At 43.9% G+C, this 144179-nt stretch overlaps 1 protein-coding gene, 1 long non-coding RNA gene and 6 pseudogenes across 14 annotated transcripts; 7 read left to right on the plus strand and 1 right to left on the minus strand.

Annotated features, from left to right (window-relative positions):
* Positions 1-6710: 6710 nt before the first annotated feature.
* LOC141028006 (disease resistance protein Pik-2-like) lies at positions 6711-8206 on the plus strand (annotated as a pseudogene).
* A 10930-nt stretch (positions 8207-19136) lies between these two features.
* On the plus strand, positions 19137-22129 carry LOC141028003 (disease resistance protein Pik-2-like; annotated as a pseudogene).
* Positions 22130-33019: 10890 nt separating this feature from the next.
* LOC120968358 (disease resistance protein Pik-2-like) lies at positions 33020-35993 on the plus strand (annotated as a pseudogene).
* A 7339-nt stretch (positions 35994-43332) lies between these two features.
* Positions 43333-54499, plus strand: LOC141026701 (disease resistance protein Pik-2-like; annotated as a pseudogene).
* A 10852-nt stretch (positions 54500-65351) lies between these two features.
* LOC141028004 (disease resistance protein Pik-2-like) lies at positions 65352-68358 on the plus strand (annotated as a pseudogene).
* Positions 68359-79875: 11517 nt separating this feature from the next.
* LOC141028005 (disease resistance protein Pik-2-like) lies at positions 79876-82204 on the plus strand (annotated as a pseudogene).
* A 16963-nt stretch (positions 82205-99167) lies between these two features.
* LOC109745553 (disease resistance protein Pik-2) lies at positions 99168-100418 on the plus strand. Its single transcript, XM_020304684.4, has one exon. It carries the CDS (start codon positions 99509-99511, stop codon positions 100295-100297), a length of 789 nt encoding a protein of 262 aa, XP_020160273.1. The 5' UTR covers positions 99168-99508; the 3' UTR covers positions 100298-100418.
* A 1830-nt stretch (positions 100419-102248) lies between these two features.
* On the minus strand, positions 102249-108054 carry LOC109745564 (uncharacterized). Of its 13 annotated transcripts, none has more exons than XR_012190121.1 (7): positions 107264-108015; positions 106810-106991; positions 105340-105456; positions 104985-105090; positions 103847-103946; positions 102918-103046; positions 102249-102717 (listed from the first exon to the last, which is right to left on the minus strand). It is a non-coding gene; the product is annotated as an uncharacterized lncRNA (long non-coding RNA). The 13 variants fall into 13 exon arrangements; XR_012190117.1 differs by lacking the exon at positions 103847-103946 and adding an exon at positions 106307-106380 and having other exon boundaries at positions 105340-105442; XR_012190119.1 differs by lacking the exon at positions 103847-103946 and having other exon boundaries at positions 105340-105382; positions 107264-108054.
* Positions 108055-144179: the final 36125 nt, after the last annotated feature.

Below are 144179 nucleotides of genomic sequence, written 5' to 3' on the forward strand. Positions count from 1 at the left end.
GTTGCTAGGCGGAAGACCTAATCGCCTCGAGTTACCTCCTATCTGCCACATTCTGCGGCAGATTGGCGGGGCATCTCACAGGGTATCCTTCATCTGGGCTAGCCCACGCAGGAGCAGCCAGTCATTGAAAAATACCTTACCACCGGAGCTGATCGGCAGTACAATTAAATATGCAACGCGAAATCTTTTAACACTAAGAATACCGACAGATAAAAAAACCCTATTTTCGGAATATTTAAATAAAAATTTGAATACTTATAAAAGAAATTCTGAACAATTTTCAAAACACGAAAAAGTACTGAAGAATTGCCAAATTTTTGGATTTGTAACCAAATTTCAAAATGGAAAGAATGTATGAATTTGTGAACAAAATTTGAAAAACGGGAACAGTTTTTTAATTTCATTTTTTTTACAAACACTAACATTTTTTTGCATCTGTGAACAAAAAATCAAAACTCTGAACAACATACAAAAAAAGCAAACATTATGATTATTGATGGAAATTGTGAACAAAAATTGAAAAGCGGAACATTTATTGAAGTTATGAACATATTTTGAAAGGCGTCCACTTTTAAAACTAAGAACATATTTTGAAACAGGATTTTTTTTGAATTTATAAAAAAATCAAATATACAAACATTTTGTCTGCTGAATATCAAAATTCGTTCAAAATTTCAAAAAATGTTCTGAAATTAAAAAATTGTTCCTGCTTTTTTCATTTTGTTCAGAAGTTCCAAGAAATATGTTCTAGTTTTTAAAAATTCGAAGCAAAATGCTATTTTGAGAAAAAAGTTAAGGTTGTGTTCCCTCCGTCCCAAAATAAGTGTCTCAACTTTGTACTAGCTCTAGTACAAATTATACTAAGCTCAAGACACTTATTTTGGGACGGAGGGAGTATGAAACAGCGAACACTTATAGAAATTGTGAATCAAATTTGAAAAAAGTCAACAATTCTAAAAATGCAAAAAAAATGGAAACAGGAACATTTTTCTAAAATCCCCCAAAAATAAAAAACCTGAAAGTTTTTTGAAAAGCCGAACATTTTTTAAATTTGAAAACAACTTTTAGATACTCGAATATTTTCAAAAATTGGGAACATTTTTTGAAATTCCTGAATAAAATTTGAACACCTGAACAGTTTTTAAACTTGCGTACATTTTTTGAAACTCCCGAACAAAAATAGAAACATGAATATTTTCTGCAATTTGCGAACATTTATTTTAATGGGAACATTTATGGAAACTCACAACAAATTTGAAAAACATGAATATTTTTCTGAATTAAATTTTTAAGTGGGAAGATTTGGAAACTGCCAAACATAATTCGAAACGTGAACATTTTGCAAACCTATAGATTTTTCTTGAAAAGCGAACATATTTAATAATATGGAAACATTTTTTAGAATATAAAGAAAATTTTATGAATTTGTAAAAAAAAATAGGAACATTTTTAGAATTTTAGAAAAGAATTTGAAATTCTTATGAACAAAAGGAAAATAAAAAGAGAAGAAAAATAAATTGAATAATTAAAAAAAGTGTGCTATAGGCAATGAGAGCCGCCATCGCCCGTTCCGAGGATCAGAGTTTTCCATCGAGCTGCACGATGGGCAATGAGAGCCGCGACGACGCCTTCAAGAAGGAAACGAGCTACGCCGCCGCTGGTCCGTCTGAAGATAGAACAGGTTTTCACCCGGCCAACACTCGTCGCCACCGAATGCCACACCCCAGTAGCTACGCCGCCCACACACCCAGGGCATCCGGGCAGCACCAAGCGACGGGCTCAGCCCGTGAGCACCGCACTACCATCACTAGGGCCGCCATCCCGGCAACCAAGACCTAGACACCAACTCACCCGAGACCCGCCACTACCCCAACCAAAGAAATGCGCGGAAAGGTCCCACCTTTCTCACCCCCGGCCCCCAGCGCCGAGACCCAATAGGCAGGCCAAGGTGGCTTCCATCGACCCATCTTGCAGCACCAGGCGCGAGAAGAGCTCGGTCCTGGAGCACCGTGAGCGAGACGAGGTCAGCCCTGCTGCACCGTGTGCTAGACGAGGTCGGTCCTGCGGCACCGTGCGCGAGGCAGAGCTCGGTCTCGCCGCACCGGGCGCGAGACGAGCGATGGACCGCAGTTGGGAGAGGGATTGGAGGCTGACACAAGCCACCTATGGACGAGCCGACGCTGGAACCTGCCAGCCATCGCCGCAGCCGACCTGCCAAGCTGCCATGGAACCATCCATGCCCGAAGCAGCAGCCATACATGGCCGGTGCCCAACCCGCGCCGCCCAGCGAGCTCCAAGCGTTGGAGCCATCAGGCACACTCCTCCCAGGGCACCACCGCCACCACGCCGCTGCCTCCCCCGCTCGAAGACCATGGAAGGGCTGCCGACCGCAGCCCAAGCCACTGTAGCCCGCGCCATCCAACAGGAAGAGAAAAATCCCCCGGCTGGACACGCATCCACCACCACGTGCTGCCGGCCACCACACCCCCCCGCTGCACCGCACAGGGGCCATGACCAGGAAGCCGCCGACCAGCAACTCACGGGAATTCAGGCGAGCTCCCTCCACCCTCCTACGCCGCCAGCCACCCCCAGGCGCCGGATCCAGGTGGATGTGGCCGGACGCCCGCACAGTCCGCCGGGGCCCAGCCCGCCGCCGCGCCGCCACCAGACGGCCACACCGCCGCCCCGCACCACAGGTGCCGTGCCACTGTGCCCTGCCGACGCCCAGCGCCGCCACCCAAGAGCTCCGCCCACCGTCAGACCCCGAATGCAGAGGAGCGAAAGGCCCCGCCGCTGCCGTGCCGAACGGGCTTTGCCCGTCAACGCCTGCCGGCAGGGGCGGGGGAGAGAGTGAGGGAGGTCTAAGAGGACAGGAGGCCCCCTGTTTTTGAAGAGAAAGATCACTAATTGCTACTCGCCCATGCATACCATGCAGGGCCGGCACGCGTGCCTAGCTAGCAAGGCAGGCACGACCCTAGCCGGGCCACGTGCCTGGCACGGCCCGTTAAGCCATGTGTCGGGTCGGCTTGTGACGGGCTGGCACGCCTAGGTCGGCCCATTTGGCCAGGTCTGCTCCCACACCAGGACCGCCTCCCGGGCATGCGAGACCACCCCACCAATGCCACCGCAGCAAGCGGACAATAACGATCGGTGAAGGGTAGAAGGCCTCTCCTTCCTACCCAAAAACGAGCCCTGGCCAGGCGGCCCAACCATCCTGAACAGGGCAGGGGTAGGTTAGCAGCCGCCGGCCGTGGCTGCCTCCCCGAGTCGCCCCTGCCACCATCAATGGCACGGAACTATCACTCATGAATAAATATTTGGTTGCATTCATCAGGCTTCACTAACAGAGCAAACCACGGTTAATTTGAGAGCTGGTACCTACCTGTAGGTTTCTTCTTTCAACATCCCTGGACATGGATTATGATTAGATTAAGCAAGAGCAATAAAGTTGATGGTATCCGCAAAAGAAAAAAACGATGGAACAAACTGAGCACTTGTCGATGGAAAAGATGCTGGAACGGAGTACGGTCAGAGTTACAGAGGATGGAACAGAGCAGTTTGTTCCATCGAGCTTTGTAGTGTGTCTGACTGAGAAAGTGAGAAGTGCTCAGTGTATCCACCAAACCAAAATAAATAAAAGTGGAGCCATGTCCGTTATTCTTTTTCATGGTTTACAGCTAATTAAATGTGTGATTTGTTTGTGTTATTCCAAATATCTGAGCTGCTAGGTTGACTGAAGTTTCAAAAAATTTGCTATCTCTGAATCTATAATTCTGGACCATTTACACCATTAGTGTTTGTGCTCCTTCGTTGGTCATTGGGTTATGAGATGCTGAAATAGACTATTTGATTGTGTGTCTTGCTAATGAGGTGAGATGTCACAAGAAACCAAAAATATATGTGAATAGTTATTCGGATTACTTGCGCGTACTGCACACTCTAGTACATCTTAACAGAAAAATGCACTGCTACAGATTTGAGCAGGCATCAAGCATGACGTTGACCTGAGATGGTCCAAAACGTATCCAAGGAAAACTGCTCGCTGGTTAAAGTGTGCAGAACCAAGCCATAATTGTAGTGATTTGAATGCACGTTTTGATGGAGTAAAGCTCACACTTATTACACAGAGTGAAATTAGTGTTTCCTTGATTTTTCCTTTTACAAACTATGAGATGATAATTCAGTTAATTAACCAGGAATTTATGTTTCAAATTAAGATTCCTAAATTCTTTACTTGTAATGGTCCCATCTACCTAGGGTGAGGATCTACGGATGACCTGGTTTCAGTTTCCATTCACTTTCTTGACATCTTGTGGTTTCCTTTTCTACTATTTGTTAGATAAGTTGTGTTGTCGTATCAGCAATTCTCACCACATAATAAGTTTTCTACATGAAAGGGATTGCAAGATGATATATTTTCGAATTCGTCAGGCTTGCGCTTATAAAGCAATCCACAGTTAATTTGAGAGCTGCAACCTCCCTGTAGGTTTCCTCTTTCACCATCTCCGGGGAAAATTTATGATTAAAATAAGCAAGCCTAATTTCTACAGAATATGGTCAGAATCAGCTAAGTACTTAAAAGATAAGACTACAAAAATTTCGGTAGAAAAAGAGTTTGAGTAACCGAGTATGGCAAGAGCAAGAAAGCCATGTCTAATGTCCTGCTCTATCAGGAGTTTGGGAAATAAAAAAAGATGCAACTTTGACTCCCAGAAAAAATGAGCGGAGATATTAGTATGAACTAAAATGCTTATTTGGCCCACCGTATAATTGTGATCGGCATGTGAATAAGTAAAGATTATGGATAGCTTAGCTAGCCAACATGAGCAAAACACTATTACTCATGAGCTGCACACCTTTCAGGTACATCACGCTTACCATGCTGCTGTAACCAGCGTTCTGAACATTGTAACTCTGCCACTTTATATATCTCCTAACCATATGCACCTTTTCAATTGGGTTCCTTCCGGTTGTCACCGGGTTATGAGTGTACACTATTACTGAAATTCTGATGTGGTTTCTTGCTAATGGGTTCAGATTTTAGTAGGAACTGAAAGAGTGTCAGGACAAGTCTCGTTATTGTCATGGGCCCACCAAGAAAGCAGGAGAATTTAACAGGAAAATGTTCTGCTGCAACAAATCCAGGTTCTGTCATATGAAGAAGTGCTCAGTTTGTCAAAGCGCCTACAGAAAATTGCAATTCATCTGTTAGAGTGTGTCCAGTTAGGAAGCACTCAGATAGAATGTACAACTGAAAAGCGGAGCATGGGTATCTTTTTTTTTTAGAAAAGGAGGATGACCCCCGGCCTCTGCATCGGGGCGATGCATACGGCCACTTTATTAATTATTCTCACAAGACCTTACAAAGCCATACAACAGCAAGACTAAAGCCACCGTCTAAGCAACATCTGTCACTACATCTATCCAAATGATGAAGGGGCGCAGATAGTCTGGGCCTAATACCAAACAGACATCGCAGCCAAACCTAAACATCTAAGACCTGAGGTCCGAACCAGGACGCCTGCCGGGTATGGGGCACCTACCAGTCCGGCGCACTGCTCAACCAGGGCGCCTGCCGGGTATGAGGCCGCCGCAGCCACCTGCCATCAATCCATCTTCAGAGCTGTACTGTTGCATGTACCGTGCCAGGTCTCTCTGCCATCGACGCCACCACGACGCCCGACAGCGTCGTCCTCCTGCGCGAGTTCATCCTCCCACGGCGAACTCCGAATCTGCACTACGCCACGCCGTCAAGATCCGTCGCCATCAGTGTGTAGGATGAAGCACCGCTCCACCAAAGAATCCATCCTCTGGTCCCTTGATCACGTGTGTACCTCCAAGAATGACGCCCCCAAGGGAGGAACGACACCAGAGCGCCGCCGTCATCCGATCATCCGATCTAGGGTTTCCCCCGGAGGTAGCAGAGAGTGGCTTTGAACTTCTCCACGGTGATGCCTTCAAGAAGGGAATGACGCAGATAGCGCCACCACCGCCGGCCTTAGCAGAAGCGGAAGGCAAGTTTTCACCCAGATCAGTTCGAAGGGATCCAACTCTCGTGCACGGGCCGCCGTCACCACCAGCACCACCAGGAAGACCCTGGAGTACCGGCAGATCAGCGAGCCGCCGGCACCACCGCATCCAGATCGCTGGCCACGCCGGGCCGCCGCCATCCCCCGTGCCGTCCTGGTCAGAGACGGAGTCGCCAACCGCGCACAGGGACCGCCGCCGCCTGCACACGCCGGAGCGCCGCCGAGAGCCCAGCGCCCGCCATCGCTTCCCGAAGCCAACCGCCGCCCGAGCACCCTCGCGGATCCCGCCGCACGCCCGAACGCCGGCGCCACCGTGGCGCCATCAGATCGGGAGGAGGAGGAGCCCGCGCCTCGCCGCCCCGCGCAGACCACGCCGCCGCGCCACCAAGCAGGGAAGCCCCGCCCAGATCCGCCAGCGGCCCGACCTGCCGCCGAGCCGAGCGCCGCCGCGAGGGCCGGCCGTCCTGCGCCGCCCAGGGCCCTGTTGATCACAACAGCAACGGCAAGGTAAGATCCTTTAAAGTTCACGATATGATTCTTGAATATATCGTGTCCAAAGCAAGCCAGGAAAATTTTATCACTGTCGTCGGCGGGCACTGGTTGATGCCAACTCCAAGCAACAAAGTCCGTCGACTGTCTATGCAGAGTAGTGGTTCTTAACAAGGGAATCCAACAGAAGGCATGGATTTGTCTCAAGTACGGTCACTAACCGTATTTGGAAGCCAAGACCGACCACTGCCTTTTCATTCATTCAATAATGGAATAATTCAAGTGTTTGATCTGGAGGGTTGGAAGGGATTGACAAATAAACATATGGAGGACATATGTAAAATGCTTGTACTGAAGTATTTGAGCCTCCGCCGAACAGAGATTTCCACGATTCCATCAGAGATAGAGAAGATCCAGGATCTGGAAACTTTTGATGCAAGGGAGACAAATGTCGGAGATCTACCCAAAACTTTTGGCAATCTCAAACGGCTCCGCAGTTTGCTTGGGGGAAGTAAAAAATCACGGAAGGCTTTGAAGATGCCTCAATAGAAAAATAAGGTGACAAGGAAAGCACTTCGTGTACTGTCAGGGATCGAGATCAGTGAAGGCTCGACCACTGCTGCAAGTCTTGATCAGCTAACTGGGCTAAGGAAACTTGCCATTTACAAGCTCAATATTATTGAGGGTCAAAAAACCTTCATAGATTTATGCTCCTCCATTCAGTACCTCTGCAGCTGCGGTCTACAGACACTTGCAATCAATGATGAGAGCTCTAATTTTATCAACTCACTAGACTCCATGTCCGCTCCTCCAAGATACCTCACTGGTCTGGAGCTGTCTGGCATGTTGGAAAAGCCTCCAAAGTGGATCGTGGAGCTCAAGAACCTCTACAAGCTGACCCTTTCTGTGACAGTTCTTAAGACTGATACTTTCAAGCTCATCCAGGACCTGCCCGAATTGTTTTCTCTCACCTTTACACTCAATAGGGAGATAATTGTTCCTCCTGGAGGATTCAAGAGTCTAAAGCTGCTTCGCTTCTTTGCAACTTTGGTGCCAAGGCTGAGCTTTGCAGTTACAGGAGAGGTAATGCCACCACTCGAGAGGATTGATCTGCAGTTTCAGGCCTTCGAAGGGATTTATGGCATCGAGACTCTTAGTAGTCTCCGAGAAGTGCATCTCAGCGTTGATAATCAAGCCGATGAGATAACCAAGTTCTTGGTAGAAGATTTGAAGGATACCCCCAAGTATTTAGATAAGGAGTACGTGAGCAAGTGGCCAAAAATAATCACTGTTTGAAGAGATTGGATGAGATGTTGTTGTCTCTTGACTCACCTACAATCATTTGGCACTGTATTTCTAGGAAGATTATTTTCTAAAAATCCAAAATTCCGTTTTGCGAGCTAAATAAACAGACTGCATCTTTACTTACGGCTACTTTACATTTTGATTCTTGTAATCTGTACTTCTGTATGGTGCTGTTACTTCTATTATTTTTCTGTAGTACTGTCACTTCCATTATTGATCTTTTTGTGTTCATATACCTGTATGCCTATTATACTTGTTTTCACTGTACGCATTGGATTGCAATATGTCCCAGTATTTATAATATAATCAGCAGTCCCATCGGTCGAATTGGATTGCAATATGTCCCACTGGATTGCAATATGTCCCATTGCCTGCATCACCAACCTGGCCAAATCAAACCCAATAAGGGTCGCGCGAATGGCAACTCCTCGCTCGGTCCACATCACCACACGTACGACAAAATCGGAAGGCTCACGCAAGAATCTATTTCCTTTTCTCTTCCTCCACACGCTACCTTCTCTTCTCTCCTCTCCTCTCGCCTCCCCCAAAACCGCCGCCGCCGCCTGCTACTCAACGCGCCTAGCTCCGTCCGCGACTCAGCCCGCCCTGCTCAGCCCGCATCTCCATGGCGCTGGTTCCGCAACGCCCCGCCATCTCCGCTCTGCTCTGCCCGTGGCGGCTCCTGTGACGTGCCGATATGGCGGCGCCGCGGCCGGTTGCGATTCGGAGAACCCGCGGGCGGTGGTGCATGGTCTGGGCGGCGCCGAACTGCGAGGCCCCAATTCTGCATCGACGCCTCCTTCCTCCGTCGCCCAGATACAAGGCGGCTCTCTCCTAGCCAGCCTTCAGCCATGCGTCTTCCTCTCCTCTTTGATCGGCTTTCTCGTCCTCTGGAGAAGTAGCATGGGGCGGAGCTGCGCCTGATCCGCTGCCGACGGCACACGTCTCAGCCCCAAGCCCGAGCTATTTAAAGCAATTGCTGTTAAGGTTCAAATACCTGGATTTTCCTTTTATTAGTTTAAGAAGCATTTAACTTTTCTGTTTGACTGTATCTATATGCTCTCACAATCTTATCTTATATTTACTAATTGGAGGCACCTTTCAAAACGTATAATTAACCCACATCATCAATATTATTTCTAGCGTTGGATTAGAAAATTTACGGCTAGGATAAAAAGAAAGTTACGTAACAAAGTTGGTCCAGTAATTGGAGGCACCTTTTTTTTGAGGATATTGGAGGCACCTTTCAAGACGTATAATTAACCCACATCATCAATATTATTTCTAGCGTTGGATTAGAAGATTTACGGCCAGGATAAAAAGAAAGTTACTTAACAAAGTTGGTCCAGTAATTAAAAGGATTTGTCACGTCTACCAGTAGTAGAAAAAAATAGAAGCCTCCACCCATGAAAACTCCATGGTCCAGTAAAAAAGGATTTGTCACATCCACCGATGGTGGAAACAAAAATAAGCATCCACCGATGAAAACTCCATGAAGTTTACGAGAAACAAGGAAAAAAAATCCACAATCGAGGTGGAGAAAAATATTCCACGTTTTCTCAAATCAATTTTTTTTCCACGAACATGTTGATGGCTAGTACGCCCTCTCCAACCAGATTACGTACAGAAAAAAAACTGTATAGATTGAAAAAAGCCATTGCTGCCTTCTCCTCCCCTTAAACCATACTGTCTTAGCTGTTGGCCGTGGCTGTTGTCGAACCACAACGGAGTTCGAGACCAGGTGCCGCACAGATGTGGAGCTTCCCTCGCCAGTCATCGCAGGAAGAAGGTTTTGTATTGCAGTCTTTCCCATCTAAAAAGAGAGACCGTGCTTGCGCAGTCGCGGATCTGGAGCTGATGCTGTTCTACTTTCTGATCTGCTAAAATTCTTGCCGAGGCTATGTCCCTTGAGGTGAACGGGAGTCTGTGCGTTGATCGTGCTGTACACGGCCAGGCGGCGAGAAACATGTATGAGGAGGTAGCAGTGGACGTGCTGCTGGACTCGGGAAGGATCAAGAAAATACACAATATCAAAGAACAGTAAGTAGAAACCCACCGAGAGAGCTAATGATCGGCCATGTTAATATTAATTTTATGATCATTCCAGCGGCTACAACGGTCAGTGTGGGTGTCACCAGATTCGCAAGGATATCGTATTTGTGGCTATTGCTAGGCTGTGGTTCATCTAACGATGTATCTGCACTCATCCTCCACCTCCTCTTCCGCTTTCACATCAGACCGAAGCTTCCTCGGCAGCAAGGCCAGAGGCAGCACGCGCTCACGCTCCTGTAATGGCAAGCTAGCAGCATCATCTCGCCCTGCAGGTATCCTTAAATCCTGCGTATCATTAATTTAGCAGCATATAGATGCAAGTGAATGAGCAATAATGATATAAGCCACCATGTATCCGTCATGCAAATGCAGGCTGCCTAGATTGGTGTGTTTGTTTTTAACGCCACATGCACATGCAACGTTTAAGTTTTTTCTTGGTGAACAAATCGAAGAAAAAACATACAGATCGAGCACCTCTCAACATATAACATGTAAAATTCACACTTCATGTTACAATTCCTAGTACTCCGTTGGAATTTTACATGTTGGATGTTGAGAGGTGCTCGATCCCCTGATCGAGATATATCAATGATCGTTGTCAGCGCCAGTCGTCTACAACACCAGTTTCAAAACTGGCGTTTCTACGGGAAGATGTTTGGTGGTAGGAACAGACAGAAACACAAGTTCGTGATGGACTAATGGTTGTTTACACAGTCAGTTTGTTTACATGATATCTCACATGAGTCATCTCAATCACGTAATTCGTCACATGATTCCCATTGATGCCTGACATATATGCATGCGTGTACTTATTCATCATATTCATGCACTTAGCAGTTTCTTCTCTTATGTCTGGCCTATCATATTCATCATATTCCCATTGATCGCTTAACGATGATTTGTTACTAATGCTAGAATCCCTTCACTGTATATCATGTTACTGTACGAAAATGCCTTCTAATCTCAAGTTCGCAAATAAAGCATCACATTGGAAAAAACATACAACACACCTATCTATGTAGATTATCTAATGGTCCAATCACATGCATATGTATACAACATTACCCATGTCTTACATTTCATATACATATTAATGATGGAAGTAAAAAGTAGTACATAGATTCAGTTTAATGAAGGGCACGAACTGTGAGGTATGTATTTGAATTTACACCACATGCAATTGTGATTTTCCACACTATAATGTTTATATATTTACATCAAGCTTATAATATATATTTTTCTTTTTTCCCATAATTATGTCCTGGCTTTTGTTAGCCTTGACACATTTCTAGACCAGTATCAGTTGGCCAAAACTTAGCAATGTCAAAGTTAGATATGACTGAAATATGCTCTAGGTATGCATGCATCTGTATATGTCCAATAAAAATACAAGATAAATACATCACATATGTGAGAAATGCATCACTTTATATAGTACTGAGAATATATTCAGTTACATTGGATAACAATATTCAAATCAGACTGAGGGATCTAACAGATAAAACAATTTACATGAGAATGTATCACCATGAAACAATTTTGTAAATGTATATGTTTCTTTATTATCCTTCCATGGACCAATTAAACATTTTTAGTACCAACATTTCAAAAATTATATGATCGCATTTTCACAAACATCAAATACAACTTTATGGTCTTCAAACTGCTAGCCCGTGCAGGTGCACGGGTTGACGACTAGTGTTTCCAAATGCATATGGTGTCGAGTGTACGGCCATACGCGCGAGTCATTTTACCATTTTGCATCACTCCAATATTTATATCTTTTGTTAGTATTCAGAGATGATCGAGCAGGTTGACTGTGATATAAAACACACTCACCCTGACGTGAATTTCTTCCATGTAGACTCTTCTTTTGCAAAATCCAATGAGGTAAATCTCCAGTATATAAGTGTAGAGGGTATTCAACTAGGATACATGACTGATCATTTATTCGGACCAGGATTCTCGGAGAAATATATTAATTATCTTTGCCAAGCTGAGTGCTGGGATAAAGTCATTTGTGTCTGCCACTTCCATATTTTCTTTAGAAGATTATATTGATATTTTTAGGGTCGTCATTTCAGGTTGGGGATGGAGGGCGGTAAAAGGAGTATGTTATCATAGCAGTGGCGGTGGCTCATCTTGGGTTACTCCGTCGTCCTATAAGGTCATTGCCGCTGCAGAGTTCTTGACTGGGTTGCTTGGTTCTTGATAGTTGGATGGGTAGGTGGTGGAAATACTGGATATTGATTCTTGATGTTATTGGTGCTTGTATGTAGGTCACCCACGGACTATCAGATCTCTAGGAGGTGGTGCGGGGTGGTGATCTCAGGGGGGCAAGGCCAGCTGCTGATGTGAAGAAGACAAACACGCAGGAGCAGGTGAGGAAAGCTTGCAGTTTCATTGTAAATCATTGATGATTGCTATGGCATATAGCATCGCAGATGAAGTTGTTTGCCTGTCGCACCACTGTGCAGGTCAAGGCACTTACTGATCCCTCCATCTCATTCTACTCTGCTCACAAGGCGTTTGACAGATTGCATTGCATCATATGTTCTTTTTTCACCATTTTCTCTTAATATTAATTGGAGTTTGACATTTTCCCTTCACATATATGGTGACTTATACAAGAGCATGCTAATTATCTTTTACTTATTTTGATTTGACGGTCTTGTCTAATTGCTTGATGGAGTAATAGTGCCATTTCTCTGTTTGTCATATTAATGTATCCAGTTTGATTTGCGATCACAAAATAGAACCACTGGGATTAGACTGTGTACGTGGTTTTGACTTCAGGCCTTTGTCCTGTAGAGATCAAATAGGGAACCAGGAATTTTCAATAATCTTCTTCTCTGTTAATACTCCTACAAATCAGTGATTAAGTTTGTAGGTGTGATAGCACAATGAAACTATCTGATAGTAACAGAAGGTGTTTAGCAGGAACTACATCAGTAGGAACCATCGCAATGAGCTTGTTGCAGTAGTTTCTTAGGAATGCTGTACATAGGTTTGGTTAAGGTATAATCAGCCTAGTCATCAAAATTCTCAAGTTCTTAGTTCAGTGAGTGACCAGTTCGACCAGGGATTACTCCTCAGTACTGGTTGTTTAAATTTGAAAGGCCGTTAGACCCTTGTATGTCGTTCTATGGTACAAATTTTCATCTCAAGTACAGTGAGGGGTAATCGAATATGGAGTACATACTGCCAATAAGGAAAATCCACCAGCAATAGGTCATTCAGGATTAGGTTTGGTACTTTATGGCTGAATAGGTGATACTCTTTGGACGCACTTCTGATTAGTAGTACATATTTGTTGTACCCTTAGTGTTATTATTTTTGAATCATTGACCTGCCTGTTATCTTTCTACATAGAGCATGGTGATGTACAGAGCTCTTGATACATTTCAATAAATATTTTACTATATACATTGCTGTTGGCGCTAAAATGCTATAGGTAGACATGGATTGGTCAGGAATTCTGCAGCGTTTGCTTCAATGTCTTTGTAGATCCTGGGTAGCGTGGATTCAGTTCATGATAATACATTTGTCCGCACCCAGACTGGAACTAATGTTAAGGAGTTTGTGACACTATGTCAAATAGCACGTTGTTTTGTCATTACATTGAAGATTATTCAGGATTTTTATGGAGGGCGATTGATTATGTTTTCCATTGTCACTACTAGAACAAATTATGAAGTGCCGATTCTTCATGTCGCTTCTTCTGTCGGGCCTAAACAGTTGAGTAGTTGTTGTATCAGCAAGTACTCACTGTATCATGGCTCCAGTTGAGAAAGTGAAGAGAATTCTTGGCCCAATTTTATTTACTGAATGCTCGCTTGTCTCCTGATGCAATATATGTGGTACTTTCTAGATCCTTTTGCCTTTCTATACCGTTTCTAGATTCAACTTGTTAATATACATATCATGTTGTAGCGAGTCAAAACACAGTTTCTTTTGGAAAGGGCATCACGACGCCAGGTGGTAACTGCACTGTAGCATGGTGGGATATTGCAAGCCGATTGAGCTGGGTGATCTCAGCATTAAGGATCTGCAGAAGATGGTGAGAGCGCAAAGTTTTGGACTGATTGTTGGATCGATGGTCAGTCCATTACTGAGTTGGCTCCAGCAGTTAGGCGGTTGTCGAATCATGATTGCTAATGGTCCCACGGTTAAGAAGGCCTTGCTACACCACAGATGGATTTACAATATCTCTGGGGTACTCAATGTGCAGGGTATCATGCGGTTTCTTCATCCGGCTCAGGTCCTTATCAAGTGCAGCACAGTGATGATCCGTATCAGCTTCTTTGGCAATGGATGGAATCGTCCCAGTACTCTGCAAGTCTCCTTACAATACCTTCTTAACCGGTAACGTCGAGTATCCTCTGCCATCTCTTATTGGGGCTGTTGGGCGCCGTTGAAGTAAAAACAAATCTTGGTTGGTGTTGGCCAATCGGTGCTTGACAATAGACTGCCTTGCCCACCATGATGGTTTCTTTTTCATTGTTTGGTTTATCTGATAATGGTTTGTCGTTCGTTGTTTTCTTACTTTTCGGACCTAACCTTTTTGTTCTATTGTTTACATTACCTTTTATTTCTTATACAAATTGTCAGATTGCTTTGTCTCCATCTTGAAAGCAAAATGGCTGCCATGGAACCATGTTGACCTGAGGTTGAGCTATGTGCCACCATGCATGATATCAGTATCTTGGTATTTAGATGTGATCACTAATGCTTATTGATTTGACATATTTATCTGTTTCCTGCATATTCAGTTACAGATGCATTTCATCAGCATAGTCTTCGGTCATCAAATATGTCTCTTATTTAAGTTAGTTCTCTTGCTCTGACACATAAATTAGTTGGGTTAGTCGCTAACTTAGTAGTACGATAAGTTTCAGCATGCCCACAATTTTGCTTCAAACAAAAAATAGTTTTGCTTGCGTAAGAATAATTATTGGCATTCGAGATTAAATCCATCTCATTTATTTCTTTTCATACTTTTGAATTGCCTTTTTCTCTTAAAGGAAATAGTCTTTTGTTGGATGACTAATTTATGTATTCCCCCCTCCCCCCCCCTCTCCCCCCCGCGTCGCTCTACCGAGGGCGACTCGGGGGCGATCTAGGGTTCCCTCGCGCCGCCTCCTCCCCCTCCCCCTCCACCTCGCCGCTGCCGGAGGCGGTCGCTGGGGCCCCCGCGCGGCTGCCTGTGAGGGCGGCGGCGAGGCCTCTGGCCGCTCCCTTTCGGTGGCGAGGGCCCGGATCTGAGGCGGCGGCCTCGCTGGTGCGGACGGCGCTCCTCCGGTGGCGGGGAGTGCTCGTCGGTGAGGTTGGCCGGATCCCCTCGGCTGCGCGGGCAGCGAGGTCCCGGTGGGCACTGGTCATGGCGCGGGGAGGCCCCGGGCTCCCCTCGCCAGATCGGAGGCGATCTGGTCCGCTCGTGATGCATGACCTCCGGCCGGCCTGGATCTCCGGCGTGCACGCGCCTGCTGATGTTGTTGCTGGTTCGGAGGTGGCGGCAGGGTGCTTGGCCGGGGGAAACCCTTGGCTGCCGGTGGCGGTCACGGCGCCGATGGCGTCCCGGACGCCATTCCCTCCTTGGTGGCGGCGCCGAGGCTAAACCTCCCCTGCCTCCCCCCTTCCCCTGCGCCCGGGTGAAAACCCTAGCCCCGGTGGGTAAGCGGCGGCGGCGCCACAGCGTCGTCACCTTCTTGAAGGCGCCGACTTGGGCATGGGGATGCTGGGTGTGTATGGCGAGCTTGTCTGGTTCCTGGTGGCGGCCCGTCTGATCTACCGCGTCGCAGCTTCGGGCAGTGTCTCGTGGCTGCGGTGCTTCTCTGCCGGCCGTGTCTCCGATGGGGACCTCTCCCTTCCTCACCTTGTACATGCCGTGGTGGAGCGGTACTTCATCTCACTCATTGATGGCGGCAAAGATCGGCGGCATGGCGCTGTGGAGGCTCGCCGCCCGATGCGCGGAGATGGACTCGCGCAGGAGGAGGTAGCTGTCTGGCATCATGGTGACGTCGATGGCGGAGTGGCCTACACAAGGTAGAAGACTCAATATATTCTGAAGACGGACCTGTGGAAGATGGCTGCGACGACACAAGAGTGTGTCTGACCGGATTGTGCCCCAGACCCGGTATGTGGCTCGGCTGGGGCTTCCGGCTTTTGATGTTAGGTTTAGGTGAATGGTTTGGGTAGTGGCCCAACTAGTACCCCTTCATCGTATGGATAAGAGTAGCGGTATATGTTGCCCAGATGGTGGATTCAAGAATATTGTCTGTAATACTTTGTAAGGTCCTCGAGAATAATTAATAAAGTGGCCATATGCATCTCCCAGATGCAGAGGCCGGGGGTCATCCTCCATTTCAAAAAAAAAATGTATTCCTGTTGACCAGAATTTTGTTGGCCTTTCTATTTCTGATGGGTACATTGGTAACGAGAATTTTTTCATGTTTGATGAGCCTCCTAATAAAGCTAAAAGAAAAGAAAAAGTTGTTCATAGTGAGAGATTTGATTGGTTGCTTCTGTATATAAACAGCGGGATACAGTTCTACCAAGAATCAAGCTTTAGCTCAAGGATATGTTGTGTATTGTGCACTCCTAGCTTAAAAATACACAAAGCATTCAGAACTACCATTCCGTGCTAAAAATGAAAATTCAAACTATCACAACATTTATGTGTTGCGGTGATGTGCATGTGATTTTGATTTGCATATTAGATAGCTAGGCTTTTCTTACATCTCGATATTTCGTGTGTTGTTGTGGCCACGAAGAAGATGCAGTAGCATGCTGGGAGAGATAATTCGTGGGTGTGGCACACAGTGGATTTTGCTGACTATGAATTTAAGGAGATGTTCGCCATCTGCTTTGGATCTAGGAGAGTGCGCATTGAGTACCCAATAATCTGTGTAGGTTTCATGTTTTCATTTGTTGTCAACATGATATCATCCATGGCTATGAGATATATTAATTATTGAAAATGTTAAACTGAATAGCTATTTTTTGACTTCTCAGTTTTAATGAAGGACAACTGGAGCCTATTGATTTTGAATCGTTGACGCATGATTTGCTTGCGACAAACCAAGCTCACGAGGTAATTTGTACACCTAAGTTGATTCTACATATTAATTTCATCTATGCTAAAAATAATAATTTATACAAGCTTGAAGGCTATGATGATTAGAATGTAACATCTTCACTAACTGGGAACATGGCAGTGGTGTTGTAGGGGTTGGGTGGCTGTTTAATTTCCTCACCCACCTCAGTTGAGTTCTAGGAACTGTTTGGGTGCATGTCGCCTTGAGAGCTTGTTAGTTTGAATATGAATGTTCCCGTGCTAGCTGAAACTATAATACATCAAGTTGATTCCCATCAGTTAAATACAGGTTCATAGATAAGTATGATAATATTTTAGAGCAACGTAGATGCATTAATACATGTTCATTTTGATATTCATCAGGAAGAAAATAACATAGGCCATCACTGAGAACATGATTTTTTTGCCCCTACAAATGGTTAAGAACTCAGCAAGTATTTCCCTTTTGTATGATGTAGATGCCAAGAATTTGCTCTTCAGTTTTATAACAAAAATAGTACCCAAAGTTTGTAGATCTTTATTCCAATTTTGTTGATGACTGATTTCTGCACATATATTTACTTCAGATCTGCAAATGGGTTTGAAGGAAAGATTTAGAAGGTGAAGGAGCTGATGAAGAGCATGCTACATTATCACTGTCTTAATCATTTTTTCATGTACAATGCAATACATGTATAAGTTTGGTGCTTTATGCTGACAAGAATTTTCCAATTGGCATCATTTGCAGTAACTGTGGTGATCCAGGACGCTCTCAAGATTACAAGTTCAGTAGTGCCAACCTGGACTTATGTAAGAATAAACTAAATGATGTTTCATTCCGAAGAGATTCCTTACTATTGACTAGAAGCTTGCATAGTTACATCGTGGGATTATGAATAAGATAGTGTTAATCATATTTTGACTGAAAATGTAAATTACAGACTGATCCCTGAACTAAAGAGAAGAAGTCAAAGATAGTAGGTGCAGTTGCAGGGCAACACGGTAGGAGTTGGCAACAAGCAGTGAGTTGGAGTTGTTTGTTTGCTCTTCCTGTCTCTGACATGCACTGATGCACCATCAATATAATAAGTTGTTGAAACGAATTCAAGAGGACTAGAACCATAAACAACTGCACCACCAAGGCAAGCGCGCAAAGGACCGCATAGGAGGCGCGCCAAGTGCGCGCCCCAGCCACTAGTTAAACCCATTAAGAGGCACTAGAATGGTGGCCAACCAGCTACACCATGTGGCACATGCTGGTTGGTCATGATGAGAAATTTTTTTTAAGAATTTTTTTAAATGGTAGGGAGACATTTTTCGAGAGAAGTTTTTGTAAGCTTTTTCATGTTTCGTTTTAAGATGGTTGTGATGTCCACGTGTTCCGAGCTCAGGGAGATCCTTCCATAACGTCAAGACAACCAGGTGATCTTGCTGCGAGGTCTCAACTCACCTGCCTCACACTTCCCTAATCATTCGTACCCAGGGAGATCCTGCGATACCCCGAAAAGTTAGGTGTCGTGACGGTGCTAAATAATAGGATGTGTAATTAAATTTATAAAAAATATAATATCTAATTTGCATATGGTATGCTGAAATGTCAAGCCAAAGTTTATCGAATAGATTGAGATAGTTGCAGTTCCATGTAGGTAGTGGTAGTAATTTTGTGGTTATATGGTAAAAGCAAAAAAAGGTCGCAATGGGTTCCTTTATTGAAGTGTTTGAATACTGAAATAATAGACGAGTAAGACTTTTCCGGCGCTTGTGCACTGGCAAATGTGCATTTCAAGGAACCTAGGTGAATCTACAATTTTGGAACTAAAAGAACAAGCTTCCATTGAAAATTGTTTCACATAAGAGAATAAAGTAGACAATGCAGGTGACGCTGCAAAATAGGCTAACAGTGGCTGGTGGAGAAAGGCCTATCAATGGTGAGCAGGGCGCCCTCTACTTTTATGACGCCACTACTTACTGGGTTACCAGTAGCGGGCTTTCTAACTGGCTTACCAGTAGCGGCCCTCCCTGGACACTAGGGTACCGTACCTATTTTAAAAAGTGAAACTATATATTTTTCAAGTATCACATTTTTTAAAAATAATCCACATGTACGTATATATGTATGCTACTTGTGAAGAAATTTTGAAGATGAATCATTTAAGCTACGAACTTCAGAAAAAAGGTTTTTTTTTTGAATTTTCAGCACAATTACTAATCAGTGTTAAAATCCATTTATTTATTCTTTAGCACACATGTCAAGTTATTTTATCATGAAACTTTATACAGTTATATAACACATACATATGTATATGTGGATTTGTTTTCCAGAAATTGCGAATCATCACATTTATTTTTAGAATTACTCAAGACCTCCAAAAAGCTTCGCCATTAGTGTATGGTCTATTAAAATAAAGAGTTATACCCCCAATTAAAACTATTAGGTGAATGTCTCATTAGTTTCTAAAAATAGCGCATGAAAAACTGTATAAATTATTTTAATAAACTAGAGGCCCATAAGTGAGTCCTAGCAAATGAAATCTAGGTATTGAGACTGTACATTCACTTGCACAACTGAGTTAGACGAAGTTTCTTTTATCAGCTAGTTTTAACATACAAAAGACTAACTTGGGTATGCGACCACTTCTTTTCTCATTTGTACTTTTGTTTACCTTTTTTTGCTAGGTATCTCCTCTTGATTGATGACATTTGGTCTGCAGAAACATGGCATGATATTAGAACTTGGTTGCCACATGAAAATGATAATAATGGCAGAGTAATAGTGACTACAAGATTTCAAGCTGTTGGTGCGGCATGCTCTGATGCGGCGACTGGCTCATTCCACGGGATCCCCTGAAAGCACAAAAGCAAATGATGGGGCGAACGAGGAGTGATGGTGGGGAGAAAGAAGAGTTGGTATGTATATTTCTGGTGCCAGTTGACTAGCGATTATTTGCATCCAGTTGGTTTTCTTAGCGATGTAGACTCGGAAAAGCTATTTAATCATAGTTTTTGTGAACCGCAAACCAATGCAGCAAGAAACAACATGCCCATGAAGAAATATGGAAGTACTGTGGTGGGCTGCCTTTGGCCATAGTGACCATGGCTGGTCTTGCCGCCTGCAACCCAGCCAAAAAGAATGACCATGGCCATTGGAGGAAAGTTTGCAAGTCATTGTTTCAAGAGAAGGTGGCTCCACTTACCCTGGATGGAGTCACAAGGATACTCGATTACTGCTACAATGATTTGCCTCCAGATCTCAAGACCTGCTCATTGTACTTGAGCATATTTCTAAAGGGTTTGAAGATTTGTACGAAGCGCCTGACCAGGAGATGGATATCTGAATGCTTTGTCACTGAGAAGCAAGGTCTGACAGCAGAGGAGGTCCCAGAAACATACTTCAATCAACTCATAAGTAGGAAGATAATACGCCCTGTTGATCACAACCGCAACGGCAAGGTAAAATCCTTTAAAGTTCACGATATGATTCTTGAATATATCGTGTCCAAAGCAAGCCAGGAAAATTTTATCACTGTCGTCGGCGGGCACTGGTTGATGCCAACTCCTAGCAACAAAGTCCGTCGACTCTCCATGCAGAGTAGTGGTTCTTAACAAGGGAATCCAACAGAAGGCATGGATTTGTCTCAAGTACGGTCACTAACCGTATTTGGAAGCCAAGACCGACCACTGCCTTTTCATTCATTCAATAATGGAATAATTCAAGTGTTTGATCTGGAGGGTTGGAAGGGATTGACAAATAAACATATGGAGGACATATGTAAAATGCTTGTACTGAAGTATTTGAGCCTCCGTCGAACAGAGATTTCCACGATTCCATCAGAGATAGAGAAGATCCAGGATCTGGAAACTTTTGATGCAAGGGAGACAAATGTCGGAGATCTACCCAAAACTTTTGGCAATCTCAAACGGCTCCGCAGTTTGCTTGGGGGAAGTAAAAAATCACGGAAGGCTTTGAAGATGCCTCAATAGAAAAATAAGGTGACAAGGAAAGCACTTCGTGTACTGTCAGGGATCGAGATCAGTGAAGGCTCGACCACTGCTGCAAGTCTTGATCAGCTAACTGGGCTAAGGAAACTTGCCATTTACAAGCTCAATATTATTGAGGGTCAAAAAACCTTCATAGATTTATGCTCCTCCATTCAGTACCTCTGCAGCTGCGGTCTACAGACACTTGCAATCAATGATGAGAGCTCTAATTTTATCAACTCACTAGACTCCATGTCCGCTCCTCCAAGATACCTCACTGGTCTGGAGCTGTCTGGCATGTTGGAAAAGCCTCCAAAGTGGATCGTGGAGCTCAAGAACCTCTACAAGCTGACCCTTTCTGTGACAGTTCTTAAGACTGATACTTTCAAGCTCATCCAGGACCTGCCCGAATTGTTTTCTCTCACCTTTACACTCAATAGGGAGATAATTGTTCCTCCTGGAGGATTCAAGAGTCTAAAGCTGCTTCGCTTCTTTGCAACTTTGGTGCCAAGGCTGAGCTTTGCAGTTACAGGAGAGGTAATGCCACCACTCGAGAGGATTGATCTGCAGTTTCAGGCCTTCGAAGGGATTTATGGCATCGAGACTCTTAGTAGTCTCCGAGAAGTGCATCTCAGCGTTGATAATCAAGCCGATGAGATAACCAAGTTCTTGGTAGAAGATTTGAAGGATACCCCCAAGTATTTAGATAAGGAGTACGTGAGCAAGTGGCCAAAAATAATCACTGTTTGAAGAGATTGGATGAGATGTTGTTGTCTCTTGACTCACCTACAATCATTTGGCACTGTATTTCTAGGAAGATTATTTTCTAAAAATCCAAAATTCCGTTTTGCGAGCTAAATAAACAGACTGCATCTTTACTTACGGCTACTTTACATTTTGATTCTTGTAATCTGTACTTCTGTATGGTGCTGTTACTTCTATTATTTTTCTGTAGTACTGTCACTTCCATTATTGATCTTTTTGTGTTCATATACCTGTATGCCTATTATACTTGTTTTCACTGTACGCATTGGATTGCAATATGTCCCAGTATTTATAATATAATCAGCAGTCCCATCGGTCGAATTGGATTGCAATATGTCCCACTGGATTGCAATATGTCCCATTGCCTGCATCACCAACCTGGCCAAATCAAACCCAATAAGGGTCGCGCGAATGGCAACTCCTCGCTCGGTCCACATCATCACACGTACGACAAAATCGGAGGGCTCACGCAAGAATCTATTTCCTTTTCTCTTCCTCCACACGCTACCTTCTCTTCTCTCCTCTCCTCTCGCCTCCCCCAAAACCGCCGCCGCCGCCTGCTACTCAACGCGCCTAGCTCCGTCCGCGACTCAGCCCGCCCTGCTCAGCCCGCATCTCCATGGCGCTGGTTCCGCAACGCCCCGCCATCTCCGCTCTGCTCTGCCCGTGGCGGCTCCTGTGACGTGCCGATATGGCGGCGCCGCGGCCGGTTGCGATTCGGAGAACCCGCGGGCGGTGGTGCATGGTCTGGGCGGCGCCGAACTGCGAGGCCCCAATTCTGCATCGACGCCTCCTTCCTCCGTCGCCCAGATACAAGGCGGCTCTCTCCTAGCCAGCCTTCAGCCATGCGTCTTCCTCTCCTCTTTGATCGGCTTTCTCGTCCTCTGGAGAAGTAGCATGGGGCGGAGCTGCGCCTGATCCGCTGCCGACGGCACACGTCTCAGCCCCAAGCCCGAGCTATTTAAAGCAATTGCTGTTAAGGTTCAAATACCTGGATTTTCCTTTTATTAGTTTAAGAAGCATTTAACTTTTCTGTTTGACTGTATCTATATGCTCTCACAATCTTATCTTATATTTACTAATTGGAGGCACCTTTCAAAACGTATAATTAACCCACATCATCAATATTATTTCTAGCGTTGGATTAGAAAATTTACGGCTAGGATAAAAAGAAAGTTACGTAACAAAGTTGGTCCAGTAATTGGAGGCACCTTTTTTTTGAGGATATTGGAGGCACCTTTCAAGACGTATAATTAACCCACATCATCAATATTATTTCTAGCGTTGGATTAGAAGATTTACGGCCAGGATAAAAAGAAAGTTACTTAACAAAGTTGGTCCAGTAATTAAAAGGATTTGTCACGTCTACCAGTAGTAGAAAAAAATAGAAGCCTCCACCCATGAAAACTCCATGGTCCAGTAAAAAAGGATTTGTCACATCCACCGATGGTGGAAACAAAAATAAGCATCCACCGATGAAAACTCCATGATGTTTACGAGAAACAAGGAAAAAAAATCCACAATCGAGGTGGAGAAAAATATTCCACGTTTTCTCAAATCAATTTTTTTTCCACGAACATGTTGATGGCTAGTACGCCCTCTCCAACCAGATTACGTACAGAAAAAAAACTGTATTGATTGAAAAAAGCCATTGTTGCCTTCTCCTCCCCTTAAACCATATTGTCTTAGCTGTTGGCCGTGGCTGTTGTCGAACCACAACGGAGTTCGAGACCAGGTGCCGCACAGATGTGGAGCTTCCCTCGCCAGTCATCGCAGGAAGAAGGTTTTGTATTGCAGTCTTTCCCATCTAAAAAGAGAGACCGTGCTTGCGCAGTCGCGGATCTGGAGCTGATGCTGTTCTACTTTCTGATCTGCTAAAATTCTTGCCGAGGCTATGTCCCTTGAGGTGAACGGGAGTCTGTGCGTTGATCGTGCTGTACACGGCCAGGCGGCGAGAAACATGTATGAGGAGGTAGCAGTGGACGTGCTGCTGGACTCGGGAAGGATCAAGAAAATACACAATATCAAAGAACAGTAAGTAGAAACCCACCGAGAGAGCTAATGATCGGCCATGTTAATATTAATTTTATGATCATTCCAGCGGCTACAACGGTCAGTGTGGGTGTCACCAGATTCGCAAGGATATCGTATTTGTGGCTATTGCTAGGCTGTGGTTCATCTAACGATGTATCTGCACTCATCCTCCACCTCCTCTTCCGCTTTCACATCAGACGGAAGCTTCCTCGGCAGCAAGGCCAGAGGCAGCACGCGCTCACGCTCCTGTAATGGCAAGCTAGCAGCATCATCTCGCCCTGCAGGTATCCTTAAATCCTGCGTATCATTAATTTAGCAGCATATAGATGCAAGTGAATGAGCAATAATGATATAAGCCACCATGTATCCGTCATGCAAATGCAGGCTGCCTAGATTGGTGTGTTTGTTTTTAACGCCACATGCACATGCAACGTCTAAGTTTTTTCTTGGTGAACAAATCGAAGAAAAAACATACAGATCGAGCACCTCTCAACATATAACATGTAAAATTCACACTTCATGTTACAATTCCTAGTACTCCGTTGGAATTTTACATGTTGGATGTTGAGAGGTGCTCGATCCCCTGATCGAGATATATCAATGATCGTTGTCAGCGCCAGTCGTCTACAACACCAGTTTCAAAACTGGCGTTTCTACGGGAAGATGTTTGGTTGTAGGAACAGACAGAAACACAAGTTCGTGATGGACTAATGGTTGTTTACACAGTCAGTTTATTTACATGATATCTCACATGAGTCATCTCAATCACGTAATTCGTCACATGATTCCCATTGATGCCTGACATATATGCATGCGTGTACTTATTCATCATATTCATGCACTTAGCAGTTTCTTCTCTTATGTCTGGCCTATCATATTCATCATATTCCCATTGATCGCTTAACGATGATTTGTTACTAATGCTAGAATCCCTTCACTGTATATCATGTTACTGTACGAAAATGCCTTCTAATCTCAAGTTCGCAAATAAAGCATCACATTGGAAAAAACATACAACACACCTATCTATGTAGATTATCTAATGGTCCAATCACATGCATATGTATACAACATTACCCATGTCTTACATTTCATATACATATTAATGATGGAAGTAAAAAGTAGTACATAGATTCAGTTTAATGAAGGGCACGAACTGTGAGGTATGTATTTGAATTTACACCACATGCAATTGTGATTTTCCACACTATAATGTTTATATATTTACATCAAGCTTATAATATATATTTTTCTTTTTTCCCATAATTATGTCCTGGCTTTTGTTAGCCTTGACACATTTCTAGACCAGTATCAGTTGGCCAAAACTTAGCAATGTCAAAGTTAGATATGACTGAAATATGCTCTAGGTATGCATGCATCTGTATATGTCCAATAAAAATACAAGATAAATACATCACATATGTGAGAAATGCATCACTTTATATAGTACTGAGAATATATTCAGTTACATTGGATAACAATATTCAAATCAGACTGAGGGATCTAACAGATAAAACAATTTACATGAGAATGTATCACCATGAAACAATTTTGTAAATGTATATGTTTCTTTATTATCCTTCCATGGACCAATTAAACATTTTTAGTACCAACATTTCAAAAATTATATGATCGCATTTTCACAAACATCAAATACAACTTTATGGTCTTCAAACTGCTAGCCCGTGCAGGTGCACGGGTTGACGACTAGTGTTTCCAAATGCATATGGTGTCGAGTGTACGGCCATACGCGCGAGTCATTTTACCATTTTGCATCACTCCAATATTTATATCTTTTGTTAGTATTCAGAGATGATCGAGCAGGTTGACTGTGATATAAAACACACTCACCCTGACGTGAATTTCTTCCATGTAGACTCTTCTTTTGCAAAATCCAATGAGGTAAATCTCCAGTATATAAGTGTAGAGGGTATTCAACTAGGATACATGACTGATCATTTATTCGGACCAGGATTCTCGGAGAAATATATTAATTATCTTTGCCAAGCTGAGTGCTGGGATAAAGTCATTTGTGTCTGCCACTTCCATATTTTCTTTAGAAGATTATATTGATATTTTTAGGGTCGTCATTTCAGGTTGGGGATGGAGGGCGGTAAAAGGAGTATGTTATCATAGCAGTGGCGGTGGCTCATCTTGGGTTACTCCGTCGTCCTATAAGGTCATTGCCGCTGCAGAGTTCTTGACTGGGTTGCTTGGTTCTTGATAGTTGGATGGGTAGGTGGTGGAAATACTGGATATTGATTCTTGATGTTATTGGTGCTTGTATGTAGGTCACCCACGGACTATCAGATCTCTAGGAGGTGGTGCGGGGTGGTGATCTCAGGGGGGCAAGGCCAGCTGCTGATGTGAAGAAGACAAACACGCAGGAGCAGGTGAGGAAAGCTTGCAGTTTCATTGTAAATCATTGATGATTGCTATGGCATATAGCATCGCAGATGAAGTTGTTTGCCTGTCGCACCACTGTGCAGGTCAAGGCACTTACTGATCCCTCCATCTCATTCTACTCTGCTCACAAGGCGTTTGACAGATTGCATTGCATCATATGTTCTTTTTTCACCATTTTCTCTTAATATTAATTGGAGTTTGACATTTTCCCTTCACATATATGGTGACTTATACAAGAGCATGCTAATTATCTTTTACTTATTTTGATTTGACGGTCTTGTCTAATTGCTTGATGGAGTAATAGTGCCATTTCTCTGTTTGTCATATTAATGTATCCAGTTTGATTTGCGATCACAAAATAGAACCACTGGGATTAGACTGTGTACGTGGTTTTGACTTCAGGCCTTTGTCCTGTAGAGATCAAATAGGGAACCAGGAATTTTCAATAATCTTCTTCTCTGTTAATACTCCTACAAATCAGTGATTAAGTTTGTAGGTGTGATAGCACAATGAAACTATCTGATAGTAACAGAAGGTGTTTAGCAGGAACTACATCAGTAGGAACCATCGCAATGACCTTGTTGCAGTAGTTTCTTAGGAATGCTGTACATAGGTTTGGTTAAGGTATAATCGGCCTAGTCATCAAAATTCTCAAGTTCTTAGTTCAGTGAGTGACCAGTTCGACCAGGGATTACTCCTCAGTACTGGTTGTTTAAATTTGAAAGGCCGTTAGACCCTTGTATGTCGTTCTATGGTACAAATTTTCATCTCAAGTACAGTGAGGGGTAATCGAATATGGAGTACATACTGCCAATAAGGAAAATCCACCAGCAATAGGTCATTCAGGATTAGGTTTGGTACTTTATGGCTGAATAGGTGATACTCTTTGGACGCACTTCTGATTAGTAGTACATATTTGTTGTACCCTTAGTGTTATTATTTTTGAATCATTGACCTGCCTGTTATCTTTCTACATAGAGCATGGTGATGTACAGAGCTCTTGATACATTTCAATAAATATTTTACTATATACATTGCTGTTGGCGCTAAAATGCTATAGGTAGACATGGATTGGTCAGGAATTCTGCAGCGTTTGCTTCAATGTCTTTGTAGATCCTGGGTAGCGTGGATTCAGTTCATGATAATACATTTGTCCGCACCCAGACTGGAACTAATGTTAAGGAGTTTGTGACACTATGTCAAATAGCACGTTGTTTTGTCATTACATTGAAGATTATTCAGGATTTTTATGGAGGGCGATTGATTATGTTTTCCATTGTCACTACTAGAACAAATTATGAAGTGCCGATTCTTCATGTCGCTTCTTCTGTCGGGCCTAAACAGTTGAGTAGTTGTTGTATCAGCAAGTACTCACTGTATCATGGCTCCAGTTGAGAAAGTGAAGAGAATTCTTGGCCCAATTTTATTTACTGAATGCTCGCTTGTCTCCTGATGCAATATATGTGGTACTTTCTAGATCCTTTTGCCTTTCTATACCGTTTCTAGATTCAACTTGTTAATATACATATCATGTTGTAGCGAGTCAAAACACAGTTTCTTTTGGAAAGGGCATCACGACGCCAGGTGGTAACTGCACTGTAGCATGGTGGGATATTGCAAGCCGATTGAGCTGGGTGATCTCAGCATTAAGGATCTGCAGAAGATGGTGAGAGCGCAAAGTTTTGGACTGATTGTTGGATCGATGGTCAGTCCATTACTGAGTTGGCTCCAGCAGTTAGGCGGTTGTCGAATCATGAGTGCTAATGGTCCCACGGTTAAGAAGGCCTTGCTACACCACAGATGGATTTACAATATCTCTGGGGTACTCAATGTGCAGGGTATCATGCGGTTTCTTCATCCGGCTCAGGTCCTTATCAAGTGCAGCACAGTGATGATCCGTATCAGCTTCTTTGGCAATGGATGGAATCGTCCCAGTACTCTGCAAGTCTGCTTACAATACCTTCTTAACCGGTAACGTCGAGTATCCTCTGCCATCTCTTATTGGGGCTGTTGGGCGCCGTTGAAGTAAAAACAAATCTTGGTTGGTGTTGGCCAATCGGTGCTTGACAATAGACTGCCTTGCCCACCATGATGGTTTCTTTTTCATTGTTTGGTTTATCTGATAATGGTTTGTCGTTCGTTGTTTTCTTACTTTTCGGACCTAACCTTTTTGTTCTATTGTTTACATTACCTTTTATTTCTTATACAAATTGTCAGATTGCTTTGTCTCCATCTTGAAAGCAAAATGGCTGCCATGGAACCATGTTGACCTGAGGTTGAGCTATGTGCCACCATGCATGATATCAGTATCTTGGTATTTAGATGTGATCACTAATGCTTATTGATTTGACATATTTATCTGTTTCCTGCATATTCAGTTACAGATGCATTTCATCAGCATAGTCTTCGGTCATCAAATATGTCTCTTATTTAAGTTAGTTCTCTTGCTCTGACACATAAATTAGTTGGGTTAGTCGCTAACTTAGTAGTATGATAAGTTTCAGCATGCCCACAATTTTGCTTCAAACAAAAAATAGTTTTGCTTGCGTAAGAATAATTATTGGCATTCGAGATTAAATCCATCTCATTTATTTCTTTTCATACTTTTGAATTGCCTTTTTCTCTTAAAGGAAATAGTCTTTTGTTGGATGACTAATTTATGTATTCCCCCCTCCCCCCCCTCTCCCCCCCCGCGTCGCTCTACCGAGGGCGACTCGGGGGCGATCTAGGGTTCCCTCGCGCCGCCTCCTCCCCCTCCCCCTCCACCTCGCCGCTGCCGGAGGCGGTCGCCGGGGCCCCCGCGCGGCTGCCTGTGAGGGCGGCGGCGAGGCCTCTGGCCGCTCCCTTTCGGTGGCGAGGGCCCGGATCTGAGGCGGCGGCCTCGCTGGTGCGGACGGCGCTCCTCCGGTGGCGGGGAGTGCTCGTCGGTGAGGTTGGCCGGATCCCCTCGGCTGCGCGGGCAGCGAGGTCCCGGTGGGCACTGGTCATGGCGCGGGGAGGCCCCGGGCTCCCCTCGCCAGATCGGAGGCGATCTGGTCCGCTCGTGATGCATGACCTCCGGCCGGCCTGGATCTCCGGCGTGCACGCGCCTGCTGATGTTGTTGCTGGTTCGGAGGTGGCGGCAGGGTGCTTGGCCGGGGGAAACCCTTGGCTGCCGGTGGCGGTCACGGCGCCGATGGCGTCCCGGACGCCATTCCCTCCTTGGTGGCGGCGCCGAGGCTAAACCTCCCCTGCCTCCCCCCTTCCCCTGCGCCCGGGTGAAAACCCTAGCCCCGGTGGGTAAGCGGCGGCGGCGCCACAGCGTCGTCACCTTCTTGAAGGCGCCGACTTGGGCATGGGGATGCTGGGTGTGTATGGCGAGCTTGTCTGGTTCCTGGTGGCGGCCCGTCTGATCTACCGCGTCGCAGCTTCGGGCAGTGTCTCGTGGCTGCGGTGCTTCTCTGCCGGCCGTGTCTCCGATGGGGACCTCTCCCTTCCTCACCTTGTACATGCCGTGGTGGAGCGGTACTTCATCTCACTCATTGATGGCGGCAAAGATCGGCGGCATGGCGCTGTGGAGGCTCGCCGCCCGATGCGCGGAGATGGACTCGCGCAGGAGGAGGTAGCTGTCTGGCATCATGGTGACGTCGATGGCGGAGTGGCCTACACAAGGTAGAAGACTCAATATATTCTGAAGACGGACCTGTGGAAGATGGCTGCGACGACACAAGAGTGTGTCTGACCGGATTGTGCCCCAGACCCGGTATGTGGCTCGGCTGGGGCTTCCGGCTTTTGATGTTAGGTTTAGGTGAATGGTTTGGGTAGTGGCCCAACTAGTACCCCTTCATCGTATGGATAAGAGTAGCGGTATATGTTGCCCAGATGGTGGATTCAAGAATATTGTCTGTAATACTTTGTAAGGTCCTCGAGAATAATTAATAAAGTGGCCATATGCATCTCCCAGATGCAGAGGCCGGGGGTCATCCTCCATTTCAAAAAAAAAATGTATTCCTGTTGACCAGAATTTTGTTGGCCTTTCTATTTCTGATGGGTACATTGGTAACGAGAATTTTTTCATGTTTGATGAGCCTCCTAATAAAGCTAAAAGAAAAGAAAAAGTTGTTCATAGTGAGAGATTTGATTGGTTGCTTCTGTATATAAACAGCGGGATACAGTTCTACCAAGAATCAAGCTTTAGCTCAAGGATATGTTGTGTATTGTGCACTCCTAGCTTAAAAATACACAAAGCATTCAGAACTACCATTCCGTGCTAAAAATGAAAATTCAAACTATCACAACATTTATGTGTTGCGGTGATGTGCATGTGATTTTGATTTGCATATTAGATAGCTAGGCTTTTCTTACATCTCGATATTTCGTGTGTTGTTGTGGCCACGAAGAAGATGCAGTAGCATGCTGGGAGAGATAATTCGTGGGTGTGGCACACAGTGGATTTTGCTGACTATGAATTTAAGGAGATGTTCGCCATCTGCTTTGGATCTAGGAGAGTGCGCATTGAGTACCCAATAATCTGTGTAGGTTTCATGTTTTCATTTGTTGTCAACATGATATCATCCATGGCTATGAGATATATTAATTATTGAAAATGTTAAACTGAATAGCTATTTTTTGACTTCTCAGTTTTAATGAAGGACAACTGGAGCCTATTGATTTTGAATCGTTGACGCATGATTTGCTTGCGACAAACCAAGCTCACGAGGTAATTTGTACACCTAAGTTGATTCTACATATTAATTTCATCTATGCTAAAAATAATAATTTATACAAGCTTGAAGGCTATGATGATTAGAATGTAACATCTTCACTAACTGGGAACATGGCAGTGGTGTTGTAGGGGTTGGGTGGCTGTTTAATTTCCTCACCCACCTCAGTTGAGTTCTAGGAACTGTTTGGGTGCATGTCGCCTTGAGAGCTTGTTAGTTTGAATATGAATGTTCCCGTGCTAGCTGAAACTATAATACATCAAGTTGATTCCCATCAGTTAAATATAGGTTCATAGATAAGTATGATAATATTTTAGAGCAACGTAGATGCATTAATACATGTTCATTTTGATATTCATCAGGAAGAAAATAACATAGGCCATCACTGAGAACATGATTTTTTTGCCCCTACAAATGGTTAAGAACTCAGCAAGTATTTCCCTTTTGTATGATGTAGATGCCAAGAATTTGCTCTTCAGTTTTATAACAAAAATAGTACCCAAAGTTTGTAGATCTTTATTCCAATTTTGTTGATGACTGATTTCTGCACATATATTTACTTCAGATCTGCAAATGGGTTTGAAGGAAAGATTTAGAAGGTGAAGGAGCTGATGAAGAGCATGCTACATTATCACTGTCTTAATCATTTTTTCATGTACAATGCAATACATGTATAAGTTTGGTGCTTTATGCTGACAAGAATTTTCCAATTGGCATCATTTGCAGTAACTGTGGTGATCCAGGACGCTCTCAAGATTACAAGTTCAGTAGTGCCAACCTGGACTTATGTAAGAATAAACTAAATGATGTTTCATTCCGAAGAGATTCCTTACTATTGACTAGAAGCTTGCATAGTTACATCGTGGGATTATGAATAAGATAGTGTTAATCATATTTTGACTGAAAATGTAAATTACAGACTGATCCCTGAACTAAAGAGAAGAAGTCAAAGATAGTAGGTGCAGTTGCAGGGCAACACGGTAGGAGTTGGCAACAAGCAGTGAGTTGGAGTTGTTTGTTTGCTCTTCCTGTCTCTGACATGCACTGATGCACCATCAATATAATAAGTTGTTGAAACGAATTCAAGAGGACTAGAACCATAAACAACTGCACCACCAAGGCAAGCGCGCAAAGGACCGCATAGGAGGCGCGCCAAGTGCGCGCCCCAGCCACTAGTTAAACCCATTAAGAGGCACTAGAATGGTGGCCAACCAGCTACACCATGTGGCGCATGCTGGTTGGTCATGATGAGAAATTTTTTTTAAGAATTTTTTTAAATGGTAGGGAGACATTTTTCGAGAGAAGTTTTTGTAAGCTTTTTCATGTTTCGTTTTAAGATGGTTGTGATGTCCACGTGTTCCGAGCTCAGGGAGATCCTTCCATAACGTCAAGACAACCAGGTGATCTTGCTGCGAGGTCTCAACTCACCTGCCTCACACTTCCCTAATCATTCGTACCCAGGGAGATCCTGTGATACCCCGAAAAGTTAGGTGTCGTGACGGTGCTAAATAATAGGATGTGTAATTAAATTTATAAAAAATATAATATCTAATTTGCATATGGTATGCTGAAATGTCAAGCCAAAGTTTATCGAATAGATTGAGATAGTTGCAGTTCCATGTAGGTAGTGGTAGTAATTTTGTGGTTATATGGTAAAAGCAAAAAAAGGTCGCAATGGGTTCCTTTATTGAAGTGTTTGAATACTGAAATAATAGACGAGTAAGACTTTTCCGGCGCTTGTGCACTGGCAAATGTGCATTTCAAGGAACCTAGGTGAATCTACAATTTTGGAACTAAAAGAACAAGCTTCCATTGAAAATTGTTTCACATAAGAGAATAAAGTAGACAATGCAGGTGACGCTGCAAAATAGGCTAACAGTGGCTGGTGGAGAAAGGCCTATCAATGGTGAGCAGGGCGCCCTCTACTTTTATGACGCCACTACTTACTGGGTTACCAGTAGCGGGCTTTCTAACTGGCTTACCGGTAGCGGCCCTCCCTGGACACTAGGGTACCGTACCTATTTTAAAAAGTGAAACTATATATTTTTCAAGTATCACAATTTTTAAAAATAATCCACATGTACGTATATATGTATGCTACTTGTGAAGAAATTTTGAAGATGAATCATTTAAGCTACGAACTTCAGAAAAAAGGTTTTTTTTTTGAATTTTCAGCACAATTACTAATCAGTGTTAAAATCCATTTATTTATTCTTTAGCACACATGTCAAGTTATTTTATCATGAAACTTTATACAGTTATATAACACATACATATGTATATGTGGATTTGTTTTCCAGAAATTGCGAATCATCACATTTATTTTTAGAATTACTCAAGACCTCCAAAAAGCTTCGCCATTAGTGTATGGTCTATTAAAATAAAGAGTTATACCCCCAATTAAAACTATTAGGTGAATGTCTCATTAGTTTCTAAAAATAACGCATGAAAAACTGTATAAATTATTTTAATAAACTAGAGGCCCATAAGTGAGTCCTAGCAAATGAAATCTAGGTATTGAGACTGTACATTCACTTGCACAACTGAGTTAGACGAAGTTTCTTTTATCAGCTAGTTTTAACATACAAAAGACTAACTTGGGTATGCGACCACTTCTTTTCTCATTTGTACTTTTGTTTACCTTTTTTTGCTAGGTATCTCCTCTTGATTGATGACATTTGGTCTGCAGAAACATGGCATGATATTAGAACTTGGTTGCCACATGAAAATGATAATAATGGCAGAGTAATAGTGACTACAAGATTTCAAGCTGTTGGTGCGGCATGCTCTGATGCGGCGACTGGCTCATTCCACGGGATCCCCTGAAAGCACAAAAGCAAATGATGGGGCGAACGAGGAGTGATGGTGGGGAGAAAGAAGAGTTGGTATGTATATTTCTGGTGCCAGTTGACTAGCGATTATTTGCATCCAGTTGGTTTTCTTAGCGATGTAGACTCGGAAAAGCTATTTAATCATAGTTTTTGTGAACCGCAAACCAATGCAGCAAGAAACAACATGCCCATGAAGAAATATGGAAGTACTGTGGTGGGCTGCCTTTGGCCATAGTGACCATGGCTGGTCTTGCCGCCTGCAACCCAGCCAAAAAGAATGACCATGGCCATTGGAGGAAAGTTTGCAAGTCATTGTTTCAAGAGAAGGTGGCTCCACTTACCCTGGATGGAGTCACAAGGATACTCGATTACTGCTACAATGATTTGCCTCCAGATCTCAAGACCTGCTCATTGTACTTGAGCATATTTCTAAAGGGTTTGAAGATTTGTACGAAGCGCCTGACCAGGAGATGGATATCTGAATGCTTTGTCACTGAGAAGCAAGGTCTGACAGCAGAGGAGGTCCCAGAAACATACTTCAATCAACTCATAAGTAGGAAGATAATACGCCCTGTTGATCACAACCGCAACGGCAAGGTAAAATCCTTTAAAGTTCACGATATGATTCTTGAATATATCGTGTCCAAAGCAAGCCAGGAAAATTTTATCACTGTCGTCGGCGGGCACTGGTTGATGCCAACTCCTAGCAACAAAGTCCGTCGACTCTCCATGCAGAGTAGTGGTTCTTAACAAGGGAATCCAACAGAAGGCATGGATTTGTCTCAAGTACGGTCACTAACCGTATTTGGAAGCCAAGACCGACCACTGCCTTTTCATTCATTCAATAATGGAATAATTCAAGTGTTTGATCTGGAGGGTTGGAAGGGATTGACAAATAAACATATGGAGGACATATGTAAAATGCTTGTACTGAAGTATTTGAGCCTCCGTCGAACAGAGATTTCCACGATTCCATCAGAGATAGAGAAGATCCAGGATCTGGAAACTTTTGATGCAAGGGAGACAAATGTCGGAGATCTACCCAAAACTTTTGGCAATCTCAAACGGCTCCGCAGTTTGCTTGGGGGAAGTAAAAAATCACGGAAGGCTTTGAAGATGCCTCAATAGAAAAATAAGGTGACAAGGAAAGCACTTCGTGTACTGTCAGGGATCGAGATCAGTGAAGGCTCGACCACTGCTGCAAGTCTTGATCAGCTAACTGGGCTAAGGAAACTTGCCATTTACAAGCTCAATATTATTGAGGGTCAAAAAACCTTCATAGATTTATGCTCCTCCATTCAGTACCTCTGCAGCTGCGGTCTACAGACACTTGCAATCAATGATGAGAGCTCTAATTTTATCAACTCACTAGACTCCATGTCCGCTCCTCCAAGATACCTCACTGGTCTGGAGCTGTCTGGCATGTTGGAAAAGCCTCCAAAGTGGATCGTGGAGCTCAAGAACCTCTACAAGCTGACCCTTTCTGTGACAGTTCTTAAGACTGATACTTTCAAGCTCATCCAGGACCTGCCCGAATTGTTTTCTCTCACCTTTACACTCAATAGGGAGATAATTGTTCCTCCTGGAGGATTCAAGAGTCTAAAGCTGCTTCGCTTCTTTGCAACTTTGGTGCCAAGGCTGAGCTTTGCAGTTACAGGAGAGGTAATGCCACCACTCGAGAGGATTGATCTGCAGTTTCAGGCCTTCGAAGGGATTTATGGCATCGAGACTCTTAGTAGTCTCCGAGAAGTGCATCTCAGCGTTGATAATCAAGCCGATGAGATAACCAAGTTCTTGGTAGAAGATTTGAAGGATACCCCCAAGTATTTAGATAAGGAGTACGTGAGCAAGTGGCCAAAAATAATCACTGTTTGAAGAGATTGGATGAGATGTTGTTGTCTCTTGACTCACCTACAATCATTTGGCACTGTATTTCTAGGAAGATTATTTTCTAAAAATCCAAAATTCCGTTTTGCGAGCTAAATAAACAGACTGCATCTTTACTTACGGCTACTTTACATTTTGATTCTTGTAATCTGTACTTCTGTATGGTGCTGTTACTTCTATTATTTTTCTGTAGTACTGTCACTTCCATTATTGATCTTTTTGTGTTCATATACCTGTATGCCTATTATACTTGTTTTCACTGTACGCATTGGATTGCAATATGTCCCAGTATTTATAATATAATCAGCAGTCCCATCGGTCGAATTGGATTGCAATATGTCCCACTGGATTGCAATATGTCCCATTGCCTGCATCACCAACCTGGCCAAATCAAACCCAATAAGGGTCGCGCGAATGGCAACTCCTCGCTCGGTCCACATCATCACACGTACGACAAAATCGAAGGGCTCACGCAAGAATCTATTTCCTTTTCTCTTCCTCCACACGCTACCTTCTCTTCTCTCCTCTCCTCTCGCCTCCCCCAAAACCGCCGCCGCCGCCTGCTACTCAACGCGCCTAGCTCCGTCCGCGACTCAGCCCGCCCTGCTCAGCCCGCATCTCCATGGCGCTGGTTCCGCAACGCCCCGCCATCTCTGCTCTGCTCTGCCCGTGGCGGCTCCTGTGACGTGCCGATATGGCGGCGCCGCGGCCGGTTGCGATTCGGAGAACCCGCGGGCGGTGGTGCATGGTCTGGGCGGCGCCGAACTGCGAGGCCCCAATTCTGCATCGACGCCTCCTTCCTCCGTCGCCCAGATACAAGGCGGCTCTCTCCTAGCCAGCCTTCAGCCATGCGTCTTCCTCTCCTCTTTGATCGGCTTTCTCGTCCTCTGGAGAAGTAGCATGGGGCGGAGCTGCGCCTGATCCGCTGCCGACGGCACACGTCTCAGCCCCAAGCCCGAGCTATTTAAAGCAATTGCTGTTAAGGTTCAAATACCTGGATTTTCCTTTTATTAGTTTAAGAAGCATTTAACTTTTCTGTTTGACTGTATCTATATGCTCTCACAATCTTATCTTATATTTACTAATTGGAGGCACCTTTCAAAACGTATAATTAACCCACATCATCAATATTATTTCTAGCGTTGGATTAGAAAATTTACGGCTAGGATAAAAAGAAAGTTACGTAACAAAGTTGGTCCAGTAATTGGAGGCACCTTTTTTTTGAGGATATTGGAGGCACCTTTCAAGACGTATAATTAACCCACATCATCAATATTATTTCTAGCGTTGGATTAGAAGATTTACGGCCAGGATAAAAAGAAAGTTACTTAACAAAGTTGGTCCAGTAATTAAAAGGATTTGTCACGTCTACCAGTAGTAGAAAAAAATAGAAGCCTCCACCCATGAAAACTCCATGGTCTAGTAAAAAAGGATTTGTCACATCCACCGATGGTGGAAACAAAAATAAGCATCCACCGATGAAAACTCCATGATGTTTACGAGAAACAAGGAAAAAAAATCCACAATCGAGGTGGAGAAAAATATTCCACGTTTTCTCAAATCAATTTTTTTTTCCACGAACATGTTGATGGCTAGTACGCCCTCTCCAACCAGATTACGTACAGAAAAAAAACTGTATTGATTGAAAAAAGCCATTGTTGCCTTCTCCTCCCCTTAAACCATATTGTCTTAGCTGTTGGCCGTGGCTGTTGTCGAACCACAACGGAGTTCGAGACCAGGTGCCGCACAGATGTGGAGCTTCCCTCGCCAGTCATCGCAGGAAGAAGGTTTTGTATTGCAGTCTTTCCCATCTAAAAAGAGAGACCGTGCTTGCGCAGTCGCGGATCTGGAGCTGATGCTGTTCTACTTTCTGATCTGCTAAAATTCTTGCCGAGGCTATGTCCCTTGAGGTGAACGGGAGTCTGTGCGTTGATCGTGCTGTACACGGCCAGGCGGCGAGAAACATGTATGAGGAGGTAGCAGTGGACGTGCTGCTGGACTCGGGAAGGATCAAGAAAATACACAATATCAAAGAACAGTAAGTAGAAACCCACCGAGAGAGCTAATGATCGGCCATGTTAATATTAATTTTATGATCATTCCAGCGGCTACAACGGTCAGTGTGGGTGTCACCAGATTCGCAAGGATATCGTATTTGTGGCTATTGCTAGGCTGTGGTTCATCTAACGATGTATCTGCACTCATCCTCCACCTCCTCTTCCGCTTTCACATCAGACGGAAGCTTCCTCGGCAGCAAGGCCAGAGGCAGCACGCGCTCACGCTCCTGTAATGGCAAGCTAGCAGCATCATCTCGCCCTGCAGGTATCCTTAAATCCTGCGTATCATTAATTTAGCAGCATATAGATGCAAGTGAATGAGCAATAATGATATAAGCCACCATGTATCCGTCATGCAAATGCAGGCTGCCTAGATTGGTGTGTTTGTTTTTAACGCCACATGCACATGCAACGTCTAAGTTTTTTCTTGGTGAACAAATCGAAGAAAAAACATACAGATCGAGCACCTCTCAACATATAACATGTAAAATTCACACTTCATGTTACAATTCCTAGTACTCCGTTGGAATTTTACATGTTGGATGTTGAGAGGTGCTCGATCCCCTGATCGAGATATATCAATGATCGTTGTCAGCGCCAGTCGTCTACAACACCAGTTTCAAAACTGGCGTTTCTACGGGAAGATGTTTGGTTGTAGGAACAGACAGAAACACAAGTTCGTGATGGACTAATGGTTGTTTACACAGTCAGTTTGTTTACATGATATCTCACATGAGTCATCTCAATCACGTAATTCGTCACATGATTCCCATTGATGCCTGACATATATGCATGCGTGTACTTATTCATCATATTCATGCACTTAGCAGTTTCTTATCTTATGTCTGGCCTATCATATTCATCATATTCCCATTGATCGCTTAACGATGATTTGTTACTAATGCTAGAATCCCTTCACTGTATATCATGTTACTGTACGAAAATGCCTTCTAATCTCAAGTTCGCAAATAAAGCATCACATTGGAAAAAACATACAACACACCTATCTATGTAGATTATCTAATGGTCCAATCACATGCATATGTATACAACATTACCCATGTCTTACATTTCATATACATATTAATGATGGAAGTAAAAAGTAGTACATAGATTCAGTTTAATGAAGGGCACGAACTGTGAGGTATGTATTTGAATTTACACCACATGCAATTGTGATTTTCCACACTATAATGTTTATATATTTACATCAAGCTTATAATATATATTTTTCTTTTTTCCCATAATTATGTCCTGGCTTTTGTTAGCCTTGACACATTTCTAGACCAGTATCAGTTGGCCAAAACTTAGCAATGTCAAAGTTAGATATGACTGAAATATGCTCTAGGTATGCATGCATCTGTATATGTCCAATAAAAATACAAGATAAATACATCACATATGTGAGAAATGCATCACTTTATATAGTACTGAGAATATATTCAGTTACATTGGATAACAATATTCAAATCAGACTGAGGGATCTAACAGATAAAACAATTTACATGAGAATGTATCACCATGAAACAATTTTGTAAATGTATATGTTTCTTTATTATCCTTCCATGGACCAATTAAACATTTTTAGTACCAACATTTCAAAAATTATATGATCGCATTTTCACAAACATCAAATACAACTTTATGGTCTTCAAACTGCTAGCCCGTGCAGGTGCACGGGTTGACGACTAGTGTTTCCAAATGCATATGGTGTCGAGTGTACGGCCATACGCGCGAGTCATTTTACCATTTTGCATCACTCCAATATTTATATCTTTTGTTAGTATTCAGAGATGATCGAGCAGGTTGACTGTGATATAAAACACACTCACCCTGACGTGAATTTCTTCCATGTAGACTCTTCTTTTGCAAAATCCAATGAGGTAAATCTCCAGTATATAAGTGTAGAGGGTATTCAACTAGGATACATGACTGATCATTTATTCGGACCAGGATTCTCGGAGAAATATATTAATTATCTTTGCCAAGCTGAGTGCTGGGATAAAGTCATTTGTGTCTGCCACTTCCATATTTTCTTTAGAAGATTATATTGATATTTTTAGGGTCGTCATTTCAGGTTGGGGATGGAGGGCTGTAAAAGGAGTATGTTATCATAGCAGTGGCGGTGGCTCATCTTGGGTTACTCCGTCGTCCTATAAGGTCATTGCCGCTGCAGAGTTCTTGACTGGGTTGCTTGGTTCTTGATAGTTGGATGGGTAGGTGGTGGAAATACTGGATATTGATTCTTGATGTTATTGGTGCTTGTATGTAGGTCACCCACGGACTATCAGATCTCTAGGAGGTGGTGCGGGGTGGTGATCTCAGGGGGGCAAGGCCAGCTGCTGATGTGAAGAAGACAAACACGCAGGAGCAGGTGAGGAAAGCTTGCAGTTTCATTGTAAATCATTGATGATTGCTATGGCATATAGCATCGCAGATGAAGTTGTTTGCCTGTCGCACCACTGTGCAGGTCAAGGCACTTACTGATCCCTCCATCTCATTCTACTCTGCTCACAAGGCGTTTGACAGATTGCATTGCATCATATGTTCTTTTTTCACCATTTTCTCTTAATATTAATTGGAGTTTGACATTTTCCCTTCACATATATGGTGACTTATACAAGAGCATGCTAATTATCTTTTACTTATTTTGATTTGACAGTCTTGTCTAATTGCTTGATGGAGTAATAGTGCCATTTCTCTGTTTGTCATATTAATGTATCCAGTTTGATTTGCGATCACAAAATAGAACCACTGGGATTAGACTGTGTACGTGGTTTTGACTTCAGGCCTTTGTCCTGTAGAGATCAAATAGGGAACCAGGAATTTTCAATAATCTTCTTCTCTGTTAATACTCCTACAAATCAGTGATTAAGTTTGTAGGTGTGATAGCACAATGAAACTATCTGATAGTAACAGAAGGTGTTTAGCAGGAACTACATCAGTAGGAACCATCGCAATGAGCTTGTTGCAGTAGTTTCTTAGGAATGCTGTACATAGGTTTGGTTAAGGTATAATCAGCCTAGTCATCAAAATTCTCAAGTTCTTAGTTCAGTGAGTGACCAGTTCGACCAGGGATTACTCCTCAGTACTGGTTGTTTAAATTTGAAAGGCCGTTAGACCCTTGTATGTCGTTTTATGGTACAAATTTTCATCTCAAGTACAGTGAGGGGTAATCGAATATGGAGTACATACTGCCAATAAGGAAAATCCACCAGCAATAGGTCATTCAGGATTAGGTTTGGTACTTTATGGCTGAATAGGTGATACTCTTTGGACGCACTTCTGATTAGTAGTACATATTTGTTGTACCCTTAGTGTTATTATTTTTGAATCATTGACCTGCCTGTTATCTTTCTACATAGAGCATGGTGATGTACAGAGCTCTTGATACATTTCAATAAATATTTTACTATATACATTGCTGTTGGCGCTAAAATGCTATAGGTAGACATGGATTGGTCAGGAATTCTGCAGCGTTTGCTTCAATGTCTTTGTAGATCCTGGGTAGCGTGGATTCAGTTCATGATAATACATTTGTCCGCACCCAGACTGGAACTAATGTTAAGGAGTTTGTGACACTATGTCAAATAGCACGTTGTTTTGTCATTACATTGAAGATTATTCAGGATTTTTATGGAGGGCGATTGATTATGTTTTCCATTGTCACTACTAGAACAAATTATGAAGTGCCGATTCTTCATGTCGCTTCTTCTGTCGGGCCTAAACAGTTGAGTAGTTGTTGTATCAGCAAGTACTCACTGTATCATGGCTCCAGTTGAGAAAGTGAAGAGAATTCTTGGCCCAATTTTATTTACTGAATGCTCGCTTGTCTCCTGATGCAATATATGTGGTACTTTCTAGATCCTTTTGCCTTTCTATACCGTTTCTAGATTCAACTTGTTAATATACATATCATGTTGTAGCGAGTCAAAACACAGTTTCTTTTGGAAAGGGCATCACGACGCCAGGTGGTAACTGCACTGTAGCATGGTGGGATATTGCAAGCCGATTGAGCTGGGTGATCTCAGCATTAAGGATCTGCAGAAGATGGTGAGAGCGCAAAGTTTTGGACTGATTGTTGGATCGATGGTCAGTCCATTACTGAGTTGGCTCCAGCAGTTAGGCGGTTGTCGAATCATGATTGCTAATGGTCCCACGGTTAAGAAGGCCTTGCTACACCACAGATGGATTTACAATATCTCTGGGGTACTCAATGTGCAGGGTATCATGCGGTTTCTTCATCCGGCTCAGGTCCTTATCAAGTGCAGCACAGTGATGATCCGTATCAGCTTCTTTGGCAATGGATGGAATCGTCCCAGTACTCTGCAAGTCTGCTTACAATACCTTCTTAACCGGTAACGTCGAGTATCCTCTGCCATCTCTTATTGGGGCTGTTGGGCGCCGTTGAAGTAAAAACAAATCTTGGTTGGTGTTGGCCAATCGGTGCTTGACAATAGACTGCCTTGCCCACCATGATGGTTTCTTTTTCATTGTTTGGTTTATCTGATAATGGTTTGTCGTTCGTTGTTTTCTTACTTTTCGGACCTAACCTTTTTGTTCTATTGTTTACATTACCTTTTATTTCTTATACAAATTGTCAGATTGCTTTGTCTCCATCTTGAAAGCAAAATGGCTGCCATGGAACCATGTTGACCTGAGGTTGAGCTATGTGCCACCATGCATGATATCAGTATCTTGGTATTTAGATGTGATCACTAATGCTTATTGATTTGACATATTTATCTGTTTCCTGCATATTCAGTTACAGATGCATTTCATCAGCATAGTCTTCGGTCATCAAATATGTCTCTTATTTAAGTTAGTTCTCTTGCTCTGACACATAAATTAGTTGGGTTAGTCGCTAACTTAGTAGTATGATAAGTTTCAGCATGCCCACAATTTTGCTTCAAACAAAAAATAGTTTTGCTTGCGTAAGAATAATTATTGGCATTCGAGATTAAATCCATCTCATTTATTTCTTTTCATACTTTTGAATTGCCTTTTTCTCTTAAAGGAAATAGTCTTTTGTTGGATGACTAATTTATGTATTCCCCCCTCCCCCCCCTCTCCCCCCCCGCGTCGCTCTACCGAGGGCGACTCGGGGGCGATCTAGGGTTCCCTCGCGCCGCCTCCTCCCCCTCCCCCTCCACCTCGCCGCTGCCGGAGGCGGTCGCCGGGGCCCCCGCGCGGCTGCCTGTGAGGGCGGCGGCGAGGCCTCTGGCCGCTCCCTTTCGGTGGCGAGGGCCCGGATCTGAGGCGGCGGCCTCGCTGGTGCGGACGGCGCTCCTCCGGTGGCGGGGAGTGCTCGTCGGTGAGGTTGGCCGGATCCCCTCGGCTGCGCGGGCAGCGAGGTCCCGGTGGGCACTGGTCATGGCGCGGGGAGGCCCCGGGCTCCCCTCGCCAGATCGGAGGCGATCTGGTCCGCTCGTGATGCATGACCTCCGGCCGGCCTGGATCTCCGGCGTGCACGCGCCTGCTGATGTTGTTGCTGGTTCGGAGGTGGCGGCAGGGTGCTTGGCCGGGGGAAACCCTTGGCTACCGGTGGCGGTCACGGCGCCGATGGCGTCCCGGACGCCATTCCCTCCTTGGTGGCGGCGCCGAGGCTAAACCTCCCCTGCCTCCCCCCTTCCCCTGCGCCCGGGTGAAAACCCTAGCCCCGGTGGGTAAGCGGCGGCGGCGCCACAGCGTCGTCACCTTCTTGAAGGCGCCGACTTGGGCATGGGGATGCTGGGTGTGTATGGCGAGCTTGTCTGGTTCCTGGTGGCGGCCCGTCTGATCTACCGCGTCGCAGCTTCGGGCAGTGTCTCGTGGCTGCGGTGCTTCTCTGCCGGCCGTGTCTCCGATGGGGACCTCTCCCTTCCTCACCTTGTACATGCCGTGGTGGAGCGGTACTTCATCTCACTCATTGATGGCGGCAAAGATCGGCGGCATGGCGCTGTGGAGGCTCGCCGCCCGATGCGCGGAGATGGACTCGCGCAGGAGGAGGTAGCTGTCTGGCATCATGGTGACGTCGATGGCGGAGTGGCCTACACAAGGTAGAAGACTCAATATATTCTGAAGACGGACCTGTGGAAGATGGCTGCGACGACACAAGAGTGTGTCTGACCGGATTGTGCCCCAGACCCGGTATGTGGCTCGGCTGGGGCTTCCGGCTTTTGATGTTAGGTTTAGGTGAATGGTTTGGGTAGTGGCCCAACTAGTACCCCTTCATCGTATGGATAAGAGTAGCGGTATATGTTGCCCAGATGGTGGATTCAGGAATATTGTCTGTAATACTTTGTAAGGTCCTCGAGAATAATTAATAAAGTGGCCATATGCATCTCCCAGATGCAGAGGCCGGGGGTCATCCTCCATTTCAAAAAAAAAATGTATTCCTGTTGACCAGAATTTTGTTGGCCTTTCTATTTCTGATGGGTACATTGGTAACGAGAATTTTTTCATGTTTGATGAGCCTCCTAATAAAGCTAAAAGAAAAGAAAAAGTTGTTCATAGTGAGAGATTTGATTGGTTGCTTCTGTATATAAACAGCGGGATACAGTTCTACCAAGAATCAAGCTTTAGCTCAAGGATATGTTGTGTATTGTGCACTCCTAGCTTAAAAATACACAAAGCATTCAGAACTACCATTCCGTGCTAAAAATGAAAATTCAAACTATCACAACATTTATGTGTTGCGGTGATGTGCATGTGATTTTGATTTGCATATTAGATAGCTAGGCTTTTCTTACATCTCGATATTTCGTGTGTTGTTGTGGCCACGAAGAAGATGCAGTAGCATGCTGGGAGAGATAATTCGTGGGTGTGGCACACAGTGGATTTTGCTGACTATGAATTTAAGGAGATGTTCGCCATCTGCTTTGGATCTAGGAGAGTGCGCATTGAGTACCCAATAATCTGTGTAGGTTTCATGTTTTCATTTGTTGTCAACATGATATCATCCATGGCTATGAGATATATTAATTATTGAAAATGTTAAACTGAATAGCTATTTTTTGACTTCTCAGTTTTAATGAAGGACAACTGGAGCCTATTGATTTTGAATCGTTGACGCATGATTTGCTTGCGACAAACCAAGCTCACGAGGTAATTTGTACACCTAAGTTGATTCTACATATTAATTTCATCTATGCTAAAAATAATAATTTATACAAGCTTGAAGGCTATGATGATTAGAATGTAAGATCTTCACTAACTGGGAACATGGCAGTGGTGTTGTAGGGGTTGGGTGGCTGTTTAATTTCCTCACCCACCTCAGTTGAGTTCTAGGAACTGTTTGGGTGCATGTCGCCTTGAGAGCTTGTTAGTTTGAATATGAATGTTCCCGTGCTAGCTGAAACTATAATACATCAAGTTGATTCCCATCAGTTAAATATAGGTTCATAGATAAGTATGATAATATTTTAGAGCAACGTAGATGCATTAATACATGTTCATTTTGATATTCATCAGGAAGAAAATAACATAGGCCATCACTGAGAACATGATTTTTTTGCCCCTACAAATGGTTAAGAACTCAGCAAGTATTTCCCTTTTGTATGATGTAGATGCCAAGAATTTGCTCTTCAGTTTTATAACAAAAATAGTACCCAAAGTTTGTAGATCTTTATTCCAATTTTGTTGATGACTGATTTCTGCACATATATTTACTTCAGATCTGCAAATGGGTTTGAAGGAAAGATTTAGAAGGTGAAGGAGCTGATGAAGAGCATGCTACATTATCACTGTCTTAATCATTTTTTCATGTACAATGCAATACATGTATAAGTTTGGTGCTTTATGCTGACAAGAATTTTCCAATTGGCATCATTTGCAGTAACTGTGGTGATCCAGGACGCTCTCAAGATTACAAGTTCAGTAGTGCCAACCTGGACTTATGTAAGAATAAACTAAATGATGTTTCATTCCGAAGAGATTCCTTACTATTGACTAGAAGCTTGCATAGTTACATCGTGGGATTATGAATAAGATAGTGTTAATCATATTTTGACTGAAAATGTAAATTACAGACTGATCCCTGAACTAAAGAGAAGAAGTCAAAGATAGTAGGTGCAGTTGCAGGGCAACACGGTAGGAGTTGGCAACAAGCAGTGAGTTGGAGTTGTTTGTTTGCTCTTCCTGTCTCTGACATGCACTGATGCACCATCAATATAATAAGTTGTTGAAACGAATTCAAGAGGACTAGAACCATAAACAACTGCACCACCAAGGCAAGCGCGCAAAGGACCGCATAGGAGGCGCGCCAAGTGCGCGCCCCAGCCACTAGTTAAACCCATTAAGAGGCACTAGAATGGTGGCCAACCAGCTACACCATGTGGCGCATGCTGGTTGGTCATGATGAGAAAATTTTTTTAAGAATTTTTTTAAATGGTAGGGAGACTTTTTTCGAGAGAAGTTTTTGTAAGCTTTTTCATGTTTCGTTTTAAGATGGTTGTGATGTCCACGTGTTCCGAGCTCAGGGAGATCCTTCCATAACGTCAAGACAACCAGGTGATCTTGCTGCGAGGTCTCAACTCACCCGCCTCACACTTCCCTAATCATTCGTACCCAGGGAGATCCTGCGATACCCCGAAAAGTTAGGTGTCGTGACGGTGCTAAATAATAGGATGTGTAATTAAATTTATAAAAAATATAATATCTAATTTGCATATGGTATGCTGAAATGTCAAGCCAAAGTTTATCGAATAGATTGAGATAGTTGCAGTTCCATGTAGGTAGTGGTAGTAATTTTGTGGTTATATGGTAAAAGCAAAAAAAGGTCGCAATGGGTTCCTTTATTGAAGTGTTTGAATACTGAAATAATAGACGAGTAAGACTTTTCCGGCGCTTGTGCACTGGCAAATGTGCATTTCAAGGAACCTAGGTGAATCTACAATTTTGGAACTAAAAGAACAAGCTTCCATTGAAAATTGTTTCACATAAGAGAATAAAGTAGACAATGCAGGTGACGCTGCAAAATAGTCTAACAGTGGCTGGTGGAGAAAGGCCTATCAATGGTGAGCAGGGCGCCCTCTACTTTTATGACGCCACTACTTACTGGGTTACCAGTAGCGGGCTTTCTAATTGGCTTACCAGTAGCGGCCCTCCCTGGACACTAGGGTACCGTACCTATTTTAAAAAGTGAAACTATATATTTTTCAAGTATCACATTTTTTAAAAATAATCCACATGTACGTATATATGTATGCTACTTGTGAAGAAATTTTGAAGATGAATCATTTAAGCTACGAACTTCAGAAAAAAGGTTTTTTTTTGAATTTTCAGCACAATTACTAATCAGTGTTAAAATCCATTTATTTATTCTTTAGCACACATGTCAAGTTATTTTATCATGAAACTTTATACAGTTATATAACACATACATATGTATATGTGGATTTGTTTTCCAGAAATTGCGAATCATCACATTTATTTTTAGAATTACTCAAGACCTCCAAAAAGCTTCGCCATTAGTGTATGGTCTATTAAAATAAAGAGTTATACCCCCAATTAAAACTATTAGGTGAATGTCTCATTAGTTTCTAAAAATAGCGCATGAAAAACTGTATAAATTATTTTAATAAACTAGAGGCCCATAAGTGAGTCCTAGCAAATGAAATCTAGGTATTGAGACTGTACATTCACTTGCACAACTGAGTTAGACGAAGTTTCTTTTATCAGCTAGTTTTAACATACAAAAGACTAACTTGGGTATGCGACCACTTCTTTTCTCATTTGTACTTTTGTTTACCTTTTTTTGCTAGGTATCTCCTCTTGATTGATGACATTTGGTCTGCAGAAACATGGCATGATATTAGAACTTGGTTGCCACATGAAAATGATAATAATGGCAGAGTAATAGTGACTACAAGATTTCAAGCTGTTGGTGCGGCATGCTCTGATGCGGCGACTGGCTCATTCCACGGGATCCCCTGAAAGCACAAAAGCAAATGATGGGGCGAACGAGGAGTGATGGTGGGGAGAAAGAAGAGTTGGTATGTATATTTCTGGTGCCAGTTGACTAGCGATTATTTGCATCCAGTTGGTTTTCTTAGCGATGTAGACTCGGAAAAGCTATTTAATCATAGTTTTTGTGAACCGCAAACCAATGCAGCAAGAAACAACATGCCCATGAAGAAATATGGAAGTACTGTGGTGGGCTGCCTTTGGCCATAGTGACCATGGCTGGTCTTGCCGCCTGCAACCCAGCCAAAAAGAATGACCATGGCCATTGGAGGAAAGTTTGCAAGTCATTGTTTCAAGAGAAGGTGGCTCCACTTACCCTGGATGGAGTCACAAGGATACTCGATTACTGCTACAATGATTTGCCTCCAGATCTCAAGACCTGCTCATTGTACTTGAGCATATTTCTAAAGGGTTTGAAGATTTGTACGAAGCGCCTGACCAGGAGATGGATATCTGAATGCTTTGTCACTGAGAAGCAAGGTCTGACAGTAGAGGAGGTCCCAGAAACATACTTCAATCAACTCATAAGTAGGAAGATAATACGCCCTGTTGATCACAACCGCAACGGCAAGGTAAAATCCTTTAAAGTTCACGATATGATTCTTGAATATATCGTGTCCAAAGCAAGCCAGGAAAATTTTGCAGCACCAGGCGTTGCTAGGCGGAAGACCTAATCGCCTCGAGTTACCTCCTATCTGCCACATTCTGCGGCAGATTGGCGGGGCATCTCACAGGGTATCCTTCATCTGGGCCAGCCCACGCAGGAGCAGCCAGTCGTTGAAAAATACCTTACCACCGGAGCTGATCGGCAGTACAATTAAATATGCAACGCGAAATCTTTTAACACTAAGAATACCGACAGATAAAAAAACCCTATTTTCGGAACATTTAAATAAAAATCTGAATACTTATAAAAGAAATTCTGAACAATTTTCAAAACACGAAAAAGTACTGAAGAATTGCCAAATTTTTGGATTTGTAACCAAATTTCAAAATGGAAAGAATGTATGAATTTGTGAACAAAATTTGAAAAATGGGAACAGTTTTATAATTTCATTTTTTTTACAAACACTAACATTTTTTTGCATCTGTGAACAAAAAGTCGAAACTCTGAACAAAATACAAAAAAAGCAAACATTATGATTATTGATGGAAATTGTGAACAAAAATTGAAAAGCGGAACATTTATTGAAGTTATGAACATATTTTGAAAGGTGTCCACTTTTAAAACTAAGAACATATTTTGAAACAGGATTTTTTTGAATTTATAAAAAATCAAATATACAAACATTTTGTCTGCTGAATATCAAAATTCGTTCAAAATTTCAAAAAATGTTCTGAAATTAAAAAATTGTTCCTGTTTTTTTCATTTTGTTCAGAAGTTCCAAGGAATATGTTCTAGTTTTTAAAAATTCGAAGCAAAATGCTATTTTGAGAAAAAAGTTAAGGTTGTACTCCCTCCGTCCCAAAATAAGTGTCTCAACCGCCTGCCGGCAGGGGCGGGGGAGAGAGTGAGGGAGGTCTAAGAGGACAGGAGGCCCCCTGTTTTTGAAGAGAAAGATCACTAATTGCTACTCGCCCATGCATACCATGCAGGGCCGGCACGCGTGCCTAGCTAGCAAGGCAGGCACGACCCTAGCCGGGCCACGTGCCTGGCACGGCCCGTTAAGCCATGTGTCGGGTCGGCTTGTGACGGGCTGGCACGCCTAGGTCGGCCCATTTGGCCAGGTCTGCTCCCACACCAGGACCGCCTCCCGGGCATGCGAGACCACCCCACCAATGCCACCGCAGCAAGCGGACAATAACGATCGGTGAAGGGTAGAAGGCCTCTCCTTCCTACCCAAAAACGAGCCCTGGCCAGGCGGCCCAACCATCCTGAACAGGGCAGGGGTAGGTTAGCAGCCGCCGGCCGTGGCTGCCTCCCCGAGTCGCCCCTGCCACCATCAATGGCACGGAACTATCACTCATGAATAAATATTTGGTTGCATTCATCAGGCTTCACTAACAGAGCAAACCACGGTTAATTTGAGAGCTGGTACCTACCTGTAGGTTTCTTCTTTCAACATCCCTGGACATGGATTATGATTAGATTAAGCAAGAGCAATAAAGTTGATGGTATCCGCAAAAGAAAAAAACGATGGAACAAACTGAGCACTTGTCGATGGAAAAGATGCTGGAACGGAGTACGGTCAGAGTTACAGAGGATGGAACAGAGCAGTTTGTTCCATCGAGCTTTGTAGTGTGTCTGACTGAGAAAGTGAGAAGTGCTCAGTGTATCCACCAAACCAAAATAAATAAAAGTGGAGCCATGTCCGTTATTCTTTTTCATGGTTTACAGCTAATTAAATGTGTGATTTGTTTGTGTTATTCCAAATATCTGAGCTGCTAGGTTGACTGAAGTTTCAAAAAATTTGCTATCTCTGAATCTATAATTCTGGACCATTTACACCATTAGTGTTTGTGCTCCTTCGTTGGTCATTGGGTTATGAGATGCTGAAATAGACTATTTGATTGTGTGTCTTGCTAATGAGGTGAGATGTCACAAGAAACCAAAAATATATGTGAATAGTTATTCGGATTACTTGCGCGTACTGCACACTCTAGTACATCTTAACAGAAAAATGCACTGCTACAGATTTGAGCAGGCATCAAGCATGACGTTGACCTGAGATGGTCCAAAACGTATCCAAGGAAAACTGCTCGCTGGTTAAAGTGTGCAGAACCAAGCCATAATTGTAGTGATTTGAATGCACGTTTTGATGGAGTAAAGCTCACACTTATTACACAGAGTGAAATTAGTGTTTCCTTGATTTTTCCTTTTACAAACTATGAGATGATAATTCAGTTAATTAACCAGGAATTTATGTTTCAAATTAAGATTCCTAAATTCTTTACTTGTAATGGTCCCATCTACCTAGGGTGAGGATCTACGGATGACCTGGTTTCAGTTTCCATTCACTTTCTTGACATCTTGTGGTTTCCTTTTCTACTATTTGTTAGATAAGTTGTGTTGTCGTATCAGCAATTCTCACCACATAATAAGTTTTCTACATGAAAGGGATTGCAAGATGATATATTTTCGAATTCGTCAGGCTTGCGCTTATAAAGCAATCCACAGTTAATTTGAGAGCTGCAACCTCCCTGTAGGTTTCCTCTTTCACCATCTCCGGGGAAAATTTATGATTAAAATAAGCAAGCCTAATTTCTACAGAATATGGTCAGAATCAGCTAAGTACTTAAAAGATAAGACTACAAAAATTTCGGTAGAAAAAGAGTTTGAGTAACCGAGTATGGCAAGAGCAAGAAAGCCATGTCTAATGTCCTGCTCTATCAGGAGTTTGGGAAATAAAAAAAGATGCAACTTTGACTCCCAGAAAAAATGAGCGGAGATATTAGTATGAACTAAAATGCTTATTTGGCCCACCGTATAATTGTGATCGGCATGTGAATAAGTAAAGATTATGGATAGCTTAGCTAGCCAACATGAGCAAAACACTATTACTCATGAGCTGCACACCTTTCAGGTACATCACGCTTACCATGCTGCTGTAACCAGCGTTCTGAACATTGTAACTCTGCCACTTTATATATCTCCTAACCATATGCACCTTTTCAATTGGGTTCCTTCCGGTTGTCACCGGGTTATGAGTGTACACTATTACTGAAATTCTGATGTGGTTTCTTGCTAATGGGTTCAGATTTTAGTAGGAACTGAAAGAGTGTCAGGACAAGTCTCGTTATTGTCATGGGCCCACCAAGAAAGCAGGAGAATTTAACAGGAAAATGTTCTGCTGCAACAAATCCAGGTTCTGTCATATGAAGAAGTGCTCAGTTTGTCAAAGCGCCTACAGAAAATTGCAATTCATCTGTTAGAGTGTGTCCAGTTAGGAAGCACTCAGATAGAATGTACAACTGAAAAGCGGAGCATGGGTATCTTTTTTTTTTAGAAAAAGAGGATGACCCCCGGCCTCTGCATCGGGGCGATGCATACGGCCACTTTATTAATTATTCTCACAAGACCTTACAAAGCCATACAACAGCAAGACTAAAGCCACCGTCTAAGCAACATCTGTCGCTACATCTATCCAAATGATGAAGGGGCGCAGATAGTCTGGGCCTAATACCAAACAGACACCGCAGCCAAACCTAAACATCCAAGACCTGAGGTCCCAACCAGGACGCCTGCCGGGTATGGGGCACCTACCAGTCCGGCGCACTCCTCAACCAGGGCGCCTGCCGGGTATGAGGCCGCCGCAGCCATCTGACATCAATCCATCTTCAGAGCTGTACTGTTGCATGTACCGTGCCAGGTCTCTCTGCCATCGACGCCACCACGACGTCCGACAACGTCGTCCTCCTGCGCGAGTTCATCCTCCCACAGCGAACTCCGAATCTGCACTACGCCACGCCGTCAAGATCCGTCGCCATCAGTGTGTAGGATGAAGCACCGCTCCACCAAAGAATCCATCCTCTGGTCCCTTGATCACGTGTGTACCTCCAAGAATGACGCCCCCAAGGGAGGAACGACACCAGAGCGCCGCCGTCATCCGATCATCCAATCTAGGGTTTCCCCCGGAGGTAGCAGAGAGTGGCTTTGAACTTCTCCACGGTGATGCCTTCAAGAAGGGAACGACGCAGATAGCGCCGCCACCGCCGGCCTTAGCAGAAGCGGAAGGCAAGTTTTCACCTAGATCAGTTCGAAGGGATCCAACTCTCGTGCACGGGCCGCCGTCACCACCAGCACCACCAGGAAGACCCTGGAGTACCGGCAGATCAGCGAGCCGCCGGCACCACCGCATCCAGATCGCTGGCCACGCCGGGCCGCCGCCATCCCCCGTGCCGTCCTGGTCAGAGACGGAGTCGCCAACCGCGCACAGGGACCGCCGCCGCCTGCACACGCCGGAGCGCCGCCGAGAGCCCAGCGCCCGCCATCGCTTCCCGAAGCCAACCGCCGCCCGAGCACCCTCGCGGATCCCGCCGCACGCCCGAACGCCGGCGCCACCGTGGCGCCATCAGATCGGGAGGAGGAGGAGCCCGCGCCTCGCCGCCCCGCGCAGACCACGCCGCCGCGCCACCAAGCAGGGAAGCCCCGCCCAGATCCACCAGCGGCCCGACCTGCCGCCGAGCCGAGCGCCGCCGCGAGGGCCGGCCGTCCTGCGCCGCCCAGGGCCCTGTTGATCACAACAGCAACGGCAAGGTAAGATCCTTTAAAGTTCACGATATGATTCTTGAATATATCGTGTCCAAAGCAAGCCAGGAAAATTTTATCACTGTCGTCGGCGGGCACTGGTTGATGCCAACTCCAAGCAACAAAGTCCGTCGACTGTCTATGCAGAGTAGTGGTTCTTAACAAGGGAATCCAACAGAAGGCATGGATTTGTCTCAAGTACGGTCACTAACCGTATTTGGAAGCCAAGACCGACCACTGCCTTTTCATTCATTCAATAATGGAATAATTCAAGTGTTTGATCTGGAGGGTTGGAAGGGATTGACAAATAAACATATGGAGGACATATGTAAAATGCTTGTACTGAAGTATTTGAGCCTCCGCCGAACAGAGATTTCCACGATTCCATCAGAGATAGAGAAGATCCAGGATCTGGAAACTTTTGATGCAAGGGAGACAAATGTCGGAGATCTACCCAAAACTTTTGGCAATCTCAAACGGCTCCGCAGTTTGCTTGGGGGAAGTAAAAAATCACGGAAGGCTTTGAAGATGCCTCAATAGAAAAATAAGGTGACAAGGAAAGCACTTCGTGTACTGTCAGGGATCGAGATCAGTGAAGGCTCGACCACTGCTGCAAGTCTTGATCAGCTAACTGGGCTAAGGAAACTTGCCATTTACAAGCTCAATATTATTGAGGGTCAAAAAACCTTCATAGATTTATGCTCCTCCATTCAGTACCTCTGCAGCTGCGGTCTACAGACACTTGCAATCAATGATGAGAGCTCTAATTTTATCAACTCACTAGACTCCATGTCCGCTCCTCCAAGATACCTCACTGGTCTGGAGCTGTCTGGCATGTTGGAAAAGCCTCCAAAGTGGATCGTGGAGCTCAAGAACCTCTACAAGCTGACCCTTTCTGTGACAGTTCTTAAGACTGATACTTTCAAGCTCATCCAGGACCTGCCCGAATTGTTTTCTCTCACCTTTACACTCAATAGGGAGATAATTGTTCCTCCTGGAGGATTCAAGAGTCTAAAGCTGCTTCGCTTCTTTGCAACTTTGGTGCCAAGGCTGAGCTTTGCAGTTACAGGAGAGGTAATGCCACCACTCGAGAGGATTGATCTGCAGTTTCAGGCCTTCGAAGGGATTTATGGCATCGAGACTCTTAGTAGTCTCCGAGAAGTGCATCTCAGCGTTGATAATCAAGCCGATGAGATAACCAAGTTCTTGGTAGAAGATTTGAAGGATACCCCCAAGTATTTAGATAAGGAGTACGTGAGCAAGTGGCCAAAAATAATCACTGTTTGAAGAGATTGGATGAGATGTTGTTGTCTCTTGACTCACCTACAATCATTTGGCACTGTATTTCTAGGAAGATTATTTTCTAAAAATCCAAAATTCCGTTTTGCGAGCTAAATAAACAGACTGCATCTTTACTTACGGCTACTTTACATTTTGATTCTTGTAATCTGTACTTCTGTATGGTGCTGTTACTTCTATTATTTTTCTGTAGTACTGTCACTTCCATTATTGATCTTTTTGTGTTCCTATACCTGTATGCCTATTATACTTGTTTTCACTGTACGCATTGGATTGCAATATGTCCCAGTATTTATAATATAATCAGCAGTCCCATCGGTCGAATTGGATTGCAATATGTCCCACTGGATTGCAATATGTCCCATTGCCTGCATCACCAACCTGGCCAAATCAAACCCAATAAGGGTCGCGCGAATGGCAACTCCTCGCTCGGTCCACATCATCACACGTACGACAAAATCGGAGGGCTCACGCAAGAATCTATTTCCTTTTCTCTTCCTCCACACGCTACCTTCTCTTCTCTCCTCTCCTCTCGCCTCCCCCAAAACCGCCGCCGCCGCCTGCTACTCAACGCGCCTAGCTCCGTCCGCGACTCAGCCCGCCCTGCTCAGCCCGCATCTCCATGGCGCTGGTTCCGCAACGCCCCGCCATCTCCGCTCTGCTCTGCCCGTGGCGGCTCCTGTGACGTGCCGATATGGCGGCGCCGCGGCCGGTTGCGATTCGGAGAACCCGCGGGCGGTGGTGCATGGTCTGGGCGGCGCCGAACTGCGAGGCCCCAATTCTGCATCGACGCCTCCTTCCTCCGTCGCCCAGATACAAGGCGGCTCTCTCCTAGCCAGCCTTCAGCCATGCGTCTTCCTCTCCTCTTTGATCGGCTTTCTCGTCCTCTGGAGAAGTAGCATGGGGCGGAGCTGCGCCTGATCCGCTGCCGACGGCACACGTCTCAGCCCCAAGCCCGAGCTATTTAAAGCAATTGCTGTTAAGGTTCAAATACCTGGATTTTCCTTTTATTAGTTTAAGAAGCATTTAACTTTTCTGTTTGACTGTATCTATATGCTCTCACAATCTTATCTTATATTTACTAATTGGAGGAACCTTTCAAAACGTATAATTAACCCACATCATCAATATTATTTCTAGCGTTGGATTAGAAAATTTACGGCTAGGATAAAAAGAAAGTTACGTAACAAAGTTGGTCCAGTAATTGGAGGCACCTTTTTTTTGAGGATATTGGAGGCACCTTTCAAGACGTATAATTAACCCACATCATCAATATTATTTCTAGCGTTGGATTAGAAGATTTACGGCCAGGATAAAAAGAAAGTTACTTAACAAAGTTGGTCCAGTAATTAAAAGGATTTGTCACGTCTACCAGTAGTAGAAAAAAATAGAAGCCTCCACCCATGAAAACTCCATGGTCCAGTAAAAAAGGATTTGTCACATCCACCGATGGTGGAAACAAAAATAAGCATCCACCGATGAAAACTCCATGAAGTTTACGAGAAACAAGGAAAAAAAATCCACAATCGAGGTGGAGAAAAATATTCCACGTTTTCTCAAATCAATTTTTTTTCCACGAACATGTTGATGGCTAGTACGCCCTCTCCAACCAGATTACGTACAGAAAAAAAACTGTATAGATTGAAAAAAGCCATTGCTGCCTTCTCCTCCCCTTAAACCATACTGTCTTAGCTGTTGGCCGTGGCTGTTGTCGAACCACAACGGAGTTCGAGACCAGGTGCCGCACAGATGTGGAGCTTCCCTCGCCAGTCATCGCAGGAAGAAGGTTTTGTATTGCAGTCTTTCCCATCTAAAAAGAGAGACCGTGCTTGCGCAGTCGCGGATCTGGAGCTGATGCTGTTCTACTTTCTGATCTGCTAAAATTCTTGCCGAGGCTATGTCCCTTGAGGTGAACGGGAGTCTGTGCGTTGATCGTGCTGTACACGGCCAGGCGGCGAGAAACATGTATGAGGAGGTAGCAGTGGACGTGCTGCTGGACTCGGGAAGGATCAAGAAAATACACAATATCAAAGAACAGTAAGTAGAAACCCACCGAGAGAGCTAATGATCGGCCATGTTAATATTAATTTTATGATCATTCCAGCGGCTACAACGGTCAGTGTGGGTGTCACCAGATTCGCAAGGATATCGTATTTGTGGCTATTGCTAGGCTGTGGTTCATCTAACGATGTATCTGCACTCATCCTCCACCTCCTCTTCCGCTTTCACATCAGACCGAAGCTTCCTCAGCAGCAAGGCCAGAGGCAGCACGCGCTCACGCTCCTGTAATGGCAAGCTAGCAGCATCATCTCGCCCTGCAGGTATCCTTAAATCCTGCGTATCATTAATTTAGCAGCATATAGATGCAAGTGAATGAGCAATAATGATATAAGCCACCATGTATCCGTCATGCAAATGCAGGCTGCCTAGATTGGTGTGTTTGTTTTTAACGCCACATGCACATGCAACGTTTAAGTTTTTTCTTGGTGAACAAATCGAAGAAAAAACATACAGATCGAGCACCTCTCAACATATAACATGTAAAATTCACACTTCATGTTACAATTCCTAGTACTCCGTTGGAATTTTAAATGTTGGATGTTGAGAGGTGCTCGATCCCCTGATCGAGATATATCAATGATCGTTGTCAGCGCCAGTCGTCTACAACACCAGTTTCAAAACTGGCGTTTCTACGGGAAGATGTTTGGTGGTAGGAACAGACAGAAACACAAGTTCGTGATGGACTAATGGTTGTTTACACAGTCAGTTTGTTTACATGATATCTCACATGAGTCATCTCAATCACGTAATTCGTCACATGATTCCCATTGATGCCTGACATATATGCATGCGTGTACTTATTCATCATATTCATGCACTTAGCAGTTTCTTCTCTTATGTCTGGCCTATCATATTCATCATATTCCCATTGATCGCTTAACGATGATTTGTTACTAATGCTAGAATCCCTTCACTGTATATCATGTTACTGTACGAAAATGCCTTCTAATCTCAAGTTCGCAAATAAAGCATCACATTGGAAAAACATACAACACACCTATCTATGTAGATTATCTAATGGTCCAATCACATGCATATGTATACAACATTACCCATGTCTTACATTTCATATACATATTAATGATGGAAGTAAAAAGTAGTACATAGATTCAGTTTAATGAAGGGCACGAACTGTGAGGTATGTATTTGAATTTACACCACATGCAATTGTGATTTTCCACACTATAATGTTTATATATTTACATCAAGCTTATAATATATATTTTTCTTTTTTCCCATAATTATGTCCTGGCTTTTGTTAGCCTTGACACATTTCTAGACCAGTATCAGTTGGCCAAAACTTAGCAATGTCAAAGTTAGATATGACTGAAATATGCTCTAGGTATGCATGCATCTGTATATGTCCAATAAAAATACAAGATAAATACATCACATATGTGAGAAATGCATCACTTTATATAGTACTGAGAATATATTCAGTTACATTGGATAACAATATTCAAATCAGACTGAGGGATCTAACAGATAAAACAATTTACATGAGAATGTATCACCATGAAACAATTTTGTAAATGTATATGTTTCTTTATTATCCTTCCATGGACCAATTAAACATTTTTAGTACCAACATTTCAAAAATTATATGATCGCATTTTCACAAACATCAAATACAACTTTATGGTCTTCAAACTGCTAGCCCGTGCAGGTGCACGGGTTGACGACTAGTGTTTCCAAATGCATATGGTGTCGAGTGTACGGCCATACGCGCGAGTCATTTTACCATTTTGCATCACTCCAATATTTATATCTTTTGTTAGTATTCAGAGATGATCGAGCAGGTTGACTGTGATATAAAACACACTCACCCTGACGTGAATTTCTTCCATGTAGACTCTTCTTTTGCAAAATCCAATGAGGTAAATCTCCAGTATATAAGTGTAGAGGGTATTCAACTAGGATACATGACTGATCATTTATTCGGACCAGGATTCTCGGAGAAATATATTAATTATCTTTGCCAAGCTGAGTGCTGGGATAAAGTCATTTGTGTCTGCCACTTCCATATTTTCTTTAGAAGATTATATTGATATTTTTAGGGTCGTCATTTCAGGTTGGGGATGGAGGGCGGTAAAAGGAGTATGTTATCATAGCAGTGGCGGTGGCTCATCTTGGGTTACTCCGTCGTCCTATAAGGTCATTGCCGCTGTAGAGTTCTTGACTGGGTTGCTTGGTTCTTGATAGTTGGATGGGTAGGTGGTGGAAATACTGGATATTGATTCTTGATGTTATTGGTGCTTGTATGTAGGTCACCCACGGACTATCAGATCTCTAGGAGGTGGTGCGGGGTGGTGATCTCAGGGGGGCAAGGCCAGCTGCTGATGTGAAGAAGACAAACACGCAGGAGCAGGTGAGGAAAGCTTGCAGTTTCGTTGTAAATCATTGATGCTATGGCATATAGCATCGCAGATGAAGTTGTTTGCCTGTCGCACCACTGTGCAGGTCAAGGCACTTACTGATCCCTCCATCTCATTCTACTCTGCTCACAAGGCGTTTGACAGATTGCATTGCATCATATGTTCTTTTTTCACCATTTTCTCTTAATATTAATTGGAGTTTGACATTTTCCCTTCACATATATGGTGACTTATACAAGAGCATGCTAATTATCTTTTACTTATTTTGATTTGACGGTCTTGTCTAATTGCTTGATGGAGTAATAGTGCCATTTCTCTGTTTGTCATATTAATGTATCCAGTTTGATTTGCGATCACAAAATAGAACCACTGGGATTAGACTGTGTACGTGGTTTTGACTTCAGGCCTTTGTCCTGTAGAGATCAAATAGGGAACCAGGAATTTTCAATAATCTTCTTCTCTGTTAATACTCCTACAAATCAGTGATTAAGTTTGTAGGTGTGATAGCACAATGAAACTATCTGATAGTAACAGAAGGTGTTTAGCAGGAACTACATCAGTAGGAACCATCGCAATGACCTTGTTGCAGTAGTTTCTTAGGAATGCTGTACATAGGTTTGGTTAAGGTATAACCAGCCTAGTCATCAAAATTCTCAAGTTCTTAGTTCAGTGAGTGACCAGTTCGACCAGGGATTACTCCTCAGTACTGGTTGTTTAAATTTGAAAGGCCGTTAGACCCTTGTATGTCGTTTTATGGTACAAATTTTCATCTCAAGTACAGTGAGGGGTAATCGAATATGGAGTACATACTGCCAATAAGGAAAATCCACCAGCAATAGGTCATTCAGGATTAGGTTTGGTACTTTATGGCTGAATAGGTGATACTCTTTGGACGCACTTCTGATTAGTAGTACATATTTGTTGTACCCTTAGTGTTATTATTTTTGAATCATTGACCTGCCTGTTATCTTTCTACATAGAGCATGGTGATGTACAGAGCTCTTGATACATTTCAATAAATATTTTACTATATACATTGCTGTTGGCGCTAAAATGCTATAGGTAGACATGGATTGGTCAGGAATTCTGCAGCGTTTGCTTCAATGTCTTTGTAGATCCTGGGTAGCGTGGATTCAGTTCATGATAATACATTTGTCCGCACCCAGACTGGAACTAATGTTAAGGAGTTTGTGACACTATGTCAAATAGCACGTTGTTTTGTCATTACATTGAAGATTATTCAGGATTTTTATGGAGGGCGATTGATTATGTTTTCCATTGTCACTACTAGAACAAATTATGAAGTGCCGATTCTTCATGTCGCTTCTTCTGTCGGGCCTAAACAGTTGAGTAGTTGTTGTATCAGCAAGTACTCACTGTATCATGGCTCCAGTTGAGAAAGTGAAGAGAATTCTTGGCCCAATTTTATTTACTGAATGCTCGCTTGTCTCCTGATGCAATATATGTGGTACTTTCTAGATCCTTTTGCCTTTCTATACCGTTTCTAGATTCAACTTGTTAATATACATATCATGTTGTAGCGAGTCAAAACACAGTTTCTTTTGGAAAGGGCATCACGACGCCAGGTGGTAACTGCACTGTAGCATGGTGGGATATTGCAAGCCGATTGAGCTGGGTGATCTCAGCATTAAGGATCTGCAGAAGATGGTGAGAGCGCAAAGTTTTGGACTGATTGTTGGATCGATGGTCAGTCCATTACTGAGTTGGCTCCAGCAGTTAGGCGGTTGTCGAATCATGAGTGCTAATGGTCCCACGGTTAAGAAGGCCTTGCTACACCACAGATGGATTTACAATATCTCTGGGGTACTCAATGTGCAGGGTATCATGCGGTTTCTTCATCCGGCTCAGGTCCTTATCAAGTGCAGCACAGTGATGATCCGTATCAGCTTCTTTGGCAATGGATGGAATCGTCCCAGTACTCTGCAAGTCTGCTTACAATACCTTCTTAACCGGTAACGTCGAGTATCCTCTGCCATCTCTTATTGGGGCTGTTGGGCGCCGTTGAAGTAAAAACAAATCTTGGTTGGTGTTGGCCAATCGGTGCTTGACAATAGACTGCCTTGCCCACCATGATGGTTTCTTTTTCATTGTTTGGTTTATCTGATAATGGTTTGTCGTTCGTTGTTTTCTTACTTTTCGGACCTAACCTTTTTGTTCTATTGTTTACATTACCTTTTATTTCTTATACAAATTGTCAGATTGCTTTGTCTCCATCTTGAAAGCAAAATGGCTGCCATGGAACCATGTTGACCTGAGGTTGAGCTATGTGCCACCATGCATGATATCAGTATCTTGGTATTTAGATGTGATCACTAATGCTTATTGATTTGACATATTTATCTGTTTCCTGCATATTCAGTTACAGATGCATTTCATCAGCATAGTCTTCGGTCATCAAATATGTCTCTTATTTAAGTTAGTTCTCTTGCTCTGACACATAAATTAGTTGGGTTAGTCGCTAACTTAGTAGTACGATAAGTTTCAGCATGCCCACAATTTTGCTTCAAACAAAAAATAGTTTTGCTTGCGTAAGAATAATTATTGGCATTCGAGATTAAATCCATCTCATTTATTTCTTTTCATACTTTTGAATTGCCTTTTTCTCTTAAAGGAAATAGTCTTTTGTTGGATGACTAATTTATGTATTCCCCCCTCCCCCCCCTCTCCCCCCCGCGTCGCTCTACCGAGGGCGACTCGGGGGCGATCTAGGGTTCCCTCGCGCCGCCTCCTCCCCCTCCCCCTCCACCTCGCCGCTGCCAGAGGCGGTCGCCGGGGCCCCCGCGCGGCTGCCTGTGAGGGCGGCGGCGAGGCCTCTGGCCGCTCCCTTTCGGTGGCGAGGGCCCGGATCTGAGGCGGCGGCCTCGCTGGTGCGGACGGCGCTCCTCCGGTGGCGGGGAGTGCTCGTCGGTGAGGTTGGCCGGATCCCCTCGGCTGCGCGGGCAGCGAGGTCCCGGTGGGCACTGGTCATGGCGCGGGGAGGCCCCGGGCTCCCCTCGCCAGATCGGAGGCGATCTGGTCCGCTCGTGATGCATGACCTCCGGCCGGCCTGGATCTCCGGCGTGCACGCGCCTGCTGATGTTGTTGCTGGTTCGGAGGTGGCGGCAGGGTGCTTGGCCGGGGGAAACCCTTGGCTGCCGGTGGCGGTCACGGCGCCGATGGCGTCCCGGACGCCATTCCCTCCTTGGTGGCGGCGCCGAGGCTAAACCTCCCCTGCCTCCCCCCTTCCCCTGCGCCCGGGTGAAAACCCTAGCCCCGGTGGGTAAGCGGCGGCGGCGCCACAGCGTCGTCACCTTCTTGAAGGCGCCGACTTGGGCATGGGGATGTTGGGTGTGTGTGGCGAGCTTGTCTGGTTCCTGGTGGCGGCCCGTCTGATCTACCGCGTCGCAGCTTCGGGCAGTGTCTCGTGGCTGCGGTGCTTCTCTGCCGGCCGTGTCTCCGATGGGGACCTCTCCCTTCCTCACCTTGTACATGCCGTGGTGGAGCGGTACTTCATCTCACTCATTGATGGCGGCAAAGATCGGCGGCATGGCGCTGTGGAGGCTCGCCGCCCGATGCGCGGAGATGGACTCGCGCAGGAGGAGGTAGCTGTCTGGCATCATGGTGACGTCGATGGCGGAGTGGCCTACACAAGGTAGAAGACTCAATATATTCTGAAGACGGGCCTGTGGAAGATGGCTGCGACGACACAAGAGTGTGTCTGACCGGATTGTGCCCCAGACCCGGTATGTGGCTCGGCTGGGGCTTCCGGCTTTTGATGTTAGGTTTAGGTGAATGGTTTGGGTAGTGGCCCAACTAGTACCCCTTCATCGTATGGATAAGAGTAGCGGTATATGTTGCCCAGATGGTGGATTCAGGAATATTGTCTGTAATACTTTGTAAGGTCCTCGAGAATAATTAATAAAGTGGCCATATGCATCTCCCAGATGCAGAGGCCGGGGGTCATCCTCCATTTCAAAAAAAAAATGTATTCCTGTTGACCAGAATTTTGTTGGCCTTTCTATTTCTGATGGGTACATTGGTAACGAGAATTTTTTCATGTTTGATGAGCCTCCTAATAAAGCTAAAAGAAAAGAAAAAGTTGTTCATAGTGAGAGATTTGATTGGTTGCTTCTGTATATAAACAGCGGGATACAGTTCTACCAAGAATCAAGCTTTAGCTCAAGGATATGTTGTGTATTGTGCACTCCTAGCTTAAAAATACACAAAGCATTCAGAACTACCATTCCGTGCTAAAAATGAAAATTCAAACTATCACAACATTTATGTGTTGCGGTGATGTGCATGTGATTTTGATTTGCATATTAGATAGCTAGGCTTTTCTTACATCTCGATATTTCGTGTGTTGTTGTGGCCACGAAGAAGATGCAGTAGCATGCTGGGAGAGATAATTCGTGGGTGTGGCACACAGTGGATTTTGCTGACTATGAATTTAAGGAGATGTTCGCCATCTGCTTTGGATCTAGGAGAGTGCGCATTGAGTACCCAATAATCTGTGTAGGTTTCATGTTTTCATTTGTTGTCAACATGATATCATCCATGGCTATGAGATATATTAATTATTGAAAATGTTAAACTGAATAGCTATTTTTTGACTTCTCAGTTTTAATGAAGGACAACTGGAGCCTATTGATTTTGAATCGTTGACGCATGATTTGCTTGCGACAAACCAAGCTCACGAGGTAATTTGTACACCTAAGTTGATTCTACATATTAATTTCATCTATGCTAAAAATAATAATTTATACAAGCTTGAAGGCTATGATGATTAGAATGTAACATCTTCACTAACTGGGAACATGGCAGTGGTGTTGTAGGGGTTGGGTGGCTGTTTAATTTCCTCACCCACCTCAGTTGAGTTCTAGGAACTGTTTGGGTGCATGTCGCCTTGAGAGCTTGTTAGTTTGAATATGAATGTTCCCGTGCTAGCTGAAACTATAATACATCAAGTTGATTCCCATCAGTTAAATATAGGTTCATAGATAAGTATGATAATATTTTAGAGCAACGTAGATGCATTAATACATGTTCATTTTGATATTCATCAGGAAGAAAATAACATAGGCCATCACTGAGAACATGATTTTTTTGCCCCTACAAATGGTTAAGAACTCAGCAAGTATTTCCCTTTTGTATGATGTAGATGCCAAGAATTTGCTCTTCAGTTTTATAACAAAAATAGTACCCAAAGTTTGTAGATCTTTATTCCAATTTTGTTGATGACTGATTTCTGCACATATATTTACTTCAGATCTGCAAATGGGTTTGAAGGAAAGATTTAGAAGGTGAAGGAGCTGATGAAGAGCATGCTACATTATCACTGTCTTAATCATTTTTTCATGTACAATGCAATACATGTATAAGTTTGGTGCTTTATGCTGACAAGAATTTTCCAATTGGCATCATTTGCAGTAACTGTGGTGATCCAGGACGCTCTCAAGATTACAAGTTCAGTAGTGCCAACCTGGACTTATGTAAGAATAAACTAAATGATGTTTCATTCCGAAGAGATTCCTTACTATTGACTAGAAGCTTGCATAGTTACATCGTGGGATTATGAATAAGATAGTGTTAATCATATTTTGACTGAAAATGTAAATTACAGACTGATCCCTGAACTAAAGAGAAGAAGTCAAAGATAGTAGGTGCAGTTGCAGGGCAACACGGTAGGAGTTGGCAACAAGCAGTGAGTTGGAGTTGTTTGTTTGCTCTTCCTGTCTCTGACATGCACTGATGCACCATCAATATAATAAGTTGTTGAAACGAATTCAAGAGGACTAGAACCATAAACAACTGCACCACCAAGGCAAGCGCGCAAAGGACCGCATAGGAGGCGCGCCAAGTGCGCGCCCCAGCCACTAGTTAAACCCATTAAGAGGCACTAGAATGGTGGCCAACCAGCTACACCATGTGGCGCATGCTGGTTGGTCATGATGAGAAATTTTTTTTAAGAATTTTTTTAAATGGTAGGGAGACATTTTTCGAGAGAAGTTTTTTGTAAGCTTTTTCATGTTTCGTTTTAAGATGGTTGTGATGTCCACGTGTTCCGAGCTCAGGGAGATCCTTCCATAACGTCAAGACAACCAGGTGATCTTGCTGCGAGGTCTCAACTCACCTGCCTCACACTTCCCTAATCATTCGTACCCAGGGAGATCCTGCGATACCCCGAAAAGTTAGGTGTCGTGACGGTGCTAAATAATAGGATGTGTAATTAAATTTATAAAAAATATAATATCTAATTTGCATATGGTATGCTGAAATGTCAAGCCAAAGTTTATCGAATAGATTGAGATAGTTGCAGTTCCATGTAGGTAGTGGTAGTAATTTTGTGGTTATATGGTAAAAGCAAAAAAAGGTCGCAATGGGTTCCTTTATTGAAGTGTTTGAATACTGAAATAATAGACGAGTAAGACTTTTCCGGCGCTTGTGCACTGGCAAATGTGCATTTCAAGGAACCTAGGTGAATCTACAATTTTGGAACTAAAAGAACAAGCTTCCATTGAAAATTGTTTCACATAAGAGAATAAAGTAGACAATGCAGGTGACGCTGCAAAATAGGCTAACAGTGGCTGGTGGAGAAAGGCCTATCAATGGTGAGCAGGGCGCCCTCTACTTTTATGACGCCACTACTTACTGGGTTACCAGTAGCGGGCTTTCTAACTGGCTTACCGGTAGCGGCCCTCCCTGGACACTAGGGTACCGTACCTATTTTAAAAAGTGAAACTATATATTTTTCAAGTATCACAATTTTTAAAAATAATCCACATGTACGTATATATGTATGCTACTTGTGAAGAAATTTTGAAGATGAATCATTTAAGCTACGAACTTCAGAAAAAAGGTTTTTTTTTTGAATTTTCAGCACAATTACTAATCAGTGTTAAAATCCATTTATTTATTCTTTAGCACACATGTCAAGTTATTTTATCATGAAACTTTATACAGTTATATAACACATACATATGTATATGTGGATTTGTTTTCCAGAAATTGCGAATCATCACATTTATTTTTAGAATTACTCAAGACCTCCAAAAAGCTTCGCCATTAGTGTATGGTCTATTAAAATAAAGAGTTATACCCCCAATTAAAACTATTAGGTGAATGTCTCATTAGTTTCTAAAAATAGCGCATGAAAAACTGTATAAATTATTTTAATAAACTAGAGGCCCATAAGTGAGTCCTAGCAAATGAAATCTAGGTATTGAGACTGTACATTCACTTGCACAACTGAGTTAGACGAAGTTTCTTTTATCAGCTAGTTTTAACATACAAAAGACTAACTTGGGTATGCGACCACTTCTTTTCTCATTTGTACTTTTGTTTACCTTTTTTTGCTAGGTATCTCCTCTTGATTGATGACATTTGGTCTGCAGAAACATGGCATGATATTAGAACTTGGTTGCCACATGAAAATGATAATAATGGCAGAGTAATAGTGACTACAAGATTTCAAGCTGTTGGTGCGGCATGCTCTGATGCGGCGACTGGCTCATTCCACGGGATCCCCTGAAAGCACAAAAGCAAATGATGGGGCGAACGAGGAGTGATGGTGGGGAGAAAGAAGAGTTGGTATGTATATTTCTGGTGCCAGTTGACTAGCGATTATTTGCATCCAGTTGGTTTTCTTAGCGATGTAGACTCGGAAAAGCTATTTAATCATAGTTTTTGTGAACCGCAAACCAATGCAGCAAGAAACAACATGCCCATGAAGAAATATGGAAGTACTGTGGTGGGCTGCCTTTGGCCATAGTGACCATGGCTGGTCTTGCCGCCTGCAACCCAGCCAAAAAGAATGACCATGGCCATTGGAGGAAAGTTTGCAAGTCATTGTTTCAAGAGAAGGTGGCTCCACTTACCCTGGATGGAGTCACAAGGATACTCGATTACTGCTACAATGATTTGCCTCCAGATCTCAAGACCTGCTCATTGTACTTGAGCATATTTCTAAAGGGTTTGAAGATTTGTACGAAGCGCCTGACCAGGAGATGGATATCTGAATGCTTTGTCACTGAGAAGCAAGGTCTGACAGCAGAGGAGGTCCCAGAAACATACTTCAATCAACTCATAAGTAGGAAGATAATACGCCCTGTTGATCACAACCGCAACGGCAAGGTAAAATCCTTTAAAGTTCACGATATGATTCTTGAATATATCGTGTCCAAAGCAAGCCAGGAAAATTTTATCACTGTCGTCGGCGGGCACTGGTTGATGCCAACTCCTAGCAACAAAGTCCGTCGACTCTCCATGCAGAGTAGTGGTTCTTAACAAGGGAATCCAACAGAAGGCATGGATTTGTCTCAAGTACGGTCACTAACCGTATTTGGAAGCCAAGACCGACCACTGCCTTTTCATTCATTCAATAATGGAATAATTCAAGTGTTTGATCTGGAGGGTTGGAAGGGATTGACAAATAAACATATGGAGGACATATGTAAAATGCTTGTACTGAAGTATTTGAGCCTCCGCCGAACAGAGATTTCCACGATTCCATCAGAGATAGAGAAGATCCAGGATCTGGAAACTTTTGATGCAAGGGAGACAAATGTCGGAGATCTACCCAAAACTTTTGGCAATCTCAAACGGCTCCGCAGTTTGCTTGGGGGAAGTAAAAAATCACGGAAGGCTTTGAAGATGCCTCAATAGAAAAATAAGGTGACAAGGAAAGCACTTCGTGTACTGTCAGGGATCGAGATCAGTGAAGGCTCGACCACTGCTGCAAGTCTTGATCAGCTAACTGGGCTAAGGAAACTTGCCATTTACAAGCTCAATATTATTGAGGGTCAAAAAACCTTCATAGATTTATGCTCCTCCATTCAGTACCTCTGCAGCTGCGGTCTACAGACACTTGCAATCAATGATGAGAGCTCTAATTTTATCAACTCACTAGACTCCATGTCCGCTCCTCCAAGATACCTCACTGGTCTGGAGCTGTCTGGCATGTTGGAAAAGCCTCCAAAGTGGATCGTGGAGCTCAAGAACCTCTACAAGCTGACCCTTTCCGTGACAGTTCTTAAGACTGATACTTTCAAGCTCATCCAGGACCTGCCCGAATTGTTTTCTCTCACCTTTACACTCAATAGGGAGATAATTGTTCCTCCTGGAGGATTCAAGAGTCTAAAGCTGCTTCGCTTCTTTGCAACTTTGGTGCCAAGGCTGAGCTTTGCAGTTACAGGAGAGGTAATGCCACCACTCGAGAGGATTGATCTGCAGTTTCAGGCCTTCGAAGGGATTTATGGCATCGAGACTCTTAGTAGTCTCCGAGAAGTGCATCTCAGCGTTGATAATCAAGCCGATGAGATAACCAAGTTCTTGGTAGAAGATTTGAAGGATACCCCCAAGTATTTAGATAAGGAGTACGTGAGCAAGTGGCCAAAAATAATCACTGTTTGAAGAGATTGGATGAGATGTTGTTGTCTCTTGACTCACCTACAATCATTTGGCACTGTATTTCTAGGAAGATTATTTTCTAAAAATCCAAAATTCCGTTTTGCGAGCTAAATAAACAGACTGCATCTTTACTTACGGCTACTTTACATTTTGATTCTTGTAATCTGTACTTCTGTATGGTGCTGTTACTTCTATTATTTTTCTGTAGTACTGTCACTTCCATTATTGATCTTTTTGTGTTCCTATACCTGTATGCCTATTATACTTGTTTTCACTGTACGCATTGGATTGCAATATGTCCCAGTATTTATAATATAATCAGCAGTCCCATCGGTCGAATTGGATTGCAATATGTCCCACTGGATTGCAATATGTCCCATTGCCTGCATCACCAACCTGGCCAAATCAAACCCAATAAGGGTCGCGCGAATGGCAACTCCTCGCTCGGTCCACATCATCACACGTACGACAAAATCGGAGGGCTCACGCAAGAATCTATTTCCTTTTCTCTTCCTCCACACGCTACCTTCTCTTCTCTCCTCTCCTCTCGCCTCCCCCAAAACCGCCGCCGCCGCCTGCTACTCAACGCGCCTAGCTCCGTCCGCGACTCAGCCCGCCCTGCTCAGCCCGCATCTCCATGGCGCTGGTTCCGCAACGCCCCGCCATCTCCGCTCTGCTCTGCCCGTGGCGGCTCCTGTGACGTGCCGATATGGCGGCGCCGCGGCCGGTTGCGATTCGGAGAACCCGCGGGCGGTGGTGCATGGTCTGGGCGGCGCCGAACTGCGAGGCCCCAATTCTGCATCGACGCCTCCTTCCTCCGTCGCCCAGATACAAGGCGGCTCTCTCCTAGCCAGCCTTCAGCCATGCGTCTTCCTCTCCTCTTTGATCGGCTTTCTCGTCCTCTTGAGAAGTAGCATGGGGCGGAGCTGCGCCTGATCCGCTGCCGACGGCACACGTCTCAGCCCCAAACCCGAGCTATTTAAAGCAATTGCTGTTAAGGTTCAAATACCTGGATGTTCCTTTTATTAGTTTAAGAAGCATTTAACTTTTCTGTTTGACTGTATCTATATGCTCTCACAATCTTATCTTATATTTACTAATTGGAGGCACCTTTCAAAACGTATAATTAACCCACATCATCAATATTATTTCTAGCGTTGGATTAGAAAATTTACGGCTAGGATAAAAAGAAAGTTACGTAACAAAGTTGGTCCAGTAATTGGAGGCACCTTTTTTTTTGAGGATATTGGAGGCACCTTTCAAGACGTATAATTAACCCACATCATCAATATTATTTCTAGCGTTGGATTAGAAGATTTACGGCCAGGATAAAAAGGAAGTTACTTAACAAAGTTGGTCCAGTAATTAAAAGGATTTGTCACGTCTACCAGTAGTAGAAAAAAATAGAAGCCTCCACCCATGAAAACTCCATGGTCCAGTAAAAAAGGATTTGTCACATCCACCGATGGTGGAAACAAAAATAAGCATCCACCGATGAAAACTCCATGATGTTTACGAGAAACAAGGAAAAAAAATCCACAATCGAGGTGGAGAAAAATATTCCACGTTTTCTCAAATCAATTTTTTTTCCACGAACATGTTGATGGCTAGTACGCACTCTCCAACCAGATTACGTACAGAAAAAAAACTGTATTGATTGAAAAAAGCCATTGTTGCCTTCTCCTCCCCTTAAACCATATTGTCTTAGCTGTTGGCCGTGGCTGTTGTCGAACCACAACGGAGTTCGAGACCAGGTGCCGCACAGATGTGGAGCTTCCCTCGCCAGTCATCGCAGGAAGAAGGTTTTGTATTGCAGTCTTTCCCATCTAAAAAGAGAGACCGTGCTTGCGCAGTCGCGGATCTGGAGCTGATGCTGTTCTACTTTCTGATCTGCTAAAATTCTTGCCGAGGCTATGTCCCTTGAGGTGAACGGGAGTCTGTGCGTTGATCGTGCTGTACACGGCCAGGCGGCGAGAAACATGTATGAGGAGGTAGCAGTGGACGTGCTGCTGGACTCGGGAAGGATCAAGAAAATACACAATATCAAAGAACAGTAAGTAGAAACCCACCGAGAGAGCTAATGATCGGCCATGTTAATATTAATTTTATGATCATTCCAGCGGCTACAACGGTCAGTGTGGGTGTCACCAGATTCGCAAGGATATCGTATTTGTGGCTATTGCTAGGCTGTGGTTCATCTAACGATGTATCTGCACTCATCCTCCACCTCCTCTTCCGCTTTCACATCAGACGGAAGCTTCCTCGGCAGCAAGGCCAGAGGCAGCACGCGCTCACGCTCCTGTAATGGCAAGCTAGCAGCATCATCTCGCCCTGCAGGTATCCTTAAATCCTGCGTATCATTAATTTAGCAGCATATAGATGCAAGTGAATGAGCAATAATGATATAAGCCACCATGTATCCGTCATGCAAATGCAGGCTGCCTAGATTGGTGTGTTTGTTTTTAACGCCACATGCACATGCAACGTTTAAGTTTTTTCTTGGTGAACAAATCGAAGAAAAAACATACAGATCGAGCACCTCTCAACATATAACATGTAAAATTCACACTTCATGTTACAATTCCTAGTACTCCGTTGGAATTTTACATGTTGGATGTTGAGAGGTGCTCGATCCCCTGATCGAGATATATCAATGATCGTTGTCAGCGCCAGTCGTCTACAACACCAGTTTCAAAACTGGCGTTTCTACGGGAAGATGTTTGGTTGTAGGAACAGACAGAAACACAAGTTCGTGATGGACTAATGGTTGTTTACACAGTCAGTTTGTTTACATGATATCTCACATGAGTCATCTCAATCACGTAATTCGTCACATGATTCCCATTGATGCCTGACATATATGCATGCGTGTACTTATTCATCATATTCATGCACTTAGCAGTTTCTTATCTTATGTCTGGCCTATCATATTCATCATATTCCCATTGATCGCTTAACGATGATTTGTTACTAATGCTAGAATCCCTTCACTGTATATCATGTTACTGTACGAAAATGCCTTCTAATCTCAAGTTCGCAAATAAAGCATCACATTGGAAAAAACATACAACACACCTATCTATGTAGATTATCTAATGGTCCAATCACATGCATATGTATACAACATTACCCATGTCTTACATTTCATATACATATTAATGATGGAAGTAAAAAGTAGTACATAGATTCAGTTTAATGAAGGGCACGAACTGTGAGGTATGTATTTGAATTTACACCACATGCAATTGTGATTTTCCACACTATAATGTTTATATATTTACATCAAGCTTATAATATATATTTTTCTTTTTTCCCATAATTATGTCCTGGCTTTTGTTAGCCTTGACACATTTCTAGACCAGTATCAGTTGGCCAAAACTTAGCAATGTCAAAGTTAGATATGACTGAAATATGCTCTAGGTATGCATGCATCTGTATATGTCCAATAAAAATACAAGATAAATACATCACATATGTGAGAAATGCATCACTTTATATAGTACTGAGAATATATTCAGTTACATTGGATAACAATATTCAAATCAGACTGAGGGATCTAACAGATAAAACAATTTACATGAGAATGTATCACCATGAAACAATTTTGTAAATGTATATGTTTCTTTATTATCCTTCCATGGACCAATTAAACATTTTTAGTACCAACATTTCAAAAATTATATGATCGCATTTTCACAAACATCAAATACAACTTTATGGTCTTCAAACTGCTAGCCCGTGCAGGTGCACGGGTTGACGACTAGTGTTTCCAAATGCATATGGTGTCGAGTGTACGGCCATACGCGCGAGTCATTTTACCATTTTGCATCACTCCAATATTTATATCTTTTGTTAGTATTCAGAGATGATCGAGCAGGTTGACTGTGATATAAAACACACTCACCCTGACGTGAATTTCTTCCATGTAGACTCTTCTTTTGCAAAATCCAATGAGGTAAATCTCCAGTATATAAGTGTAGAGGGTATTCAACTAGGATACATGACTGATCATTTATTCGGACCAGGATTCTCGGAGAAATATATTAATTATCTTTGCCAAGCTGAGTGCTGGGATAAAGTCATTTGTGTCTGCCACTTCCATATTTTCTTTAGAAGATTATATTGATATTTTTAGGGTCGTCATTTCAGGTTGGGGATGGAGGGCGGTAAAAGGAGTATGTTATCATAGCAGTGGCGGTGGCTCATCTTGGGTTACTCCGTCGTCCTATAAGGTCATTGCCGCTGCAGAGTTCTTGACTGGGTTGCTTGGTTCTTGATAGTTGGATGGGTAGGTGGTGGAAATACTGGATATTGATTCTTGATGTTATTGGTGCTTGTATGTAGATCACCCACGGACTATCAGATCTCTAGGAGGTGGTGCGGGGTGGTGATCTCAGGGGGGCAAGGCCAGCTGCTGATGTGAAGAAGACAAACACGCAGGAGCAGGTGAGGAAAGCTTGCAGTTTCATTGTAAATCATTGATGATTGCTATGGCATATAGCATCGCAGATGAAGTTGTTTGCCTGTCGCACCACTGTGCAGGTCAAGGCACTTACTGATCCCTCCATCTCATTCTACTCTGCTCACAAGGCGTTTGACAGATTGCATTGCATCATATGTTCTTTTTTCACCATTTTCTCTTAATATTAATTGGAGTTTGACATTTTCCCTTCACATATATGGTGACTTATACAAGAGCATGCTAATTATCTTTTACTTATTTTGATTTGACGGTCTTGTCTAATTGCTTGATGGAGTAATAGTGCCATTTCTCTGTTTGTCATATTAATGTATCCAGTTTGATTTGCGATCACAAAATAGAACCACTGGGATTAGACTGTGTACGTGGTTTTGACTTCAGGCCTTTGTCCTGTAGAGATCAAATAGGGAACCAGGAATTTTCAATAATCTTCTTCTCTGTTAATACTCCTACAAATCAGTGATTAAGTTTGTAGGTGTGATAGCACAATGAAACTATCTGATAGTAACAGAAGGTGTTTAGCAGGAACTACATCAGTAGGAACCATCGCAATGACCTTGTTGCAGTAGTTTCTTAGGAATGCTGTACATAGGTTTGGTTAAGGTATAATCGGCCTAGTCATCAAAATTCTCAAGTTCTTAGTTCAGTGAGTGACCAGTTCGACCAGGGATTACTCCTCAGTACTGGTTGTTTAAATTTGAAAGGCCGTTAGACCCTTGTATGTCGTTTTATGGTACAAATTTTCATCTCAAGTACAGTGAGGGGTAATCGAATATGGAGTACATACTGCCAATAAGGAAAATCCACCAGCAATAGGTCATTCAGGATTAGGTTTGGTACTTTATGGCTGAATAGGTGATACTCTTTGGACGCACTTCTGATTAGTAGTACATATTTGTTGTACCCTTAGTGTTATTATTTTTGAATCATTGACCTGCCTGTTATCTTTCTACATAGAGCATGGTGATGTACAGAGCTCTTGATACATTTCAATAAATATTTTACTATATACATTGCTGTTGGCGCTAAAATGCTATAGGTAGACATGGATTGGTCAGGAATTCTGCAGCGTTTGCTTCAATGTCTTTGTAGATCCTGGGTAGCGTGGATTCAGTTCATGATAATACATTTGTCCGCACCCAGACTGGAACTAATGTTAAGGAGTTTGTGACACTATGTCAAATAGCACGTTGTTTTGTCATTACATTGAAGATTATTCAGGATTTTTATGGAGGGCGATTGATTATGTTTTCCATTGTCACTACTAGAACAAATTATGAAGTGCCGATTCTTCATGTCGCTTCTTCTGTCGGGCCTAAACAGTTGAGTAGTTGTTGTATCAGCAAGTACTCACTGTATCATGGCTCCAGTTGAGAAAGTGAAGAGAATTCTTGGCCCAATTTTATTTACTGAATGCTCGCTTGTCTCCTGATGCAATATATGTGGTACTTTCTAGATCCTTTTGCCTTTCTATACCGTTTCTAGATTCAACTTGTTAATATACATATCATGTTGTAGCGAGTCAAAACACAGTTTCTTTTGGAAAGGGCATCACGACGCCAGGTGGTAACTGCACTGTAGCATGGTGGGATATTGCAAGCCGATTGAGCTGGGTGATCTCAGCATTAAGGATCTGCAGAAGATGGTGAGAGCGCAAAGTTTTGGACTGATTGTTGGATCGATGGTCAGTCCATTACTGAGTTGGCTCCAGCAGTTAGGCGGTTGTCGAATCATGATTGCTAATGGTCCCACGGTTAAGAAGGCCTTGCTACACCACAGATGGATTTACAATATCTCTGGGGTACTCAATGTGCAGGGTATCATGCGGTTTCTTCATCCGGCTCAGGTCCTTATCAAGTGCAGCACAGTGATGATCCGTATCAGCTTCTTTGGCAATGGATGGAATCGTCCCAGTACTCTGCAAGTCTGCTTACAATACCTTCTTAACCGGTAACGTCGAGTATCCTCTGCCATCTCTTATTGGGGCTGTTGGGCGCCGTTGAAGTAAAAACAAATCTTGGTTGGTGTTGGCCAATCGGTGCTTGACAATAGACTGCCTTGCCCACCATGATGGTTTCTTTTTCATTGTTTGGTTTATCTGATAATGGTTTGTCGTTCGTTGTTTTCTTACTTTTCGGACCTAACCTTTTTGTTCTATTGTTTACATTACCTTTTATTTCTTATACAAATTGTCAGATTGCTTTGTCTCCATCTTGAAAGCAAAATGGCTGCCATGGAACCATGTTGACCTGAGGTTGAGCTATGTGCCACCATGCATGATATCAGTATCTTGGTATTTAGATGTGATCACTAATGCTTATTGATTTGACATATTTATCTGTTTCCTGCATATTCAGTTACAGATGCATTTCATCAGCATAGTCTTCGGTCATCAAATATGTCTCTTATTTAAGTTAGTTCTCTTGCTCTGACACATAAATTAGTTGGGTTAGTCGCTAACTTAGTAGTATGATAAGTTTCAGCATGCCCACAATTTTCCTTCAAACAAAAAATAGTTTTGCTTGCGTAAGAATAATTATTGGCATTCGAGATTAAATCCATCTCATTTATTTCTTTTCATACTTTTGAATTGCCTTTTTCTCTTAAAGGAAATAGTCTTTTGTTGGATGACTAATTTATGTATTCCCCCCTCCCCCCCTCTCCCCCCCGCGTCGCTCTACCGAGGGCGACTCGGGGGCGATCTAGGGTTCCCTCGCGCCGCCTCCTCCCCCTCCCCCTCCACCTCGCCGCTGCCGGAGGCGGTCGCCGGGGCCCCCGCGCGGCTGCCTGTGAGGGCGGCGGCGAGGCCTCTGGCCGCTCCCTTTCGGTGGCGAGGGCCCGGATCTGAGGCGGCGGCCTCGCTGGTGCGGACGGCGCTCCTCCGGTGGCGGGGAGTGCTCGTCGGTGAGGTTGGCCGGATCCCCTCGGCTGCGCGGGCAGCGAGGTCCCGGTGGGCACTGGTCATGGCGCGGGGAGGCCCCGGGCTCCCCTCGCCAGATCGGAGGCGATCTGGTCCGCTCGTGATGCATGACCTCCGGCCGGCCTGGATCTCCGGCGTGCACGCGCCTGCTGATGTTGTTGCTGGTTCGGAGGTGGCGGCAGGGTGCTTGGCCGGGGGAAACCCTTGGCTGCCGGTGGCGGTCACGGCGCCGATGGCGTCCCGGACGCCATTCCCTCCTTGGTGGCGGCGCCGAGGCTAAACCTCCCCTGCCTCCCCCCTTCCCCTGCGCCCGGGTGAAAACCCTAGCCCCGGTGGGTAAGCGGCGGCGGCGCCACAGCGTCGTCACCTTCTTGAAGGCGCCGACTTGGGCATGGGGATGCTGGGTGTGTATGGCGAGCTTGTCTGGTTCCTGGTGGCGGCCCGTCTGATCTACCGCGTCGCAGCTTCGGGCAGTGTCTCGTGGCTGCGGTGCTTCTCTGCCGGCCGTGTCTCCGATGGGGACCTCTCCCTTCCTCACCTTGTACATGCCGTGGTGGAGCGGTACTTCATCTCACTCATTGATGGCGGCAAAGATCGGCGGCATGGCGCTGTGGAGGCTCGCCGCCCGATGTGCGGAGATGGACTCGCGCAGGAGGAGGTAGCTGTCTGGCATCATGGTGACGTCGATGGCGGAGTGGCCTACACAAGGTAGAAGACTCAATATATTCTGAAGACGGACCTGTGGAAGATGGCTGCGACGACACAAGAGTGTGTCTGACCGGATTGTGCCCCAGACCCGGTATGTGGCTCGGCTGGGGCTTCCGGCTTTTGATGTTAGGTTTAGGTGAATGGTTTGGGTAGTGGCCCAACTAGTACCCCTTCATCGTATGGATAAGAGTAGCGGTATATGTTGCCCAGATGGTGGATTCAGGAATATTGTCTGTAATACTTTGTAAGGTCCTCGAGAATAATTAATAAAGTGGCCATATGCATCTCCCAGATGCAGAGGCCGGGGGTCATCCTCCATTTCAAAAAAAAAATGTATTCCTGTTGACCAGAATTTTGTTGGCCTTTCTATTTCTGATGGGTACATTGGTAACGAGAATTTTTTCATGTTTGATGAGCCTCCTAATAAAGCTAAAAGAAAAGAAAAAGTTGTTCATAGTGAGAGATTTGATTGGTTGCTTCTGTATATAAACAGCGGGATACAGTTCTACCAAGAATCAAGCTTTAGCTCAAGGATATGTTGTGTATTGTGCACTCCTAGCTTAAAAATACACAAAGCATTCAGAACTACCATTCCGTGCTAAAAATGAAAATTCAAACTATCACAACATTTATGTGTTGCGGTGATGTGCATGTGATTTTGATTTGCATATTAGATAGCTAGGCTTTTCTTACATCTCGATATTTCGTGTGTTGTTGTGGCCACGAAGAAGATGCAGTAGCATGCTGGGAGAGATAATTCGTGGGTGTGGCACACAGTGGATTTTGCTGACTATGAATTTAAGGAGATGTTCGCCATCTGCTTTGGATCTAGGAGAGTGCGCATTGAGTACCCAATAATCTGTGTAGGTTTCATGTTTTCATTTGTTGTCAACATGATATCATCCATGGCTATGAGATATATTAATTATTGAAAATGTTAAACTGAATAGCTATTTTTTGACTTCTCAGTTTTAATGAAGGACAACTGGAGCCTATTGATTTTGAATCGTTGACGCATGATTTGCTTGCGACAAACCAAGCTCACGAGGTAATTTGTACACCTAAGTTGATTCTACATATTAATTTCATCTATGCTAAAAATAATAATTTATACAAGCTTGAAGGCTATGGTGATTAGAATGTAACATCTTCACTAACTGGGAACATGGCAGTGGTGTTGTAGGGGTTGGGTGGCTGTTTAATTTCCTCACCCACCTCAGTTGAGTTCTAGGAACTGTTTGGGTGCATGTCGCCTTGAGAGCTTGTTAGTTTGAATATGAATGTTCCCGTGCTAGCTGAAACTATAATACATCAAGTTGATTCCCATCAGTTAAATATAGGTTCATAGATAAGTATGATAATATTTTAGAGCAACGTAGATGCATTAATACATGTTCATTTTGATATTCATCAGGAAGAAAATAACATAGGCCATCACTGAGAACATGATTTTTTTGCCCCTACAAATGGTTAAGAACTCAGCAAGTATTTCCCTTTTGTATGATGTAGATGCCAAGAATTTGCTCTTCAGTTTTATAACAAAAATAGTACCCAAAGTTTGTAGATCTTTATTCCAATTTTGTTGATGACTGATTTCTGCACATATATTTACTTCAGATCTGCAAATGGGTTTGAAGGAAAGATTTAGAAGGTGAAGGAGCTGATGAAGAGCATGCTACATTATCACTGTCTTAATCATTTTTTCATGTACAATGCAATACATGTATAAGTTTGGTGCTTTATGCTGACAAGAATTTTCCAATTGGCATCATTTGCAGTAACTGTGGTGATCCAGGACGCTCTCAAGATTACAAGTTCAGTAGTGCCAACCTGGACTTATGTAAGAATAAACTAAATGATGTTTCATTCCGAAGAGATTCCTTACTATTGACTAGAAGCTTGCATAGTTACATCGTGGGATTATGAATAAGATAGTGTTAATCATATTTTGACTGAAAATGTAAATTACAGACTGATCCCTGAACTAAAGAGAAGAAGTCAAAGATAGTAGGTGCAGTTGCAGGGCAACACGGTAGGAGTTGGCAACAAGCAGTGAGTTGGAGTTGTTTGTTTGCTCTTCCTGTCTCTGACATGCACTGATGCACCATCAATATAATAAGTTGTTGAAACGAATTCAAGAGGACTAGAACCATAAACAACTGCACCACCAAGGCAAGCGCGCAAAGGACCGCATAGGAGGCGCGCCAAGTGCGCGCCCCAGCCACTAGTTAAACCCATTAAGAGGCACTAGAATGGTGGCCAACCAGCTACACCATGTGGCACATGCTGGTTGGTCATGATGAGAAATTTTTTTTAAGAATTTTTTTAAATGGTAGGGAGACATTTTTCGAGAGAAGTTTTTGTAAGCTTTTTCATGTTTCGTTTTAAGATGGTTGTGATGTCCACGTGTTCCGAGCTCAGGGAGATCCTTCCATAACGTCAAGACAACCAGGTGATCTTGCTGCGAGGTCTCAACTCACCTGCCTCACACTTCCCTAATCATTCGTACCCAGGGAGATCCTGCGATACCCCGAAAAGTTAGGTGTCGTGACGGTGCTAAATAATAGGATGTGTAATTAAATTTATAAAAAATATAATATCTAATTTGCATATGGTATGCTGAAATGTCAAGCCAAAGTTTATCGAATAGATTGAGATAGTTGCAGTTCCATGTAGGTAGTGGTAGTAATTTTGTGGTTATATGGTAAAAGCAAAAAAAGGTCGCAATGGGTTCCTTTATTGAAGTGTTTGAATACTGAAATAATAGACGAGTAAGACTTTTCCGGCGCTTGTGCACTGGCAAATGTGCATTTCAAGGAACCTAGGTGAATCTACAATTTTGGAACTAAAAGAACAAGCTTCCATTGAAAATTGTTTCACATAAGAGAATAAAGTAGACAATGCAGGTGACGCTGCAAAATAGGCTAACAGTGGCTGGTGGAGAAAGGCCTATCAATGGTGAGCAGGGCGCCCTCTACTTTTATGACGCCACTACTTACTGGGTTACCAGTAGCGGGCTTTCTAACTGGCTTACCAGTAGCGGCCCTCCCTGGACACTAGGGTACCGTACCTATTTTAAAAAGTGAAACTATATATTTTTCAAGTATCACATTTTTTAAAAATAATCCACATGTACGTATATATGTATGCTACTTGTGAAGAAATTTTGAAGATGAATCATTTAAGCTACGAACTTCAGAAAAAAGGTTTTTTTTTTGAATTTTCAGCACAATTACTAATCAGTGTTAAAATCCATTTATTTATTCTTTAGCACACATGTCAAGTTATTTTATCATGAAACTTTATACAGTTATATAACACATACATATGTATATGTGGATTTGTTTTCCAGAAATTGCGAATCATCACATTTATTTTTAGAATTACTCAAGACCTCCAAAAAGCTTCGCCATTAGTGTATGGTCTATTAAAATAAAGAGTTATACCCCCAATTAAAACTATTAGGTGAATGTCTCATTAGTTTCTAAAAATAGCGCATGAAAAACTGTATAAATTATTTTAATAAACTAGAGGCCCATAAGTGAGTCCTAGCAAATGAAATCTAGGTATTGAGACTGTACATTCACTTGCACAACTGAGTTAGACGAAGTTTCTTTTATCAGCTAGTTTTAACATACAAAAGACTAACTTGGGTATGCGACCACTTCTTTTCTCATTTGTACTTTTGTTTACCTTTTTTTGCTAGGTATCTCCTCTTGATTGATGACATTTGGTCTGCAGAAACATGGCATGATATTAGAACTTGGTTGCCACATGAAAATGTTAATAATGGCAGAGTAATAGTGACTACAAGATTTCAAGCTGTTGGTGCGGCATGCTCTGATGCGGCGACTGGCTCATTCCACGGGATCCCCTGAAAGCACAAAAGCAAATGATGGGGCGAACGAGGAGTGATGGTGGGGAGAAAGAAGAGTTGGTATGTATATTTCTGGTGCCAGTTGACTAGCGATTATTTGCATCCAGTTGGTTTTCTTAGCGATGTAGACTCGGAAAAGCTATTTAATCATAGTTTTTGTGAACCGCAAACCAATGCAGCAAGAAACAACATGCCCATGAAGAAATATGGAAGTACTGTGGTGGGCTGCCTTTGGCCATAGTGACCATGGCTGGTCTTGCCGCCTGCAACCCAGCCAAAAAGAATGACCATGGCCATTGGAGGAAAGTTTGCAAGTCATTGTTTCAAGAGAAGGTGGCTCCACTTACCCTGGATGGAGTCACAAGGATACTCGATTACTGCTACAATGATTTGCCTCCAGATCTCAAGACCTGCTCATTGTACTTGAGCATATTTCTAAAGGGTTTGAAGATTTGTACGAAGCGCCTGACCAGGAGATGGATATCTGAATGCTTTGTCACTGAGAAGCAAGGTCTGACAGCAGAGGAGGTCCCAGAAACATACTTCAATCAACTCATAAGTAGGAAGATAATACGCCCTGTTGATCACAACCGCAACGGCAAGGTAAAATCCTTTAAAGTTCACGATATGATTCTTGAATATATCGTGTCCAAAGCAAGCCAGGAAAATTTTATCACTGTCGTCGGCGGGCACTGGTTGATGCCAACTCCTAGCAACAAAGTCCGTCGACTCTCCATGCAGAGTAGTGGTTCTTAACAAGGGAATCCAACAGAAGGCATGGATTTGTCTCAAGTACGGTCACTAACCGTATTTGGAAGCCAAGACCGACCACTGCCTTTTCATTCATTCAATAATGGAATAATTCAAGTGTTTGATCTGGAGGGTTGGAAGGGATTGACAAATAAACATATGGAGGACATATGTAAAATGCTTGTACTGAAGTATTTGAGCCTCCGTCGAACAGAGATTTCCACGATTCCATCAGAGATAGAGAAGATCCAGGATCTGGAAACTTTTGATGCAAGGGAGACAAATGTCGGAGATCTACCCAAAACTTTTGGCAATCTCAAACGGCTCCGCAGTTTGCTTGGGGGAAGTAAAAAATCACGGAAGGCTTTGAAGATGCCTCAATAGAAAAATAAGGTGACAAGGAAAGCACTTCGTGTACTGTCAGGGATCGAGATCAGTGAAGGCTCGACCACTGCTGCAAGTCTTGATCAGCTAACTGGGCTAAGGAAACTTGCCATTTACAAGCTCAATATTATTGAGGGTCAAAAAACCTTCATAGATTTATGCTCCTCCATTCAGTACCTCTGCAGCTGCGGTCTACAGACACTTGCAATCAATGATGAGAGCTCTAATTTTATCAACTCACTAGACTCCATGTCCGCTCCTCCAAGATACCTCACTGGTCTGGAGCTGTCTGGCATGTTGGAAAAGCCTCCAAAGTGGATCGTGGAGCTCAAGAACCTCTACAAGCTGACCCTTTCTGTGACAGTTCTTAAGACTGATACTTTCAAGCTCATCCAGGACCTGCCCGAATTGTTTTCTCTCACCTTTACACTCAATAGGGAGATAATTGTTCCTCCTGGAGGATTCAAGAGTCTAAAGCTGCTTCGCTTCTTTGCAACTTTGGTGCCAAGGCTGAGCTTTGCAGTTACAGGAGAGGTAATGCCACCACTCGAGAGGATTGATCTGCAGTTTCAGGCCTTCGAAGGGATTTATGGCATCGAGACTCTTAGTAGTCTCCGAGAAGTGCATCTCAGCGTTGATAATCAAGCCGATGAGATAACCAAGTTCTTGGTAGAAGATTTGAAGGATACCCCCAAGTATTTAGATAAGGAGTACGTGAGCAAGTGGCCAAAAATAATCACTGTTTGAAGAGATTGGATGAGATGTTGTTGTCTCTTGACTCACCTACAATCATTTGGCACTGTATTTCTAGGAAGATTATTTTCTAAAAATCCAAAATTCCGTTTTGCGAGCTAAATAAACAGACTGCATCTTTACTTACGGCTACTTTACATTTTGATTCTTGTAATCTGTACTTCTGTATGGTGCTGTTACTTCTATTATTTTTCTGTAGTACTGTCACTTCCATTATTGATCTTTTTGTGTTCATATACCTGTATGCCTATTATACTTGTTTTCACTGTACGCATTGGATTGCAATATGTCCCAGTATTTATAATATAATCAGCAGTCCCATCGGTCGAATTGGATTGCAATATGTCCCACTGGATTGCAATATGTCCCATTGCCTGCATCACCAACCTGGCCAAATCAAACCCAATAAGGGTCGCGCGAATGGCAACTCCTCGCTCGGTCCACATCATCACACGTACGACAAAATCGGAGGGCTCACGCAAGAATCTATTTCCTTTTCTCTTCCTCCACACGCTACCTTCTCTTCTCTCCTCTCCTCTCGCCTCCCCCAAAACCGCCGCCGCCGCCTGCTACTCAACGCGCCTAGCTCCGTCCGCGACTCAGCCCGCCCTGCTCAGCCCGCATCTCCATGGCGCTGGTTCCACAACGCCCCGCCATCTCTGCTCTGCTCTGCCCGTGGCGGCTCCTGTGACGTGCCGATATGGCGGCGCCGCGGCCGGTTGCGATTCGGAGAACCCGCGGGCGGTGGTGCATGGTCTGGGCGGCGCCGAACTGCGAGGCCCCAATTCTGCATCGACGCCTCCTTCCTCCGTCGCCCAGATACAAGGCGGCTCTCTCCTAGCCAGCCTTCAGCCATGCGTCTTCCTCTCCTCTTTGATCGGCTTTCTCGACCTCTGGAGAAGTAGCATGGGGCGGAGCTGCGCCTGATCCGCTGCCGACGGCACACGTCTCAGCCCCAAGCCCGAGCTATTTAAAGCAATTGCTGTTAAGGTTCAAATACCTGGATTTTCCTTTTATTAGTTTAAGAAGCATTTAACTTTTCTGTTTGACTGTATCTATATGCTCTCACAATCTTATCTTATATTTACTAATTGGAGGCACCTTTCAAAACGTATAATTAACCCACATCATCAATATTATTTCTAGCGTTGGATTAGAAAATTTACGGCTAGGATAAAAAGAAAGTTACGTAACAAAGTTGGTCCAGTAATTGGAGGCACCTTTTTTTTGAGGATATTGGAGGCACCTTTCAAGACGTATAATTAACCCACATCATCAATATTATTTCTAGCGTTGGATTAGAAGATTTACGGCCAGGATAAAAAGAAAGTTACTTAACAAAGTTGGTCCAGTAATTAAAAGGATTTGTCACGTCTACCAGTAGTAGAAAAAAATAGAAGCCTCCACCCATGAAAACTCCATGGTCCAGTAAAAAAGGATTTGTCACATCCACCGATGGTGGAAACAAAAATAAGCATCCACCGATGAAAACTCCATGATGTTTACGAGAAACAAGGAAAAAAAATCCACAATCGAGGTGGAGAAAAATATTCCACGTTTTCTCAAATCAATTTTTTTTTCCACGAACATGTTGATGGCTAGTACGCCCTCTCCAACCAGATTACGTACAGAAAAAAACTGTATTGATTGAAAAAAGCCATTGTTGCCTTCTCCTCCCCTTAAACCATATTGTCTTAGCTGTTGGCCGTGGCTGTTGTCGAACCACAACGGAGTTCGAGACCAGGTGCCGCACAGATGTGGAGCTTCCCTCGCCAGTCATCGCAGGAAGAAGGTTTTGTATTGCAGTCTTTCCCATCTAAAAAGAGAGACCGTGCTTGCGCAGTCGCGGATCTGGAGCTGATGCTGTTCTACTTTCTGATCTGCTAAAATTCTTGCCGAGGCTATGTCCCTTGAGGTGAACGGGAGTCTGTGCGTTGATCGTGCTGTACACGGCCAGGCGGCGAGAAACATGTATGAGGAGGTAGCAGTGGACGTGCTGCTGGACTCGGGAAGGATCAAGAAAATACACAATATCAAAGAACAGTAAGTAGAAACCCACCGAGAGAGCTAATGATCGGCCATGTTAATATTAATTTTATGATCATTCCAGCGGCTACAACGGTCAGTGTGGGTGTCACCAGATTCGCAAGGATATCGTATTTGTGGCTATTGCTAGGCTGTGGTTCATCTAACGATGTATCTGCACTCATCCTCCACCTCCTCTTCCGCTTTCACATCAGACGGAAGCTTCCTCGGCAGCAAGGCCAGAGGCAGCACGCGCTCACGCTCCTGTAATGGCAAGCTAGCAGCATCATCTCGCCCTGCAGGTATCCTTAAATCCTGCGTATCATTAATTTAGCAGCATATAGATGCAAGTGAATGAGCAATAATGATATAAGCCACCATGTATCCGTCATGCAAATGCAGGCTGCCTAGATTGGTGTGTTTGTTTTTAACGCCACATGCACATGCAACGTTTAAGTTTTTTCTTGGTGAACAAATCGAAGAAAAAACATACAGATCGAGCACCTCTCAACATATAACATGTAAAATTCACACTTCATGTTACAATTCCTAGTACTCCGTTGGAATTTTACATGTTGGATGTTGAGAGGTGCTCGATCCCCTGATCGAGATATATCAATGATCGTTGTCAGCGCCAGTCGTCTACAACACCAGTTTCAAAACTGGCGTTTCTACGGGAAGATGTTTGGTTGTAGGAACAGACAGAAACACAAGTTCGTGATGGACTAATGGTTGTTTACACAGTCAGTTTGTTTACATGATATCTCACATGAGTCATCTCAATCACGTAATTCGTCACATGATTCCCATTGATGCCTGACATATATGCATGCGTGTACTTATTCATCATATTCATGCACTTAGCAGTTTCTTATCTTATGTCTGGCCTATCATATTCATCATATTCCCATTGATCGCTTAACGATGATTTGTTACTAATGCTAGAATCCCTTCACTGTATATCATGTTACTGTACGAAAATGCCTTCTAATCTCAAGTTCGCAAATAAAGCATCACATTGGAAAAAACATACAACACACCTATCTATGTAGATTATCTAATGGTCCAATCACATGCATATGTATACAACATTACCCATGTCTTACATTTCATATACATATTAATGATGGAAGTAAAAAGTAGTACATAGATTCAGTTTAATGAAGGGCACGAACTGTGAGGTATGTATTTGAATTTACACCACATGCAATTGTGATTTTCCACACTATAATGTTTATATATTTACATCAAGCTTATAATATATATTTTTCTTTTTTCCCATAATTATGTCCTGGCTTTTGTTAGCCTTGACACATTTCTAGACCAGTATCAGTTGGCCAAAACTTAGCAATGTCAAAGTTAGATATGACTGAAATATGCTCTAGGTATGCATGCATCTGTATATGTCCAATAAAAATACAAGATAAATACATCACATATGTGAGAAATGCATCACTTTATATAGTACTGAGAATATATTCAGTTACATTGGATAACAATATTCAAATCAGACTGAGGGATCTAACAGATAAAACAATTTACATGAGAATGTATCACCATGAAACAATTTTGTAAATGTATATGTTTCTTTATTATCCTTCCATGGACCAATTAAACATTTTTAGTACCAACATTTCAAAAATTATATGATCGCATTTTCACAAACATCAAATACAACTTTATGGTCTTCAAACTGCTAGCCCGTGCAGGTGCACGGGTTGACGACTAGTGTTTCCAAATGCATATGGTGTCGAGTGTACGGCCATACGCGCGAGTCATTTTACCATTTTGCATCACTCCAATATTTATATCTTTTGTTAGTATTCAGAGATGATCGAGCAGGTTGACTGTGATATAAAACACACTCACCCTGACGTGAATTTCTTCCATGTAGACTCTTCTTTTGCAAAATCCAATGAGGTAAATCTCCAGTATATAAGTGTAGAGGGTATTCAACTAGGATACATGACTGATCATTTATTCGGACCAGGATTCTCGGAGAAATATATTAATTATCTTTGCCAAGCTGAGTGCTGGGATAAAGTCATTTGTGTCTGCCACTTCCATATTTTCTTTAGAAGATTATATTGATATTTTTAGGGTCGTCATTTCAGGTTGGGGATGGAGGGCGGTAAAAGGAGTATGTTATCATAGCAGTGGCGGTGGCTCATCTTGGGTTACTCCGTCGTCCTATAAGGTCATTGCCGCTGCAGAGTTCTTGACTGGGTTGCTTGGTTCTTGATAGTTGGATGGGTAGGTGGTGGAAATACTGGATATTGATTCTTGATGTTATTGGTGCTTGTATGTAGATCACCCACGGACTATCAGATCTCTAGGAGGTGGTGCGGGGTGGTGATCTCAGGGGGGCAAGGCCAGCTGCTGATGTGAAGAAGACAAACACGCAGGAGCAGGTGAGGAAAGCTTGCAGTTTCATTGTAAATCATTGATGATTGCTATGGCATATAGCATCGCAGATGAAGTTGTTTGCCTGTCGCACCACTGTGCAGGTCAAGGCACTTACTGATCCCTCCATCTCATTCTACTCTGCTCACAAGGCGTTTGACAGATTGCATTGCATCATATGTTCTTTTTTCACCATTTTCTCTTAATATTAATTGGAGTTTGACATTTTCCCTTCACATATATGGTGACTTATACAAGAGCATGCTAATTATCTTTTACTTATTTTGATTTGACGGTCTTGTCTAATTGCTTGATGGAGTAATAGTGCCATTTCTCTGTTTGTCATATTAATGTATCCAGTTTGATTTGCGATCACAAAATAGAACCACTGGGATTAGACTGTGTACGTGGTTTTGACTTCAGGCCTTTGTCCTGTAGAGATCAAATAGGGAACCAGGAATTTTCAATAATCTTCTTCTCTGTTAATACTCCTACAAATCAGTGATTAAGTTTGTAGGTGTGATAGCACAATGAAACTATCTGATAGTAACAGAAGGTGTTTAGCAGGAACTACATCAGTAGGAACCATCGCAATGACCTTGTTGCAGTAGTTTCTTAGGAATGCTGTACATAGGTTTGGTTAAGGTATAATCGGCCTAGTCATCAAAATTCTCAAGTTCTTAGTTCAGTGAGTGACCAGTTCGACCAGGGATTACTCCTCAGTACTGGTTGTTTAAATTTGAAAGGCCGTTAGACCCTTGTATGTCGTTTTATGGTACAAATTTTCATCTCAAGTACAGTGAGGGGTAATCGAATATGGAGTACATACTGCCAATAAGGAAAATCCACCAGCAATAGGTCATTCAGGATTAGGTTTGGTACTTTATGGCTGAATAGGTGATACTCTTTGGACGCACTTCTGATTAGTAGTACATATTTGTTGTACCCTTAGTGTTATTATTTTTGAATCATTGACCTGCCTGTTATCTTTCTACATAGAGCATGGTGATGTACAGAGCTCTTGATACATTTCAATAAATATTTTACTATATACATTGCTGTTGGCGCTAAAATGCTATAGGTAGACATGGATTGGTCAGGAATTCTGCAGCGTTTGCTTCAATGTCTTTGTAGATCCTGGGTAGCGTGGATTCAGTTCATGATAATACATTTGTCCGCACCCAGACTGGAACTAATGTTAAGGAGTTTGTGACACTATGTCAAATAGCACGTTGTTTTGTCATTACATTGAAGATTATTCAGGATTTTTATGGAGGGCGATTGATTATGTTTTCCATTGTCACTACTAGAACAAATTATGAAGTGCCGATTCTTCATGTCGCTTCTTCTGTCGGGCCTAAACAGTTGAGTAGTTGTTGTATCAGCAAGTACTCACTGTATCATGGCTCCAGTTGAGAAAGTGAAGAGAATTCTTGGCCCAATTTTATTTACTGAATGCTCGCTTGTCTCCTGATGCAATATATGTGGTACTTTCTAGATCCTTTTGCCTTTCTATACCGTTTCTAGATTCAACTTGTTAATATACATATCATGTTGTAGCGAGTCAAAACACAGTTTCTTTTGGAAAGGGCATCACGACGCCAGGTGGTAACTGCACTGTAGCATGGTGGGATATTGCAAGCCGATTGAGCTGGGTGATCTCAGCATTAAGGATCTGCAGAAGATGGTGAGAGCGCAAAGTTTTGGACTGATTGTTGGATCGATGGTCAGTCCATTACTGAGTTGGCTCCAGCAGTTAGGCGGTTGTCGAATCATGATTGCTAATGGTCCCACGGTTAAGAAGGCCTTGCTACACCACAGATGGATTTACAATATCTCTGGGGTACTCAATGTGCAGGGTATCATGCGGTTTCTTCATCCGGCTCAGGTCCTTATCAAGTGCAGCACAGTGATGATCCGTATCAGCTTCTTTGGCAATGGATGGAATCGTCCCAGTACTCTGCAAGTCTGCTTACAATACCTTCTTAACCGGTAACGTCGAGTATCCTCTGCCATCTCTTATTGGGGCTGTTGGGCGCCGTTGAAGTAAAAACAAATCTTGGTTGGTGTTGGCCAATCGGTGCTTGACAATAGACTGCCTTGCCCACCATGATGGTTTCTTTTTCATTGTTTGGTTTATCTGATAATGGTTTGTCGTTCGTTGTTTTCTTACTTTTCGGACCTAACCTTTTTGTTCTATTGTTTACATTACCTTTTATTTCTTATACAAATTGTCAGATTGCTTTGTCTCCATCTTGAAAGCAAAATGGCTGCCATGGAACCATGTTGACCTGAGGTTGAGCTATGTGCCACCATGCATGATATCAGTATCTTGGTATTTAGATGTGATCACTAATGCTTATTGATTTGACATATTTATCTGTTTCCTGCATATTCAGTTACAGATGCATTTCATCAGCATAGTCTTCGGTCATCAAATATGTCTCTTATTTAAGTTAGTTCTCTTGCTCTGACACATAAATTAGTTGGGTTAGTCGCTAACTTAGTAGTATGATAAGTTTCAGCATGCCCACAATTTTCCTTCAAACAAAAAATAGTTTTGCTTGCGTAAGAATAATTATTGGCATTCGAGATTAAATCCATCTCATTTATTTCTTTTCATACTTTTGAATTGCCTTTTTCTCTTAAAGGAAATAGTCTTTTGTTGGATGACTAATTTATGTATTCCCCCCTCCCCCCCTCTCCCCCCCGCGTCGCTCTACCGAGGGCGACTCGGGGGCGATCTAGGGTTCCCTCGCGCCGCCTCCTCCCCCTCCCCCTCCACCTCGCCGCTGCCGGAGGCGGTCGCCGGGGCCCCCGCGCGGCTGCCTGTGAGGGCGGCGGCGAGGCCTCTGGCCGCTCCCTTTCGGTGGCGAGGGCCCGGATCTGAGGCGGCGGCCTCGCTGGTGCGGACGGCGCTCCTCCGGTGGCGGGGAGTGCTCGTCGGTGAGGTTGGCCGGATCCCCTCGGCTGCGCGGGCAGCGAGGTCCCGGTGGGCACTGGTCATGGCGCGGGGAGGCCCCGGGCTCCCCTCGCCAGATCGGAGGCGATCTGGTCCGCTCGTGATGCATGACCTCCGGCCGGCCTGGATCTCCGGCGTGCACGCGCCTGCTGATGTTGTTGCTGGTTCGGAGGTGGCGGCAAGGTGCTTGGCCGGGGGAAACCCTTGGCTGCCGGTGGCGGTCACGGCGCCGATGGCGTCCCGGACGCCATTCCCTCCTTGGTGGCGGCGCCGAGGCTAAACCTCCCCTGCCTCCCCCCTTCCCCTGCGCCCGGGTGAAAACCCTAGCCCCGGTGGGTAAGCGGCGGCGGCGCCACAGCGTCGTCACCTTCTTGAAGGCGCCGACTTGGGCATGGGGATGCTGGGTGTGTATGGCGAGCTTGTCTGGTTCCTGGTGGCGGCCCGTCTGATCTACCGCGTCGCAGCTTCGGGCAGTGTCTCGTGGCTGCGGTGCTTCTCTGCCGGCCGTGTCTCTGATGGGGACCTCTCCCTTCCTCACCTTGTACATGCCGTGGTGGAGCGGTACTTCATCTCACTCATTGATGGCGGCAAAGATCGGCGGCATGGCGCTGTGGAGGCTCGCCGCCCGATGCGCGGAGATGGACTCACGCAGGAGGAGGTAGCTGTCTGGCATCATGGTGACGTCGATGGCGGAGTGGCCTACACAAGGTAGAAGACTCAATATATTCTGAAGACGGACCTGTGGAAGATGGCTGCGACGACACAAGAGTGTGTCTGACCGGATTGTGCCCCAGACCCGGTATGTGGCTCGGCTGGGGCTTCCGGCTTTTGATGTTAGGTTTAGGTGAATGGTTTGGGTAGTGGCCCAACTAGTACCCCTTCATCGTATGGATAAGAGTAGCGGTATATGTTGCCCAGATGGTGGATTCAGGAATATTGTCTGTAATACTTTGTAAGGTCCTCGAGAATAATTAATAAAGTGGCCATATGCATCTCCCAGATGCAGAGGCCGGGGGTCATCCTCCATTTCAAAAAAAAAAATGTATTCCTGTTGACCAGAATTTTGTTGGCCTTTCTATTTCTGATGGGTACATTGGTAACGAGAATTTTTTCATGTTTGATGAGCCTCCTAATAAAGCTAAAAGAAAAGAAAAAGTTGTTCATAGTGAGAGATTTGATTGGTTGCTTCTGTATATAAACAGCGGGATACAGTTCTACCAAGAATCAAGCTTTAGCTCAAGGATATGTTGTGTATTGTGCACTCCTAGCTTAAAAATACACAAAGCATTCAGAACTACCATTCCGTGCTAAAAATGAAAATTCAAACTATCACAACATTTATGTGTTGCGGTGATGTGCATGTGATTTTGATTTGCATATTAGATAGCTAGGCTTTTCTTACATCTCGATATTTCGTGTGTTGTTGTGGCCACGAAGAAGATGCAGTAGCATGCTGGGAGAGATAATTCGTGGGTGTGGCACACAGTGGATTTTGCTGACTATGAATTTAAGGAGATGTTCGCCATCTGCTTTGGATCTAGGAGAGTGCGCATTGAGTACCCAATAATCTGTGTAGGTTTCATGTTTTCATTTGTTGTCAACATGATATCATCCATGGCTATGAGATATATTAATTATTGAAAATGTTAAACTGAATAGCTATTTTTTGACTTCTCAGTTTTAATGAAGGACAACTGGAGCCTATTGATTTTGAATCGTTGACGCATGATTTGCTTGCGACAAACCAAGCTCACGAGGTAATTTGTACACCTAAGTTGATTCTACATATTAATTTCATCTATGCTAAAAATAATAATTTATACAAGCTTGAAGGCTATGATGATTAGAATGTAACATCTTCACTAACTGGGAACATGGCAGTGGTGTTGTAGGGGTTGGGTGGCTGTTTAATTTCCTCACCCACCTCAGTTGAGTTCTAGGAACTGTTTGGGTGCATGTCGCCTTGAGAGCTTGTTAGTTTGAATATGAATGTTCCCGTGCTAGCTGAAACTATAATACATCAAGTTGATTCCCATCAGTTAAATATAGGTTCATAGATAAGTATGATAATATTTTAGAGCAACGTAGATGCATTAATACATGTTCATTTTGATATTCATCAGGAAGAAAATAACATAGGCCATCACTGAGAACATGATTTTTTTGCCCCTACAAATGGTTAAGAACTCAGCAAGTATTTCCCTTTTGTATGATGTAGATGCCAAGAATTTGCTCTTCAGTTTTATAACAAAAATAGTACCCAAAGTTTGTAGATCTTTATTCCAATTTTGTTGATGACTGATTTCTGCACATATATTTACTTCAGATCTGCAAATGGGTTTGAAGGAAAGATTTAGAAGGTGAAGGAGCTGATGAAGAGCATGCTACATTATCACTGTCTTAATCATTTTTTCATGTACAATGCAATACATGTATAAGTTTGGTGCTTTATGCTGACAAGAATTTTCCAATTGGCATCATTTGCAGTAACTGTGGTGATCCAGGACGCTCTCAAGATTACAAGTTCAGTAGTGCCAACCTGGACTTATGTAAGAATAAACTAAATGATGTTTCATTCCGAAGAGATTCCTTACTATTGACTAGAAGCTTGCATAGTTACATCGTGGGATTATGAATAAGATAGTGTTAATCATATTTTGACTGAAAATGTAAATTACAGACTGATCCCTGAACTAAAGAGAAGAAGTCAAAGATAGTAGGTGCAGTTGCAGGGCAACACGGTAGGAGTTGGCAACAAGCAGTGAGTTGGAGTTGTTTGTTTGCTCTTCCTGTCTCTGACATGCACTGATGCACCATCAATATAATAAGTTGTTGAAACGAATTCAAGAGGACTAGAACCATAAACAACTGCACCACCAAGGCAAGCGCGCAAAGGACCGCATAGGAGGCGCGCCAAGTGCGCGCCCCAGCCACTAGTTAAACCCATTAAGAGGCACTAGAATGGTGGCCAACCAGCTACACCATGTGGCGCATGCTGGTTGGTCATGATGAGAAATTTTTTTTAAGAATTTTTTTAAATGGTAGGGAGACTTTTTTCGAGAGAAGTTTTTGTAAGCTTTTTCATGTTTCGTTTTAAGATGGTTGTGATGTCCACGTGTTCCGAGCTCAGGGAGATCCTTCCATAACGTCAAGACAACCAGGTGATCTTGCTGCGAGGTCTCAACTCACCCGCCTCACACTTCCCTAATCATTCGTACCCAGGGAGATCCTGTGATACCCCGAAAAGTTAGGTGTCGTGACGGTGCTAAATAATAGGATGTGTAATTAAATTTATAAAAAATATAATATCTAATTTGCATATGGTATGCTGAAATGTCAAGCCAAAGTTTATCGAATAGATTGAGATAGTTGCAGTTCCATGTAGGTAGTGGTAGTAATTTTGTGGTTATATGGTAAAAGCAAAAAAAGGTCGCAATGGGTTCCTTTATTGAAGTGTTTGAATACTGAAATAATAGACGAGTAAGACTTTTCCGGCGCTTGTGCACTGGCAAATGTGCATTTCAAGGAACCTAGGTGAATCTACTATTTTGGAACTAAAAGAACAAGCTTCCATTGAAAATTGTTTCACATAAGAGAATAAAGTAGACAATGCAGGTGACGCTGCAAAATAGTCTAACAGTGGCTGGTGGAGAAAGGCCTATCAATGGTGAGCAGGGCGCCCTCTACTTTTATGACGCCACTACTTACTGGGTTACCAGTAGCGGGCTTTCTAATTGGCTTACCAGTAGCGGCCCTCCCTGGACACTAGGGTACCGTACCTATTTTAAAAAGTGAAACTATATATTTTTCAAGTATCACATTTTTTAAAAATAATCCACATGTACGTATATATGTATGCTACTTGTGAAGAAATTTTGAAGATGAATCATTTAAGCTACGAACTTCAGAAAAAAGGTTTTTTTTTGAATTTTCAGCACAATTACTAATCAGTGTTAAAATCCATTTATTTATTCTTTAGCACACATGTCAAGTTATTTTATCATGAAACTTTATACAGTTATATAACACATACATATGTATATGTGGATTTGTTTTCCAGAAATTGCGAATCATCACATTTATTTTTAGAATTACTCAAGACCTCCAAAAAGCTTCGCCATTAGTGTATGGTCTATTAAAATAAAGAGTTATACCCCCAATTAAAACTATTAGGTGAATGTCTCATTAGTTTCTAAAAATAGCGCATGAAAAACTGTATAAATTATTTTAATAAACTAGAGGCCCATAAGTGAGTCCTAGCAAATGAAATCTAGGTATTGAGACTGTACATTCACTTGCACAACTGAGTTAGACGAAGTTTCTTTTATCAGCTAGTTTTAACATACAAAAGACTAACTTGGGTATGCGACCACTTCTTTTCTCATTTGTACTTTTGTTTACCTTTTTTTGCTAGGTATCTCCTCTTGATTGATGACATTTGGTCTGCAGAAACATGGCATGATATTAGAACTTGGTTGCCACATGAAAATGATAATAATGGCAGAGTAATAGTGACTACAAGATTTCAAGCTGTTGGTGCGGCATGCTCTGATGCGGCGACTGGCTCATTCCACGGGATCCCCTGAAAGCACAAAAGCAAATGATGGGGCGAACGAGGAGTGATGGTGGGGAGAAAGAAGAGTTGGTATGTATATTTCTGGTGCCAGTTGACTAGCGATTATTTGCATCCAGTTGGTTTTCTTAGCGATGTAGACTCGGAAAAGCTATTTAATCATAGTTTTTGTGAACCGCAAACCAATGCAGCAAGAAACAACATGCCCATGAAGAAATATGGAAGTACTGTGGTGGGCTGCCTTTGGCCATAGTGACCATGGCTGGTCTTGCCGCCTGCAACCCAGCCAAAAAGAATGACCATGGCCATTGGAGGAAAGTTTGCAAGTCATTGTTTCAAGAGAAGGTGGCTCCACTTACCCTGGATGGAGTCACAAGGATACTCGATTACTGCTACAATGATTTGCCTCCAGATCTCAAGACCTGCTCATTGTACTTGAGCATATTTCTAAAGGGTTTGAAGATTTGTACGAAGCGCCTGACCAGGAGATGGATATCTGAATGCTTTGTCACTGAGAAGCAAGGTCTGACAGTAGAGGAGGTCCCAGAAACATACTTCAATCAACTCATAAGTAGGAAGATAATACGCCCTGTTGATCACAACCACAACGGCAAGGTAAAATCCTTTAAAGTTCACGATATGATTCTTGAATATATCGTGTCCAAAGCAAGCCAGGAAAATTTTGCAGCACCAGGCGTTGCTAGGCGGAAGACCTAATCGCCTCGAGTTACCTCCTATCTGCCACATTCTGCGGCAGATTGGTGGGGCATCTCACAGGGTATCCTTCATCTGGGCCAGCCCACGCAGGAGCAGCCAGTCGTTGAAAAATACCTTACCACCGGAGCTGATCGGCAGTACAATTAAATATGCAACGCGAAATCTTTTAACACTAAGAATACCGACAGATAAAAAAACCCTATTTTCGGAACATTTAAATAAAAATCTGAATACTTATAAAAGAAATTCTGAACAATTTTCAAAACACGAAAAAGTACTGAAGAATTGCCAAATTTTTGGATTTGTAACCAAATTTCAAAATGGAAAGAATGTATGAATTTGTGAACAAAATTTGAAAAATGGGAACAGTTTTATAATTTCATTTTTTTTACAAACACTAACATTTTTTTGCATCTGTGAACAAAAAGTCGAAACTCTGAACAAAATACAAAAAAAGCAAACATTATGATTATTGATGGAAATTGTGAACAAAAATTGAAAAGCGGAACATTTATTGAAGTTATGAACATATTTTGAAAGGTGTCCACTTTTAAAACTAAGAACATATTTTGAAACAGGATTTTTTTGAATTTATAAAAAATCAAATATACAAACATTTTGTCTGCTGAATATCAAAATTCGTTCAAAATTTCAAAAAATGTTCTGAAATTAAAAAATTGTTCCTGTTTTTTTCATTTTGTTCAGAAGTTCCAAGGAATATGTTCTAGTTTTTAAAAATTCGAAGCAAAATGCTATTTTGAGAAAAAAGTTAAGGTTGTACTCCCTCCGTCCCAAAATAAGTGTCTCAACCGCCTGCCGGCAGGGGCGGGGGAGAGAGTGAGGGAGGTCTAAGAGGACAGGAGGCCCCCTGTTTTTGAAGAGAAAGATCACTAATTGCTACTCGCCCATGCATACCATGCAGGGCCGGCACGCGTGCCTAGCTAGCAAGGCAGGCACGACCCTAGCCGGGCCACGTGCCTGGCACGGCCCGTTAAGCCATGTGTCGGGTCGGCTTGTGACGGGCTGGCACGCCTAGGTCGGCCCATTTGGCCAGGTCTGCTCCCACACCAGGACCGCCTCCCGGGCATGCGAGACCACCCCACCAATGCCACCGCAGCAAGCGGACAATAACGATCGGTGAAGGGTAGAAGGCCTCTCCTTCCTACCCAAAAACGAGCCCTGGCCAGGCGGCCCAACCATCCTGAACAGGGCAGGGGTAGGTTAGCAGCCGCCGGCCGTGGCTGCCTCCCCGAGTCGCCCCTGCCACCATCAATGGCACGGAACTATCACTCATGAATAAATATTTGGTTGCATTCATCAGGCTTCACTAACAGAGCAAACCACGGTTAATTTGAGAGCTGGTACCTACCTGTAGGTTTCTTCTTTCAACATCCCTGGACATGGATTATGATTAGATTAAGCAAGAGCAATAAAGTTGATGGTATCCGCAAAAGAAAAAAACGATGGAACAAACTGAGCACTTGTCGATGGAAAAGATGCTGGAACGGAGTACGGTCAGAGTTACAGAGGATGGAACAGAGCAGTTTGTTCCATCGAGCTTTGTAGTGTGTCTGACTGAGAAAGTGAGAAGTGCTCAGTGTATCCACCAAACCAAAATAAATAAAAGTGGAGCCATGTCCGTTATTCTTTTTCATGGTTTACAGCTAATTAAATGTGTGATTTGTTTGTGTTATTCCAAATATCTGAGCTGCTAGGTTGACTGAAGTTTCAAAAAATTTGCTATCTCTGAATCTATAATTCTGGACCATTTACACCATTAGTGTTTGTGCTCCTTCGTTGGTCATTGGGTTATGAGATGCTGAAATAGACTATTTGATTGTGTGTCTTGCTAATGAGGTGAGATGTCACAAGAAACCAAAAATATATGTGAATAGTTATTCGGATTACTTGCGCGTACTGCACACTCTAGTACATCTTAACAGAAAAATGCACTGCTACAGATTTGAGCAGGCATCAAGCATGACGTTGACCTGAGATGGTCCAAAACGTATCCAAGGAAAACTGCTCGCTGGTTAAAGTGTGCAGAACCAAGCCATAATTGTAGTGATTTGAATGCACGTTTTGATGGAGTAAAGCTCACACTTATTACACAGAGTGAAATTAGTGTTTCCTTGATTTTTCCTTTTACAAACTATGAGATGATAATTCAGTTAATTAACCAGGAATTTATGTTTCAAATTAAGATTCCTAAATTCTTTACTTGTAATGGTCCCATCTACCTAGGGTGAGGATCTACGGATGACCTGGTTTCAGTTTCCATTCACTTTCTTGACATCTTGTGGTTTCCTTTTCTACTATTTGTTAGATAAGTTGTGTTGTCGTATCAGCAATTCTCACCACATAATAAGTTTTCTACATGAAAGGGATTGCAAGATGATATATTTTCGAATTCGTCAGGCTTGCGCTTATAAAGCAATCCACAGTTAATTTGAGAGCTGCAACCTCCCTGTAGGTTTCCTCTTTCACCATCTCCGGGGAAAATTTATGATTAAAATAAGCAAGCCTAATTTCTACAGAATATGGTCAGAATCAGCTAAGTACTTAAAAGATAAGACTACAAAAATTTCGGTAGAAAAAGAGTTTGAGTAACCGAGTATGGCAAGAGCAAGAAAGCCATGTCTAATGTCCTGCTCTATCAGGAGTTTGGGAAATAAAAAAAGATGCAACTTTGACTCCCAGAAAAAATGAGCGGAGATATTAGTATGAACTAAAATGCTTATTTGGCCCACCGTATAATTGTGATCGGCATGTGAATAAGTAAAGATTATGGATAGCTTAGCTAGCCAACATGAGCAAAACACTATTACTCATGAGCTGCACACCTTTCAGGTACATCACGCTTACCATGCTGCTGTAACCAGCGTTCTGAACATTGTAACTCTGCCACTTTATATATCTCCTAACCATATGCACCTTTTCAATTGGGTTCCTTCCGGTTGTCACCGGGTTATGAGTGTACACTATTACTGAAATTCTGATGTGGTTTCTTGCTAATGGGTTCAGATTTTAGTAGGAACTGAAAGAGTGTCAGGACAAGTCTCGTTATTGTCATGGGCCCACCAAGAAAGCAGAAGAATTCAACAGGAAAATGTTCTGCTGCAACAAATCCAGGTTCTGTCATATGAAGAAGTGCTCAGTTTGTCAAAGCGCCTACAGAAAATTGCAATTCATCTGTTAGAGTGTGTCCAGTTAGGAAGCACTCAGATAGAATGTACAACTGAAAAGCGGAGCATGGGTATCTTTTTTTTTTAGAAAAGGAGGATGACCCCCGGCCTCTGCATCGGGGCGATGCATACGGCCACTTTATTAATTATTCTCACAAGACCTTACAAAGCCATACAACAGCAAGACTAAAGCCACCGTCTAAGCAACATCTGTCACTACATCTATCCAAATGATGAAGGGGCGCAGATAGTCTGGGCCTAATACCAAACAGACATCGCAGCCAAACCTAAACATCTAAGACCTGAGGTCCGAACCAGGACGCCTGCCGGGTATGGGGCACCTACCAGTCCGGCGCACTGCTCAACCAGGGCGCCTGCCGGGTATGAGGCCGCCGCAGCCACCTGCCATCAATCCATCTTCAGAGCTGTACTGTTGCATGTACCGTGCCAGGTCTCTCTGCCATCGACGCCACCACGACGCCCGACAGCGTCGTCCTCCTGCGCGAGTTCATCCTCCCACGGCGAACTCCGAATCTGCACTACGCCACGCCGTCAAGATCCGTCGCCATCAGTGTGTAGGATGAAGCACCGCTCCACCAAAGAATCCATCCTCTGGTCCCTTGATCACGTGTGTACCTCCAAGAATGACGCCCCCAAGGGAGGAACGACACCAGAGCGCCGCCGTCATCCGATCATCCGATCTAGGGTTTCCCCCGGAGGTAGCAGAGAGTGGCTTTGAACTTCTCCACGGTGATGCCTTCAAGAAGGGAATGACGCAGATAGCGCCACCACCGCCGGCCTTAGCAGAAGCGGAAGGCAAGTTTTCACCCAGATCAGTTCAAAGGGATCCAACTCTCGTGCACGGGCCGCCGTCACCACCAGCACCACCAGGAAGACCCTGGAGTACCGGCAGATCAGCGAGCCGCCGGCAGCACCGCATCCAGATCACCGGCCACGCCGGGCCGCCGCCATCCCCCGTGCCGTCCGGGTCAGAGACGGAGTCGCCGACCGCGCACAGGGACCGCCGCCGCCTGCACACGCCGGAGCGCCGCCGAGAGCCCAGCGCCCGCCACCGCTTCCCGAAGCCAACCGCCGCCCGAGCACCCTCGCGGATCCCGCCGCACGCCTGAACGCCGGCGCCACCGTGGCGCCATCAGATCGGGAGGAGGAGGAGCCCGCGCCTCGCTGCCCCGCGCAGACCACGCCGCCGTGCCACCAAGCAGGGAAGCCCCGCCCAGATCTGCCAGCGGCCCGACTTGCCGCCGAGCCGAGCGCCGCCGCGAGGGCCGGCCGTCCTGCGCCGCCCAGGGCCCTGTTTATCACAACAGTAACGGCAAGGTAAGATCCTTTAAAGTTCACGATATGATTCTTGAATATATCGTGTCCAAAGCAGGCCAGGAAAATTTTATCACTGTCGTCGGCGGGCACTGGTTGATGCCAACTCCTAGCAACAAAGTCCGTCGACTGTCTGTGCAGAGTAGTGGTTCTTAACAAGGGAATCCAACAGAAGGCATGGATTTGTCTCAAGTACGGTCACTAACCGTATTTGGAAGCCAAGACCGACCACTGCCTTTTCATTCATTCAATAATGGAATAATTCAAGTGTTTGATCTGGAGGGTTGGAAGGGATTGACAAATAAACATATGGAGGACATATGTAAAATGCTTGTACTGAAGTATTTGAGCCTCCGTCGAACAGAGATTTCCACGATTCCATCAGAGATAGAGAAGATCCAGGATCTGGAAACTTTTGATGCAAGGGAGACAAATGTCGGAGATCTACCCAAAACTTATGGCAATCTCAAACGGCTCCGCAGTTTGCTTGGGGGAAGTAAAAAATCACGGAAGGCTTTGAAGATGCCTCAATAGAAAAATAAGGTGACAATGAAAGCACTTCGTGTACTGTCAGGGATCGAGATCAGTGAAGGCTCGACCACTGCTGCAAGTCTTGATCAGCTAACTGGGCTAAGGAAACTTGCCATTTACAAGCTCAATATTATTGAGGGTCAAAAAACCTTCATAGATTTATGCTCCTCCATTCAGTACCTCTGCAGCTGCGGTCTACAGACACTTGCAATCAATGATGAGAGCTCTAATTTTATCAACTCACTAGACTCCATGTCCGCTCCTCCAAGATACCTCATTGGTCTGGAGCTGTCTGGCATGTTGGAAAGGCCTCCAAAGTGGATCGTGGAGCTCAAGAACCTCTACAAGCTGACCCTTTCTGTGACAGTTCTAAAGACTGATACTTTCAAGCTCATCCAGGACCTGCCCAAATTGTTTTCTCTCACCTTTACACTCAATGCAGCAAAGGATGATCGGGACATCGTGGACATCCTTGAGGAAAATAAACAGCTTGATAGGGAGATAATTGTTCCTCCTGGAGGATTCAAGAGTCTAAAGCTGCTTCGCTTCTTTGCAACTTTGGTGCCAAGGCTGAGCTTTGCAGTTACAGGAGAGGTAATGCCACCACTCGAGAGGATTGATCTGCAGTTTCAGGCCTTCGAAGGGATTTATGGCATCGAGACTCTTAGTAGTCTCCGAGAAGTGCATCTCAGCGTTGATAATCAAGCCGATGAGATAACCAAGTTCTTGGTAGAAGATTTGAAGGATACCCCCAAGTATTTAGATAAGGAGTACGTGAGCAAGTGGCCAAAAATAATCACTGTTTGAAGAGATTGGATGAGATGTTGTTGTCTCTTGACTCACCTACAATCATTTGGCACTGTATTTCTAGGAAGATTATTTTCTAAAAATCCAAAATTCCGTTTTGCGAGCTAAATAAACAGACTGCATCTTTACTTACGGCTACTTTACATTTTGATTCTTGTAATCTGTACTTCTGTATGGTGCTGTTACTTCTACTATTTTTCTGTAGTACTGTCACTTCCATTATTGATCTTTTTGTGTTCATATACCTGTATGCCTATTATACTTGTTTTCACTGTACGCATTGGATTGCAATATGTCCCAGTATTTATAATATAATCAGCAGTCCAATCGGTCGAATTGGATTGCAATATGTCCCATTGCCTGCATCACCAACCTGGCCGAATCAAACCCAATAAGGGTCGCGCGAATGGCAACTCCTCGCTCGGTCCACATCATCACACGTACAACAAAATCGGAGGGCTCACGCAAGAATCTATTTCCTTTTCTCTTCCTCCACACGCTACCTTCTCTTCTCTCCTCTCCTCTCGTCTCCCCCAACACCGCCGCCGCCGCCTGCTACTCAACGCGCCCAGCTCCGTCCGCGACAGCCCGCCCTGCTCTGCCCGCATCTCCATGGCGCTGGTTCCGCAACGCCCCGCCATCTCCGCTCTGCTCTGCCCGTGGCGGCTCCTGTGACGTGCCGATATGGCCGCGCCGCGGCCGGTTGCGATTCGGAGAACACGCGGGCGGTGGTGCATGGTCTGGGCAGCGCCGAACTGCGAGGCCCCAATTCTGCATCGACGCCTCCTTCCTCCGTCGCTCAGATACAAGGCGGCTCTCTCCTAGCCAGCCTTCAGCCATGCGTCTTCCTCTCCTCTTTGATCAGCTTTCTCGTCCTCTGGAGAAGTAGCATGGCGCGGAGCTGCGCCTGATCCGCTGCCGACGGCACACGTCTCAGGCCCAAGCCTGAGCTATTTAAAGCAATTGCTGTTAAGGTTCAAATACCTGGATTTTTCTTTTATTAGTTTAAGAAGCATTTAACTTTTCTGTTTGACTGTATCTATATGCTCTCACAATCTTATCTTATATTTACTATTTGGAGGCACCTTTCAAAACGTATAATTAACCCACATCATCAATATTATTTCTAGCGTTGGATTAGAAAATTTACGGCTAGGATAAAAAGAAAGTTACGTAACAAAGTTGGTCCAGTAATTGGAGGCACCTTTTTTTTTGAGGATATTGGAGGCACCTTTCAAGACGTATAATTAACCCACATCATCAATATTATTTCTAGCGTTGGATTAGATGGTTTACGGCCAGGATAAAAAGAAAGTTACGTAACAAAGTTGGTCCAGTAATTAAAAGGATTTGTCACGTCTACCAGTAGTAAAAAAAATAGAAGCCTCCACCCATGAAAACTAGTAGAAGGCCCGTGCGTTGCTACGGGCAAAAGCCGAATTCCCATGCGTTGCCACGGAATAATAAAAATATGAGCACGTTGATCAAACTATTCTTCCAATTTAGAAATACGGGTTAAGCATGGTTACATTCAGATTTCATCATGCAACGACGAATATAAATTCTCTTCACTCTTTTCCTTCTGGCAATCTTCGTATGTCTTTAACTAACCAAATCGATCGCCACCACCACCCAAGAACTCATAACTGAATATATATCATCCATTTTTAAGTAGGATTAGTACTCTCTCTCTAAAGAAGAAATATAAGAGTGTTTCGATCATTAAAGTAGTGAATCTAAACGCTCTTATATTTCTTTACGGAGGGAGTACCAGTCAACTTCACGCATCCATGTGTCACTATTATAAGGTACACAAAGATTGACAGTCAATATTACAAGCTACATAAAGATTGACAATCACTATTACAAGGTATACAAAGATTGACAAATTCACGTAAGCCTCTTATTTCAGCAATAATAGCACAATCAATGCAACCTTCAAATAATAAGCTTATTGTATATAGGAAAGGTTCCATTTATCTTGAATCAAGATTTTTCAATAATAAGTTGGATATTTATCTAATGTTTTTGAAGCTGGGGGATATGTATACAATTAGTATCTTTATTACAAACACAATGGCCTGGTCGTGGTCACAGCAACAGGCGTCGAGGTGTTCATGGTGCCACAGCTCTCCTTTCGCCTCTCCGCCAAGTTGAGAGACGGTGTGACGACGGCAAACCTGTCACCGGCCTTTAAGTCCGTCCGCTTTCATGCCGGCCACGGTGGTCAACCTCGCCCCGAGCATCGACTTCTTCAGATGCGCGATGGCAGATGCCTCGCTCTCCCTCTGAAACACCATGATGGACACAATCGACCTTGCCTGCCCGCCGGCATGGTCGCCATCGCAAGCATCACCTTCCCGTCTAGCCCGCGCTCGCCGACCGCCTCTCCCACAACCCGCTCAACAACTACCCGGCTCCTGCTTCCATGAAAATGCAATATATTTCATAGTCACCAAAAGGCAACAAAAGTAAGATCACCAATTAAATCCTAGTATGACGAAACATTTATGCCGAAATAGATACGAACCAACTCATAGATTAAAGTTAAATCTAGCAATATAGTACACGTGGCACCAGAGTAAACCCCATATTAAACAATGTGGTAGATAGTGTTTACCTGAATGCTGACAGAGGTATACCAAGTAACAAAGCTAGTTACAGCCAAAGCTCGATGCCTCCAAACCAAAGTTTAACTCCTAACAGGAAATGTCTCCAAATCAAGCTAGCTGCGGCCAAACTTTGAAACCTGAAGAAAATGGAGGGGAAAACGAAATCAGGAAAGGCAAGAGAAAGAAAATCATATAGGATAAAATTATCTCACTGCTCCAAACATATACAGTACAGCTAAGAAATCTCCTTATTAGTTCTTTTATAGAATTAGCCCACTGATGAGATAAGATAGTAAATATAGTTATTTCTTACAACAATCTTTGGAAGATTAGTATTAAACATATACATCGGGAATTCACAAAAAAAACATATACATCGGGAGATGAAGTGGTTTTTTCCAGAGAACTAACTGAACAAAGAAACTACAATTAATAAAGTAGCACATAGTCCGTGATGTAATTCGTAGCAGTACAGGTCCGCTGATGTTACCACACAAACACAAATTACCTGAAGCCTGCCAATCAAATCGAGTACGGTACGTATTAAAAGAACTGCTATGTGAGCTAAGGAAGCAGCATTGAGGACGCAAGGAAATACGATTGTCACTTGTCAATACATTCCCCTAATCTCCCGAATTTTACACTACATGCTCATACACTTCTATTTTTGCATCCCATATTATGTTTGATAGCTCAGTTGTTCCTGAATTACACCAAATAGAATATCAATTCTTTTGGAAAAGGTAGACATCCATATAAAAGACATGGTGTTTAAATACTTTTAAAAGCCATAACTTAAGTTCACAGAGGCAATAGAACAAATTATCTATAGTTTCCTTGTGCTCTAGATTGTAGGTTCATCACAGGTGCAAGATAAGAAATTAAATTGCTTTGAAGAATATAAAGATAGCAAATGAAGAAATCAGCCGCTGCCTACCGGACTCAGGTTTGCAGCATACAAACATATATACAGACCATGAATGTACTATGACTTCAGAAGAATATACATTAATCTGCCATATTGTAGGGAAACAAATCTGGAGCACAAAGTAGAGAGAAACACCTGTAATACACGTGCATGATATAACACTACCTGAATGTAACAAAATATAATTGTATTTCTAATGGAACAAAATAGAGCTGTGGGCATTAACACTGTATCTGGGCATGGTACTCAAGATGCTTCTTTATTTTTTGTTCTTATTACATCATGTACACTTCAAAGAGAGGCGCCGACTCTACAACTTTTCAAGCATCAAACTATATAAGAGTAATTACCCGTGCATTTTGCCACTGTTTGTTAGAAATACATCACATCAGAGATGCAGAACCCATTTTCTCTTAGGTCAATAACAAACATTAAACCTTGGAGACGGGATTAGCAATTCCGTGGAACATTAACTTCTCCCACTGGTTCAATACACTCTTCAATTTTGATTCTTATTTTAGCAGCACGGTAAATGCCATTTGCTGCTTCAATACACTATATATGCATGGTTATGCAAATCAAAATTGAAAGATGGTCTGCTGCAGAAGTGTAGAAAACATGCATGGTGGTGTTGTAAGAGTGAATACTTATTTATGAGATAAATCGGCATATGAGCTGATACTGTATAAATTAGGAAGACAAAATTGAACTATGCACCATTGAAAGACAAATTATGAAGTCCACATTTTTGCTGAGACATATTGCAGATTTATATTAGCATTCAACATCTATTCACAGAAGACAAAAAAGGTCAGTCGATTTGCAAAGCACACATCTGCATGAATATGTCACAAGTTATATGTTTGTCTTAAGGTTACAGAATGATGATCAATTCTCAGGGTAAAACTAACTGTAACATGCCTCTCATTATTATTTTTGTTAGAGAAGAAGTTACATTTGCTACGTACTAAAATTGTTGGGGTTCCAGACCTTGGGTTATCTGAAGTGTGGGTAAGTTGTAGAGGTTAACAGCATGGACATCATTCCAATTTTACGGCACGAGCTAAAACATGTCAGAATGCAAGTATGCAGGTCAGGTATCCCATTGTTTCTGCTTCTGCAATGAATATGTTGAAAGGTGAGTTACCTATTAGGGAGAGACTCAGCTCAATGTCCGCAGCTGAAATCAGTGTATCCTCTTTCTGTCAACCTTCTGTATCTTTGAAATCTTCAAGCTCATGTCATGGTATTTGCTTCAAGGACAACAAACAAATCAGGTATGTGATCCAAGAAGAGAAAGGCAATTTAACAAATCCATTCAGAAATTGAGAGGTTGATAGCATTTTACTTATGTGATGACTACCTCGACAAAAATCCATATATCTTGGAACGCAGGGCACCAATCAGAACCATATTAAAGCAGTAGACAGAGAGGTCCGCGAAGAAGAAATAAATGCAAGAACAGAAAAAGGGAAAAGGAAAAGGAAAGTGAAGTGTATTACTGTATTGATGCCAGACGAACATACGACCTCGACCCCTTATCACCTACAGTGCAACACGGAGGAATGAAGAAACAATTTGTAGTCCCAAGACTGATGCTGGATTCTACATTGTTGAATCTTTAGATGCATTGGTAAGTGGATATATAATGAAACTGCAACAATACAAAGCTAAATAGATTCTTATAAAAGGATTAAATAATCAACTAAAGGCATGTCTAAAGATGAAAATTATTTGCATCAGACCCATCGGAATTTGCTTTTGCCATGTAGTTTATGAGCTAAAGCTGAGCATTTACTAATCGATAAAAGCATCAAGCATCATCAGCTATAAAACAAACTACATTTTCTAATAAGATGGCACAGGCATGAAATGCCGAAGAAGCAGTCATGAGAAATCTGGACCTTCCTCGAGTTGCCTTTGTGTAAATAGGAGGCATTTTTGTCTATGTAACCCTGAGAGCACAGAACCAAGCATGAGAAATCTGAACCTTCCTCGAGTTTCCTTTGTGTAAACAGGAAAATTGAAATCCTTTGCCACACATCTGAACCTTCCAAGAAGCTGTTATCAGGGTTACACAAAGGCAACAAAAACTACTATGAAAATTTCATTGATAGCTAGAGATCTTGGTCCTGACAAGCAAAATAGGCAGTCATGTTTTTATTTGACAAAAGAATCTAGCATATTTACTTCAGTTTAATTAAACCTCCAACGGAGACTAACAAATGATGGAGGATGCAGCCATCATTGCAAAAGCTTCGCCAGCATCAAAAGTTGGAGCACCCCGCTGAACGGATAAGGTACTCTTATACTACATGCTCACACTGCCAAACACTCCATAAGAATAATAAACAATAACATTCAGATTTATTTCAAATGGTAGAATATTCATCAAATCAAACAAATCAATATTGCTTGACGTGATCTCACTCCTGCGCAGTGCTTGCTATGTGTTCATCATCTACTTACGCCTCATTGGTGTTTCGCTTCGTGGCTGAGGACTTCGACGATCAAGAGGCGTTTCTTTTGTACTCCCTCCGTTCCTAAATAGAAGTCTTTATATAGAATTCAATATGGACTACTTACGAAGCAAAATGAGTGAATCTACTTACGCCTCATTTTTCACCATGAATGTTATTTCGTGGTGAAAAATTTGCAAGATGCTAAAACTTTTGATCTAATTTCATGTCCCAAAATTTCATATTTTTTTATTCTGTTTTTCATTTTCTTTTGAATTTACTGTTCATGGATGGTGTAGGTGCATCTGGGAGTAGAAAATCCACTCTGTTATATTTTTATATTGCATGGTTTGTTTCATGTCTTGTAAGCTGGTCCTACAGCACCATGTACCTTGTATCGTGTTTCTTTTGCCTTTTCTATTTTTCAGGGTGTCATTAATTTAATGTCGGGTCTATGCCTTCTTTCTAAAAAATCAAGATGTTCATGTAAGCAATGTAGGAGCGATAACCCACCTCTCTTTGCTTCTCTTCTTTTCTCTTGTCCTGCTGCGCATTGAAAATATTCTCTGACTTCTTCGGAGTGACATCCGTCCATTCCCAAATTCATGCGCAGACTCATGGCGAAGCTCCACACGGCTTGTTCAGATTTGACTATGCCATGACTTCTCAATTTTCTGACAAGGATTGGTGCAGATCTAAATAGGAAAGGTAACAAAAAATAATCATCAGAGTCATGTTGCACAAAAATCAAACAATTTCTCTATATCTCCGCCACTCAGTCAAAATGTGTATGCACTAAATTAGAGAGCACATGAGAAACTGTTTAAGCAGCATAAATGGATGATTACTGCGGTTGTGAGCTCTAATTAAGCTAGGTGTTCAGGCATACAGTAATCGAAACGAATGGCACAACCGAACTAACGATGAGCAATATGATGCACATAGATTACAGGTGCCTGAATCTAACCTAGAGATAGAAGCTTGGTGATGCCTTCGGCAAGTTCAACGACCTCGCCGGCCCGCAGCACAGGGTCAACGGTGCCATGACAACAAAGGACCCTAGCTGAGGCAATCGTCCACGACGTGATCTTCCTCGTCTGCATTGTCGAAGTCTTCTCACCCCAGCCCCCGGTCGAGTTGCCGTCGATCGGGAGTTCCGAGGATTGAGTGGCTGTGCAGATCAAATCGGCGGGCATCATGACCTGCAGCGCTCAGCAAGGAGCTATGCGGGGCGGCACCATGGGAGCCACACGAGCGACATGGCGAGGTTGGGGCGCTCCTTGGCCGCGGGAGGCGAGCAGGGAGAGACAGAAGAGCGGCGGCATGGTGGCGTGCTTCAATGACAGCGAGGTCGATGGTGGGAAGGCGTGACCAGATCGACCTGTCGCGCAGCCGGCCGCCACCGCTCGCAGACAGAGAGAGAGAGATGTGAGAGGGGAGGGACTTCCATGGGAGAGAAGAGAGGATGCGTTGACCTGTGGAGCTCGCCGTCGGATGCGTCATGTGTGCCGCCGCCGCCGCAAGGGAGACAGGTCATGGAGGAGACCGCGCGGGCGCGAGCGCCGTTGCGATGCGCGAGTTGTGGGAGAAGACCGGAGCGATGCAGGCGTGGCGGCGCGGGATCCGGCAGGTGGTCGGACGGGTGTGGCTGGAGGTGGGGGTGGGAAGGGAAGGAGGAGGCCGAGCCGAGCGGTGGCGGCGCAACCTCTACGAACCCTAGGCGTGAGAGGGGATCGAGCGCATAGGAGAGGGAGGAGAGGAGCGTCTCGTGGGTGCGGGCTGAATGATAAAAAAATCGGTCGGAGACAGAGAGGTGAGACGGAAAATAACTCGACGAAAAATAACCAACGAAATTAAACCGGACGAAAAAAAACCGGACGAAAGTGGTGGGACGAAAATAAACCCGGAACGGAGACTACCAACTGAGACATTAGGAGTAGAGACTCCATGGTCCAGTAAAAAAGGATTTGTCACATCCACCGATGGTGGAAACAAAAATAAGCATCCACCGATGAAAACTCCATGAAGTTTATGAGAAACAAGGAAAAAAAAATCCACAATCGAGGTGGAGAGAAATATTCCACGTTTTCTCAAACCAATTTTTTTTCCACGAACATGTTGATGGCTAGTACGGCCTCTCCAACCAGATTACGTACAGAAAAAAAAACTGTATAGATTGAAAAAAGCCATTGCTGCCTTCTCCTTCCCTTAAACCCTACTGTCTTAGTTGTTGGCCGTGGCTGTTGTCGAACCACAACGCCAGGTGCCGCACAGATGTGGAGCTTCCCTCGCCAGTCATCGCAGGAAGAAGGTTTTGTATTGCAGTCTTTCCCATCTAAAAAGAGAGACCGTGCTTGCGCAGTCGCGGATCTGGAGCTGATACTGTTCTTCTTTCTGATCTGCTAAAGTTCTTGCCGAGGCTATGTCCCTTGAGGTGAACGGGAGTCTGTGTGTTGATCGTGCTGTACACGGCCAGGCGGCGAGAAACATGTATGAGGAGGTAGCAGTGGACGTGCTGCTGGACTCGAGAAGGATCAAGAAAATACACAATATCAAAGAACAGTAAGTAGAAACCCACCGAGAGAGCTAATGATCGGCCATGTTAATATTAATTTTATGATCATTCCAGCGGCTACAACGGTCAGTGTGGGTGTCACCAGATTCGCAAGGATATCGTATTTGTGGCTATTGCTAGGCTGTGGTTCATCTAACGATGTATCTGCACTCATCCTCCACCTCCTCTTCCGCTTTCACATCAGACGGAAGCTTCCTCGGCAGCAAGGCCAGAGGCAGCACGCGCTCACGCTCCTGTAATGGCAAGCTAGCAGCAGCATCTCGCCCTGCAGGTATCCTTAAATCCTGCGTATCATTAATTTAGCAGCATATAGATGCAAGTGAATGAGCAATAATGATATAAGCCACCATGTATCCGTCATGCAAATGCAGGCTGCCTAGATTGGTGTGTTTGTTTTTAACGCCACATGCACATGCAACGTCTAAGTTTTTTCTTGGTGAACAAATCCAAGAAAAAACATACAGATCGAGCACCTCTCAACATATAACATGTAAAATTAACACTTGATGTTACAATTCCTAGTACTCCGTTGGAATTTTACATGTTGGATGTTGAGAGGTGCTCGATCCCCTGATCGAGATATATCAATGATCGTTGTCAGTGCCAGTCGTCTACAACACCAGTTTCAAAACTGGCGTTTCTACGGGAAGATGTTTGGTGGTAGGAACAGACAGAAACACAAGTTCGTGATGGACTAATGGTTGTTTACACAGTCAGTTTGTTTACATGATATCTCACATGAGTCATCTCAATCACGTAATTCGTCACATGATTCCCATTGATGCCTGACATATATGCATGCGTGTACTTATTCATCATATTCATGCACTTAGCAGTTTCTTATCTTATGTCTGGCCTATCATATTCATCATATTCCCATTGATCGCTTAACGATGATTTGTTACTAATGCTAGAATCCCTTCACTGTATATCATGTTACTGTACGAAAATGCCTTCTAATCTCAAGTTCGCAAATAAAGCATCACATTGGAAAAAACATACAACACACCTATCTATGTAGATTATCTAATGGTCCAATCACATGCATATGTATACAACATTACCCATGTCTTACATTTCATATACATATTATTGATGGAAGTAAAAAGTAGTACATAGATTCAGTTTAATGAAGGGCACGAACTGTGAGGTATGTATTTGAATTTACACCACATGCAATTGTGATTTTCCACACTATAATGTTTATATATTTACATCAAGCTTATAATATATATTTTTCTTTTTTCCCATAATTATGTCCTGGCTTTTGTTAGCCTTGACACATTTCTAGACCAGTATCAGTTGGCCAAAACTTAGCAATGTCAAAGTTAGATATGACTGAAATATGCTCTAGGTATGCATGCATCTGTATATGTCCAATAAAAATACAAGATAAATACATCACATAAAAGAGAAATGCATCACTTTATATAGTACTGAGAATATATTCAGTTACATCGGATAACAATATTCAAATCAGACTGAGGGATCTAACAGATAAAACAATTTACATGAGAATGTATCACCATGAAACAATTTTGTAAATGTATATGTTTCTTTATTATCCTTCCATGGACCAATTAAACATTTTTAGTACCAACATTTCAAAAATTATATGATCGCATTTTCACAAACATCAAATACAACTTTATGGTCTTCAAACTGCTAGCCCGTGCAGGTGCACGGGTTGACGACTAGTGTTTCCAAATGCATATGGTGTCGAGTGTACGGCCATACGCGCGAGTCATTTTACCATTTTGCATCACTCCAATATTTATATCTTTTGTTAGTATTCAGAGATGATCGAGCAGGTTGACTGTGATATAAAACACACTCACCCTGACGTGAATTTCTTCCATGTAGACTCTTCTTTTGCAAAATCCAATCAGGTAAATCTCCAGTATATAAGTGTAGAGGGTATTCAACTAGGATACATGCCTGATCATTTATTCGGACCAGGATTCTCGGAGAAATATATTAATTATCTTTGCCAAGCTGAGTGCTGGGATAAAGTCATTTGTGTCTGCCACTTCCATATTTTCTTTAGAAGATTATATTGATATTTTTAGGGTCGTCATTTCAGGTTGGGGATGGAGGGCGGTAAAAGGAGTATGTTATCATAGCAGTGGCGGTGGCTCATCTTGGGTTACTCCGTCGTCCTATAAGGTCGTTGCCGCTGCAGAGTTCTTGACTGGGTTGCTTGGTTCTTGATTGTTGGATGGGTAGGTGGTGGAAATACTGGATATTGATTCTTGATGTTGTTGGTGCTTGTATGTAGGTCACCCACAGACTATCAGATCTCTAGGAGGTGGTGCGGGGTGGTGATGTCAGGGGGGCAAGGCCAGCTGCTGATGTGAAGAAGACAAACACGCAGGAGCAGGTGAGGAAAGTTTGCAGTTTCATTGTAAATCATTGATGGTTGCTATGGCATATAGCATCACAGATGAAGTTGTTTGCCTGTCGCACCACTGTGCAGGTCAAGCCACTTACTGACCCCTCCATCTCATTCTACTCTGCTCACAAGGCGTTTGACAGATTGCATTGCATCATATGTTCTTTTTTCACCATTTTCTCTTAATATTAATTGGAGTTTGACATTTTCCCTTCACATATATGGTGACTTATACAAGAGCATGCTAATTATCTTTTACTTATTTTCATTTGACCGTCTTGTCTAATTGCTTGATGGAGTAATAGTGCCATTTCTCTGTTTCTCATATTAATGTATCCAGTTTGATTTGCGATCACAAAATAGAACCACTGGGATTATACTGTGTACGTGGTTTTGACTTCAGGCCTTTGTCCTGTAGAGATCAAATAGGGAACCAAGTATTTTCAATAATCTTCTTCTCTGTTAATACTCCTACAAATCAGTGATTAAGTTTGTAGGTGTGATAGCATAATGAAACTATCTGATAGTAACAGAAGGTGTTTAGCAGGAACTACATCAGTAGGAACCATCGCAATGACCTTGTTGCAGTAGTTTCTTAGGAATGCTGTACATAGGTTTGGTTAAGGTATAATCAGCCTAGTCATCAAAATTCTCAAGTTCTTAGTTCAGTGACTGACCTGTTCGACCAGGGATTACTCCTCAGTACTGGTTGTTTAAATTTGAAAGGCCGTTAGACCCTCGTATGTCGTTTTATGGTACAAATTTTCATCTCAAGTACAGTGAGGGGTAATCGAATATGGAGTACATACTGCCAATAAGGAAAATCCACCAGCAATAGGTCATTCAGGATTAGGTTTGGTACTTTATGGCTGAATAGGTGATACTCTTTGGATGCACTTCAGATTAGTAGTACATATTTGTTGTACTCTTAGTGTTATTATTTTTGAATCATTGACCTGCCTGTTATCTTTCTACATAGAACATGGTGATGTACAGAGCTCTTGATACGTTTCAATAAATATTTTACTAGATACATTGCTGTTGGCGCTAAAATGCTATAGGTAGACATGGATTGGTGAGGAATTCTGCAGCGTTTGCTTCAATGTCTTTGTAGATCCTGGGTAGCATGGATTCAGTTCATGATAATACATTTCTCCGCACCCAGACTGGAACTAATGTTAAGGAGTTTGTGACACTATGTAAAATAGCACGTTGTTTTGTCATTACATTGAAGATTATATATTCGGGATTTTTATGGAGGGCGATTGATTATGTTTTCCGTTGTCACTACTAGAACAAATTATGAAGTGCCGATTCTTCATGTCGCTTCTTCTGTCGGGCCTAAACAGTTGAGTAGTTGTTGTATCAGCAAGTACTCACTGTATCGTGGCTCCAGTTGAGAAAGTGAAGAGAATTCTTGGCCCAATTTTATTTACTGAATGCTCGCTTGTCTCCTGTTGCAATATATGTGGTACTTTCTAGATCCTTTTGCCTTTCTATATCGTTTCTAGATTCAACTTGTTAATATACATATCATGTTGTAGCGAGTCAAAACACAATTTCTTTTGGAAAGGGCACCACGAGGCCAGGTGGTAACTGCACTGTAGCATGGTGGGATATTGCAAGCCGATTGAGCTGGGTGATCTCAGCATTAAGGATCTGCAGAAGATGGTGAGAGCGCAAAGTTTTGGACTGATTGTTGGATCGATGGTCAGTCCATTACTGAGTTGGCTCCAGCAGTTAGGCGGTTGTCGGATCATGATTGCTAATGGTCCCACGATTAAGAAGGCCTTGCTACACCACAGATGGATTTACAATATCTCTGGGGTACTCAATGTGCAGGGTATCATGCGGTTTCTTCATCCGGCTCAGGTCCTTATCAAGTGCAACATAGCGATGATCCGTATAACCTTCTTTGGCAATGGATGGAATCGTCCCAGTACTCTGCAAGTCTGCTTACAATACCTTCTTAACCGTTCAAGTCGAGTATCCTCTGCCATCTCTTATTGGGGCTGCTGGGCGCCGTTGAAGTAAAAACAAATCTTGGTTGGTGTTGGCCAATCGGTGCTTGACAATAGACTGCCTTGCCCACCATGATGGTTTCTTTTTCATTGTTTGATTTATCTGATAATGGTTTGTCGTTCGTTGTTTTCTTACTTTTTGGACCTAAACTTTTTGTTCTATTGTTTACATTACCTTTTATTTCTTATACAAATTGTCAGATTGCTTTGTCTCCATCTTGAAAGCAAAATGGCTTCCATGGAACCATGTTGACCTGAGGTTGGCTATGTGCCACCATGCATGATATCAGTATCTTGGTATTTAGATGTGATCACTAATGCTTATTGCTTTGACATATTTATCTTTTTCCTGCATATTCAGTTACAGATGCATTTCATCAGCATAGTCTTCGGTCATCAAATATGTCTCTTATTTAAGTTAGTTCTCTTGCTCTGACACGTAAATTAGTTGGGTTAGTCGGTAACTTAGTAGTATGATAAGTTTCAGCATGCCCACAATTTTGCTTCAAACAAAAAGTAGTTTTGCTTGCGTAAGAATAATTATTGGCATTCGAGATTAAATCCATCTCATTTATTTCTTTTCATACTTTTGAATTGCCTTTTTCTCTTAAAGGAAACAGTCTTTTGTCGGATGACTAATTTATGTATTCCCCCCTCTCCCCCCGCGTCACTCTCCCGAGGGCGACTCGGGCGCGATCTAGGGTTCCCTCGCGCCGCCTTCTCCCCCTCCCCTCCTCCTCGCCGCTGCCGGAGGCGGTCGCCGGGGCCCCCGCGCGGCTGCTTGTGAGGGCGGCGGCGAGGCCTCTGGCCGCTCCCTTTCAGTGGTGAGGGCCCGGATCTGAGGCGGCGGCCTCGCTGGTGCGGACGGCGCTCCTCCGCCGGCGGGGAGTGCTCGTCGGTGAGGTAGGCCGGATCCCCTCGGCTGTGTGGGCAGCGAGGTCCCGGTGGGCGCTGGTCATGGTGCGGGGAGGCCCCAGGCTCCCCTCGTCAGATCGGAGGCGATCTGGTCCGCTCATGATGCATGACCTTCGGCCGGCCTGGATCTCCGGCGTGCACGCGCCTGCTGATGTTGTGGCTGGTTCGGAGGTGGCGGCAGGGTGCTTGGCCGGGGGAAGCCCTTGGCCGCCGGTGGCGGTCACGGCGTCGATGGCGTCCCGGATGCCATTCCCTCCTTGGTGGCGGCGCCGAGGCTAAACCTCCCCTGCCTCCCCCCTTCCCCTGCGCCCGGGTGAAAACCCTAGCCCCGGTGGCTAAGCGGCGGCGGCGGCGCCACAGCGTTGTCACCTTCTTGAAGGCGCCGACTTGGGCATGGGGATGCTGGGTGTGTATGGCGAGCTTGTCTGGTTCCTGGTGGCGGCCCGTCTGATCTACCGCGTCGCAGCTCCGGGCAGTGTCTCGTGGCTGCGGTGCTTCTCTGCCGGCCGTGTCTCCGATGGGGACCTCGCCCTTCCTCACTTTGTACATGCCGTGGTGGAGCGGTACTTCATCTCACTCATTGATGGCGGCGAAGATCGGCGGCATGGCGCTGTGGAGGCTCGCCGCCCGATGCGCGGAGATGGACTCGCGCGGGAGGAGGTAGCTGTCTGGCGTCATGGTGACGTCGATGGCGGAGTGGCCTACACAAGGTAGAAGACTCAATATATTCTGAAGACGGACCTGTGGAAGATGGCTGCGACGACACAAGAGTGTGTCTGACCGGATTGTGCCCCAGACCCGGTATGTGGCTCGGCTCGGGCTTCCGGCTTTTGATGTTAGGTTTAGGTGAGTGGTTTGGGTAGTGGACCAACTAGCATCCCTTCATCATATGGATAAGAGTAGCGGTATATGTTGCCGAGATGGTGGATTCAAGAATATTGTCTGTAATACTTTGTAAGGTCCTCGAAAATAATTAATAAAGTGGCCGTATGCATCTCCTAGATGCAGAGGCCGGGGGTCATCCTCCATTTGAAAAAAAAATGTATTGCCGTTGACCAGAATTTTGTTGGCCTTTCTATTTCTGATGGGTACATTGGTAACGAGAATTTTTTGATGTTTGATGAGCCTCCTAATAAAGCTAAAAGAAAAGAAAAAGTTGTTCATAGTGAGAGATTTGATTGGTTGCTTCTGTATATAAACAGCGGGATACAGTTCTACCAAGAATCAAGCTTTAGCTCAAGGATATGGTGTGTACTGTGCACTCCTAGCTTAAAAATACACAAAGCATTCAGAACTACCATTCCGTGCTAAAAATGAAAATTCAAACTATCACAACATTTATGTGTTGCGGTGATGTGCATGTGATTTTGATTTGCATATTAGATAGCTGGGCTTTTCTTACATCTCGATATTTGGTGTGTTGTTGTGGCAACGAAGAAGATGCAGTAGCATGCTGGGAGAGATAATTCGTGGGTGTGGCACACACTGGATTTTGCCGACTATGAATTTAAGGAGATGTTCGCCATCTGCTTTGGATCTAGGAGAGTGCGCATTGAGTACCCAATAATCTGTGTAGGTTTCATGTTTTCAGTTACAACATGATATCATCCATGGCTATGAGATATATTATCAGTACCCAATAGCTATTTTTTGACTTCTCAGTTTTAATGAAGGACAACTGGAGCTTATTGATTTTGAATCGTTTCCGCATGATTTGCTTGAGACAAACCAAGCTCACGAGGTAATTTGTACACCTAAGTTGATTCTACATATTAATTTCATCTATGCTAAAAATAATAATTTATACAAGCTTGAAGGCTATGATGATTAGAATGTAATATTTTCACTAACCGGGAACATGGCAGTGGTGTTGTAGGGGTTGGGTGGCTGTTTAATTTCCTCACCCACCTCAGTTGAGTTCTAGGAACTGTTTGGGTGCATGTCGCCTTGAGAGCTTGTTAGTTTGAATATGAATGTTCTCTTGCTAGCTGAAACTATAATACATCAAGTTGATTCCCATCAGTTAAATATAGGTTCATAGATAAGTATGATAATATTTTAGAGCAACGTGGATGCATTAATACATGTTCATTTTGATATTCATCAGGAAGAAAATAACATAGGCCATCACTGAGAACATTATTTTTTTGCCCGTACAAATGGTTAAGAACTCAGCAAGTATTTCCCTTTTGTATGATGTAGATGCCAAGAATTTGCTCTTCAGTTTTATAACAAAAATAGTACCCAAAGTTTATAGATCTTTATTCCATTTTTGTTGATGACTGATTTCTGCACATATATTTACTTCAGATCTGCAAATGGGTTTGAAGGAAAGATTTAGAAGGTGAAGGAGCTGATGAAGAGCATGCTACATTACCACTGTCTTAATCATTTTTTCATGTACAATGCAATACATGTATAAGTTTGGTGCTTTATGCTGACAAGAATTTTCCAATTGGCATCATTTGCAGTAACTGTGGTGATCCAGGACGCTCTCAAGATTACAAGTTCAGTAGTGGCAACCTGGACTTATGTAAGAATAAACTGAATGATGTTTCATTCCGAAGAGATTCCTTAATATTGACTAGAATCTTGCATAGTTACATCATGGGATTATGAATAAGATAGTGTTAATCATATTTTGACTGAAAATGTAAATTACAGACTAATCCCTGAACTAAAGAGAAGAAGTCAAAGATAGCAGGTGCAGTTGCAGGGCAACACGGTAGGAGTAGGCAACAAGCAGTGAGTTGGAATTGTTTGTTTGCTCTTCCTGTCTCTGACATGCACTGATGGACCACCAATATAATAAGTTGTTAAAACGAATTCAAGAGGACTACGAACCATAAACAACTGCACCACCAAGGCAAGCGCGCAAAGGACCGCATAGGAGGCGCGCCAAGGGCGCGCCCCAGCCACTAGTTAAACCCATTAAGAGGCACTAGAATGGTGGCCAACCAGCTATGCCATGTGGCGCATGCTGGTTGGTCATGATGAGAAAAAAAATTTAAGAATTTTTTTAAATGGTAGGGAGACTTTTTTCGAGATAAGTTTTTCTAAGATTTTTCATGTTTTGTTTTAAGATGGTTGTGATGTCCACGTGTTCCGAGCTCAGGGAGATCCTTCCATAACGTCAAGACAACCAAGTGATCTTGCTGCGAGGTCTCAACTCACCCGCCTCACACTTCCCTAATCATTCGTACCCAGGGAGATCCTGCGATACCCCGAAAAGTTAGGTGTCGTGAGGGTGCTACACTTGGGTGAACACTAACTACTTGATATTTTTTCTTTGAGAGATCACCCTAATAAAAGCGACTACCGCGCAATCAAGAAGGGTGCATCAAGAGGGATAAACATCTCAGGCAATTCATAATAGCATGATATGGTATAGCCTCTTCTGATGGAGAAGTCAAGTATTTCTTCGTCTTCGGCATTCGCGTCGGTGTTCACCTTCGCGAAGATTGCTACCACCTTGTCGATGCACCAGATAATATCTCTCTCTCCATAGCGGATAAAATAAATGCATTACTTAAGGTTGACACGCAGGTCATTAAAGTGCAATCATATGGCTCCAGCCATCATGCCGAATCATGACACGCAGGTCATGTTAATTACATCATATAGTCATCTCATACATAATCAAATTGAATATGAGCATTGCTATAACACATCACATGCACATGCAAATCCTCCTGCAAAACCAAGTTAGACGTTTCTAATCGGTTCATGCAAAAACTTGTTTTTCGTGGCTTCTAAGGTTTCGACTTAAACCGCAGCTGCCAACGTTTTATCACCAAGTATGATTATTCAAGTTGCTAGATTAACATCTTCGGGGTGTATAAAACACGAGATAATTAAATCTCTAGCTCCATACTAAACTTCGTCATACGCATGACCCCTGTGCAGATCATATCTGCAATGCCCTTTCATCTACGAATTTCATCTTTCCTTTGACTACAGTAGAACCAAAAAAACCGATAGCACTTCTGTCGGGGATATACCCCACGGCGTAAACCGGCCGGAAGTATAACCCGGCCGGACTTGGCGGTTTACTTGAGACCCGGCTGAGAATTGATGATCCACTGGCGACCTGTTTGGACCTGGCGGTTTACGGTTCATTGGTAATCCGGCAGGCGGGTCAGAGGAGCGACAAGACCCGGTGGCCCAATGGGCGGTTCATGAAGGCCGATTCATACTATGGTGGACCGGTTTACAAGGAAAGGCGTGAGGAATATTTGTCTTACACGGAATTAAGACCTGGACTTGTATCCGGTTTGTATTAGAGATAGACTAGTCCTAATCCTAATAGGACTCCACATGTAACCCGCCCCTTCAACATATATAAGGAGGGGCAGGGCTCCCCAAAGGAGGAGGAGACAAGCGAGAAGAAACAATCTCTAGGGCTAGACACAAAGAGCCGGTTTACCGGCGACTCCCTCGTGATCATAATGAGACCTAGCCTCAAACAACATGTAGGGTTGTTACCGGATGATGTTTCCCGGGGCCCGAAGCTGTCTAAATCCTCGTCTTGTGTTGCGTCTCTCGATTCCGCTCAACCCCTCTCAAGCTACTACATAGATGCGTTGGCCTCACGATTAAGTCCTGAGACTAGGACATCTGCCGTGACAATTCCACGACAGTTGGCGCCCACCGTGGGGCATGCGCACGGTGGTGATGAGTTCTTGATGGGATCTTTTCTCAAGGATCGAGAAGTTCATGATTTTCCGGATGAAGAAAGTCAGTTTCAGAAGGATATACGTTGTCAACCAGCAGTCGGAACAGCGCATACGAAATTAAGATTTGGAAGATTTTAGGGTTGCGGGCTAAGCGGCTGCTACGAGCGCCATGAAGATCTGCCGAGTCCGAGACAAAAATTTTGGTTGTGGCAGCTTTTGGTGATCCGTCAAGTTGTAAGCTGATGGAAAAAGAAATCTCGACGATGATGATGGCAATTGCTTCCATATGTGAAGGGCAGTCAACAAAAAGTCAAACCACCACTCCCATCGGGCGATTCAAAGACAATCGATCAAATCACGGAGACCGGCAGGAGTACGGCAGGCTGTGTGCCTCGCAGACCATCAGATCATAACTCACTTAGCCGCAGATATATTATGAGGGTGCAGCTGTTGTTCCAAGTTTCCCATGGCAGCACGTCCGCAGTTCCTAGACTTCGTGTCCCGAGGCAACAAGCTACTGCTGCTGCTATTTTTTCCTGATGTGGAGATCAGTTAAATCCAAGAAACAAAGTGCTACACACAGTAGTACAGACGAAGGCAGAAGTGTACTCACATCCATCAAAACCGCAAGCTGTCTATTCAAGTTAAAGTGTTTTGTTTGCACAAACTTCCAGATCCCGGTTGAGAGTATACTGCCAGCGAAACCTCCAAGAAAGCTATCACATGGTCACAAGGGACAAGCCGTTACATCAAAAATCAAATGACAGTACGCAGCAAAAATATACACTGAGACCGCTCAAAATCAGTGTCATCATTTTGCACTGGTATTTGTCCATACTGCCGTGATCAATGTAAGCGCCCGAAGTCGCCGTCCATGCGGTCCGGTCTACATCAACTCATCGGGACCGCACCTGCAGTCGGTTCATTCGACCGTACCCGCGCCGACTAAACTGTCCGCATCCACGACTGACTCATCTGTCCGCACCGGTTTACAACACCGATGCCGACTCTCCCCGTCACACCAGCTTACAATACCACCGTCGACGCATCTGTTGTCCGGGCGAATCAGGTGTTATCCCTCCAATGTATTTTATCAGTACATTTTAATTCATCCGACAACAGTTACTCTGGCCTGTAATATTTTTATGCAGGACGGCTATTAAAAGAAAAAGGGGTGGTATTATACCGCGGAGGCATGTTCGGCTGTGCCGCGAAGCTTCACGGACACGCGTATCGCGGTCCGGTTTACATCAACGCGCCGGCCGACTCGCCCGTCCGCACCGCCTTACAACACCACGGACGAACCGCCCGTCCGTCCTCGCGGCCGGTTTACGCATCCACGCCGGTTTACAACACGGAGAACAATTTGCTCGTCCGCACCAGCTTACAACGCTACGGCCGACTCATCCGTTTGCTCCTTCGGGTGACTCATCCGTGGTTGGTTTTAGCTTCACCGTGGTGACCATCAACTCCATGGCGGATAATTTCCGGCCTAACATATCAGGTGACATCTATCTAAGTCTATTTTTGACACATTGTTTTTTGTCAAAAGAACAATTACTTTGGACCGTATATTTTGATATGCAGGACAATTATTCATTATAAAACGTGGTTACGGAGCACGCGCTGGCAACGTGTTCGTCCGTGTCACATTACACGGTGAATGAACGTGAGCAAGTCGCCGTCCCTGTGGCCCGGTTTACATTAGCTTGCCGGGACCACGCCTGCGATTAACTCGCCCATCTGTGCCGGTTTACAACACCGGTGCCGAATTTTCCCCGTCTGCACTGGCTTACAATGCCGCGGCCGATTCATCTAAGCTGCCTCTGATGCTGCCGTCGTCTTTGTCGTCCGTCTCTCGCGGCCTGGTCTACATCAACATACCGGGCCGCACCTGTCTGCATGAGCTGTTTATTGAGTATGAGCAAGTCACAGCTTGGGTAGCCCAGTTTTCTTTCAAACAAAATGGAGGCAAAATTATCATCAAACGCCATTTATATGGGATGGCTTAATGGGAACGCGCACAAGTTGCCGCCACTACAGTTTTGGTTAACTTCAAATCTCCAGTTGGAAGGGACCATTGGCCGAGTTGCTGACACGGCTCGTACGGGATCATTTATAACCCGCCGCAGTCACCTCAACCTTCTGTGGATTCACATCGTGCTATCAACACCAAAGATATACAAGTTATGCCGGTTTATAACACGGTCAAATATGGAGTGTCTCAAGCTAACTCCTCGAGTCACCTTTGAGACTCGGGGGCTACGATGACATGACTCAGCAAATCTTGCCAGTTTCAACAAATTTAAGAACCCTAGGACGATGGAGGGAAGGATAACCCGGTCCCGGAGGCTACTGTTATATTGATGAAAATTTAAAGGCCGTCAGAAAATTTCCGGCTTAGAAAGTATATGACAGTTACAAAATCCCGGCTCAATGAAGAAGTTTCGGGTCGTCAGAAAGGATTCCAGTTTAAAATCCGGTTCAAGGGAAGTCAGTCCCGCCGAAGCTCTCAAATATCCTGTTTACAATCCGGTTCAAGAGAAATCTGTCTCCCACAAAGCTCTGCAGATCTCAAAGCCGGTTTAAGAATGTCCGGTTCAAAAAGAATTAATCTCTCGCAAGTTCGTGTTTAAATGCCATTGGAAATTTCCGGATGAAAATGAAGATTCCGGTCTAAAATCTGGTTCAAGAGAAAGATGTCTCCCACAAAGCTTTGAAGCTCCCAATATTCGGTTTAAAATCCCGGTTCAAGAAGAATTTATCTCTTGCAAAAAGTTAAAGGTTGCCGAAGAGGACCTGCTGCCATGATGCGCGGTTCAAACATGGGTATCCTTCCTTATTGGCTTATCATATTATTGATCACTTGGGGGCTTGGTCGTATCCAAACCATAGCTACACCTCTTGATCGGCGCAATGCCACAACATCACTTGGGGGCTTGTTCGTATCCGAACCATAGCTACACCTCTCGATCGACGCAATGCCACAGCATCACTTGGGGGCTTGGTCGTATCTGAACCATAGCTACACCTCTTGATCGGCGTAATGCCACAACATCACTTGGGGGCTTGGTCGTATTCGAACCATAGCTACACCTCTTGATCGGCGTAATGCCACAACATCACTTGGGGGCTTGGTCGTATTCGAACCATAGCTACACCTCTTGATCGGCGTACTGCCACAGCATCACTTGGGGGCTTGGTCGTACCCGAACCATAGCTATACCTCTTGATCGGCGCAATGCCACAACATGACTTGGGGGCTTGGTCGTATCCGAACCACGGTCACACCTCTTGATCGGCTCAAAGCCACATCAATCCGGGGCCAAAGAGAGTGTTGTAAAACAACAGCTCAAACATAGGCACCCACTGAGCATAGATCACAATCTTGTTTGGAGATTTTTTGCTGTCGAATCTAGGTCCTGGCAGCCCGTGAAAAGCCTCGACTACAACGGTTTTATTTGCCTTTTGCTAAGTTTCTCTTTCTTTTGATAAGATTCATGATGTTTTCAAACCGGTGTTTGTCAACCCGGTTAGGCTGTCAACTACAAGTTGTCAGTACACGATCAAGTTATAATCCGAAGACTATCAGCCCGGTCTGGTTTGACTACAAGTCGCCAGTATTATATATGGTTAATCTGGTGTTTATCACAACCCGACACGGTTTTATCATAAACCGGCACAATATGGAAGGAGTTATCGGTACTCAAGATTGGGGTTATGACCCTTACTACAAAAAGTTGGTAAACCAACGATGTGATTCAATGTCGCAGGTATGATATATTCCATATTTGATTATTCTTAAATGCAGCCTTGGTTATAAACCCGGGTTATATGTTGGGCATTATGACCCGTCCGGCGGTAAACCGCCAGGACACTATAAACTTGTATGCAGAAACAGGTTGAATAAAGCATGATTATAAATCACCGGCATTTATTAACCCGGCCTGGCTTTCGACCATATGTCGCCAGTATGATGATAAATTATCCGGTGTTTATTAAACCGGCCTGGCTTTAAGACGATAAGTCGCCAGTATATGATGAGAAATTATCCGGTGCTTATTAAAACGGCCTGGCTTTGGACTATAAGTCGCCAGTATATATTTGGATTGCGCCATTGGAATCATGCGCTTATAAATCATTGGGTTATATTATTCAAATAGCCAAACTTGGCTGAATTTTCATTATGATATTGAATGAATAAGGTTTTCATACCGGATTATATTATCTTGAATAGCCAACATGGCTGGATTTTATTATCGTTATTAATAACCGGTATTATTGAGGTTTTCAAAGTCGCTTTAGCGCAATGGCTATTATTTTATCAAAGGATATGATTTATTCTACAATGGAAGGAATAGTCCCGAGTCGCTGCAGGCTTACGACCCGGCACTTGGGGGCTACATTATTCAAATTGAGATTACATGCAAGTCTCATGTCGCTGCACGCATGCACCATGACACTTGGGGGCTAATGCAAAGTCATTTTTTATTGGCCTTATTGAAGACCCGACTCATCACATCATAATGAGCCGGCCCTTGGGGGCTACCAATTGCTCCTGTCAACAATTCAAGGTACACAAGTCTTAAAACCATTATATTGAAAGGTCCATTGCTCAGTTGGTAAAGCACAAAGCTCTTAAACTTGTGGACGTGGGTTCAAGCCCCATGGTGGGGGTTACATTATATGATGTTCTTTTCAAAGAAGTATATATAAAGTACCAGCTCAATATTATCTTACTGAGTCGGCCCTTGGGGGCTACACGTTATTGTTCAAATCTACATGATCACAAGTATAAAGTCCCTGCTCATTATTGCATAATGACCTGACCCTTGGGGGCTACACAGATTGAAGTTTTTATAAACAATTTGCTCGTCCACACCAGCTTACAACGCTACGGCCGACTCATCCGTTTGCTCCTTCGGGTGACTCATCCATGGTTGGTTTTAGCTTCACCGTGGTGACCATCAACTCCATGGCGGATAATTTCCGGCCTAACATATCAGGTGACATCTATCTAAGTCTATTTTTGACACATTGTTTTTTGTCAAAAGAACAATTACTTTGGACCGTATATTTTGATATGCAGGACAATTATTCAATATAAAACGTGGTTACGGAGCACGGGCTGGCAACGTCTTCGTCTGTGTCACATTACACGGTGAATGAACGTGAGCAAGTCGCTGTCCCTGTGGCCCGGTTTACATCAGCTTGCCGGGACCACGCCTGCGATTAACTCGCCCGTCTATGCCGGTTTACAACACCGGTGCCGAATTTTCCCCGTCTGCACTGGCTTACAATGCCGCGGCCGATTCATCTAAGCTGCCTCTGATGCTGCCGTCGTCTTTGTCGTCCGTCTCTCGCGGCCTGGTCTACATCAACATACCGGGCCGCACCTGTCTGCATGAGCTGTTTATTGAGTATGAGCAAGTCACAGCTTGGGTAGCCCGGTTTTCTTTCAAACAAAATGGAGGCAGAATTATCATCAAACGCCGTTTATACTGGATGGCTTAATGGGCAGGCGCACAAGTTGCCGCCACTACAGTTTTGGTTAACTTCAAATCGCCAGTTGGAAGGAACCATTGGCCGAGTTGCTGACACGGCTCGTACGGGATCATTTATAACCCGCCGCAGTCACCTCAACCTTCTGTGGATTCACATCGTGCTATCAACACCAAAGATATACAAGTTATGCCGGTTTATAACACGGTCAAATATGGAGAGTCTCAAGCTAACTCCTCGAGTCACCTTTGAGACTCGGGGGCTACGATGACATGACCCAGCAAATCTTGCCAGATTCAACAAATTTAAGAACCCCAGGACGATGGAGGGAAGGATAACCCGGTCCCGGAGGCTACTGTTATATTGATGAAAATTTAAAGGCCGTCAGAAAATTTCCGGTTAGAAAGTATATGACAGTTAAAAAATCCCGGCTCAATGAAGAAGTTTCGGGTCGTCAGAAAGGATTCCGGTTTAAAGTCCGGTTCAAGGGAAGTCAGTCTCGCTGAAGCTCTCAAATATCCGGTTTACAATCCGGTTCAAGAGAAATCTGTCTCCCACAAAGCTCTGAAGATCTCAAAGCCAGTTTAAGAATGTCCGGTTCAAAAAGAATTAATCTCTCGCAAGTTCGTGTTTAAATGCCATCGGAAATTTTCGGCTGAAAATGAAGATTCCGGTCTAAAATCCGGTTCAAGAGAAAGATGTCTCCCACAAAGCTTTGAAGCTCCCAATATTCGGTTTAAAATCCCGGTTCAAGAAGAATTTATCTCTTGCAAAAAGTTAAAGGTTGCCGAAGAGGACCTGCTGCCATGATGCGCGGTTCAAACATGGGTATCCTGCCTTATTGGCTTATCATATTATTGATCACTTGGGGGCTTGGTCGTATCCGAACCATAGCTACACCTCTTGATCGGCGCAATGCCACAGCATCACTTGGGGCCTTGGTCGTATCCGAACCATAGCTACACCTCTCGATCGGCGCAATGCCACAACATCACTTGGGGGCTTGGTCGTATGCGAACCATAGCTACACCTCTCGATCGGCGCAATGCCACAGCATCACTTGGGGGCTTGGTCGTATCTGAACCATAGCTACACCTCTTGATCGGCGTAATGCCACAGCATCACTTGGGGGCTTGGTCGTATTCGAACCATAGGTACACCTCTTGATCGGCGTAATGCCACAACATCACTTGGGGGCTTGGTCGTACCCAACAGCTCAAACATAGGCACCCACTGAGCATAGCTCACAATGTTGTTTGGAGATTTTTTGCTGTCGAATCTAGGGCCTGGCAGCCCGTGAAAAGCCTCGACTACAACGGTTTTTTTTGCCTTTTGCTAAGTTTCTCTTTCTTTTGATAAGATTCATGATGTTTTCAAACCGGTGTTTGTCAACCCGGTTAGGCTGTCAACTACAAGTTGTCAGTACACGATCAAATTATAATCCGAAGACCATCAGCCCGGTCTGGTTTGACTACAAAAAAGTCGCCAGTATTATATATGGTTAATCCGGTATTTATCACAACCTGGCACGGTTTTATCATAAACCGACACAATATGGAAGGAGTTATCAGTACTCAAGATTGGGGTTATGACCCTTACTACAAAAAGTTGGTAAACCAACGATGTGATTCAATGTCACAGGTATGATATATTCCATATTTGATTATTCTTAAATGCAGCCTTGGTTATAAACCCGGGTTATATGTTGGGCATTATGACTCGTCCGGCGGTAAACCGCCAGGACACTATAAACTTGTATGCAGAAACAGGTTGAATAAAGCATGGTTATAAATCACCGGCATTTATTAACCCGGCCTGGCTTTCGACAATATGTCGCCAGTATGATGATAAATTATCCGGTGTTTATTAAACCGGCCTGGCTTTAAGACGATAAGTCGCCAGTATATGATGAGAAATTATCCGGTGCTTATTAAAACGGCCTGGCTTTGGACTACAAGTCGCCAGTATATATTTGGATTGCGCCATTGGAATCATGCGCTTAGAAATCATTGGGTTATATTATTCAAATAGCCAAACTTAGCTGAATTTTCATTATGATATTGAAAGAATAAGGTTTTCGTACTGGATTATATTATCTTGAATAGCCAACATGGCTGGATTTTATTATGGTTATTAATAACCGGTATTATTGAGGTTTTCAAAGTCGCTTTTGCGCAATGGCTATTATTTTATCAAAGGATATGATTTATTCTACAATGGAAGGAATAGTCCCGAGTCGCTGCAGGCTTACGACCCGGCACTTGGGGGCTACATTATTCAAATTGAGATTACATGCAAGTCTCATGTCGCTGCAAGCATGCACCATGACACTTGGGGGCTAATGCAAAGTCATTTTTTATTGGCCTTATTGAAGACCCGACTCATCACATCACAATGAGCCGGCCCTTGGGGGCTACCAATTGCTCCTATCAACAATTCAAGGTACACAAGTCTTAAAACCATTATATTGAAAGGTCCATTGCTCAGTTGGTAAAGCACAAAGCTCTTAACCTTGTGGACGTGGGTTCAAGCCCCATGGTGGGGGGTTACATTATATGATGTTCTTTTCAAAGAAGTATATATAAAGTACCAGCTCAATATTATCTTACTGTGTCGGCCCTTGGGGGCTACACGTTATTGTTCAAATCTACATGATCACATTTATAAAGTCCCTGCTCATTATTGCATAATGACCCGACCCTTGGGGGATACACAGATTGAAGTTTTTATAAGCAATTACAAGTCCCAGGTTGCTGCAAGCATGACAACCCGGCCCTTGGGGGCTACACTGATTGAAGTTTTATAAGCAATTACACGTCCCAGGTTGATGCAAGCATGACAACCCGGTACTTGGGGGCTACATATATGGAGTATTCAGTTTTTACTAGAGATGAACAACATGGATTTCTTCAAAGTGGCAGTAATTATATGGAAACAAATCTCAAATCATCACTTTGTTCTGTTCAAGACTTGGGGGCTACAGGTAAAATGGATATAAGGGAGAAATATCTTTCGATTTTCAGTTTTGAGCAAACCAGATTGACCCGGCATCACCAATCATTATGACCCGGTGTCTGCAACAATCATAACCCGGCGTCATCAATAATCATGAACCGGCGTTGGCAACAATCATGAACCGGCGTTGGAAACAATCATGACCCGAAATTATCAGTTTTCATAACCCGACAATTTTGGTAATAGTAAACCGGCAAGTTTTACATCTTCAAACCGGCTGAATATCAGATTAGTATTTCAAGACCCATATTTCTTAAACCGGCATTTTGGAAGCCGACTCAAGTGGATTATTCTTCACAATATTTTTCTATGAGAAACCAACGTCAGCAATTTGAGTATGAAGCTGGTTATTGACCTGAATTTTCTAGAAGGAGGAAATGACAAGGACTTAAGGATGATCAGATGCCGGTTTACAAGAATTCTTAACCCGGAGCGTAATCTGTCAAATTTGTTCTTGTGTTTGTTTTACAGGATCAGTTTAACATGGATAAATCCAAATTAAACTGGGGGCTAATGTCGGGGATATACCCCGCGGCGTAAACCGGCCGGAAGTATAACCCGGCCGGACTTGGCAGTTTAATTGAGACCCGGCTGAGAATTGACGATCCACTGGCGACCTGTTTGGACCTGGCGGTTTACGATTCATTGGTAATCCGGCAGGCGGGTCAGAGGAGTGACAAGACCCGGTGGCCCAACGAGCGGTTCATGAAGGCCGATTCATACTATGGTGGGCCGGTTTACAAGGAAAGGCGTGAGAAATATTTGTCTTACAAGGAGTTAAGACCTGGACTTGTATCCGGTTTGTATTAGAGATAGACTAGTCCAAATCCTAATAGGACTCCACATGTAACCCGCCCCTTCAACATATATAAGGGGGGGCAGGGCTCCCCAAAGGAGGAGGAGACAAGCGAGAAGAAACAATCTCTAGGGCTAGACACAAAGAGCATGTAGGGTTGTTACCGGATGATGTTTCCTGGGGCTCGAAGCTGTCTAAATCCTCGTCTTGTGTTGCGTCTCTCGATTCCGCTCTACCCCTCTCAAGCTACTACATAGATGCGTTGGCCTCACGACTAAGTCCTGACACTAGGACATCTGCTGTGACAATTCCACGACAACTTCCATGATCAATCAGGATCACGGATTGCCAGAACTTTGTCAAATTCCACCATCTTGTCTCGAGATTGAGCAAACACAAGTTAAGCAACAAGAACGTCGGGTAACAGATTTCATCTGTCACCCGCATAAATAATTTTCAGCAATAGATCTCATCTACTCCAAAATTATATTATGCAATACACATACATCTCCATGTATTCTAGATCATAACCTGCATCTACGCATAGCACGGCTCTTGATCCACTGTTGGGTAACGCGGCAGAAAACAAAAAATTTCTGACCTACGCACCAGCCCAGGACCACTATGGAGACAGCATACATGGTTTGATCTTTTTCGTTACCGACTCGTAGCGCAGCGGAAATAGAGTCGATGACGAACGGTGGTGCAGATCCCCGCAGCTAGGATTTACAACCTCCCAACCGCGAGGATGCATACCCTCATCCGCCCCACGGACAGCCCTCCGGGAGGCGGTCGGACAGTCCCTCGGACTGTGTCGCGGATAGCCCTTCGGGGGGACCCTCAAAACTCGGACGCTCACTCGGACAGCCTTTCGGGAGGACTCACAGAACTCAGACCGTCACTTGGACAACCCTTCGGGAGGCACTCTCAAAAGAGCCCCTCGGGCAAAAGGATCGAAACTACGACCTCTCTACGGGGTTGCACACATACGGTGTCATCTATCCGGCAGGGCTTCGCCGTCCAGAACTAGTTCCCACCGGAACTCAGACAGCCTTTCGGTTCTACGAAACTATTTCATGGCACTTGTATGTGAGAAAGAGTGTGTCTTTAGGCAGCCCCTCGACCCCTATTTATAGGCCAAGCCCAAGTCGAATTTTTTCATTCGAGTATCTATTAGAAATGAATTCTCCAACATTTGATTCCTTACTAACAAAGAACTTTTTGGTACACTTGAAAGGTACCCCATAAAATCGGGTGGCTTCTCCAAGAAGCCAAGGGGATAATACCAAAAGGCCCTCAAGGTGGCTTCTCCAAGAAGCCAAGCAAAAAGCACTTTCACTATTCATGACGACATTTTTCAGCGTCCGTTCGAACTGAAAATATTTATGTGGGCTCAGAACATTTCCAGTACCCACTAAAATAATTTTCAACGCGTTCCGAAACAATTTCGGTTTAGTGATTTTGATCTGCGAAAAGCAAACAAGAATGCGTTTTCACTATTCATGAAGACAATTTTCGCGTCCATTAAATCCGAAAATATTTCTGTGGGTCTTAGAATAATTCCAGTACCCACTAAAATGATTTTGGATTCGTTCTGAAACAATTTCAGATTAGTGAATTTCATCTGCGAAAAACAACCAAAGCGGTACCGGCAGCTCCGAAACATTTTCGGTTTTTATCCCCAAAAATTCCCAGAAGTTTCCAGAATACTGGCACCCTCCAAGAATTATCAGGCGTGTCCCGAAACCAATTTGACTTAATGGTATATCCCGAAACAACTTTTCGGTGTTACGAAACTATTTCGCTATTCTCTCTACGGAACTCTTCCATTGTCTCCGAAACTTTTTCGGCAAATTTCTCTCAGACTCCCTGCCTAGTATTCAGCAGATAGATGACCCTTAAGCGTGCCGTGGACACCCCATATTGACCCCTATACCCACACGAATGAATATTCAAGTGAACCTCCAGTTGCCTTGTGCTATTCCTGTTGCTTCGCGATATGTTACAAAGACCCGAGGTGAGATTTACTTGCATCCCCTTGGATCAACAACTTGTCCACTATGCTAGTTACCTCGTTAATGGTTTTGTTCTCTTTTCTCGTTTCTGTGTTTCGGCATCCCTGTGATCAAATCACACTGTGTCTGGCCAGACGATGATGGATACCGTAACACCGAGAGGGCCCGAGAATATCTCTCCATCATCGGAGGAGCAAATCCCAATCTTGAGCTATCAAGTTACTTGACATACTTTCCATGAACCCGTAAGCCGCCGTAATAGCCACCCATTTACGGATGACGTTTAACAAACCCCAAAGTTCATGAAGCAAGCATGAAGAAACTCGATAGTCTCATGGTCTAAGGAATCATGCAAACGTTAACCATCTCTGTGTTATGTTCCATTAACTTGTGACGAATGAATCTCATAGCATAACATCAATCCGGGTCGATTCAACACAAATGTTCTTTAACATTGTGCCCTCAAAGTTGCTGGCATTGACATGCCCATGATCAGGAAAACAGAACCATCATGCAACACTTGAGCTAGTCTTAGAGGCCAGACTAAGAATACTTCTCACCGTTTATTATTCCACACGTGCATATGAGTCTTCCTTCGAGCCTCGTGTTATTGCAGACTCGAGAACTATAGCAGTTATAGCATGGAACATAAACATAATTATGAACTTGGAGATAAATAATATCATTTATTATTGCCTCTAGGGCATATCTCCTACACCCAAACAACACAATGGACCTGAAAACGAGAAAGTCTATGACCTAAGACATAAAAACATAACCCTAACAGCCCAAATGGTACATGAAAATTAAACACCAAATGCATGGGGTCTTGGGTATCCCAGATAGAGCCAAATAGAGCACAACCAACCACAATTGTTGCCAGCATCGTCCGGAGAACATCAACCACAAGATACGGCGCATCAAAACATGTATAGTACGAGTGAAGCGCCATCGCTAGGATTAGGCAACCACGGACTAACCATGCACACTAGTAGAAAAAGGGCATTTAGCGCCGGTTCGTAAGGGCCTTTAGTGCCGGTTCTACAACCGGCACTAAAGAGTGGAGACTAAAGGTCCCCCCTTTTACTACCGGTTGGGCACGAACCGGCGCTAAAGTGCCACCACGTGGCACGAGCCAGGCCCGGGTGCTGGTAGACCATTAGTACCGGTTGGTAGCACCAACCGGTACTAAATGTTTGGGGGGTTTTGGTTTTAATTTTTATTTTTCATTAATTTTGTGTTTTCCATTTAATTATTTTTTGTTTGCTGGTATTTTACGATACTACATATTGTACACGTTATGCATATATATAAATAGATTTTCTCGTAGAATCGATCATATATATATATATATATATAATCGAATGTCTCACAACCACCATTAATTATTCACACATACACATGTATATATATATATATATATAATTTCTCCTACATGTTGCCTTGGTGCCTTCGGAGCACGATGACAAGTGGTTCATGGAGGCGGTAGCGGGTAATAGTATTCTCCTTTGGTATCTATAACCTAGTCGAGCAAAAATCCCGCTATTTCCTCTTGAAGTGCTAGTATGCGCTTCGTTGTTAGGAGCTGCTCCCGCACCTCTCTGAACTGTTAAGAAGGAGATCAATATGCATGTGTATTAGTTGTGTGACTAGATATCGATAATGGTGTAAAAATTTGTGAATAGTTTCTAACAAACGTACCCAGTCCTGTCTATCAGATCTGCTCCTTTCGGACGCCATCATGCGAATGTTCTCGCAAACGTAGTATGCACACAGATCAGTCCCCGACGCCTGCTTCAGGGCCTTTACGAGAATGGAATTGAATCAGATAATGATTAATCAAGCATGATAATTAATTAATGGTATTCAAACAAGAATTAAAGAGATGGTACCTAGCTAGCTAGCTAGTACTACTTAATTACTCACCTTGGGTCGATACCAAAACAGCTTTTTTGCCCATTTGCCTCGAGTCACCTTGATGAACTTTGTCCAAGCCCTGCCCGCCGGCAAAGAAAATTAATAAAGGGGTTATTAAATAGTTCATATCAGGAAATGACGAACTAAATAGGCCGAGATATAGTTAATAATGATTGAAATTACCTGTTGACTATCCCCTTCACGATGTTGTAGTCACTATCTTTTTTAAGTAGTGAGTCCAGTACTTCAACTTTTCCTTCGTCAACTTTAATGTCTAACAAGATCCAGTGGAAGCTGCATGCGCATACGTTTGCATGTATAAATTAAGCGGGCATGTGCATAACACTAATCAACTATAACCCTAAACCCTATACACTTATTAACATCTAGCTAGTAAGCAAAAACAGAATTTGTAGTAAAAGACAGTGTGACTCACTCGAAGTTGTAAGGAAGTAGTATACCTTCATTGCTATTGAGGCGCTTCAAGAACTCTACCATGTTGTTCTCTACATCTTGTCTACACCATTCCAATTTCCATGTGTATTCATTAACGGTATTTGGGTCAATGAACCCAATGCCATAGCGTCCAGCTTTTTTCATTTCATACATCTTCATCCTGCATAATACCACAGAAAAGAATATATAGTGAGGATATATAATTACAGGTAATAAATGATCAATCAATGAGCACTAGAGCTAGCTTGAGACTTAAATTACAGAAAGAAATCACTTACAGACAATAGCAACTGACGATAGATTTGTCGAGTGCATCTTGATTGAATAACTGAAATAGTTCTGAATACTCAACGGACAGAGCTTTCTTACTGAAGTAATGATCTTCCTCGACTTGCACCATGAGGGACTCTCGATTGGAAATCTTGGTAATTTTCATGTACCAATCATGAAATTCATACATTCTCGTTGGGAGGTTCTTGACCTCCTCGGGCTCGACCAAAGGTTCGCCGCGGACATATTTCCGTTTTATTTCCTCCTCTCTAAGCGGAGACATGGGCTCGATATCGAGGAGTTGTCCAACAGTGAACTTGAGCATTTCAGCCTGCATTATATGCTCCTTGGTTATTACCACATCGCCCAGCTCGGGAACGTAAACGGTTTGCCCACAATAATATTGGGCGCGCGTACTCTCATGTGTTGTTGGCACAACAAGCGGGGGGGTTTATTGCGCCGCCTGTTCTCCCAGCTGGGGAACGGTTTTCCCGCATTTTTTGACAGCTGCTTGTTGGCTCGAGATCGAGCTCGCTTCTTTCTGTAGTCGTGCTCGATGTGCCTTCCTGATTTGGCGCTCAAAATCTGAGTCAACAGGCTTGGAAGCTGGTGGTCTAGCCATACGAATGAAGTGGTCAATCTTTTCCTCAGGCACTTTCTCCCTCGGCGGCGTTGCCGGTTTCGGTCGAAAATGAGCGTCCACTTCGGCCCGCACTATTGCATCGTTTTGCTCCTCGGTCATGTCGTAAGGCCTCTGAGGAAGAGGAGCGAGGCTGCTTGGACCATATTTATATCGCTTGTCTCCGCCTGTACTTTCTGTACTACCTCGACTCGTACCGCTACGCACCATAGCTGCGGCGTGTCTCTTCTGCGATTGCTTAGGCGGCGGAGACGGCTGACGTGGCTTAGTTGGAGCAGGAGGAGTGGCCTGACGCTGTGCCGGACTTGAAGCAGGAGGTGTGGCCTGACACGTTGTCAGACTTGAAACAGGAGGAGTGGCCTGACGCTGTGCCGGACTTGTAGCAGGAGTCTGCTCACGCGTTCGTGGACTCGGAGGAGCGGGAGTCTGCTGACATGGTGGCGGAATTCGAGGAGGAGTCGGCAGACGCGGTGTCGGTGGACTTCGAAAGATGATGCAATCCTTTTTCCATAGGATGATATGATGTATGGCATCTCCCAGTGTTTGCTCGTCGTCACCTCCAGGAATGTCAAGCTCTAGCCCCGAATATGGGCCCACCACCTCATCAACCAAGACACGAGCATAGCCCGCTAGAATCGGGGCGCAATGGAAGGTTGCTTCGGGGGTAATTGTAAAAGCAACCGCGTCCGCCACCTTCATGGATATGTTCTTTATTTTGAAGCGTAGCTCACAGTTAGTGTTGTCTATGATGTCATCCACAGGATATGTATCCAGCAGTGCGTCGCCCGGGGCGGAACCAATGCTGCTTCTCGGCATGGATGGGACAGTGCTATCCAATGCTGGATGATCATCCGCTTGCTGCTGCCGCTGCTGAGACCCCCTTTCCTGGCTAAGTGAGTCAATCTGCTGCTGCTGTTGGTGGAATTTGAGTGCCTAGTCCGCGTGCCTTGCTTCTAGGCCTTGAAGGCATTCCGGGTCCTGCTTCCTCTGCTCCGCCTCCAGCTTCCTCTTCTTCTCCTCCTCCATCTTCTTTCTTGCACGGGTCTTGTAGTCGTCGTTCCATTCCGAAAAGCCCTCATACCAGGGAATAACGCCCTTGCCTCGTGTTCTTCCCAGGTGTTCAGGATTTCCCAGGGCGAGCGTAAGCTCGTCGTTCTCTCTGTTGGGCGTGAACACCCCCTTTCGAGCATCTTCTATTGCGTCAAGTAACTTTTGTTCTACTCCTTTTAGACTTGCCTTCTTCGAATCCAGGCATGTCTTCGAGTCCAACGCCCCCCCCCATGCGCATAGAACAAGGTTCTGCACCTGGGGGCCAGCTCCTAGAAACCGGAGTGACCCCTGCATCCTCCATATCTTGCTCAGACTTATCCCACTTAGGCATGGCCACCGCGTAGCCACCTGGACCCAGCCTATGGAACTGCGTCTTTTTTGCGGCATTGGCCTTGTTTTTTCTCGACCGTTCCTTAGATAATTCTGATTCCTTGAATTTCACGAAAGCGGGCCAGTGTTCTCTTTGCTTCTCCAGTGTTCCCTTGAATTCTGGAGTCTTCCTTTCTGCAGCAAGGTAGTTGGCCCATACAGTTTTCTTGTGGGTGTTGAATGCAATTGCCATCTTCTTAAGAGCAGCGTCCTTGACTTTCTGCACATCTGCATCAGTGAAATAATCTGGTAGGGTGAAATGTTCCATCAGAGATTCCCAAAGCTTTTGTTTTGCTCTGTCGTCGACCCAAGTAACATCTGGGCATTTAGTTTTTGGCTCTTTCCATTCTTGAATGGAGATCGGGAGTTGGTCCTTCACAAGAACTCTGCACTGACGAACGAAGTTGTTCGCAATGTTCTTAGGCGTGAGGGGTTCGCCACTAGCTTTGATGGAATCAATGTTGTACTTTACACCCTCCTTCAACTTTTTGCTCGGGCCGCGCTTTGTCCTGCTGTCTGTAGAAGCAGATTTGCTCGATCCGGAGGGCTGAAAGAAGAAGGATCGATTCGTTAATATATCTTCAAATAAAAAAACATGTGATGATCACTAGATGCCTGCTTATATAAATATACCTCGCTGGTAGTCTTTGTTATTTCAAGATCAACATTGTATTCGTCATCATAATCATTGTCTGCGTCCTCATAATCATAATCATAGTTCATGACTTCATCAGCTCGGTCATCGAGATCGAATATCTTATAATCACCCTCCCCGGTATTGTTCAGATATTGGGAGCCGTCATTTGCTTCATTCAGATCATCTGGCCTGCTAGGGCTGCGTATGATCTCGAACAGGGCCTCTTCTCCCTCTCTGCCGGTATTGTCCGCCATAGCTTTTATTTAACTAATACAGAAGAAATATAAAACAATTTAGTATTCAAACTACAATGCATGGATGCAATCAATAAGGAAAAAGTGAATCATATAGTACATAATATGCATCATCTCGAATAATATATAATCTCGAATACATCGTCTCGAATAATATATAATCTCGAATACGTCACTGGCTAGGTAGCTAATAAAGATCGAATACTATAGAAGAATCTAGGCCACTCGCGGTTCCTGGGACGCGGGCGGTGGACACTCAAAGACAAGGAACCATCACAGGATCATATCTCCGGTCATCTGCCCAAAGAACCTGCCAAGTATTGGAGAACCTGACGTCCATAGCAGCCATGTAGCGATGGACGTGCTCGTCCTCCTGCCTGACACGACGACGCACCACCTCCGGCGGGGCCGGCTCCCTCTGCACCGAATGTGGCCCACGCGAACGCCACCAAAGGAGATCAGGGTCGACGACGGGACCCGAGGCTGGGTTCCTCACCAAGCGGCGCGCCCCTCCAGGTAGCACCTCCCAGTGCCAGCCCGGCGGAGCCCAATCCCGGACATGGGTCCTCTGAAGCAGGACGTCGTCGCGAACGGGTCAACGGCGAGGATGCGGGCCGGGCATCGTCAACAACAAATACTATATGCCGCCAAAGTACAGTAACATTTTTTAAATGATTGGATTGTGATTTCTTATATGAAAATTCTAAATTTTATAACTAAAAATATAATAAACTAAGAAAACATCGACCATATCTAAAACTAACATTTCTATAACTAAAATTGTATAACTAATTTTTCTTTAACATTTCTATATAACAAACATTTCTATAACATTAATACAGAAAACACTAACATTTCTATATATAACTAACATTTCTATAACATTAATACTGAAAAAACTGAAAAAACTAATAACTAATAACTAATAACAGAAAAACTAAAAACTAAAAACATAACAAAAATTGCGTATGTGTGTGTGTATTGTGTGTGTGTGTGTATGTTGTGTGTGTAGGCGACGGCGACGGCGAGCCAAGGCGACGGCGCCGGCGGCGCGTGCGGCGGCTTCGATTGGAGGGAGAGGAGAGGGGGACAGAGGCTCACAGCGCGGGCGAGGTCGAGGCGACGGCGACAGCGACGGCGACGCGGGCCGTTGCGGGGACGGGGACGCGGGCCGGTGCCGGGATGGGGACTGGCCGGCGACGCGGACGGTGCGACGAGGACGGGGGCGACGCGGAGTCGACGGGGACGGCGCGACGGCGCCGCGGGACGGGGCGGCGGCGATGAAGCAGAGAGAAGTGGGAGGAAACTGACGAAATTTTCGTAAGTGTTGTTTATATAGGAGGGGCCTTTAGTACCGGTTGGAGCCACCAACCGGTACTAAAGGTCGATTTTGGCCAGGCCAAGCGGCGGGAAGCGCACCCCTTTAGTACCGGGTGGTGGCTCCAACTGGTACTAAAGAACCCCCCCCCCCATTAGTACCGGTTGGAGCCACGACCCAGTACTAAAGGGGTTGCGCTGGCGCAGGTGCGGTGCGGCAAGTTTAGTCCCACCTCGCTAGCCGAGAGGCGTCCGTACTAGTTTATAAGCCCCAGCGCGGCAGCTGTCTCGAGCTCCTCTCTATTGCAGGCCTTCTGGGCCTACCTGTTCTGTGCTGTCCTGTGGGCCTATTGGGCCTTTGCGGGCCCACATCCTGGCCCAACAACAGGTTGGGTTTCTAGTCGTATGCAGGCAGCTTTGGCCCAGTAGGCGGGTTATATTTTTTGTTTATTTTTGAGTTGTTTTTTTGCTGTATTTAGAGTTTCTTTGTGAATATTTTTGCTTTAGGTACAAAAAATTACAAACTTTCTATATTAGTGCCGGTAGTTTACAAATTTGAATAGTTTACATTTTGAATTATTTGAAATTTGTGTGAATCACTAGTTTGTGAATAACTTAACTTTGAAAATAGATTTTTCAGTGATTCTTTTTTCTTATGTTTAATATTAGTGTGTTTTATCATTATATTCAATTTGGTAATGCTTAGGCTATTTAAAAAATGAAATGCCTTTGTAACGGATGAGTTTTCGTCCGAAACCCTGATACTTCGAAAGAGATTGTCCATTTTATACACGAAGTGCATCCAGTTTTTGCGGTAACCCTCTCTACTTTTTTGCACATGCTATGTGGGTGAAATTATGATACCATGCCAACTTTCAACCTTTTCTGAGTTCATTTGAAATCCTTTTCACTTTCAGGGTCATTTAGCTGGAAAAAATCAGTAAATGCATGAAAGAATTTGTTTGCACATAAAATTTCTTCGCGTTTCAAATGCCAAAACACATAACTACCCTAACTATTACAGAGATTCCCTCCTGGGTGTGAAACACAGAAGAAAGTGATGATAGTGAAGCCCATCACATCCCAGATCTTTGGGTGTGAAACTTTTTCTTCGCATATGTCCCTTTGCGCCGTAGCCATGGAAATTCTTCATCATTTAACTGGATGCTCGGGTCAATATTCACTGTGAATGGAGCAATTTCATCAAACTTTTCATAATCTTCTGACATGTCTGTCTTGTCATCCACTCCCACGATGTTTCTCTTCCCAGAAAGAACTATGTGGCGCTTTGGCTCATCGTATGATGCATTCGCTTCCTTATCTTTTGTTTTTCTCGGCTTGGTAGACATATCCTTCACATAGAAAACCTGTGCCACATCATTAGCTAGGACGAATGGTTCGTCTGCATACGCAAGATTGTTGAGATCCACTGTTGTCATTCCATACTACGGGTCTTCCGTTACCCCATATCGTGTCATATTGACCCATTTGCACCGAAACAAAGGGACCTTCAAACCACGTCCATAGTCAAGTTCCCATATCTCCTCTATGTAACCATAATATGTTTCCTTTCCCGTCTTGGTTGTTGCATCAAAGCAGACACCACTGTTTTGGTTGGTGCTCTTCTTATCTTGGGCGATTGTGTAAAATGTATTACCATCTATCTCGTACCCTTTGAAAGTCATTATATACGAAGATGGTAACTGGGACAGCGAGTATAGGTCATCTTCAATAGAGGCATCATGCGTGGTACGTGTCTGCAACCAGCCGGCGAAACTCCTGGTTTGTTCACGTGTAATCCAGTCATCAGACCGCTCCGGGTGTTTGGAGCGTAGAAAATTCTTGTGTTCGTCCATATACGGAGCCACCAAGGCGGAATTCTGTATAACTGTGTAGTGTGCTTCAGTGAGAGAATGTCCGTCCAAACATATTTTTTGATTCCCTCCTAGCGTGCCTTTTCCATCCAGTCTGCCCTTATGCCGCGATTCAGGAACACCAATCGGCTTAAGGTCAGGAATAAAGTCAATACAAAACTCAATGACCTCATTTTCATGGACCTTGGAGATGCTTCCTTCTGGCCTAGCACGGTTATGAACATATTTCTTTAAGACTCCCATGAACCTCTCAAAGGGGAACATATTGTGTAGAAATACAGGACCCAAAACGTTAATCTCTTCACATAGGTGAACTAGGACGTGCGTCATGATGTTGAAGAAGGATGGTGGGAACACCAACTCGAAACTGACAAGACATTGCACCAAATCATTCTCTAACCTTGGTATGATTTCTGGATCGATTACCTTCTGAGAGATTGCATTGAGGAATGCACATAGCTTCACAATGGCTAATCGAACGTTATCCGGTAGAAGCCCCCTCAATGCAACCGGAAGCAGTTGCGTCATAATCACGTGGCAGTCATGAGACTTTAGGTTCTGGAACTTTTTCTCTGCCATGTTTATTATTCCCTTTATATTCGACGAGAAGCCAGACGGTACCTTAATACTGAGCAGGCATTCAAAGAAGATTTCCTTCTCTTTTTTGGTAAGAGCGTAGCTGGCATGACCCTGATGTATGCCGTCTTTTCCATGCATACGTTGTTGGTCCTCCTGTGCCTCAGGTGTATCTTTTGTCTTCCCATACACGCCCAAGAAGCCAAGCAGGGTCACGCAAAGATTCTTCGTCACGTGCATCACATCGATTGCAGAGCGGACCTCTAGGTCTTTCCAATAGGGAAGGTCCCAAAATATAGATTTCTTCTTCCACATCGGTGCGCGTCCGTCAGCGTCTTTCGGAACAGGTTGTCCGCCAGGACCCTTTCCAAAGACTACCTTCAAATCCTTGACCATATCATGTACATCAGCACCAGTACGGTGGCGAGGCTTCGTCCGGTGATCCGCCCCACCTTTGAAATGCTTCCCTTTCTTTCTTACGGGATGCCTGCTCAGAAGAAATCGACGATGTCCCAGGTACACATTCTTCCTACAACTGTCCAAATATATACTGTCGGTATCATCCAAACAGTGCGTGCATGCGCGGTATCCCTTGTTTGTCTGTCCTGAAAGGTTACTGAGAGCAGGCCAATCATTGATGGTCACGAACAGCAAGGCCTTTAGGTCAAATTCTTCCCCCATGTGCTCATCCCACGCACGTACACCTGTTCCATTCCACAGCTGTAAGAGTTCTTCAACCAATGGCCTTAGGTACACATCAATGTCGTTGCCGGGTTGCTTAGGGCCTTGGATGAGCACTGGAATCATAATGAACTTCCGCTTCATGCACAACCAAGGAGGAAGGTTATACAAACATAGAGTCACAGGCCAGGTGCTATGGTTGCTGCTCTGCTCCCCAAAAGGATTAATGCCATCTGCGCTTAGACCAAACCATACGTTCCTTGCGTCATCTGCAAACTCCTTCCCGTACTTTCTCTCAATTTTTCTCCACTGCGACCCGTCAGCGGGTGCTCTCAACTTTCCGTCTTTCTTACGATCTTCTCTGTGCCATCGCATCGCCTTGGCATGCTCTTTGTTTTGGAACAAACGTTTCAACCGTGGTATCATAGGAGCATACCACATCACCTTGGCAGGAATCTTCTTCCTGGGGCGCTCGCCCTCGACATCACCAGGGTCATCGCGCCTGATCTTATAGCGCAATGCACCGCATACCGGGCAAGCGTTCAAATCCTGGTACTCACCGCGGTAGAGGATGCAGTCATTAGGGCATGCATGTATCTTCTGCACCTCTAACCCTAGAGGGCAGACAACCTTCTTTGCTTCGTACGTACTCTCGGGCAATTCGTTGTCCTTTCGAAGCATATTCTTTAGCATTACCAGCAACTTTCCAAATCCCTTGTCAGATACACCATTCTCTGCCTTCCATTGCAGCAATTCCAGTGTGGTGCCCAACTTTTTCTTGTCAACTTCGCAATTCGGCTACAACAATTTCTTGGGATCCTCTAACATGCGCTACAACTTCTTCTTCTCCAAATCACTTGCGCAGTTTCTCTTTGCATCGGCAATGGCCCGACCTAGATCATCAGCGGGCTCATCTGATGCCTCTTCTTCAGCTTCTTCCCGCATTGCCAGCTCAGCTTCTTCCCCCATTGTTGTATCATCGTATTCAGGGAACCCATGGCCAGGATAGCTGTCGTCGTCCTCTTCTTCTTCATTGTCTTCCATCATAACCCCTCTTTCTCCGTGCTTGGTCCAAACATTATAGTGGGGCATGAAACTGGACTTAAACAGGTGGACGTGAATGGTTCTTGACGTAGAGTAATTGTGATCATTCTTACAGACTAAACATGGACAAGGCATAAAACCATCCGCCCGCTTGTTTGCCTCAGCCGCAAGCAGAAAAGTTTGCACGCCATTAATGAACTCGGGAGAGCATCGGTCATCGTACATCCATTGTCGGCTCATCTTCATTACACAACACCGAATAGACCAAATTAATACAAGTTCATACATAAAGTTCATACATAAAGTTCATACAAGACTTAAATGCAAACAACAAATAACTCTCTAACTAAAGAATTTAAATGCAACAACAAATGCGATCAAGTTCGCAACTAAGGTAACAATTGATCCAACAGCATAATGATACCAAGCCTCACTATCAATGGCATATTTTCTAATCTTTCTAATCTTCAAGCGCATTTTCTCCATCTTGATCTTGTTATCATCGACGACATCGGCAACACGCAACTCCAATTCCATCTTCTCCCCCTCAATTCTTTTCAATTTTTCTTTCAAGTACTCGTTTTCTCTTTCAACTAAATTTAACCTCTCGACAATAGGGTCGGTTGGAATTTCCGGTTCACAAACCTCCTAGACAAAAATATCTATGCCAACTTGATGGGCATAATTTGTCATAAACATGAAATGCAACAACTAGTTTTAAAGGAGAATATACCACATCCGAATCATAACAAGGACGAGGGCTGACGGGGACGGATATCAAAACCATGGCACTATGTATAACAAACCAAGATAATTATACGAGTAACTATATATCCAAATCACACAAACATCAATTTGGTAATGTAAAACATTCATGAACAAGAGGCTCACCACAAGGTGGTGCCGGCGACGGAACGGTGTGGGCGATCGACTGTGGTTACGACGGAGATTTAGAAGGCACTAAGTAAACCACACCTACATATGCAAACTAAGTGTTAGTTTTGACCACAAATTGCATATAAATCAAATACTAGCACATATATTTTCTACCAAATTACTAAACTCATAAATTAATCACTATACAAAGCATTGCAAGAGCTAATCTAGCAATGAGAGATGAAAGGACAAAGTTGCTAACCTTTGTGATCATTTGAATGGATGGGGGGCTTCAAATCTTGACAAATTTTGGGCAAAATGTGTGATGAGCTCGAGAGGAAGAGGGGAAGAACAGAGAGGAGAGGGGAAAGGGGAAGAACAGAGCGAGCTCGGGTGGACGAAGGGTTTATGTAGGACGACATTTAGCACCGGTTCGTGCCACGAACCGGTACTAAAGGTGCTGGAGGGGCCCCGGACTGACAACATCCTGCCACCACTCACTTTAGTACCGGTCCGTGGCACGAACCGGTGCTAAAGGTCGGCCACGAACCGGTACTAATGAAAACGGCTGGCTAACCGTTTGAACCGGCACTAATGCACACATTAGTGCCGGCTCAAAAGCAAACCGGCACTAATGTGTCTTGACATTTGACCCTTTTTCTACTAGTGGCATCAAGCATCCCGTGCAGCCAGGTCGTCCACCACACTGCCTACAAGAGAACCTGAAGATCCAAAAGAGAGGTGATCAACTGGGCGCCGAGGAGGGAGACAACCGGGGACGAGGGAGAGCACATGCGGTTCCAAAATGACCTAGCCAACCAACCGGCCGACTCGAGGAGAACAAACGACGACCCGATCCAATAGCAAGACGCTCATATCTAGCAAAGAAACGATCAACGAGTAGGGTGGGATGCCAGATCCAGCAGCAGACCTCCCAGATTTGGCTGGAGACGGCAGAGGGGAAGGGCGAGGAATCATCGGTGGTAGCCAGGGGTCACCAGGAAGCGACTGGAGAATGACGAACATGGAGGCGGGGGCCCCGGATCTGACCAGAGACAACCAAAAGAGGAGGTGGTGACTGGCAGCGGAATGGCGAATGGGGTATCTATGGGTCGCCAAATCGGGTAGCAGGGCGCTCGGATCTGGACCGAGAATGGCCAATGTGGAGGACCCACAACGACATGACGAGGAGGACTATCTGGGGAAGTCGGTCCGGTAGGGTCAGCGCGGCTTTAACAACCATGGCGATCAAGCGGCCGAGGTCACACACACCTGTGTGTCTGGTAGCAGTTCACAAAGCGGAGTGCCACCTGGGCCGCCGCGACAAGGCCGGTTGAAGACCCCACCGGAGAACCGCCACAAACAGGAAGGGCATATGACACATGGGCAAAGAGAGGGTGGGTGGATGGGAAGCAGCCCCGCCAACGGCGGCGGATGCAAACGCGCTGGGGGGGGGGGGGGGGGGCAGCTGAGGCGGGTAGAGTCTGAGTGTTTTTGGGCATCAATGATGATTGAAATTGTTAGACCATCCAGGGAGATTATGAACAAAGTATTGAAGTTTAGAGTAGAAATCGATATATAAGCTTGAAAACAACCCGCACGATACAGCGTAATATTTCCAGCCTCCGCGGCTGCACAGTACATGCATGGCCCACGTGCGCTGCTTGTTGAATAGTACATGTAGAAGTAAGGCCGGCATGGGAAATTGAAGCAAGGAAATATCTTGAAAACGAGGTGCATGCAAGGAAAAAACAAAGTGTGTCGTGGACAAAAATATGTATAAAATGCAATGATTTTATGAGATGAGAGTTGATGTGCTTGTGTATCGTGTTATGTACGAGTCTTGCACTTTAGCAGCTTGGGGTTGCACTCCTAGGTAGGAGTGCAGCCCAATGATGCTATAGAAAATATGTCACTGGTCGGCCAGCCTGGACATCAGTGACATTCCGGCGGTCAGTGCTAGTGCATCATCACTGAACAGTCAGTTAGCCGGTTACTGATAAAAAAGTCATCAC

This window comes from Aegilops tauschii, chromosome 7, assembly GCF_002575655.3.
Source record: "Aegilops tauschii subsp. strangulata cultivar AL8/78 chromosome 7, Aet v6.0, whole genome shotgun sequence".
Classification (NCBI taxonomy): Eukaryota; Viridiplantae; Streptophyta; class Magnoliopsida; order Poales; family Poaceae; genus Aegilops; species Aegilops tauschii.

What these genes read in the sequence shown, in the direction of transcription:
- LOC109745553 (XM_020304684.4), top strand. Translation starts at nt 99,509, where the DNA reads ATGAAAGCACTTCGTGTACTGTCAGGGATCGAGATCAGTGAAGGCTCG.